Source organism: Oryctolagus cuniculus, chromosome 13, assembly GCF_051225735.1.
Source record: "Oryctolagus cuniculus isolate XC-2025 breed Fujian yellow rabbit chromosome 13, ASM5122573v1, whole genome shotgun sequence".
Classification (NCBI taxonomy): domain Eukaryota; kingdom Metazoa; phylum Chordata; class Mammalia; order Lagomorpha; family Leporidae; genus Oryctolagus; species Oryctolagus cuniculus.
Genome location: NC_142879.1, coordinates 51,056,932 through 51,181,521, shown reverse-complemented (window position 1 = coordinate 51,181,521; position 124,590 = coordinate 51,056,932). Strand labels below are relative to the sequence as shown.

Genomic DNA, 124,590 nt, shown 5'->3' with positions numbered 1-124,590 from the left:
TGCCTTTATCCAAATTCATTAAGTAATCTCCTGGGCTCACTTTTTGTCTTGGTCCTTGCTCTTTCTTGCAAGTCTCCTGCAGCGTCCCCAGTGTTGATTGTGGCACCACCTTTGCCATCTTCTGGAGTTTCTCCTTAGGGCAGCAATACCTACTCACAATGTCTGCTCTTGGAATATCTTTCAACATTTTAATTGTCATCTTCTCAATTAACCCTCTGAAGAAAGATGCCTTGTTCGGGATGGAATACCTCAAACACAGGACTCCTATTGAGTGCCACTACCAAATCTTGACATCAGCTGGCTCCAGGAAATCTTGTACTTTCAACAGCATTTGTTGTTCATCGTAACCCCTTAACTTCCTAGCACTACTGGGGAGAGACTCAAAGTGAGCCTAAAGAAAGATTCTTGCTTTCGAAAAGACTAGCAGACCCTTGTAACAACTAGAGAAAACTTCAGAATATTTTAAGACAATAATTTTAAGTTTATTGTTAAATTACAATTAAGCAACCATGTTTGAAAAGGTTACCTTAGTATATATATGCCTTGGCTGCAAACTGCACAGAAATATAGGCTATTAAATGACTCGATCTTCAGTTAAAGGGTATCCAAAAATATGATGGGCATTTGAAGAACGCACTAAAATATATCATCAGTATGGACCATGGCTGTCCCCGCAGGCTAACAAACAGAGATTTGAGTTTCCATGAGACCATGGTTCCCTGGTTTCCAGGTTGCTGCTATGGTTCTGAGCAGAACATTCTCTTTTGTGCTTAATAGATGAATGTATTTCCCTGCAAAAGGTAACAAGTGACTGAGTTTTCTCAGGGGATAAACATGAAGAAAAGTCAGACAAAAGTTCTCCTTTGAAGATTTTTGAGAAAGTGTGTGGTGAGGATGGTTAGAAGGAGTCCACTCTCATTATCTTTCCAGCGCTGAGTCACTGGCTCCCGTTGCCCACTGCAGTATTTCCCACAGTGAGCTCCGTAGACCTGCTACAGTGTATTCCACGAGAAAAGACTGCTACTGATCTTAGGTTCTTTGGCTCACTTGCAAATAGAAACAGACAGGCTGCAAATCCAGTAAAAGTTTATTGGGGGCTTTTGCTTGAGCATAAGGCAGACAGCATGGCTAGAAGAGGTTCTCCCCACTCGCTCCCCAACAGGAGTGAAAGAGGTGTTTTTATGGGGTTGGGCAGGCACGGCAGTCTCCCCACAGCTCACAAAAGTGCTAGTTCAAATGACAAACTCAAGTTCCTGACATTTCAGATGTGTGTGCTGCTTCCCTGTTTGCCTTTTCCACAGACTCCCATTCCCTAACTAAAGACCTTGAATGTAAATTCATAATCTGCCTAGACCCACCAGTCTTTGTGACATGATTCACTCAGTCTCTGAAAATCTCCCTGCCTTTACTGTCTCTTGGTAGGATTCCCATCCTCCCCTCTACTCCTAAGGGTAGCCACTTGGGAACTTTCATGTGTAGAAGAATCACCTGGAGAGCTTGTGATAAAGACTTGGCTGTAAAGTGATCAATTTAAGTTCACAATTGATCACACTGATAGATCTAAGAGTCAGAGGGATCACATAAACAAGACTAGTGTCTGTGAATACTAACTGATACAATAAAAAAGGGAGAGAACAATCCAACAGGGGAAGCGGGATACACAACAGACTCATAAAATGGCAGATGTCCTAAACAGCACTCTGGCCTCAGAATCAGCCCTTAAGGCATTTGGATCTGGCTGAAGAGCCCATGAGAGTATTTTAGGCATGGAAAGCCAAGACACTGGCAAAAAAAAAAAAAAAAAAAAAAAAAAAAAAAACCCTAAATGAAAGATCTCTGCGAGTGAGATTCCAGTGGAAAGAACAGAGCCATCAAAGAAGGAGGTGCCTTTCTCTGAAGGGAGGAGAGAACTTCCACTTTGGCTGTGACCCTGTCTGAATAAGATCGAAGTCGGTGAACTCAAAAGGCTTCCATAGCCTTGGCAACTCATGACTAGAGCCTAGGGAGATTACTGACGCCATAAAAAAGAGTGTCAAATTGTTAAGTCAACAACAGGAGTCACTGTGTACTTACTCCTCATGTGGGATCTGTCCTTAATGTGTTGTCCAATGTGAAGTAATGCTATAACTAGTACTGAAACAGTTTTTTTTTTTTTTTACAGGCAGAGTGGACAGTGAGAGAGAGAGACAGAGAGAAAGGTCTTCCTTTTGCCATTGGTTCACTCTCCAACGGCCGCCGCGGCCTGTGCGCTGCGGCCGGCGCACCGTGCTGATCCGATGGCAGGAGCCAGGTACTTATCCTGGTCTCTCATGGGGTGCAGGGCCCAAGTACTTGGGCCATCCTCCACTGCCTTCACGGGCCACAGCAGAGAGCTGTCCTGGAAGAGGGGCAACCGGGACAGAATCCGGTGCCCAGACCAGGACTAGAACCCGGTGTGACAGCGCCGCAAGGCGGAGGATTAGCCTTAGTGAGCCACGGTGCTGGCCTGAAACAGTATTTTACACTTTGTGTTTCTGTGTGGGTGCAAACTGATGAAATCTTTACTTAATATATACTAAATCGATCTTCTGTATATAAAGATAATTGAAAATGAATCTTGATGCGAATGGAATGGGAGAGGGAGCGGAAGATGGGAGGGGTGCGAGTGGGAGGGAAGTTATGGGGGGAAGCCGTTGTAATCCATAAACTGTACTTTAGAAATTTATATTTACTAAATAAAAGTTTTTTTAAAAAAAAGACGTGGCTGTAGACTCAGAGAAGCTCCCAGATGATGCTGATGCTGCCAGTCCAAGGGCTGCTCGGAGGAACACTCATTTACCAATTGTAGTCTCCCTCTCAGAAAAGTCTTCCTTTCCCACTCATCTTGGAACTTCCCAGGCAGCAGTATCTTTAATTGCCTTTGAAAGTTTAAGATTTTGATATGCAAATTTTTTATGTTTAACATGTGGGTACCTTAGAGAATTGCTTACTTCAGTTTCTTCCTTTTATATATAGTGTCCAGAACCACTAGGTATTGGGTCCTGTCGAATAACTGCTGACCAGCCTATTTGCTCTGACTTGGGACAGTCCAGATAAACGACACCATTTTCTTTTTTAATGCATTTTTTAAATGTTTTTATTTATTTATTTGAGAGGTAGAGTTACAGACAGTGAGAGGGAGAGACAGAGAGAAAGGTCTTCCTTCCATTGGTTCACTCCCCAAATGGCTGCAATGCCTGGAGCTATGCCGATCCGAAGCCAGGAGCCAGGTGCTTCTTCCTGGTCTCCCATGTGGGTACAGGGGCCCAAGGACTTGGGCCATGCTCTACTGCTTTCCCAGGCCACAGCAGAGAGCGGGATCGAAAGAGGAGTAGCGGGACTAGAACTGGTGCCCATAAGGGATGCCGGTGCCGCAGGCAGAGGATTAATCCCCAAACAACACCATTTTCTAACTGACTTTTCAAAAAGGCACATTTATGACATTTGCTGCAAGGCACATATCTGCTAGTAGTTGGCCAATGTATCCTATCTCATTAGCTTAAGCATAATTAAAAGCTAGACAACTACTTTCCATTCCTTTGTGCTTACTCAAATACCACACTGGTGTACTTTTGGCACAAAGTCACTTGGTATTTCGTTAATGGATCTCTCCTATGTTTATCACATACCACATGTCAGAGGCATCTGTTTTATTCCAGTTTTACAAACCGCAGATTAGAACGGGCCCTGGCAAGTAGTAAGTGCTATATGAATATTTTTGAGTAAATGTAAGAGCATAAAATACTTTAAGTTCTTACTTATCTGATAATCATACACACAGCTAATATATTTTCTGTCGCTTGACTTTGAGAAAACTTCAGTGAATATCAGAAAAAAAAAGAGGTAATGACGTTAAAATCTTAAGCATAACAGAAAATGAGTTTTACAGACAATTTAGGTAGTGAAAAGCTATGCTGATTTCTAACCAAGGCAGAACAATACCATGTTATCAACCAAGTGTATCTCAAAGAGTAAGTCAATGATATCAGGCCTCTCTCCAGGGCATTACAAATACTATTTGTATTTCAATAACACTACACTCTAAATAATAAGTTCCAAGCTTGTTAGATAAGCCGCATGTGCTGTGTTTCAAACCATCTAGTTCTTTGATATATTTGTGTAATTACCTAACTGGACTACCAGTGCTAACATTTTTTTTAAAGATTTTTTTATTTATTTGAAAGTCAGAATTACACAGAGAGAAGGAGAGGCAGAGAGAGAAGGAGAAAGAGAGAGAGAGAGAGAGTCAGTTTTCCATCCACGGTTCACTTCCTAACTGGCTGCAGTGGCTGGAGCTGCAATGATTCAAAGCCAGGAGCCTGGAGCTTCTTCCAGGTCTCCCACGTGGGTGCAGGGGCCCAAGGACTTGGACCATCTTCCACTGCTTTCCCAGGCCACAGCAGAGAGCTGGATGGGAAGTGGAACAGCCAGGACATGAAACGGCGCCCATAATGGGATGCCCGTACTGCAGGTGGCAGCTTTACCCACTACGCCACCGCACTGGCCCCAGTGATAACCTTAAGATGTATGCATATAAACTTTCTATGAGAAATGGTCTTTCTTTTTTAAGATTTATTTATTTTAAAGTCTTAGTTACAGAGGGAGAGAGAGAGAGAGAATCTTCCATCCACTGGTTCACTCCCCAAATGGATCCAACAGCCAGAACCAGGCCAGGCCAGGCCAGAGCCAAAGCTTAGAACTCCATCCATATCTCCCCAAAGCCTAGAACTCATCCACATCTCCCTACATGGATGGCAGAGGCCCAAGCACTTGGGCCATCTTCTGCTGCTTTCCCAGGCACATCAGCAGTAATTTTCTTTTGGAAGTGGAGCAGCCAGGACTCAAACCAGTGCCCATATGGGATGCTGGCATCACAGGTGGTGGCTTAACCTGATATACCACAACACCGGACCCAAGAAAAGGACTTTCTTAAATCCAGCTTCCTATATGAATTATATTATCATGCTGTAGGATTCTGAATTAGTTTTCCATTTCTATAATGAAATACCTGATGTTGGGTCCTTATAAAGAAAAGAGACATATTTCACTTACTGTCTTGGAGGCTGAAAGTCCAAGTTCAGACAGCCCTGCTGTTTCAGTCTCTGGTGAGGGCCCCCATGTCTGAATCATATCACTAGCAGATGGTGCCACAGCAGAAGTATGGGTGAAGAAAGAGATCACATGGTAAAACAGAATGTCAGAGAGCTCCTTGGGTCCCACAAGATACACATAATCTCTTCCAAGGGCAGTGCCCCCCGCGACCTAAGGACTTCCTACTAGGACCCCTATTAAAAGTCCCACCACCTCTTAACCATCACCACATTGGGGATCAAGCTCCTAACACAAACTGTAGATGTCAAACCCAAACCATATGCCAGACACTTTTTATTAAATGTGTTTTCCCTCCCCTGAATTTGTAAGCATCTCAAGAGAATGGAGAATGACTTTCTTCCTAATTTTCAGTTTATGCATTTTGAGTGAAGGAATGAGTCTAAAGGTGGGGTAGCCTTCCAGGAGACAGGCACCGACGTGCTAAGGCCATCAGTGGCTATCAGGTTATGCAAGCCCTCCACCCCTGCTCCTGCCAGATGTTTCCCCTTATCTCTCCAAGTGGATCCTAGATGGGTCGGATTTCTGGCTGTATTCCTAGCCTTCACAATGATGCAAGCTTCCTAAGACAAGACAGTGGCCTGGATCATCACCAAATCTGTCTGGCTCAGTCACTCTCTAGTTGTGTTGGACAGTCCCCTAGTGTGGGAAGCGAGTCTTGCGCAGGTATTTTGGTCCTTTGCCATATATCCAGGACACTAGTACCTGATCTTGTTTTCTGGCTTGCACCTTCCCTTCAACTCTTAAGGTGTCTGTTCCTTGAACACTAGTATAGACTTGCTCTTGTAACCTTTGTATTCACTTCTTTGGTGACATCTTTCTGCGTCTCTGATGTGCCATCTATTCAATCATTTGATCATTCACCATTTTACAACCAAATAATGGAATCTGTGACATTAGAATTAAAATTTAGGCTTTAAATTTTAAAAGTTATATTGTTTCAAGTTGGTTTTCCTACTCAGTCACACTGCTAACTTTTCTTTATGTGCTTTGTGGGTAAACAATAAAAAACACAACAAGGACAGTTCTGGGATGGATGTCAAAATGCCTGGGTTCTAGAAAAGAAGTCATTTCACTCTGGTTTTTAAAGTGGCGAAGCCAGTTAACCACCCAGTGCCTCAATTTCATGTATGAAAAGATAGCAATATCTCCATTTTTAATCTCTTAAAAAAGATGGTGAGTATAAATGACATAAGAAATTTATGACAGGAAATGAATATTTCCCTCAATTTCGTAGCAATGGAATGAAAAGTATAGACTATATTATTCATAATATCCTTTTTAGAATTCACATCCCAAATAATGGGATTACGAGAGTTAATTAAAAATCAGACACAAGTTTAGGGCAATGGGAGTGTGTATGTGTGTTTGAGTGTGTGTGTATAGTCTCTGCATGTACACGTGCACACAAACATCCCAGTGTGCACATGTGCCATTAGGCAGCAGCAGGAAGTTAATAACAAAGTGAACTTCAGCCAAGTTTTTCCCTTTTTCAAAGCAGATTGACTTCTTCTCATCAACTCAGAGACTTGATAGGATTTTCTCTCACACACACTCTTCCCACAAAAAGTACCTTTTATAAAATCGTGAAAAATGTCAAATGTTTGTAAAATGAGAATACACAATGAGCCCTTATAAACCCCAAACACGAATTCAACAAGTTCTGCCATACATACTTCAAATATCTATCACCCTTCTCTCTCCTTCACACCCCCCCTTTCTGCTGAATTTTAAGGTGGATCCCAGTCTTCAGGTTGTTGCACCCTCTAGGCTTCCGTATACACATCTAAAACAATGCCCGTATACCCACCTAACCACAATATCACTGTGACACTTCACAAAACTAATATTCTCTCAGAATCTTACCATGTCTCTTTCAATATTTTAATTAAGAAAAGTAGCAATATTTTACATAGCTAAGAATTTAGCAAAAAGAATACTTGAAGAATAAACCATTTATTATTATATGTATACATAAAACTTATGTTAAAAAATGAGGGTTTTTTTCTTTCAAAAATTCTGCCATCACATGTCCTAAACGATGCTCTGGCCATTTACTATAAGAATATTCCATTTAGGAGGCTCCTGAAGTAGCACTGTTCAGTAAACACCTTGAGAAAAGTGTAGATCAACTGCACTGGCACTGAGGAGGTCTGTGGAGTATTTTCCTGTAGTTTTGGTCTATCAGATCTGCGTTCCATGCTTCAGTTCTAGTTACCCTAGAAAAACTTTGTTACCTGAGAGTATCCTAATGAAGACCAAAGAAATAACATCTGTTAGTCTCATTAAGTTCATTGAGGCAGGATGGGGCTGGGTGCTGGTAAATGGAGCAGATAAATGTGAGGCATATACACTTTCTTTTCCATGTTGAAAAGTAATCAGAGGATAATCCTTCTCCTTTTGTGCACGTACTGATACTTCAAGTATGTGTGACACGTGGAATTCCTATTAACTGTGTTAGGGTGGGGTTTGGTAGGAACTCTGTGCAGGAGATTCTTAGTAGCCTAAGGAGAAAATGATAGTGCAAGGCTTACAGCTCTGGGAAGATTCATGCATAAATGCATATCCTTGTCATTTAGAACTTACGCATCTGGGAACAAGAATATAGAAAAGGAAGTCTGGTTAATAACTGTGCCAGAAGAAATCAACTAAATTTGTCAATAAATAATAAAAGCATTCCTAATACCATGCTATTCCATTTTAAGCATTTTATACTTAGAAAGTAAACACAGGTAAAAGTAAAGATGCAGTTACAATGACATTTGTCTCAGTAGTGTTTATAATCACAAGCATTTTAAAAATAAACCTTAAATATCCAAGGAGTAAATTGCCTTATATCACTATGCTAGGATACTTTGTTGCCATTTTTAAAAAATCACGTGGTAGGAATACACTGACTAACAAAAAGTTGTTCTGATGCTACTATTAGTAAAAAAAAAAAAGATATTATAAAATCTAAATCGTTCTAAAATTTATAATTTTTAAATTATAAAATTTATAGCTATAATTATATATGTGCATTTTCACCTGCACTCATACATACACAAAAAAGTAAGTTAAGATAGATTTAGAATGACTGTAATGCTAACAAATAATCTCTGCAAATAGAATTATAAATGATTTTTTGGCTCTAGACTTTTCTACAGTGTATACATAAAACTTATGTTAAAAATGAGTTTTGTTTTTCTTTCAAAAATTCTGCCATCAGATGTCCTAAACAATGCTCGGGCCTCAGAATCAGCCCTTAAGGCATTCGGATCTGGCTAAAAAGCCCATGAGAGTTTCGCAGGCATGGAAAGCCAAGACACTCTGGCAAAAAATCAATCAATCAATCAATCAATCAATCAATAAAATGACCTAAATGAGAGATCTCTGTGAGTGAGATCCCAGCGGAAAGAACGGGCCATCAGAGAAGGAGGAACCTTTCTCTGAAGGGAGAAGAGAACTTTTACTATTGACTATGGCCTTGTCTAAATAAGATTGGAGTTGGTGAACTCAAGAGGCTTCCATAGCCTTGGCAGCTCATGACAAGAGCCTCGGGTGATTACTGATGTCATAAATAAGAGTGTCAATTGTTAAATCAACAACAGGAGTCACTGTGCGCTTACTCCCCATGTAGGATCTCTGTCCTTAATGTGTTGTACTATGTGAATTAATGGTATAACTAGTACTCAAACAGTACTCTATACTTTGTGTTTCTGTGTGGGTGCAAACTGTTGAAATCTTTACTTAATATATACTAAATTGATCTTCTGTATATAAAGATAACTGAAAATGAATCTTGATTTGAAAGGGATGGGAGAGGAAGTGGGAGATGGGATGGTTGCGGGTGGGAGGGAGGTTATGGGGGGAAAAGCCGCTATAATCCAAAAGTTGTACTTTGGAAATTTATATTTATTAAATAAAAGGTTAAAAAAAATTCCGCCACCAGATCTGGCAATGTGGAAGACCAACCTTAAGTAGATATCACATTCTGTAAACAGAGAGAAATGACAGATAAAAGGAAATGAGAAGAAAAACAAAGCACTCAGTTAGACACATGGAAGGAATTGACATCCAGACTGAGGTGCTCATGAGTTGATAATGCAGGTTGAGAACATAGTAGAGATGAATTCAGTATTCCTTGATAACAAACCAGAGGAACACATTATACGCATGTCAAAAAAATAGATTAGTATCTGTGACTACAGACACAAAAATCCTCAAAAACAAACTAGAAAACTGAATCTAGCATATTAAAAGGATTCTATATCATGACCAAGTAGGGTTTATCCAAGCAGTAAGGTTGGGGTTTTTTGTTTGTTTGTTTAGATTTATTTTATTTATTTGAAAGACAGAGTTACAGCGAGAGGGAGAGAGGGGGAGAGGTGGAGAGGGAGAGAGAGATCGCCCATCTGCTGGTTCACTCCCCAAATGGCCCAACAGCCAGAGCTGAGCCAATCCAGAGCCAGGAGTCAGGAGCTTCTGCCAGGTCTCCCACATGGCTATAGGGGTCTGAGCCATCCTGCACTGTTTTCCCAGGCATATCAGCAGGGAGCTGGATCGGAAATGGAGCTGCCAAGACTTGAAACCAGTTGTCACTACTTGTAGAGGTTGTGGTTATGAACATTAAGAAGTTCCAAGTAAAATTTAAACCAACAATTAGAACTAAAAAGAGTTCCGCTAGATTGTTAGAGACATGAACAGTGTGGAAAAAAATCAATAATGTTGTAATATGAAATGTAAATGAGAAAGCAAAATTTTGAAAGAAACTATTCTCCACAATAATAGCACCTTGTGGCAAACCAAGAAATAACCTTAGCAAAAGATGAGCAAGATCCAAAAGTAAATTATAAGGCTCCACTAAAGGGCGCTAAAGAAAGTCTTAAAAAGATAGACCATATCCATGGATGGGAAAGCCTAATAGAATAAAGATGGAACTTTTCCAAATATTAACGTATAAATTGCCATATAATTAAAGCAGAAATTCTGGAGAGAAACCCAAATGGCAGCTGAGTAAGGTGATCTAGTGACCACCTTCCCACAACCACGTCAATTTAAACAAGTATACACACACCAGTCACCTTCACAAGAGCTACAGTGTCTTGTTTTGTTACAATCTTTTCTTACAATTATAAGAAAAGTCATGGTGAAGAAAGCATGACGGAAAGAGTCATCCCTCCTTTAGCTCCCACTTCAGAGAGGGAGAGGGAACTGAAACCCAGTGCCAGGCACACTGAAAAAAAAAATCAGTCAGACTGAATTCCTTAGCCCCTGCCCCCTTCCCTTTGCCTATATCCGTGGTTTGAAGCATCCACAGCCAGCTGGCCTCCACTGCCTCTCCCCACAACTGCCAACAGAAAGTAAGACTCCAGGTGTGTGGAGAGTCCAGGAGAAGGAGTTTAAGACCATGCTTCAGAGTTCACAGCCCCACCTACCCCACCCCACCTACTGAACATCAAGACCCAGCACTTGATAAAGCCCAAAAGTCTCTACTCCCAGTCAGTGCTCACAAACTGAGCCTCTAGACTTGCTCAGCATGCACACTCAAATGAATCTGGCCCACTGGATCCAATTCTACTGATTGCAGATTTCTCAGCAGAAACCTTACAGGCTAGTGGGAGTGAGATGATAACAGTACTAATAGAAAAGAAACTGTCAGCCAAGAATACTCTATCTAGTAAAGTGTCTTTCAGATATGAAGAACAGATAAAGGCATTCTCAAACAAAAGCTGAGAAAATTTACCACCTCCAGACATGTCTTATAATAAATGCTAAAGGGAGTTCTGAGAGAGAAGATGGACAGACACTGACTAACGAGTAAGAAGAAAACATCAGAAGGTAGAAAGCTCATGGGTGATTCAGAATACTATAATATTATAAACATGAGATATAAACCATTTATATCTTTAGTGTGAAGACTAAAGTTATAATTACTACATTAAAATGTTAAGAGATAACACAGGAAGAAGTAAAGTTTAGCATCAAAAATTCAAGGTGTGGAGAGGAAATAGAGCACTTGTTTATTAGGATTTCTTATCTGTGTGTGTGTGTGTCTTTGTCTTTCTCTGCCTTTACAATCAATGTCACATTATTATCATTTCAAGATAGCCAAAAGTTTTTTTTCAGCAAACCTCATGGTACTCACAAAGCAAAAATCATTAATAGACTTACTAAAAGTATTAAGCAAGGAATCAAAGTATACTGCTAAAGAACATCCCTTAACCACAAATAAAGATTGTAAGAAAGAGAGAAAGAAAGGAACTAAAATAAACATACAAAACAAGTATCAAAACTGCAGTAGTAAGACTAATTTAGTCAATGGACTAAATTTTCCAATTTAAAGAAATTGAGATATCAAGTAGATTTTTAAAAATCTGGAACTAGGGGCCGGCGCTGTGGCGCAGCAGGTAACGCCCTGGCCTGCAGTGCCAGCATCCCATGTGGGCCTCAGTTCGAGACCCGGCTGTTCCATTTCCCATCCAGCTCTCTGCTATGGTCTGGGAAAGCAGTACAAGATGGCCCAAGTCCTTGGGCCCCTGCACCCATGTGGGAGACCCAGAAGAAGCTCTTGGCTCCTGGCTTCGAATTGGCACCGCTCTGGTCGTTGCTGCCAATTGGGGAGCGAAACATTGGATGGAAGACCTCTCTCTCTCTCTCTCTCTCTCTCTCTGCCTCTCTTCTCTCTGTGTAACTCTGACTTTCAAATAAATAAATAAATCTTTTAAAAAAAATCTGGAACTAACTATATGCTATTTACTGAAAACTCACTTGGCCTCTAAAGTCACATAGTGAAAAGATTGAACAAAATATTCCATGCAAATGAAACCTAAAAGAAAGCAGGAATAGCAATACAGCTATCCAATAAAGTAGATTTTAAATCAAAAGTAGTAAGAAGAGATTGAGAAGGTGATTATATAATGATAAGTGATTTCATCCAGCAAGATGAAATATATATGCACCCAATATTGGAGCATCCAAGTATATAAAGCAAAGATTAATAGACCTAAAGGGAGAGATAGATTCCAATAAAATAATAGTAGGGAATTTTAACACCTCACTTTCAGAAATGGACATATCGTCTGGGCAGAAAATCCACAAAGAGCAGAGTTAAGTTGCACCCTCGATCAATTGGCCCTAAGAGATACCTACAGAAGTCTACATCCAACAGCTGACTAGTACATAAGCACACACAAAGACTTCAAAAGCACATAGAATACCTTCCGTGGTAGATCATATGATAAGTCACAAAACAAGTCTCAAGAAATTTAAAAGACTAGAAACCATATCAAGTGTCCTTTCTATCCACAATGCAATAAACAGGAAATAAATAACAAGAAAAACGTTGGAAATTACATAACAAATGGAAATTAAACAACTTACACTTGAACAGCCAATGGATTCAGGAAGAATCCAGGGAAGAAACTCAAAGTTTTCTTGAAACTAATGAAAATGAAAAATTTACAGGATAAAAAAAGGCACAACTAGGCTAAGATAGAAGATTATAACAACCAATGTCTGCATTAAGAAAAACACACAAAGATGTCAAATAAATAAATCACCACTGTACCTCAAGGAACTAGAAAATCAAGAACAAATAAAATCCAAAATTAGTAGGAGGAAAAAAATAATAAAATTCAGAGAATAAATGAGATACTTAAAAATCAATACAAAAAAATCAAACAAATGAAGAGCTAGTTCTCTGAAAAGTTGAACAAAATTGATAAACCCTTAGCTAAAAAAATGTGGGAGATTGAAATACATAGAATCAGAGATGAAAATGGAGGCGTTACAGTAGATACCACAGAAATACAAAGTATTGCTCGAAATTACTCTGGGCCACTAGCTGGCAGACAGGGAGAGGAAGTCAGCGAGCTCCGGAGCCCTGCCCAGCCGGGCCCAACCTTTGCTCTAGAGATCATGGCTGTGATGCAGCAGCTCCCGCACCGACCTGAGCGAGCTGGGGGCGGCGGGCTGCTGCCCGGGGTTTTCTCCTGCCGCTCAACGGCAGCTGCTTGGCCTCTGCACCTTCCTGCTCCACAGGATCCAGCAGCGCCAGCGAGGACCATGAACCACTCTCGCTGCCCGCCTCACGCGACGCGGCTTCACCCCTGCCGAGCTGCGGCGTCTAGACTGTGCCCTGGACCCGCGCATACTCACTCCCGTCCGCGGCGAGGTGTTCGAGTGACCAAGGGCTGCAGGTTCGGTGGACCCGAGGAACCAGACGCCTCCGGGAGACCTGCCGCATTTTGCCAGGATAAAGAAGCCCGAAAGGATGAGTATGCTGACCTCTCTGACCTCACTCCTGCCCCGCGGGAGACCTGAACGCCTGGGACTCAGTTCACTTTCAAGTATCAAACTGCTGAAGGAGGGGGAGGAGCCCACTGTGCGCTCAGATGTGGGTGAGCCAAAAGATGAGACTGCGTGGAAAATGATTAAGACATTCAGTGGCAGCCTATCTATTTTTGTATTTTGCAGAATCATTTGTAACATTACAGTCTGTCTTTAAAAAAACATGGCGATCTGATATTTAGAAAAGTTTTGAACTTACTGTTTATTTTTTTCATTAACATTGCTAGTGACACTGATGGAATTAACTTCGGTCTTAGAACGCATGGGCTGTGTATGTGTCACAAATCCAGAAAGTGAACCGCAGTGCTGCCGTGCAAATGTTACTGGTGTTTTTCTTCTAGCTGTAGTTACTACAGGCTGAATTTCAAGACTTTTTCACGAGAAACAGGTAAGGCTGCGGTTCTTCCCTAAATTGGTAAAAATGCTTAAGGTGCACTAAGAACAAAAGATCAGTGTTTAGTCATGACAGAAAATCTCTTTTCTCAGTTGACTTCACTACATTTCTGTTTTATCTATGTCTAACGCAAATCTACAGTGTTCCAAAGGCTTTGGGACTGATTAAAAAGAGCTGTCCAGTAACAAAAGGAAATCTCACAACTGGGCTCAGTTGGAAAAAAAAAAAAAAAAGCATATACTGTGCTTTGGTACTGCATTGTCGTCTGCTCTTACGTGGACCCAGACAATCTGCAGTTAGGATTACAACAGGATCTGGACATTTAAAGAAATTATAGGAATATATTCCCAATCCTTTTGCATTCATGGTAGAGCAGTGATTTTTTTTTTTTAAACACAATTTGACCTGAGAGAAGGGTGTACAGAATGGGAGCAGAGGTTTGCCCTAAAAGCCTTCATGTACACCTCTGAAAAGTGAGGAAACAGTATTGTCACTTGCCAGGTGCCAGGTGACAGACATTATGTTGTTACAAAAGTATAGTCACTATGAAAGAGTGGTCAGGTGTGTCAAGGCCTGTGGTACTCCTCCTTTGGTTGACACTAAGCTTAAGGAGACTCTACAGTTGTATGCATTTGTAAAAGAATAATATGAACAACTAGTGAGGTTCCAGACTTGTGTAACTGTAGTTAAATAGTCATTGTATTTTCTTGTGAACTGTGTTTAATAGTTTTACCTCAAAACAAAACAAAATACAGTGCTTTTGTCAGTTAATGATTTTTTTTTTTTGGACAGGCAGAGTTAGATTGTGAGAGAGACAGACAGAGAGAAAGGTCTTCCTTCCATTAGTTCACACCCCAAATGGCTGCTAAGGCCAGCACGCCGTGCAGATCCGAAGCCAGGAACCAGGTGCTTCCTCCTGGTCTCCCATGTGGGCGCAGGGTCCAAGGACTTGGGCCATCCTCCACTTGCTTCCCGGGCCACAGCAGAGAGCTGGACTGGAAGAGAAGCAACCGGGACAGAACTGACACCCCAACCAGGACTAGAACTTGGGGTACCAGCACCGCAGGCAGAGGATTAGCCTAGTGAGCCACGGCGCTGGCCCAGTTAATGATGTTTTTAGCACTTTTTTTGGAACTCACTTTTTTTGTCTTCAACAAAACACTAACAAATGGAATCATACAGCACATTAAAACAATCACTCATCATGATCGAGTGGGATTAGCCCAGGGATGCAAGGATGGTTCAACATACACAAATCAATAAATGTGATACACCACATCAACAGAATGAAAGACAAAAAGCATATGATCACCACAATAGATGCAGGAAAGACATCAGATAAAATTAAATACCTCTTCATGACAAAAACTCTGAACAAATTAAGGATACAAGGAACATACTTTACTATAATAAAGACCATATATAATAAGCTAACAGCAAAGATCATATTGAGGAAAAAGTTTCTCTCTGAGATCTGGAACAAGACAAGGATGCCCTCTTTCACCACTTTTCTTCAACACATACTAGAAGTCCTAGATACAGTGTCGCTCCCCGTCTTCGTGGGGGAACGACACAGGACCCTGCGCTGTTCTTTCGTCTGCTCGGCCCTCCCCGGGTTTGCTGCTGGTTCTTCCCGGGTTGGCTACTATCCCTTCCACCTCCGTGGAAGGGCAGTTCCCCCTGGCCACATTCCCCACTTCCGCAGGGGAGCGGCACACCGCCGGCCGGCTCTTCTCGGGGGCTGCACAGGTGTTCCCTCAGCTAGATGTTCCCCATAGATGTTCCCGGTGCATGCCGTCTCTCTCCTCCTTTATAGTCCTCCTCCGCCAATCCTAACTCGGCTGCCCACACGCCGAGTACGCTGCTCTCCAATCAGGAGCAAGTCCTACAGTTTATTGGTTGAACTGGAGACAGCTGTGCAGAAGCTGTTTACTTCTCTCCCAGCGCCATATTGTGGGAGAGCAGATGCATAGAATAAGTCCTAATTCGAGTAACTTAGTCTAGTCCGGATTGCTCCCCACAATACAGCAATTAGTCAAAAGAAATAAAAGCATCCAAATCAGAAAGGAGGAAGTTTAAATTGTCACTGTTTGCAGATGACATGGTTGTACATAAACAAAACCCCAATTTCTTGATCAAAAATCTGTTACAACTAATAAACAAGTTCAGTAAAGTTGCAAGATACAAAGTCAAGGTACAGAAAATCAATAGCATTGCTGTATACCAATAGTAATCATTTGAAAAAGAAATTAAGAAAGTGATCCCATTTCCAATAGCTAAAAAAGAAGAAAAAACTGGAAATAAAGCTAACCGAAGTGGTGAAAGATCTCTACAATGGAAAGTATAAATTACTGATGGAGGATATTGAAAAGGACAAAAGTAATGGAAAAACATCTTATGTTCATGGATCGGAAGTATCAATATCCTTAAAATGTGCATATTATGTAAATGAATTACAGATTCAATGCTATCCCTATTAAAATGTTATTTTCACAGAACTATGGAATGGACACTATGGGAAACGGTGACTTGATCAGCATAGCCCTGACTGTTAATGAACAACTTAATACATTATCCCTCTTAGTAGTTTTTTTGTCTGTTCTACTTAATATGACTGGTTTAATTCTGTAATTAATACACAGTTATTCTTAAGTGTTGAAATTTAACTGAAATGTGATCCCTGTTAAACATAAGAGTAGGAATAAGAGAGGGAAGAGATATATAATTTGGGACATGCTCAAGCTGACTTGCCCCAAATGGTAGAGTTAGAAACATACCAGGGGACTCCAATTTAATCCCATCAAGGTGGCATGTACCAATGCCATCTCACTAGTCCAAGTGAACTAGAAAAAACATTTCTAAAATTTGTATGGAAGCACAAAAGACCCCAGATAGCCAAAGTGACCTTAAGCGAAAAGAACAACATGGAAAGCATTATACTACCTTGACTCTAAAATACATTAAAAAGCTACAGTAATTATGAGTTAACTGTACAACTTGTTCTCAGTTTGTGTGTGTGTGTGTGTGTGAAAACTGTTGAAATCTTTACCTTGTATAGAGTTGGTCTTCTGTGTATAAAGTTAATTGAAAATGAATCTTAATGAAGAATGGGACTGGGAATGGGAGTGGGAGGGAGGGCATGGTGGGAAGAATTACTATATTCCTAAAGTTGTACTTACAAAATGTGTATTCCTTAAATAAAATATTTCTTTGGGGGAAAAAAGCTACAGTAATTAAAATAATATGGTGAGGGTCTGCACTGTGGTGCAGCTTCAGCGGCAGCGCACCATAGAGATGCTGGTTCATGTCACAGCTGCTCCACTTCTGATCTAGCTCCCTACTAATGCACCTGGGAAAGCAGCAGGAAACGACTCAAGGCTCTGAGCCCCTGAACCCATGTGTGAGACCCAGAAGTAGTTCCTGACTCCTGGCTTCAGCCTGGCCCACTCTCAGTCATTGTGGCCATATGGGGAGTGAACCAGTGAATGAAAGATCTCAATTTCTCTCTCTCTCTCTCTCTCTCTCTCTCTCTGTCTCTGTCTCTCCTTCTCTCTGTTACTCTGCCTTTAAAATAAATAAATAATTAAATATTTAGGAAAAAACTAATATGGTACTGGCATAGAAAAATCCATAAACCAGTGGAAGAGAATAGAGACCCTAGAAGTAATCACATGCATCTATAGCTAACGTAGCTTTGACAGTGTGCTAAGAATATTCATTGGAAATTGGGTAGTTTTTTTTTTTTTAAATAAATGGCACTGGGGCCGGCGCCGTGGCTCACTGGGCTAGTCCTCCGCCTAGCGGCGCCGGCACACCGGGTTCTAGTCCCGGTCGGGGCGCCGGATTCTGTCCCGGTTGCCCCTCTTCCAGGCCAGCCCTCTGCTGTGGCCAGGGAGTGCAGTGGAGGATGGCCCAGGTGCTTGGGCCCTGCACCCCATGGGGAGACCAGGAAAAGCACCTGGCTCCTGGCTCCTGCCATCGGATCAGCGCGGTGCGCCGGCCGCAGCGCGCCGGCCGCGGCGGCCATTGGAGGGTGAACCAACGGCAAAAGGAAGACCTTTCTCTCTGTCTCTCTCTCTCTCACTATCCACTCTGCCTGTCAAAAAAAAAAAAAAAAATGGCACTGGGAAATTTGGATATTCACATGTTGAAGAATGAAGTTAGAGCACTGTGTACAGGGGCTGGCGCTGTGGCTCACTTGGTTAATCCTCCGCCTGCGGCACCGGCATCCCATGTGGGCGTTGGGTTCTAGTCCCAGTTGCTCCTCTTCTGGTCCAGCTCTCTGCTGTGGCCTGTGAAGGCAGTGGAGGATGGCCCAAGTCCTTGGGCCCTGCACCCACATGGGAGACCAGGAGGAAGCACCTGGCTCCTGGCTTCGGATTGGCGTAGCTCCAGCTGTGGCAGCCATTTGGGGTGTGAACCAATGGAAGGAAGACCTTTCTCTCTGTCTCTCTCACTAACTCTGTCAAATAAAAAAAAGAGAGAGAGAGAGAGAGAGATCACTGTGTACAAAAATCAACTAAATATGAGACCTGAAACAAATTCCTAAAATAAAACATAGGGAGAACATGTTATGACATTGAAATGGGCAAAAAATTTTAGATCAGATCCCAAAAGCACAAGAAATAAAAAATAAATAGGATTTCTTCCAACTAAAACAGCAGAGGAAACAGTCAACAGAGTGAAAACACAACCCACAGAATGGGAGAAAAAAAATGCAAGCTATACATGAGACCAGAGGTTAATATTCTGAATATGTAAGGAACACAACTAAATGGCAAAAAAAAAAAAAATAAATAAAAAATTGGGCAGCAGACCTAAAAAGACATTTCTCAAAGGGAAATATGCAAACATCCAACAGACACATGGAGAATATAACTAATCATCAGGGAAATGCAATTCAAAACCACAATTAGATATCATCCAGTAAGATTGGCTATTATCCAAAATACAAAAGATAACAAGTGTCAGTAAGGATGTGGGGAAAGGGAACCTTGTACAGCAGTTGGTGAGAATCTCCAAACTGGCTGTACTAAGTTTGGAGATTCCTCAGAGAACTAAAAATAAACTTCCATGTGATCCAGCAATCCCACTTCTGGTGTATATGCAAAAGAAATGGAATCCATCTGTCAACAACACAACTGCACTCCTATGTTTACTGCAGCACTACTCAAAACAGGCAAGAAATGGAAACAACTTGAGTCCATCCCTGATGAATGGATAAAGAATACATGGTACATATACACAATGGAATATTACCCAGCGAGAGAAAGGATGAAATCTTGTCATTTACAACAATCTGAGTGGAACTTGAGGTCATTATGCTAACTGAAGTAAACCAAGCACAGAAAGACAAATACCGCATGACCTCGCTCATATGTGGAATCTCAAAAATAGATCTCATAGAAGCTAGAAATAGAAGAGTGGTTACCTGAGGCTGGGGAGAGAAGTGGTGAGAAAGGTATGGGGAAAGGTTGATTGATGGTTACTACTAGTCCACAGCTAGAAAGGAGTAAGTTCTGGGGTTACATTGCATAGTAGGGTATCGATAGCGTATCAATAGTGATAGATAATGCACTGTATATTTCTTTAAAGAATCCACAATATACTGTTTCCAACAATTGGATGTTTCACATGCTTGAAAGGATAAAAATATTTATGCTGATTAGACATTACACAATGTATACAGGAAACTAAACCTCACATAGTACCTCTTAAATATGTAGTTTTTGGGCCCTTGCGCCGTGCGGGGCGTGTCCCCTGCGGCTTGCCGTCCTCCCAGCCATGGCGGCTGCCACAATCCTGGTGTGGCTACCCCGGAGGCCTGGGGCCAGGGTAATGGGAGCCTTCTCCGCTGGCGTGTCGCCGACCACTGGTGCACCAGGACCTAGCCCGTGTACAACACAAAGAACATGCAGAAGTCAGAGGGCACAGAGGAGAAAGGCACTGCCTCCTAGGACAGAGAAAATGGTTGTTGACTAGGACCAGCGTTTACCCTGTGGCAGCGCCATTTAAACCCTCTGTAGTCCCTCTTCCTTTCGAATGGGTTATCCTGTGAAAAAGGGTGTGCCCATGGCAAAAGAGAGCAATCTAGAACCCCTGAAGATCCCCAATTTGCTGCATTTGACTCCTGTAGCGATTAAAAAGCGCTGTGAAGTTCTTAAAGATTTCTGACCGAGTGGCCAGCCGCACTTGACACTGACGAGAAATGTGAGAAGCAGTTTCCAATTGAAATTGACACAGCTGCCTACGTTTCATCAGGACCGTCCGTTCCCAACCCTAAGGCACGAACAGTAACCTTAAGGGTTAAACTTTCCAGTTTGAATTTAGATGACCATGCAAAGAAGTAGTTGATTAAACTTGTAGGAGAACGATCCCACAAGACCAGTGATTTGCTCACCCTCAGAACAGACAGCTGTCCTTTAAAGAGACAGAATTACGACTACGCAATGTATCTACTAACAGTTTTATACCTTGAGTCTTGGGAAACTGAATGGGAAAAATATAAAAGTGAGGCAGACATGGAGGAGTATGAATGGAAAAATAGCTCCTGAGAAAAAAATGTCCTGGAAACGCTTCTGCAAATGAGAGCTGCTGAGAAGACAGGCGCCAGTGGAAAAGAGCTCCCGGCTACCAAGGAAGTGGGCGATGAGGGGCGATCTGTTCTCAGTCTGAAGAATGAGGGCGACAGCGAAAAGACCCTTTCATAGTACAAAGGATCCGTGAAGAGACTGTTAAACTTGACATGAATTGTGAAGTAGAAGAATCTGCTGGATTTGTTAATTTTGTGGCATATGTAATCAAGACTTCATTTAATATAAAATTGAAAATGTTTAAAAAAAGTAGTTTTTGTTTGTTAAAATTTTTTAAATAAATAAAATAAAAATTCCTGAAAGGTTTTCAAGGAATTTAACATGTTGATTCTGAAGTTCCCTTAGAAGACAAAAGAAGCTAAGACTATCAAGACAATTTAGAAAACAATATGGGAATAGGTTGTCCAGATTCGTTATAAAAGTGCAATTTTGGCGTAGAGATAGGCAAATAGGTCAATGGGACAGAAAGAGGAAAAAAAAACATGGTTCATACGAGAATACAATACAGATGACATTGAAAATTGATGGGGAAAGGATAAACTTCCAGTTTACTTTGGAAAATAAGATAGCTTCTCTTCTCCATACCACACACCATACCCTGAGATATCAAAATAAATTATCAAAATAAATTCCAGATTGATTCTAAACCTAAATGGGAAAAGGCAAAACTAAAACCTCTAAAGCCTTTTAGATAAAAACACAGGATTACACAGCAGTGCACCGGGTTCTGTTTGGTGCCGCTGAGGAGTTTCTCTGGGCTACACAGGGACCAACAATGGACACCCAAAAGGACGTTCAGCCCCCAAAGCAGCAGCCTATGATATATATTTGCGGAGAATGTCACACTGAAAATGAAGTAAGCCGGCGCCGCGGCTCACTAGGCTAATCCTCCGCCTTGCGGCGCCGGCACACCGGGTTCTAGTCCCGGTCGGGGCACCGGATTCTGTCCCGGTTGCCCCTCTTCCAGGCCAGCTCTCTGCTGTGGCCCGTGAAGGCAGTGGAGGATGGCCCAAGTGCTTGGGCCCTGCACCCCATGGGAGACCAGGAGAAGTACCTGGCTCCTGCCATCGGGTCAGCGCGGTGTGGCCGCAGCGGCCATTGGAGGGTGAACCAACGGCAAAGGAAGACCTTTCTCTCTGTCTCTCTCTCTGTCCACTCTGCCTGTCAAAATTAAAAAAAAGAAAGAAAGAAAGAAAGAAAGAAAGAAAGAAAGAAAGAAAGAAAGAAAGAAAGAAAGAAAGAAAGAAAGAAAGAAAGAAAGAAAGAAAGAAAATGAAGTATATAACTCAGGGATCCAATCAGATGCAGAGAATGTGGATATGGAATTATGTACTAGAAAAGGACAAAAAGATCAGTGGTTTTTGATGCTTGATAAAATGTGCAAATTCAGAGGAGTATCTTCATTTGTACTTGGATTTGCTGTTAGTGTTTCTCATTGTGGTATAGCTTTTGGTTTAGCATACTTATCTTTTTTTAACTACAAATGATTTCATTTTAAAAATCTTTATATTTAGGTATATTTTAATATAAAGAAATTGTTCAATTACATGGCTTATAATTTAATTTTATTGTTTATGTAATCTGACACACAATTAAGGTTAAAATTACTTTCTTAAACTATACTTGCATTCAAAACCTAGAATCACCTGGGTTCTTGTGAAAAATGCAGTTTTTTGGAGTCCTCTGAAAGTCTAATTAAATTCTTTGGAAATCAAAAAAAAAAAAACAGGATTGCTAAGATGTTTCCAATTTAATGTGATTAAATTTGAGATTACTTGACTTTATGATGCGTAAAAGCAATATGCACTCAGTAGAAACCATACTTTGGATTAGGCATTTGGATCTTTTCCCAGACTAGTGATGCGTGCAAGGCGTGACACTCTTGTGATGCTGGGCGGCGGCGGCAGCAAGCCGCAGCTCCCCTGCAGTCATGGGATCACAGGGTAAGCAACCATTACTCTACAGTGGAGTGTACTGCCAGCATCTTTTGGATGCAGATATTCAAGAAGTCACCTGAAAATACTCAACACTTTATCATAAAATAGGCTTTGTTTTGGTGGTCTAACCGTCATCTGACATACATGTTTTGAACACATTTAAATATGCTAGGGGCCCTGTGTGTATCCTAGCAGTTAAAGCACTGGTTAAGGCACTCACCTCCCATTTCAGAGTATCTGGGTTTGAATCCCTGACTCCAGTTTCCTGCTAAGGTAGACCCTCGGAAGCTGCCATGATGGCTCAAAATGACTGAGTTCTTACACGGTAGACCTGGATTGAGTTCTCAACTCCTAGCTTCAGCCTCAGCCCTTCCCCAGCAACCAAGGGTTTTGTTGCAAAGGGGAAAAGCAAAATGGAAGCAGGGACCACTAAGAAGTGAGGATAAAATTTTTCAAGATATACAAAATAGAAGCATTTGTATGTTGATGGGGAGCTTCAGTAGAGTGTAGTGGTGAGTACTGCCAGAGTAATCCTTGAATCATTGAGAACTGGACCTCGAACAGGAGAGACTGGTCTTAGATAACTAAGTGTGAACAGGACTAACCAGAAAAGCAGAGTACATGAGCGCAAGTGTTGGTTCTTTGGGAGAAGTAATGAAATTGTGGAAATTCTATTCTCACTACTTCAGTTTTCTTTGCCATTAGCCAAGGTGGGTGAGAGGATAAGAAGGTACAGGATTTGGAGGAAAAAAGAAGACAATGTGAAACAGTCATCTATGAAAGGAAGAATCCATGTACTGAGGAAATAGGATTTCCAGCAATTATGTTCATAAACTTAGAGGGAGGCCAGTCAGTGTTGTTATTTTTCCCAAACTTTTCATCGTCCAAGGGACAGGTGGATTGAATCTGGGTTGCAGTTTTGCCAGTGAGTCTGATGAAGCAAGGGAGGAATGAGATCCGAGTGTATATGCAGAGTAGTAATGATGGGCAGTGGAACTTGAGCTACAGAAAAAGGAACTACTAAGATGCTAATGAGCAGTTCACAGGTAATAAGATTAGTGAAAGTCTCAGTGCAGTCTAAGGACTGTAGAATCTGGGATACTGGAAGAGGCAAATTTGGAGAGCTGTAGAAAATATACACTTTTTATTCTTTCAGTTAAAATAACTTGGCTATCTTTCGGTAACAGTTCGTGCAGAGCTATCCCATTGTTTTTAATAGCTTTATAACATTTAATTGTATGGTTATAGTATAATTTACTTGTTCTCCACTGAAGGACACTGATGTTTCAAAGTTTTTGATATTCAAAATAATGCTATAGTGAGTAGTTTTTGAACATACAACTTCACAAAAGTAGGGATAAATTCGATAATTATTCCCCAAATCGCTAGAATATAGATCAGTATTAATTTCTACTTTTTTTTATAAAAGATTTATTTATTTGAAAGGCAGAGTTACAGAGAGGCAGAGAGAGAGAGACAGAAGTCTTCCATCTGCTGGTTCACTCCCCAGGTTACAACTGCCAGAGCTGGGCTGATCTGACGCCAGGAGCCAGGAGCTTCTTCTGGGTCTCTCACGCAGGTGCAGAGGCCCAAGGACTTGGGCCATCTTCCACTGCTTTCCCAGGCCATAGCAGAGAGCTGGGTCAGGAGTGGAGCAGCCAGGACTCGAACCAGCACTCATTTGGCATGCCAGTACTGTAGGCGCTTTACCCGCTATGCCACAGAGTGCTTTTCATAGCAGTGTGTCTGTTTCACCCAAACATGGTGCTGTTGAACTTCAAAGCTTAACATATCTGATAAGTGAACAGTGGTAACTTACTGTTCCAATTTGCAGTTCTCTTATTTAAACCATGATTGTGTAACTTTTCCTGTGCTTATAACCCATCTGTGTTTCATATCTGAAAACTATATCAGTCAGCATCCAATCAGGAAAACAGAAATCATTCTAGGTATTATAGCCAGGAAAGGATTTAACACAGGTGCTTCCAAAACACTGGAAAGACTGGAGGAAAGGAAGGTCAGGACAATCTGCCAGTGAATTCAGGAAACGACACAGTCACGGAATTGCAGGAAACCAGGGCTGATGATGTCAGCTGCCTGCAACACTGAAGCGTGTGATGAACAGAATGCAGAAGACCTGCAAAACCTCACGTATGCCACGTGAACACGCCTAATACGCCTGCCCTCTGGTGCTGAAGAAATAGTAATGGCTTGTTTCTCTTTTGTCCTCCAAATGGTACTTGTGCCTCTCATTATCAGTAGAGTGCGAACAACATTCTCTGAAACAATCAAGGAGGTATGGTTTCCAGGCTTCCACCCCCTGTAGTAGACAGTTTAGAAGGCAAGCGTAGAACCAAGTAATGGTCAGTGCCCAGTAGAGCCACGTCCTGCATTCACAACACCTTTGCAGCTAGGTTTACACTTCAAACAGCATATGCTTCCACCTGCTGTGAAGCAGTGCTTCCTCATGCAATCAAGGCACGAGCAACTTCTTCCTAGAAGGGGAGAGTTGAAGTCCTATCAGTCTCTGTCTCCATCTGATAGTCAATCCTTTTTAGTGCAGTACAACTTGCCTTTACCATCCTGTAACTTGAAAATTAAATTAACAGGTTAACCAACAACCACCCACCGTATATAAAACAAGACAGCAAACGGAGAGGAAAAAACGAGACAACTACTGGTTAAGATATAAAACACAGGGACTAGCGTGGTGGCATAGTGGGTAATGTCGCTGCCTGCAACACCGGCATCCTATGTAGGTACCTATTATGAAGGGTACCATATGAAGACATTTTAAAATTTCCTTTATACAAGGTTCCTAATCTAGATTTTCCTGTTCTGTATTTCAGATTTCTGCTCCAATCTTTTATTTCCTTTCTTCTGCTTTCTTTGTAGTTTAGTTTGCTCTTTTTCTTATGATTGAAATTTAGGTTACAAATTTGACATCATTCTTTTTTTAATAGTCATTTAAAGCTATAAAGTTGTATCTGAACTTGCTACCACTCTATCCCATAAATTGTTGCATGATTGTTTTGTTTTCATTCCTCTCATTTTCCAGTTTCCTGCTTATTTAGGAGTGTGTTGCTTAATTTCTATTAGTTAAATTTCCCAAATTTCCTCCTGTTATTGATGTCTAGATTCTAGTCTGAGAATGTACTTCATGTCTTTTTTTTTTAAAGATGTATTTATTTTACTTGAAAGAGTTACACACACAGAGAGAGCGAGAGTGAGCAAGAGAGAGAGAGGTGTCTTCCATCTGCTGGTTCATTCCCCAAATGGTTGCAATGGTTGGAGTTGCACGGATCCGAAGCAAGGAGCCAGGAGCTTCTTCTGGGTCTCCCACGAGGGTACAGGGGCCCAAGGCTTTGGACCATCTTCTACTGCTTTCCCAGGCCATAGTAGAGAGCTGGATTGGAAGTGGAGCAGCCGGGTCTCGAACCTCGAACCAGCGCCCATATGGGATGCTGGCACTGCAGGTGGCGGCTTTACCGGCTCCGCCACAGCGCCAGCACTTTTCATGTCTTTTTAAAACACTTACTGAGATTTTTTTTTTTGTGGCCTGACATTCTGTGGCAAATGTTCCACGTACACTTGAGGAAAAATGTGTATTGTTGTTGTCTGGAATGTTTAGTATGTCTGTTAGGTCCCAGGGGTCTATGGAGTTACTCAAATCTTCTCCCTTATCAACTTTGTTTTGTTCTTTTACCCATTAATGATAGTGGGGTATTAAAATTTCCAATTCCTGTTACATTTTATTTCTTCTTTCATTTCTGCAAGATTTTTGCTTCATGTATTTTGGAGGTCTGTTATTGGGTGCATATATGTACATTTACAATTGTTATATATTTAGAATATATTGTTTTATCATTTATTATATCTCAGTATCTCTTTATAATTTATTATAATTTATATCTCCAGCAAAAAGAAATCTTTAAAGTCTGTCTTATCTGATACTAGTACACATGGAATCATTTTCCACACTTTAAATATATTTGTATTTGAATCTAAAGTCTTTTTCATACAGTAAAGATCCATTCTGCCAATTTCTCCTTCAGATACCACTGTTCTTTTGAGGAATCTTAAAAAAGCCCTAGGGCTTTCAAATGTCTATTTGGAAAACCCAATGATTTGATACATGCAGGAAATTACTTATGAAACAAAGAATTTGATTTCAGTTTAGAATTCTGCCAGCAAATTGCCATATAATCTTGAACCAGTTTCTTTTCATAACAAAGATGAAAAATATTATAACAGATGATGCTATCACAGCAAGTGTTTTTAAAACAGAGAGATTCAGAATGTTTGGAGATCCTCCATCATCTTAGTGCAACACCCACTGTATTAGTTATTACACACATTATGAAACTATACCAGCAGCAATGGTACCAAGTTACTCAAAGCTACTGACTGCCTACCCATAGGCCATTTTCCCTTTTCTCTGACTGTGTTTGCCCTTTTCCTCTCAGATGAGTGAATTGGTGTATTAAGGTGAACTCATTCTGTGGTCAGGGAACTGGGTTAGTGGGAAGGGAATGCAGCCACTGAGTCGATGAAATGTGAAGGGAAATCTTCCCTGGGAGCTTATGGAAAGGTATTTTTACTCTTAAGGAAGTACAGTGAAGTCTACTTTTCTGTTCACCGGTGTCAAGTATTCTTGATGCTTGCAAATGCAGTAACTACCCTGCAATCACAGGGGAGTGACTTGAAGACAGTGTGATGCTGACAGAGCAGAAAGAAAGGACTACGGAATCTTGAGAACTTCACTGACAACCTCAGTTAACTTATCAGAAAAATCTCCTTTCTCTGGGTTTTTAAAAGATATAATAGATCTCCATATTAGCTAGTCTATATTAGGTTTCACATTTCAACCAAAAATTCTACAGTAGTTTTATTATTTCTCAAGATGATCAAAGAATAAACTTAACTCCTATATTTTAATATTTTATTCAAAAGACCACAATTTTCAACATCTGTAAAACATTCTTCAATCCATTATTATTTTACATTTACCATTATAAATTTAATTTCAAGGGGGCAGAAGAAACAAGATATGCAATGGGACTGACTATATCTCTGCAGTGTACCACAGAATGTGGAAACAAAAAACCCACTATCATCAAAGCACACAAACAAGCAAACCTAATTTATTAAGCATGTCCACATTTTATTTTCCTTTAGGTGATATGTCTTGGAAAATTACATTTTAAAAGAATCAGCCCTTACACACAGAGCACTAATCTTACCAAAAATAAAATTTAGTATTTAGATTCTCAAAACTCATCAAACCAATTGGAAATGTCTGGTTGTGGGCCAACAGTGCTAGGCTCAAGTCAGTTTCACATCACAAATGATAATCTACAACTAATTTCAATAGGCAAATTCCAATTCTAAATATTACTAGACTACCACTGCTATTCTCAACTGTGTTGACAATTATCTTATTGCTGAATTGAATGTAAATTTTCTTTGGCAACTTTTATTTATTAGATAATGCCACAGGAAAACTCTTGGATTAACTTAGCATCTCAAAACTGCATTAGAATTATTTAATGTAATTTCTAATAGATGCTAGAATAGGAAAGCCTCCAAACATGCCAAATAACAACGAAGTGGTAAAATAATCAGTATTAAAAGTTCTTAAATTGTATGCACAAATATATAATTCAACTCAACTGTTAACACTGAAAGCATTACAATATTAGCTCCACTTTTCCATCAGATATTCAGTGATAAAGAACAAAAAACTAAAGAAAGAAATAACATCTGTCAGTTTTTCTGGGAGGCTATTTCAGACAAATTCAAAAAGGCCTAAAGTTGGACCATAATATGAATTTTCACTATAATTCTTCATAAACTTGAACTTAAAAATATTGGCAGCTTATTAATTTTCAGTTCTTGTTCCACAAAATAATCTTATTTTGGAGGTGTGGCACAATATTACCAAGAAATTTAAACAGGAAGCACAAGTGCACAGTTTAAGAAATGTTTACCATATATATATATGTGTATATATATATATCTCTCTGAAAGTCACCAACTTAATTTATAAATGGCTTTCACTAAAAACTACCACTGCAAAATTCACAAAGTAAATTAATACAGACATGGCAGAAAGTGCAATCTAAAGCATGTTTGCATAACAAAGATAAATGATGGTTAACCTGCAAAAAGTCCAAATTAGGCATGTATGCAAACATTTGTATGCAAATTTTTCATGAATATAAGAAATTACTCATTTGGATAATTTTATGTACAGCTTGTGTACAATTTAAAACAAGTACAACTGAAAGCATTTCTACGTAAAAGCCACAACAAAGTCAAATGAAACACTAAATAACAGTCTTGTACAAATTGGTCTCTCTTAGGAGTTCTCAAAATAACTGAGTGATATCATTCTAAGAAATACCCTCTTCTTGATCAATCATTTCCGTTTTAACTGAAAACACATCTGCCAGCATATGTTTCGGGATTTCTGAACCTCTGACTTTCAAGGCATAACAAGCATTTTCCACTTTAGCCAGACTTTGTTTCAAGGTATACAGCTTCTTAGAAACCTCGTAAGGCCCAGTGTTGCCAATGAAGGAAAACCCATCATAAACCTGACGTAAAAACTGGCTCACTTCAAAGGGGGTGTCAATGTCCCCGTTCCCCACACTGTTAATACACATCCGCATCAATTCGCCAGTTAAATCAGCCACTCCCAGAAGGTAATCAACCGGTGTGATTTTCAATCTCCAAGTAACAAACTGCTTATCTTGTGCATCAGAGGAAGGCTGGTAAAAAACAAAAACAAAACAAAACAGAAACAACACACACACAAAGAAAATATACTGTGAAAAACACTGACTATGGTATTATCATATTTATAACAAAGTACAAAATCAACAGCAGATTGGTCATTCTAATCTCTAAATAAAACAATCCATTTTGCTTAATGATCATTTGGGATATTATTAGAATCCATGTATTGGGTAGGGAACTGCATCACAGAACTTCAAGATATTTTTGTCAATCTAAAACCATTCCTAACTTCACTTGATATAGGCAATGAAAACACTGTTAAATAAGGCCTAATGACTGCATGACAATCACTTATTTAAATGTCAAATTATAAACCCCTTCAAGTTTGTCATCCACTCATATTTTTCTGTCATTTAGTCCCTTTCTGGCCTTTCCTCTCTCCCTACTCAGCCAGATCATCCAGATTTCTTACTTTCTCACCATAACCTCTATTCCCTAAGACCCCATTATCTTCTACTACATCTGCCCAGCAGGAACAGAATCCTGAATCAATACTAAATCTACTTAGTTCTTTATTCAGGTGGCTGAGCACCTGAGTTAAAAAATAATCACAGCTACACAGAGTTTGTACCGCTACAAATTATTCCCTAATCCCTCTATCTATCCTTACACTTGCTCACTCCAGCCTCTCCAAACCTTCACCACTCTGCTCAGTTCTCTTCTCAAATGAACCTTCACTTTCAGCAGATAATCTTACCTACTTTCACTAGCCTGGTCATTTGTGAGATCACCTCGCACAATCTCTCTCTCAATTATCTTTATCCATACAAAATAACAAGCAAACAAATAAAAAAAAAAAAAAACAGAAACAAAAACAAAACAAAAAAACAAACCCTTGTTCATATCCACATCCATTTTTACCTTCTATGCTCCAGTCTCAGATGATGAGTTGTCCCTCCTCGTGTTTGAGGTTAACTCTTCCAAATGACCTTGACCCATCTCCACCCACCTCTTCCAGGACCTTGCTTCATAAGGCGTATGCCCTTGGGCAAGTTATTTCATCTCTCTAAACCTCAGTTTCCTCATCTGTAAAATGGGATAACAGTACCTACCTCAGAGGTTTATTTTAAGGATTAAATGCGATAACATTTACCAGGTTCTTGGTATAATGCCCAACACAAAGTAAATAGTAAATGTTAGCTGTCATCATTTCCATCAGTGTTAAATCTTTTCTTTCCACTGGTTTCAGTTTCTTTCTCATCGATGTCTTTCTCTACTGGGTTCTTACTAGCAGAGGTAATGCCCAATTGTTGAAAGAACACATGGCACTTAGCTTGGCGAAGCAGCAATTACACCAAAGGACATATCAGGCAGTGGGAAGGGCAAAAGCATGCAAGGAAAAATTGTGTGCTATATCTGAGGGACTAGGAAGGTTATCACTTTCGAGCAAAGTTTAAAGTAAGGATTAGTACAGCATGAGTCTAGGGAGCTAGCGAAGTAAGGCTGATTGTCACATTAAGGAATCTTAATAGGTAATGGAGAATTAAGAAAGGAAATTTTAGTTAGATTCCTCTGGTTGCTGTGCATCCAATACGTGAAACCAGATACTGTATAGACTATTCAAAGATCATCTAGTCCAACAACCTCCCTGCAGAGCCTAAGAAATTAGGTTCAGAAAACACCATAGATAATATAGCTAGTTAACAGCAGAGCTGGATAAGCAGCTTAAAGCCTGCTTTCCAATCATTCTGATGCCCTTTAAATTACATCACAAATGTGTCTGTGATGTTTTGTTTCTATAATTTATCAGAGATTTAATATTTTTTAGGAAGGGTAGATTTTGTATGTGTGTGGAGAGGGATTTACATTTTGAAGGCCATTCATAAAAGTGACATTTTCTTAAGAAAATATTTATGTTCTCTGTATTCTTACATGGAGTTCCATGGTTATAAATTAGTTGATCTTGGAGAAAGATACTTTAAAAAATAACAAATTCCAAATAATGTACTATCAAAGAAATAAATTCTATCTGATAATCTAATACTAGGAAAAATTACTTAAAATGGCATTTTTAAGAAGGACACTGAAGTATTTAGGGGTGAAATATCATGATGTCTCTGATTATCTTAAAGTGGCTTAGCCAAAAATATCTATAGAAAGCAAATATAGTAAAATGTAAACAATTATTAAATCCATGAAATAGGCATATGGTGGTGGCTATATTTCCATGCTGTCTACCTTTCTGATTGCTTGCAATATTTCCATAATAAAAAGCTTTTAAAATTAATTTTAATTTTTTTTAATTTAAAGGTTTTTAACAACATTCACAATAGGCAAGTCACAGCAAAATACCTTTCCCTATCAAAGTATCAGAATATTTAGCACCAAGAATCCTGAGCACTAAAAGGAAAAGTTATTTATGAATATGGTCTTAACAATTTGAAGTCCATGATGCCATCATAAACTTAGAATTATTTAGTTCCTGCATCCTAAAAATAATGTACTTACTCTCCATTGTTTTTGCCTTTCCCCCAATATTTTCACTTAGATTTAGAGAGATGTAGTACTTTAGTAATGTTTTCAAGAAGGCATGTCAAATTAGACTCATCTCGTTCTGTAATACAATCTTCATTATGAAGGAATTTCACTTCTCAAAATGAATTTCCTTCCTAATAAACTTAGTATATTTTAAAAAGTTGAAATACATGGCTTCCTTAAAGTAAGTTATATGCCATGCCATGTTAGTTTCATTTTGTAGTATTAAACCTTTAGTTGATATTCAAGCATATTTTACTTTGGGGCCAGCATTGTGGCATAGTGGGTAACGCTGCCGCCTGTAACACTGGCATTCCATATGGGCAGTGGTTTGTGTTTTGGCTGCTTCACTTCAGATGCATCTCTCCACTAACACCCTCTGAAAAGCAGCAGAGGATGGTCCAAGTTTTGGGCCCCTGCTACCCACAAGGGAGACCCAGATGAAGCTCCTGGCTCTTACTTGACTCAACCCTGGCTGTTGCAGCCATTTGGGGAGTGAACCAGCAGATGGAAGATTCTCTGTCTCTCCCACTCTATCTGTAACTCTTACTTTCAAATAAATAAATAAATTTTTGGAAAAAAAAAGAAAATTTTGTTTTTGAAGCTTCTTCCACATCCTGCCTACCTAACCTGCATGTTTGAATGATGTTTAAAAAAATGTACAAAAATTCAAAACAGTCTATCTTGTTAACTGAATGCTGTTATCTTGAAATCCAGGAGGAAAAAAAATTGCATATTTAAAAGTCAAACTGCAAAAGCTTCTCTTTTTTTTTTTTCATTCAGAGGAGCTTCATAAATTTCAGATTCAAGCATTTAAAAGTGATTAACAGCTCTCACTATGTAGCAACTTCTTTATAACAATGAACTCCTGAGTGCACATGTGTCAAGTGCTATATACTGCCTAATTAAAAACCTTTAAGTCAAATCCTCTAAAACAATCCTTTGAGGTAGGTACCTGATGCAATGGATCCCAACAGCACATGTTGAGAGGCGCTAGTAGAGTGGACAAGGGCACAGGCTTACATTCAAAACACCTGGTTTCAAATTCTTACTACTTGTGTGGCTTTTGAAAAGTTACTAAAAATATTTAAAAGCCTGTTTCTTTTTATAAAATGGGACAATTTTTCATTCAAAAGGCTAATGAAAGGATTAAATACAATAGTTTTAAAGAGCACACTGAAAAAATATGATAAAATAAAAAATAAACTTAGAGAGTTATCACTCAATAATGCTTTAGAGGTAAAAAGTACTACTTCCTCCAATATACCCAAGGTTGTTCTTGTTCTTCTATCCACTAACCAAAATATTTAAAAAGACTACATTCCTAGTTGAGAATCTATGAAACCACACTTTAAAAAGAACATTCTCATCTGAATCTTAGCATTACTAACCCATAACTCTCTTATAATGATTATGCTATTACATGAAATATGCAATAAATGTGAAATATGATTTTAAATTCTCACAGTCTTGTTTTCTTTCCCATTGTCTTCAGTTGTAAATATCAACTGTTTATTAATTTCATCCATACTGATTAATGATCGTGTTTTGATGAAGTGCTGGAAAGAGACAGCTTCCACATATTCCTGCAATCCTGAAAAATCAACAAAGAAAATTACAAGTCCTAAATCACTAAGAATATAATAAAAAAACTTCTAATTGATATATCACCCAGCTCAACAAAAGCTGAATGGATGCCTACTATATAGCCAGCCAAAACTAGATACTTAGAGCACAGAGAATCCCTTGGGGATAGATGAAGGAAATTAGCACTGAACATTTTCTTGACAGCTTGCATATAAATAATTCAGTTTCTCTTTTTAACTTCATGAGTCAGTGTTAAAAAAAACCTACTTTTGCCTACTGAGAAATGTCGAAGATTTTGAGAAAAATAAATTCATATAAGCTTTAACAGGAATTCAGATCTTTTGTTTTCTTAAATGGCAAACAGAACAATAATTCAATCAAATGAATGTAAAACTAAGGATCTCTTGACTCTTTCTTAAAATTTTAATAGGTAAAAACATTTTAAATAAACATAAAAAATGGCAAAATATAAAATTTCTCTTCATACTTCAAAGTGGATCCAAGGTACACAGAAAACTCCTTTCTGCTTTAGCTTTTTAGTTCAGAAAAATAAAAAGCTAAGAAATATAAATCTGTACCAGATGCAAATTCCAAAAAACTTCACGCTGAATTAAACTTTGGTAAGATCAAACTTTTCATTTAAAACAACTACATTTTTTAAAATTTATTTTATTTATTTGAAGGGCAGAGTTAGAGAAATGGAGAGAGAGTTTTCTATCCACTGGTTCACTCCTCAACTGGCCACTATGGCCAGGGCTGGACCAGGCCAAAGCCAGGAGCCAGGAGCTGCATCCAGGTCTCCCACATGGGTACAGGGGATCAAGGACTTCAGCCATTCTCCACTGCTTTCCTAGGCACATTAGGAGGCTGCTAGACTGGAAGTGGAGAAGCCAGGACCTGAACCAGCACTCATGGTTGCCAGCACTGCGGGGGGGCTTAACCCACAACACCACAATGCCAGCTCCAACAACTAAATTCTATACTGAAAATTTTCGATATTATTTTATTATGCATCAATCTACAAACTCATACACAAAGGGATTAAGTAATTCTTAAAAAAATCAATATCATGGGGCCAGTGTTGTGGCACAGATTAATTAAGCTGACTCCTGGAATGCTGGTATCTCATATTAGGGAGCTGGTTCATGTCTGGGCTGCTCTGCTTTCTTACCCAGCTCTCTGCTAATGCATCTAGGAAGGTAGTAGAAGATGGGCCCCTGACACTTATGTGGAGACCCAAATGAAGTTCTGGGTCCCTGGCTTCCACCATGCCCAGTCACAGCTATTGTGGCACTTTAGGAAGTGAAGCAACAGATGGATAAACTGTCTCTCCTCTTCTATTTTTCAATAAAGTGAATCTTAAAAAAAAAAAAATATATATATATATATATATCAGTACTGTCAGGTTAAGAAACAGCCTTTTTGAAGGCTTTGTTGTAAAAATAGCAAGAAGTGAATGAAATTTCTGATAAAGGAAAGAAAACACAGAGCTTAATCAGATCCTCAGCATTTAAGCTGTCTAATGCTTTTTATGACAGATTCCTACTAGACAATCTTCCATTACCTGACCCTTCAAATCCGGTTTGGCAGCAACAGTGTAGGAAAGCTAAGAGCTGTAGTATCATCACATCAAATAAATTTAAGGGTCAAAGGATACAAAGGGAAACAGATGAACTGGTGTTGATAGTGATAAGAGGAACCTTAACTAAACCAAAATATCCTGACTCATTTTAAGTTGTAAATGATACCAAAGTGTAGATGGGAAAATAGGTGCCTTCAGCACAGAAGACGACACTGACAGAAAAGGACAATTAGCTTAATAAACCAGTTTTATGCTGAGAAATTAAACACTAACAAGGCAGAGTTTAATAAAACATCAATCTGATAAAAATATTTTTATAATTATCTCATTTTGTGAACTAGTCTCCTTCACTAATGAGACTAATAATAGGTACACTACTTGTCAATTAACTCTCAGCTCCATTACCTCTGATATTAGAGGTAGACCCTTAAAACATTTTTCCAACACCAGCTGCTGGCTGTCCTGCACTTAGAAGGCTGCTAAGAAACAAGAGGGCACTGGCTTTTACTATCCTTTGAGCACCTGGTACCCTCTACCTGTAAGGCTTTAGATTGCCAGCAGTATGTGGCAAGTCCCTGAGGGCAGCTTCCTTTGCATTCCTAGAAGTGGCTTTCAGTAAGCCAACTGAGTCAGCAGGGAATTCCACAGCATGGCACCTCCTTATGGACAGCTTCAGATTTAGCTCTAATCAGAGCAACACCTTAGTCAATGTCTCTGCCATCCAGTGAGCCATGACTGCACCTCTCTGGGGAGGTCTGGGTCTTGTTACTTCCTTGGGTGCTCTGCTCAGCCCTCACAAACATGGCTGCACATTCCACCTGGTACTCCTGTACTCTTTATAGAGCTCTCACTCCCTTGCTATATACCCTCTACAAAGTTGGTAATTCCTAGGTTAAATGTTCCCTGTTAAACTACTGGGAATTTAACATTAATTTAAATTCCCTGTTAAGTTTCTTGTTTAGAACCTGATGAACACAATAGAGAATTAGGAAAATTACTTCCCCTTCACTCCTTACACCTAGAGGAGATATTCTATCTTCTGAAGCCAGTCACTACTAGGCTCGGGATTGAGATCCAAATCCAGTAGGAAGCTAAACGTGGATTCTCCCTCCATTGTCCTGGGTACCACATTTGGTGTTCTCTGTTAGATGCTTATGGTCAACATGGAAACATGTTTGGATCTCTCCTACCCACTGAACCCATCTTTATTTTCAACTATTACCCATGCCACTCCTCCCATTCAGAGCAAATTTTCTTGAAGTAACTGGCAACAATTTTTCAATAACTTCATCTCACACTTCTCAGCCTACTTCAATCTAGTTTGAGCCCAGCTATATACCCAAACATCCCTTATTACAGTTACCATACTAAGTAAGTTGAATGGACATTTTTTCATCTTAGTCTTTGCAGCCTTCAACATATTTGATGATATTTTCTGCATATATCCAAATGCTCACTTGATATCCCTATCAGAGCAACCTCAAAATCAATTCATCCAACAATGAACTCACAATCTGCTTTACAAACTTGGCCCTAATCCTAATCCTAAATTTTCCTAATCCTAAATGCCTCCTCGCCTTCCCTTCATCCACTCCTGATCTCTTCTCATCCATTCTTTGCGGACTATTTACCACATCACTCCCCTTTTTAGAGCTTAAACACTTCTCACGGCTGTTAGAATACAGAGCAGATTGGGGCCGTGGCTCACTTGGTTAATCCTCTGCCTGCGGCGCCGGCATCCCATATGGGCGCTGGGTTCTAATCCCAGTTGCTCCTCTTCCAGTCCAGCTCTCTGCTGTGGCCTGGGAAGGCAGTGGAGGATGGCCCAAGTGCTTGGGCCTTGCACCCGCATGGGAGACCAGGAGGAAGCACCTGGCTCCTGGCTTCGGATCGGCGTAGTGCCGGCTGTAGCGGCCATTTGGGGAGTAAACCAACGGAAAGAAGACCTTTCTCTCTGTCTCTCTCTCTATAACTACCTGTGAAATAAATAAATAAATAAAAAGAATACACAGCACATCATTAACAAGGCTAATAAAACCTTACTTAATTTCACTCCACCTACATCATCAGTTTCTTTTTTTTGACAGAGTTAGAGAGAGAGAGAGAGAGGTCTTCCCTTCCTTGGTTCACCCCCCAAATGGCCGCTACGGCCAGCGTGCTGTGCCGATCCAAAGGCAGGAGCCAGGTGTTTCCTCCTGGTCTCCCATGCGGGTGCAAGGCCCAAGCAGTTGGGCCATCCTCCAGTGTCTTCCCAGGCCACAGCAGAGAGCTGGACTGGAAGAGGAGCAACCGGGACAGAACCGGCACCCCAACCGGGACTAGAACCTGGAATGCTGGTGCGGCAGGCGGAGGATTAGCCTAGTGAGCGGCGCTGGCTACATCATCAGTTTCAACTCAGCCTGTAATCATATCATAACTAACAAAAAGTTACATTTATAAAACAGACACATAGTAAGGTTTGGAAAATAATCTGGGTAGCCCTCAAGGCCTAAGTATTAAAAGTACTGATCCTCAAAGTCTTATGTTAATTGAATAAGGATGGAATTTCATTGAATGATGGAGTCTAAAGATTGAGTCTCAGAAAGAGGTAAGACTGGATCAGGTTGTTGGGGTAGAGCCCATATGACTGAACCCTTTACAGGTGTGAAGGCGGAGTGTACTCACTGTCTCTCTGCTTCCTGGATCACCATGTGATCTTCCTGCACCAGTCTCCTCCCTCACCAATTGCCTGAACCAATGTGTCTACCTGATCTTGTACTGGGTACCCCATAGTATATTTCCTACAATTAGTATAAATCATTATTTCAATATTTCAAGGTATGAACCCTTCTCAAATTATTATGGTTGGCTTACATTTCCGAAGCACGTTGAATAAAAACAGCACTGTTTTAAACATTAGAATCAAACAGATAGGCACAGGCATTTAGTAGAGCAGTTAAGACACTATTTAGGATGCCTGTATCCCATATCAGAGTGCTGGGATAAAGTCCCAGCTCCACTTCTCATTCCAGCTTCCCATGAATGCACATCCTGGAAGGCAGCAGGCGATGATGGCTCAAGTGCTTGGGGCCTGACATCCATATGGGAGGCCTGGATTGAATTTCAGGCTCCTGGCTTTGGACTAGCTCAGCTTCAGCTGTTGTGGGCACTTAGATGGTGAACCAGAAGATGGAAAATCTCCATCTCTGCCTTTCAAATAAATAAAAACAAATTAAGAAAAAAAAAGTTTCAAATACAAGTAGCAAAGTGCTTCTGCTATGTAGGGTGGCAAAAGAAATGAGCACAAAAACTAAGACTATTACCAATTAAGGTGGTACACATGGGCCAGCGGCGAGGCTCACTAGGCTAATTCTCCGCCTGCCACACCGGCACTCCGGGTTCTAATCCTGGTTGGGGTGCCAGATTCTGTCCCGGCTGCTCCTCTTCCAGTCCAGCTCTCTGCTGTGGCCCAGGAGTGCAGTGGAGGATGGCCCAAGTGCTTGGGCCCTGCACCCGCATGGGAGACCAGGAGGAAGCACCTGGCTCCTGGCTTCGGATCGGCACAGCACGCTGGCCGTGGCGGCCATTTGGGGGGTGAACCAATGGAAGGAAGACCTTTCTATCTCACTAACTCGTCCTGTCCAAAAAAAAAAAAAAAAAAAAAAAGGTGGTAGACATGAATTTTCATAGGCCTTTGTGCCACGTAAAGCTCAAGGATGTCACCAAGCAATAAGTTTGATGATTCCTAGTGCCTAATAAATCCCTTTTTACAACAGGCACAAAAACATGATTAAATGAGCTACATCCATTTAAAAAATTATATGGGTTTAGTAATTAAATTATATTCTAGAAGAACATTTATTTAATAAATAGAAAAATTCCTGTTTTGAAAAAAACAAAATACAATGGGTAAAGGTTTTATGTTGGGAAGGTGAAAAAGTTCTGAAGAGGGATGGTGCTGATGACTACAAAACTGTGAATGTGCTTAATAACACAAAACTGTCTACTTCAAGATAGCTAAATGGTAGATTCTATGTTAGGTACAGTAATGTTATATTGCAGTTTTTTTTTAATGGAATAATTATAAGTTTCCCCATTAATACTGCTTGTGTGCCATGCTGCAAGTTTTGATAAGCTGTATTTTAATTTAAAATAAATCTTGTGTTTAGCATGTTCTATAAGCATTTGTCTAAAGAATCCAAGACCAAATATTTCTATTGATCTGATGAGATGAAAGATCAAGGCATTGCCTACTTATACCAATTTTTATGAGGTCATGCTTTTACTGGTTCAACTTTTGAAAGTGGCAAAAATACTTTACAAAATGGTATTAACTCTAGAGCCACATTTAGTAAAAAAAAAGGTAGATCCCCCTAGTGTTGTTTATTCTATTCATTGAATTTAATATTATTTCACATGAGGTTATTAAAAAGACCACAAGCATTTTAGCAACAGATACTTTTTTTTCCCAGCAACTTCTGTTCTAGAAGCAAAGCATTCTTGTTTGGTTGCCATATAATTTAGTTTCATTAAGAGGGAGTCTTTTTTTTTTTTTTGACAATTCAGGAGGAAGAAAAGTTCATTACCCCTAACTTGGAAAGTACCACAGAGATCATGGCATCCAGTACTTTGTTTTACAAATTAAATGGCTTGGATATGGACTGTACTTAGTTGATTTTGCTAACCAAAAATCACGTTTCACAATATTGTCATTAAAACTACTTTCGCCGGCGCCTCGGCTCACTAGGCTAATCCTCCGCCTTGCGGCGCCAGCACACGGGGTTCTAGTCCCAGTCGGGGCGCTGGATTCTGTCCCGGTTGCCCCTCTTCCAGGCCAGCTCTCTGCTGTGGCCCGGGAGTGCAGTGGAGGATGGCCCAAGTGCTTGGGCCCTGCACACCATGGGAGACCAGGATAAGTACCTGGCTCCTGCCATCGGATCAGCGCGGTGCGCCGGCAGCAGTGCGCCGGCCGTGGCGGCCATTGGAGGGTGAACCAACGGCAAAGGAAGACCTTTTTCTCTTTCTCTCTCTCTCACTGTCCACTCTGCCTGTCAAAAAAAAAAAAAAAAACCTACTTTCGAATTGACTCATGTTTAAAACTACTTTTTAAAAGTAATGAGTCTGGGGGCCAGCACTGTGGCACAGCGGGTAAGACCAGCACCTGTGGTGCCGGTATCCCATATAGGTGCCAGTTTGAGTCCTGGCTGCTCCACTTCCATTCTAGCTCTTTGTTGTGGCCTGGGAAAGCGGCAGAAGATGCCCCAAGTCCTTGGGGTCCCTGCACCTGTGTGGGAAACCCTGAAGATGCTCCTGGCTCCTGGTTTTGGATCAGCCCAGCTCTGGCCATTGCTGCCAACTGGGGAGTGAACCAGTGGATGGAAGACCTCTCCCTCTCTCTCACCTCTCCTTCTCTCTCTGTGTAACTCTTTCAAATAAATAAATAAATCTTAAAAAAAAAAGTAATGAATCTGGATCTTTCTTCATTTAGAAAGGATATTTTGTCATATGTTTTCCTATAATTATCATCTTTATTAACATTCATTCAGAATCAGTCATAGTTTAAAAAATATTAGTTTGCTTTTTGACTTTTTAATAGTTTTCCCTTCCCATTGCTGAACTCTGAAATTCACAATTATTTAATAAGCAAGGCATTTCAACTCTATAGTCTGTATTCTCAACTTAGCTCCATTTCTACACTTGCATGTTCAAAAACTGCTTAAAGAACTTTATTAAACAAACAGCATCTACCCTAAATCTTAAGTGTCTACTATGTAAGAATATATCACATACTTTACATCCATTTTTTTTCAGTACTCATTATAACCTTATCTGGCCTTATTACTATTTTTAATGAATGAACAAATTAAGGCTTAGAGAAGTTAGAAAATTCACCCAACTTGTTTAGTAAATAATGATAAAAAATTTTCTATAATTCAAAAGCTCATGCCATTTCCAGGTTACTTGCTTATTTACATTCAGCTGCATACAAAACACACTTTTTTCTTTAAATATGGAACGCGTCACGAATTTGCGTGTCATCCTTGCGCAGGGGCCATGCTAATCTTCTCTGTATCGTTCCAATTTTAGTAGGTGTACTGCCTAAGCGAGCACAAAACACATTCATTTTTTCTCGCCTTTTTTCCCCGCTAGCTTCTCTGTTCAGCTTTTCCCCATGCTTTAACCTTATGCTCTCTCAAACATATTACATACTTTCAGGATTCCATGCTACTGTATGCCTGTGAAGACCTTTCTCACATCTTTTTCTATCTATAGAAAAAGTTGAAATGTTTTGATACACCCCCAATCACAGCAGCACCCATTCCCAGTCCATGAAACTTGTGCTCTGCTTTAAAAACAACTGTCTAATTGCCCACCTTACCCCAGAAACACTCAGAGCAGGGACCATGTCCCGACAACTTTGCTCCTTGCCTCATCCCCAATACTTTGTGTAGAAAAGACACTGAAATGTTTAGTATATTGCTTCTAATAATCTTCCCCAATTCCTCTTCACTAGTTTTATGTAACTGTAAGTGCCCTGACAAAAATGTTTAAAAATTTGGTATTCAAACATTCAGAACTCTCTAATTTATAGTACCTCAGATTTGAGTTCATTAAGAAAGATTCTTGGGGCCAGTGCTGTGGCACAGTAGACTAAGCCTCGGCCAGTGGTGCTGGTATCCCACATGGGCACCAGCTGGAGTCCCAGCTGCTCCCCTTCCAATCTACCAATCTGTTTATAGCCTAGGAAAGCTGTGGAAGATGGCCCAAGTGTTGGACCTCTACAACCACATGGGAGACCGGAAGAAGCTCCTGGCTCCTGGCTCTGGATCAGCCCAGCTCCACCCATTGCAGCCATTTGGGGAGTAAACCAACAGATAGAAGTTCTTTATTCTCTGTCCCTCTCTCTAACTCTGCCTCAAGTAAATAAATAAAATCTTTGAAAAAAAAGATATTCCTATAAGATAGAGCTCAAAGGGACAAAGTGCAGAATTAGAGGCTCTCTTTTTCTTAAATGGGAAAAAATACAGAACAAAATTTATAGTCTCAGACTCTATTAAATATTAGTGACTGTGAAATGTTAAATTTTCAAGTATTTCTAAAGCTATTATGTAAGTTACTCTTGGGATGTGTTTGATGAGAATTACTTCAGAGATGATGTGGCCACTTCTGCTCCCCAGAAATTTCATGCTATACTATAAAAAAGTTCAAGGACATCTGGCCCCAAACACTGAAAAGCATTTTTTGTCATATGTAGGTAAAAGGATTTTTAAACAAGTTATGTTTCGACTTAATGAAAAGGACATCCGCTATTTTCATTGAATAATCCCCAAGGTGAAAATTTTCAACCTACTGCTGTACTCCATCAAACAATGCCTTCCCCTCTGCCTTTGCCTTGGACGAAATCCAATTAGAATTATTTACAGAATCAGCTGCCAGGAAGAGAGAAGTTCGTGGGCTGCTTTTATGTAATTTGTTATTTTTCTCCTCGCTCACCTGTTAGAACATATACTGGAAAACTCAATTAAAGACTTCTGGCTATTTGTAAAACATTTAAGTATACATCCAGTCCAACTCTCCACCAAAAACTATACATAAAGGTAAACAGATGAAACTTTGTTCCCAAGTTTTTGATGTTTTAGAAACTTGTTTATCACATGATTCAGCTTTTCTGCGCTACATCCAATAGAACTGAAAGCATATGCTCACATAAAGGCTTGTAGGCAAAGGTTAACAGCAGCATTATTTACAATAACCCCAAAGTGTAAATAAACCAAACATCCATCAACTGATCAAAAATCAAAATATGGCATTATCTGCACAATGGAAGATGATCCAGTCATAAAAAGGAATGAAACAGCAGTGGCGTTGTGGCGTAGTGGGTTAAGCTGCTGCCCACAGCGCCAGCATCCCATATGAGTGCTGGTTTGAGTCCTGGCTGCTCCATTTCTGATTCAGCTCCCTGCTAATGTGCCTGGGAAAGCAGAAGACGGCCCAAGTGCCTGGGCCCCTGCACCCACGTGGGAGACCTGGAAGAAGCTCCTGTCTGGCCCAGTGCAGACTGATGTGGCCATTTAGGGAGTGAACCGGCAGATGAAAGATCTCTGTCTCTCCTTCTCTCTCTCTTTGCAACTCTGCCTTTCAAATAAATAAATCTTTAATTAAAAAAAGATAAGTGCTTTGACACACAAGAGGTTTTCAAAAAATTCATGGAAATGTACATTATCTTTTTTCTTTCTTTTAAAGATTTGTTTATTTGAAAATCAGAGTTACAGAGAGACAGGGAGACACACAAAGAGAGATCTTCCACGTGCTAGTTTACTCTCCAGATAGCTGCAAAGGCCAGTGCTGGGCCAGGCCGGAGCCAAGAGCTTGTTCCAGGTCTCCCACAGGGAAGCAGGGACCCAAGCATGTGGGTCATCTTCTGCTGCTTTTCTCAAGCCATTAGCAGAGGGCTGGATCAGAAGTGGATCAGCCAGGATTCAAACCAGCACCCGTAAGAAATGCTAGTGTCACATTCAGTAGCTTTACTAGCTGTGCCACAATGCCAGCCTCCCGCACGTTATCTTTTAATTCTATATTTCCACCAACCTTTTGAAGTACTCTCTTGATGATGAACCTTGAAAACATTATGTTATGTGAAAGAAGCCAAACACAAAAAAATCCACATATTGTGTAATTCTATTTATAAGAGATGTTCACACTAGACAAAGCCATACAGTCAGAAAGTAGATTAGTAGTTGTCAAGGGATGTGGGTATTAGAAGGAAGGGGAAAAGGAATAGTTGTTAATGGTTAGGAGATTTTTTTTGTGGATGATGAAAATATTCTGAAGTTAGGTAGTGATAAGGATAAAATCCTGTGAATATACTAAAAACAAATGAACTGTTCAATTTAAAAGAATTAATTTTATAGTATATAAATATCTCAGTTTTTAAATTGCATTTATAACTTTCTAGGAATACCACTGAAATTTTAAACAAGTTATTTTCACCAGATAACTGAAATGTTAAAATAGGATATGTTCATTTTATTCATAGTCCACTCTGCCAAAAATCAACTTTCAAACACATGAATTATACATTGAAAACCAGTACCTCTTTAAGTCTTAGCTTTGTAAAGTGTATGCACTTATATACCACCCAGAGTAAAATAAACTTTAGCACTGATGAGTGTATGTTGAGTAAAAGAATTTAACTGAATTCTTATCCAAATGAAAATAAATTTTAGAATGTAGCACAATGTTACAGATCAACTTTGCTAAATTCCTGAAAAAAAAACAAATATTTATTAATGGCTATGTGCCAAACAAAATAAGAAATTGACTTCTTTCATTTAATTTTCAAAACAATCTAGGAGGTAAATATTACTATTACTGTATTAAAAGTGAGACAGCTGTAACTCAAACAGGTTGTATACTTTGTTCAAGGTTACAGCATTAAGAAATATAAAGAACATTTCCAGGTACTTAAAGTCTGTGAAAAAATGGAATTGAAAGATAATATCTTTCAACTACTAAGCCAAACAACTATCCCCTCAGAGTCATTCTTCAATCTCCAGTCTTCCATCCTTTCCAAACCATCTCATCAGCTCACCCCTCTTTCTGTGCATGTGATATAGAAGTTACTTAACAATTTCCTCAATTCCCTACCTCTGTGCTCATGCTGAACTGCATTTCTCAAAAAAAAAACAAAAAACAAAAAACAAAAACAAACAAACAAACAAAAACCCAAAAGGGGAGTCCTCCCCTTATATAAGCCTGTCAATTTCCTTTCATGTTGATTTCACCCTCTCTTGATTACTGAGGGATCTTATCCACTAAATATTCTACTTCCTTTAGTTAAGGTTCCGAGTTTTCCGCTTTTTTCTCCCTCTACACTCTCCCTGCACAGTCCTTATTCATGTCTGTAAATTCAACTACAATTCATAAACTGCGGACTCCAAGACTGTCACTGCTGAGTAGACTTGCATCCTGAGTTCTCCAAACCCATGTCAAGTTGCCTAGCAGCTACCAGGATGGCCCATAATTTCCAATTAGTCAGATCCAAAGTTCCTTCCACCTTTCCTGCTTTCTTCTGTTGACAAATAATGTTCCCCTTCATCAAGCTGGCCAAACCAGAAATCTAAAGGCTTTCCTGGACTATTCCCCTTGCCCTACCCTTAAACAAACAACAACAACAACAACAACAAAACAACAAAAAGGGCACTTCTAAAATATGCCATTTTTTCTCTATCCCACTGCTGGCAACAAGCTTGAGGCCTCACCCAGTGCACACCGAGAATGATCACCATGGTCTCCTTACCTTACCTCTAGTCTCTCTCCAAATAAAATATGACAATGGTACAACAGAAAGCACAAACTTAAAATAGGGACATTCTAGGTTCAACAACCAATTTAGTCTTGTACTAGTGGTGTGAAGTAGGTAAGTTTATTAACTTTATTGCACTCCAATTTCCTCACTGGCAAACAACAGGCAACTACCTATATTGCAGCTTTATATAGAATGCATTAATCAATTAATCATACAACAGCACTGTAACTTTGTTGATTTTAACAGATGGAAGAATAATTAAAATAAGAATGACTCATTAATTTTTTAATTAATTTTTTTTATTTGACAGGTAGAGTTAGACAATGAGAAAGAGAGAGAGAGAAAGGTCTTCCTTCCGTTGGTTCACCTCCCAAATGGCCACCATGGCCGGCGCTGTGCTGACCTGAAGCCAGGAGCCAGGTGCTTCCTCCTGGTCTCCCACGTGGGTGCAGGGGCCCAAGCACTTGGGCCATCCTCCAGTGCCTTCCCGGGCCACAGCAGAGAGATGGACAGGAAAAGGAGCAACCGGGACTAGAACCCGGCGCCCATATGGGATGCCAGTGCCGCAGGCGGAGGATCAACCAAGTAAGCCACGGTGCCAGCCCTAATTTTTGTTAGGCAGTATTTTATAACTTCATTAAACAGTGTTTTTTGGTGCCTTTTCAATTCATTTTGATTGTAGTTCACAGTTAAAAGAGGTCCTTATTATTTTGAAATATTATCCTAGCTCAACATGTTTTATGATACTTTGTGGTTGGCTAAGAAGGAATAGCAAACTATGTATTTAATCACATGTAGGCATGATACATTAAGATGCAGTTTGTCAAGGAATAAGAACCTCTTTTAATACAATATATCTAAAACAGAGGAAGAAACTATCTCTTCTATGTTCCCAACGTAGAATTTCAGAAAAGCAATAGGAATGCTCAGTGATGAAGAGAAACTGGACTGAAAGCCCTCACATGCTTAGACAGTCTAAGTAATGTGTACCAGACATTCATCTAGGAAGAATGCTCACAAATTGTATTTTTATACCCCAGAAAATGCCCATGGAAAGGATTTCTCATGGTCATCAATATGACATACACACTTACTTAAAAACTGTGATTTAATGAAAGTCATGAGTCATGAAAATGTTTGCTGAATCATCTCACAGTTGACAAAAACTTTAAACTATATCTGCTTACTCACGAGCTAGGTAATTTTAAGAAGAATAAAAGCATTTAAGTAGACATAGGATCTGAAATCTTTAAGAATAATCCTTTGGCTTTGGAGAAAATATTTATAGTATAAAGCACTAGACTACCAGAAAGAAAGCATGGTCCAGCAGGAAATGTATCAGTGTAGATAAATCAAGTCAGATTCCAGTTTAATACCATAACAAATCTCATTTACAAAATGAGGTAGCAAGACTGTTATGTTCTCTAAGTACCCTTTCAATTATAAAATTCCTTTTAAATTAGACAACTAGTGCTGTGGTGTAGCAGATAAAGCTGCTACTTGCTACACTGGTATTCCATTTGGGTTTGTGTCCTGGCTGTTCCTCTTCCTATCTAACTCCCTGCTAATGACCTGGGAAAACAGTACATGATGCGGGGTCAGCGCTGTGGCGCAGCTGGTTAAAGCCCTGACCTGAAGCACTGGCATCCCATATGGGTGCTGGTTCGAGACCCAGCTGCTCCACTTCAATCCAGCTCTCTGCTCAGCCTGGGAAAGCAGTGGAAGGTGACCCACGTCCTTGGGCCCCTGCTCCCATGTGGGAGAACCAGAGGAAGCTCCTGGCTCCTGGCTTTGGATCAGCACAGCTCCGGCCGTTGCAGCCAATTGGGGAGTGAACCCATCGGATGGAAGACCTCTCTCTCTCTCTTGCTCTCTCTGCCTCTCCTCTCTCTGTGTAACTCTTTCAAATAAATAAATAAAATCTTAAAAAAAAAAAAAAACAGTGCATGATGGGAGCACCTGCCACCTACATGGGAGACGAGGAACAGGATCTTGGCTCCAGTCTGGCTAGGGACTGAACAAGTGGATGGAAGACCTCTTTCCCTGATTTTTCTTTCTTTTTTTTTTCTTTTTTTTTTTTTTTTTTTAAGATTTATGTATTTATTTGAGAGGTAGAGTTACAGAGCCTGAGAGAAAGGTCTTCCATCTCGTGGCTCAATCCCCAAATGGCTGCAATGGCCAGAGCTGGGCAGGTCTGAAGCCAGGAGCCAGGAGCTTCTTCTGGGTCTCGTATGTAGTTGCAGGGGCCCAAGCACTTGGGTCATCCTCTGCAGCCCTCCAAAGCCATCAGCAAGGAGCTGGATTGGAAGTGGAACAGATGGGACCCGAAACAGCACCCAAATGGGGTTCCAGCACCATAGGCAGAAGTTTAACCTAGTACTTCACAGTGCTGGCTCGCTCCCTTTTTTTTTTTTTTTTGAAGATTTACTTTAGGGCCAGCATTGTGGTATAGCAGGATAAGCTGCTGCCTGCAACGCTGGCATCCATATAAGTGTCAGTTTGTGTCCCAACTCCTATACTTCCAATCCAACTCCCTGCTAATGGCCTGCAAAAGCAGCAGAGGATGGCCCAAATGTTTGGGCCCCTTCATCCACGTGGAGACCTGGAATAAGCTTCTGCCCAGCCCTGGCAGTTGTGTCCATCTGGGGAGTGAACCAGCAGACAGAAGATCTCTGTCTCTATGTCTCTGTCACTCTTTCAAACTCTGATTTTCCAAAATAAGTCTTAGTAAAAAATTAAACAACTATTGTTTCAAATCAAAAGAATATTGGGACTGGCATTGTAGCATAGCAGGTAAAGCCACCATCTGCCACACCAGTATCCCATATCGGCACTGGTTAGTATCCTTGCTGCTCTACTTACAATCAATCTCCCTGCTTATGGCCTGGAAAAAGCAGTGGAGGATGGCCCAAGTGGTTGGGGCCCCGTCACCCTTGTGAGAGATCTGAAAGAAGATCCTAGCTCCTGGCTTCAGCCTGGCCCAGCACTGGCCATTGGCAGCCATCTGGGGGAGTGAGCCAGAGGTTGAAAGATCTCTCTCTCTCTTTCACTGGCTTTCCCTCTTTCTGTAACTCTTCAAAATAAATCTTAAAAAAATTTTCAGAAAAATAATAAAAATCCATCAGTAAGAATATCCCTTGGACACCCTACTAAACCAAAAGGATACCAAATTTCTCAGAGAAAAATTAGCTATTCAACAAATGTATTTTGTTTTCCTTGGCAAAAGTGACTTTTACAACTTTCAAATCCTCAGGCACCACCCTCTAACTCTTTTCCGCAATTTGTCTGTTCTATATTGATGTCATGGATGATCTTGCAAATTATGTACAAATAAAAGTAGAGTCCCAACAGACTTAGCACCTGGAATGACTAAGTGGGCAGAACACATTCAAACTACCACCACAAAGCCTGGTTAACTGAGAAAGAAACAATTTCTATTCTGTTAAGCCACTGAAATGGCAGTTTATTAAATTTGTTCACATGTTTATCTTCAACCAACCAACATCTTTGGTACTCTACTCTTTATCTAACTCATAAACAAATTTTTTCACTATATTTCTCAGTTCTTTTCTAGTTGCAGAAATTCTTCTTACTATCATTCCAGAATCTTATATGGAGTCAGATCCTAGTTCATTTTTCCAGTGAGCTAATACACTGAACTTGTATCAAGTTTCTCTGTATTTATATAACAAGCTTTAGCACTTCCCTAAATGTTAATGTTCATCCAATTCCTGATAGTACGCCTAAGAAATAGTTCCTGGAAGCATGTTTTCTTTTGGAAGGAACAAAAAAAAAAATGTAAAATAAAAACTTGCAAAAGCAAATTGTCAGTTAAAGACTGTGGTTGAACAACAAAAAAACTTTTTTAAAAAGGCTTTATTCTTTCTCATTTATTGAGTACGGATTAAGTGTCAGATACATCAGGTGAACAACAAAAATAACACCTTTGTAAAGACTATATTTGTAAAGTCTATATTCCAGTAAAGGAAAGACAGACAATAAAGAAGCACAATACATGAGAAGATTACAGAGCACTTTAGAAGTTAACTGCTATAAAAAAAATGTATGCTGAGTTTATAAGGAAAATATGCAAGAAGAAGCCTCTACTGGGTGTTAGGTTCTAAAGTCAATAGGTAAATTCTTTCCATACAGGAGGAAATCATTTCTACATCTTACTAACTTAGAACCTTGAACATAATTTCTGTGAGCTTCCATTTCCCCATTTGTGAAGTGAAAGAAATAATATCCATGATTTAGGGATATTGTAAAAATCCAATAAAGTCATGATCACAAAGAACAGTAGTTTAAAAATATCTCTAACCATTCCCTAAAACTCACTTAACCTATCATTCACATTATTGAATAGAAGAATTAGAACATTACTTAGGGTCTGAATATGGTTTATGCATCAAAATGTCTCAAGCCATGACTATTTTAATCATTATCATTAATATAAACTAAATTAAACAGTTGTTTCTCTTTGAGATGGAGGACATTTCCCTTCAGGAGTTACTTTCTCAATAACAAAAAAATTTTAAGTCATCTATTTCAAGCAACTAATTATTTATCCATTTGTTTTAACCATCCCTTGGGACAATCTGTAATCTACTCTGATAAGAAATGTGTAGAAAACAGACCTAACATTCTGTTGTTATTCAATTATTAGGATACTCGGTGTTTGAGCGCACACAAGTATTCCTTGGGGAAATGCTCTGCATGCCATTAGCACTATTCTTAATGAGGAAAAGCACAAAACTCCTTTAGTTCAATGCCAGAATTGTTTTATCTTCAAGTCAAAAGAACAACTATTTGGAGGAACACCAAAACAAGCAGTTAACAATTACAAGCAGCGGGCTATTCGTAAGCATCACATTGTTAATGCTACTCTAATTATAAATAACCTTATTTTATCAAACAGAATATCAGCAAATTTTTAAGTCCTAGATACTTCTTTGACTGCTTTATTCCTTAAAAAGAAACCATCTTTACTGCCACAATTCACTGAACCACATTTTAAATACTTCTAACAGAAAAGTGAGATATATAAGGAATCTTTACTTTTTTAAATTCATCAGTAGGAAATCCTCAAAGAAAACTTACAAATGCACTGTGCTTCCAGTAATCCTCACTGACAGTAAAACAGCAATATCTGAATAATATCATTCCTATTTTATTACTGTCCTATCCTCTTTCCAAGAGCATAGTGCTTCCTTCCTGCATGAAGAAACACTCTATAACTAAATGATATGTTCACTTTCCTCCATTTCTCTGTTATGTTCTAAAAGCCGGTTTACAGCTTTCTAGGTTTCTTTAGGTATGATTATCTACTTGTTAAATGGTCTTTGCACTTATTTAAATTTTTTCCTTATATTTTTCTCATTAATGAATGAAGAATACAAAAAATAGTGCTACTGGGCCAAAAACAACAAATGTAGGATGTTCCAACAGATATCTCAGGAACTTTAAATTGTCACAATTAGTAGAGCCTAATCAACAAGTAATAAGGAATTGAGAGGTCATCTAAACATGAAAATGTATTACATAAACACCTGCACTGTGAAGAAAATATACAAGGTTTTAATAAAAAGTGAGGACTACTGTGGTGAGCTTTTATTATATTACATTGCCATGAATTTTTGCAAGATAAGCCTAAAGTATGAGATGACAGGAAAAAAAAAAGATAAAGATTATGACAGTTATACAAATTCTTATCTTTAGTGACTTAAATTAACTGGATACCTGGAAGAAGCTGTAGAATGGGATTTCTATGTAAAGCTACAAGACATTTGGATTGTACTGCTTCTTCAGATCAAGGACTTTATAGAAATCAGGAGACCCAACTTGCTTCTCTATTACCAACTCCATCGCCTGGCTGTCCTCAAAATTTTATATGTATACTTAATATATATTTAGGATAATCATGGTGTCTGAAATAGTTTACTGGTATGGATCTATCTCTAGTTTGGCCATCCCATATTTGAGTACAAGGCTCACATATAAGCAACTGACAAACACCACTATTTCTGACCTGTACCCTTGAAAAGATTTACATGCTTGTGGCTTGAAGATGTCATTTGGGGATTCTAACCACCAGTTTACCCCCTCCCCACTCCATCTCCACTAGGAGAGGAATATAAAAATTTCAAGAGCTCGAATGGAATTAGAAGTTGCTAATGCTACCTGACCTGTCAATCAACTAGAAATGACAGAGTACCCAAGAGAAACTTCATCCAGGGGTTTTGACAGAAAGTATTATTCAGATGAATGGGATGGCTCTTTCCCTAAATGTGGCCCATATTTGCACCACAGCAGTCACAGGAAGGGAATTACTGTGTTTTGTGTGTGTGTGTGTTTTGTTTTTTTTGTTTGTTTGTTTTTGACAGGCAGAGTTAGACAGTGTGAGAGAGAGGGACAGAGAGAAAGGTCTTTGGTTCACCCCCCAAATGGCCACTACAGCCGGTGCACTGCGCCGATCCGAAATCAGGAGCCAGGTGCTTCCTCCTGGTCTCCCATGTGGGTACAGGGCCCAAGCACTTGGGCCATCCTCCACTGCCTTCCCGGGCCACAGCAGAGAGCTGGACTGGAAGAGGAGCAGCCGGGAAAGAATCTGGCGCCCCGACTGGGACTAGAACCCGGGGTGGCATCGGAGAATTAGCCTAGTGAGCCGTGGCACCGGCCGGGAATTACTGTTAATGTGAATTCCTGATACAAAGAGCCATTCTGGAAGAGGAAGAATGAGCTCGTCAGTCAACATTAACTTCCCTTTGTTTAAAAAAAAAAGTTATAATTCATATGTAGTAAATTATACAAGTCTCAAGTATATAGCTCAATCTTACAGGTGTTCACCTGTGTAACCCCACCCAGATCTCAGATCAAAACACAAAACAATTCTATTACCTTGGAAGGTTCTTTCACGCCTCTATAGTCAATAACCACTGTATTCAACTTCCAATTCCATGTAGCCACTATCCTCCCTTTTCTCTCTCCAGATTCATCATGCCTGTACTTGAACTTCACATAAAAAGTACTATACAGTAGGTAGCATTTTGTGTATGCTTTTTGCCCAACATATCGGTGAGATTGCTATGTAGTATTATACTGTACAATTATACTATAAAATTATTTTTTAAAGATTTATCTATTTATTTGAAAGGCAGAGTTACAAAGACACAGAAAGATCTTCCATCTGCTGGTTCACTCACCAAATGGCTGCAATGGCTGGTGCTGGGCCAGGCCTAAGCTAGGAGCTTCCTCCAGATCGCCCACACGGGAGGCAGAGGCCCAGGGATTTGGGCCATCCTTCACTGCCCTCCAAGCACACTAGCTTTTGACTGCTTTCCCAGGAACATGAGCAGGCAGCTGGATTGGAAACGGAGCAGCCGGGACTTGAAGAGGTGCCCGTACGGGATGCCTGCCGTGCAGGCGGTGATTTTACCCACTATGCCACAGCGCGGACTCCTATACTATAACTTATTAGTCCATTTTCCCATTGATGGACATTTTTAATTGTAAAGGTATTATGACTACAGCTGCTATGAGCTTTCTTGAGCGTGTTTCTTTGTGACATAAGCCTCACTTTTCTTAGGTACACACCTGGAAGCAGAATGCTAGGTCACAGGGTAGGCATACGTGTGGTTAAAGGAGATACTGCCAAGTAGTTTTAAAGTAGTATTGTCAGTCTTCACAATTTAGTCATGCTGGCTGGTGAACAGAATCTAACTATGGTTTTACTTTGCAATATTCTAGTGTATAATGATGCTGAGCACCTTTTCAAGTCTATTAGCCACTTCTAGATAGTCTTTTTTGAGGCCTTTGTTCAATTTCTGCTAATTTTTAAAATTATTTGTTTTTGTTCATTTATAGGAATTCTTTATCCAATTTTATATTTTTACCCAAAATGCATACTTTAAATGATTTTTCTCAAACTTTAATATTTTCTGGTAGAAATTTTATTTTAATGAAATTTGATTATTCAGTTTTTTTTTTCCAATGGTTAATTCTTTCTTGTGTCACTTTAAAGGAATCTTTCCAATCACAAGATAATATTCCCATATAGTTTCTTCCAAAGATTGAGTTACCTTTCATCTCAACTTTTTTCTATCAATTCCCCTAATCTCTCCCACTCAGCCAAATCTGCCATATTTGAGATTGCAAATTTGACAACACAAACTGAATTTATTAAATTGTTTATTGGGGCAGGCACTGTGGTACAGTGAATTGAGCCGCCACTTGGAACACCAGCATGCCATTTTGCATTCGAATAAAGGCTACTCTGCTTCCAATCCAGGCCCCTGCTAATGTACATGGGAAGGCATTCCCTCATGGCCCAAAAACTTGGGTCTCTGCCACCCACTCCTGGCTCCTGGCTATGGCCTGGTCCAGCTCCAGTTTTTTTGGGTATTTGGGGAGTGAATGAGCAAATGGAAGCTATCTCTCTCTTTTTCTCTCCCTTTCCTCTTTCAAATAATTATAAATTTTTAAAAATCATGTTTATTATATGTGGTATTAATTCAAAACCAAATAAACTTGTTACTTACCAATAAATTATAGGACTAATCTCCTTTGGGAACATATTATAACAATTCCTCACATAACTTCTTGAGTTATCATTTGAGTTCCCAAAAATGTACTCCCTGACTTGACAATATATGCTGGCATTCTCTTATCAATACTAAAAAGACATCTCAACATTTCGGAAAAAGCAAGTGCTGAAACTATAAATATTTGGACCAAACAAGGACATATATATTCAGCAGATACCAAATGAACTCAATTCCTACTCCTTCTGCAAATCTTAGGATATATCTGAATTACAGGATATCTCTCCTGTCAATAAGATCATGTTAAGGATAAACAGGAAAGAAATTAAACTTTACATATTTCTCAAACGAATTTGAAAATGGTGACAACCACCAAAACCTAGTAATTTCCGAACCTTTCTAAGTGAATACATAAAACCCAGTATGATCTTAAAATTTCCAGATAAAAAGTCACATTATGTCGTCTGGGGTCATCTGGCTAAGTGATACATTCTCTTTCACAATCCAATAAAATGAAAACTTAAGAGCCACCAGTGAGATGTACTTGTAATTGGAAAAGAAATGTGTTCTAATACTCCCTATATAATAACAAAGTTCATCTTAGTAAATCTGTGTTCTCAATTATCTTATTAAAAAATCGATCAATGACCACTTCTACATACTGTTGGGACCACCACATAAAGATTCACTTTATGTTGCTACTTAAAAGTTGCAGTTTTTTAAGGCCAAAATTTCACCAGGTATAAATTAAAATTCATGCGACTCACACATAAATCTAGTACAATATTTAAAAAAAAAATGCTACCACTGAAGTGAACCTAGACTTACCTGTAGTAATGGCTCGATGGAATTGATGCATATCTTCTCCTGCTAACTCTTGGGCTACCTGTAGTATCTTTTGTCTCACACTGTCCAATTTATTTTCCGATTCAGTCAATATTTCTTCCATATCAGGAGCACTATAATTAAGATATTGGGAACTTTTAGTATCAGATGCTTTGATACTGAAAAACTGATCAATTAGCATGACTAAATATATTTTTTACATCCTTTCTCAAAACCAGAATTAAATTTTATTGATGGTGTATAAAAACATGGAAAATTTTATAACATACCATTAAGTGAAAAAAGTATACAAAACTTGTTACTTATGATATGATCATATCTACAAGAAAAATTCTGCTAATAAAAACATGACGTCTATAGATGTTAACATTCACTCAGGACTGGACTTTTCCTCCGTTTTTAAACAAAAAGAAAAAATATATGAAACAATGGTTTCAAACTTTGGACAAAGGCAGCATGGGACAGTGATAGGGGCTGGGGAGAGACAATATATACCCTATGACTGTGCCATGTTATTGTCCAAAGAGTTTCCAAGTGCCAGTGCAAGGACAAAAAACATGTATGGAGCCTAGAATCTGCCTGAGTAAGGGAGGAGTTGAGCGTTTAAGGGGTTAGGACAACTAAGATTCACGGGGCAGAGTAACAGAAGAGAAAGTTGTACAAAGATGGCTTCAGAGATCTACACAAGAGATCTCCTTAAGTCTCCAGTTGAGTAGTGATCACTGCAGTGAAGAGACTACGCAAGACTGGAAAAAAGAACCATCAAAAAGTGAGCAGGCAGAACAAGTCCCATAGCTTACAGAGCCAGAAAGAGTTGATGCATCCATCACTACTAGCCAACTGACACTACAAAAATATTAAAGTTCTTTAGGCCAAAGGAAAACAGAAATTTGTACCTTTATATAAAAGAATGAACAACATCCAAAGGTAGATATATAGGTAAATATAAATTTTATTTAAAAAACCATATTGTTCAAAGTAAAATAATAACCAAATTACTAACATTAGGAATGAGAAAAGGAACCTAACTACAGACCCCAGAGACATTAAAAGGATAATGAAGGAATATTATAAACAAGTTTATGCTAATAAATTTCAAAATTCAGAATAAATGGACAAATTCTTTTGAAAGATACAAACTATAAAAATTCACTGGCAATTGGCTATCCATGTCTATTAAAGAAAATAATTTGTAATTAAAACATGAAATCTACTAATAACAGCAGTTATCTTTGTGTATGGTGATTGGCTGATTTGTTTCATATTTTATTTTTACTTTTCTGAAGTTTGTAATTTTTCTTCAGTTTACTAATCAGAATCAGGTTCACAGTGGCCATAACGTGATAAAAGGAATATGAAACAGAGTATGTAAAATATGAAATCCAGGGGCTGATGTGCATAGCAGGTTTAGTCACTGCTTGGGTTGCCTGCTTCCTTATCAGAGTGCTAGTCTGAGGCCCCAGCTACTCTGCTTCTGATCCAGATTCCCACTAAGGTGCCTGGGAAGCAGCAGATAAGGGCTCAAGTAGTTGAGTCTCTGCCACCTATGTGGGAGATCTGGGTGGGGCTCCTAGCTTTGGCTTGGCCCAGCCCTGGATGTTACCACTGTTTGGGTAATGAACCAACAGAGGAAAGATTTGTCTCTGCCACTCTCTCTGTCATTCTGCCTTTTGAATGAATAAATCATTTTATAAAAATGAAATGTACTAATTGATAGTGGCTATCTTTGAGTAGTATGGCTGACTTCTTTGATTTGCTTTACTTTTTTTTTTTTTTAAAGAATTATTTATTTTGAAAGGCAGAGTTACAGAAAGGCAGAGGCAGAGAGATCTGCTATCTGCTGGTTCACTCCCCAAATGGCTACAGTGGCTGGAGCTGGGCCAATCAGAAGCCACGAGTCAGGAGCTTCTTCCAGGTCTCCCACGTGGGTGCAGGGGCCCCAGGATTCTGGCCATCTTCCACTGCTTTCTCAGGCCATAGCAGAGAGCTGGACCTGAAGTGGAGCAGCTGGGTCTCAAACCGGCGCCCATATGGAATGCTGGCACTGCAGATGGCGGCTTTATCCGCTAAACCACAGTGCTGGCCCCGATTTGCTTTATTTTTATGCCATTATTTTTCTAAAGATCATTATTTTCTAAGTAATTAATATTTTCTAATAAACATTGAATTTTTCCATTTTGGTGGAAAAATGTGAGTAGTCCAATGTACCTTTTTTTATCTTTCTTTTTATTTACTTATTTGAAAGGCAGAGCTACAGAGATAGAGACAAAGACAGATCTTCCAGCCATTGGTTCATTTAGTCGCCAGGGCCAAGGCTGGGCCAGACCAAAGTCAGTTGCCAGGACCTTCTTTCAGGTCTCCTGCGTGGGTTCAAGAAACCGAGCACTTGGACCATCTTCTGCTGCTCTTCCAGGCACACCAGTAGGTAGCTGGACTGGAAGTGGAGCACGGGGGCTAGTGCTGTGGCATAGCGGGTAAAACTGCCACCTGCAGTGCCAGCATTCCGTATGGACGCCAGTTTGAGTCCCAGCTGCTCCACTTCCAATCCAGCTCTGTGGTATGGCCTGTGAAAGCAGAAAATGGCCCAGTCCTTGGGCCCCTGCACCAGCCTGGGAGACCAGGAAGAAGCTCCTGGCTTCAGATCGGTGCAACTCCAGCTGCTGTGGCCAACTGGGGTACAAATCAGAGGATGGAAGACCTCTCTCTCTGCCTCTCCTTCTCTCTCTGTGTAACTCTGACTTCCAAATAAATAAATAAATCTTTAAAAAAAAAAAAAAAAAAAAGGAAGTGGGACAGCTGAGACTAGAACTAGTGTCCATATGGGATGCTGGCATCACACACAGCGGCCTTACCAGCTACACCACAACACTGGCCCCTGTAGATTTTTCTAACACAGTAAGTTCTCCTGTCACATTCCTACTTTTTTATATTATTTTAAACTACTGAATATTGATGAAAATTTATTGCAATTGCTACTAAAAAAAAGGTCCATAATTAATTGAAAGTGTTGTTTCTCTCTATAGAATTAGTACAAGCTTGATATACAAGTTGTACTAGAACTAGATACAGCAAAAAAAAAAAAAAAAAGCAGAAATTACTTTCAGAGAGTAAGAAAAAAAAACAAGGTTAACAGTATCACATTTCAATAAATGTATATATGGCAAATTTGCTTCCACTTAAACCAGGGGTGCGAAACAATTTTCTGCCAAGGGCTTTTTGGTTATTTATGACTTCATTCACAGGTCATACAAAATTATCAATTTTAAAATTAGTATGCTATGGATTTATTGAATTTCTAGCCCCACATATGGTTGCCCTGGCAGGGCCAGAGCAAATGATTTCACAGGCCTTTCATGGTCCACGGGCCAGGCATTTTCTACTTCAACTTAAATAGAATAAAAATTAAAGAATTACAGGATTATCTGAAAAGTTTTAAGTTAGTGAATGCAATATTTCAATAATATTTTTGATAACAAACAGCGGATAAATATTTGGTCTTCACTAAATACTTTATAATTTAGTGTAAACTCAATCAGAACTGCTCTTCTAGAGGCATCTGCAATTTGTAACAAAAATCCGTAGGAGCTGGACCTAAAACACACGAGCAGGGGAGTTGTGAGTTAGACATGTGTTAGCAATGGAAGCTGCTCAAATGAAATATGAAGCAAACAAAGATGGAAAGATGGAAGACACTCAGCTGCACTTATAAAATACTCCTGAATCATCTTAATTTTTGTAATTTTCTTCTAGGCTCAGCTTAGGATAGGTTAAGCTATTTTTTTTTTTTAAATTAATTAATTTATTTGAAAGGCAGAGTTACAAAGAGAAAGGGGCAGAGAAAGAGAGAAAGTCTTTCATCCACTGGTTCACTCCTCAGATGCTGCAATGGTTTGGGCTGGGCCAGGCTGATGCCAGGAGCCTGGAAATCCATCCAGGTCTCCCCTGTGGGTGGCATGGGCCAAAGTACTTGGGCCATCTTTCGCTGCTTTCCCAGGCAGATTAGCAGGCAGCTGGATCAGAAATGGAGCAGCCAGGATTGGAACTGGTGCTCCAATGAGACACAGTGGCATCAAAGGCAGCAGCTTACACCTTTGGCCATAATGCTGGTCCCATGCTGATTTCTTTTACTTGCAACCAAGAAATCTATCAAACATGCAAAGCCTGCCTAAAAAAAAAAAAAGACAAAGTTCTACAAATATTGCATGTTCTCCCTTATATGTGGGGGAAAAATATCAAAAAACAGAAAAAAGAAAGAAATCTCTATATCAGTATTTCTGCAAATATAGTTTGGTCAAACTTTTATATCTTTGTCAAACAAACTGTTAAGAATGATATACTACTATAGTTTTAGTGACCTGTGATTATTTTAAAATTTACTGCATATGAGTGAAATTGACATCTCTTCATTTGATTATTGTTTCTAGCCCTTGCATATACTCCTGCTGAACCGTGGTCTTTTTATTTTTTACTTGTTGGACTCTTTATTTAGTGGAGCATTAAGCCTTTGAGTGTAATTTAAAATAAAAATGTTATCTCAAACATAAAAAAAAAATCTAAAATTTTTAAAAAGAAAAAAAGATAAAAGTCCTCATAAAGAAAATGTTAGAGTTGAATGAAAGAAGAGGAATTTTCAAAAAATTAAGTAGTCAACAATATCATATTATACAGAAATGTACAATAAGAAAGGCAGAAGACTATGCATTAAATTTAACAACATGAAAATTAACAAAGGAAATTTTAAAAATTGTGACGCAGAGGCCAGCACTGAGGCATAGCAGGTGAAGCCGCTGCCTGCAGTGCCGGCATCCCATTTGGGCACATTTCAGGACCTGGCTGCTCCTCTTCTGATCTCTCTGCTATGGCCTGGGAAAACAGTAGAAGATGACACAAGTCCTTGGGACCCTGCACCCACGTGGGAGACCTGGAAGAAGATCCTGGCTCCTGGTTTCGGATTGGCCTAGCTCCGGCTACTGCAGCCATCTGGGGAGTGAACCAGCAGATGGAAGACCGACCTCTCTCTCTCTGCCTCTCTATAACTCTGTCTTTCAAATAAATAAATAAATCTTAAAAAAATAATTGTGAGCAGGAAACCAGATTGCAGAGCCATGAGAAATGAGTAAGAAGGTAAGTTAAGCAGATCCTTTATATTTATCTCATATTAAAATTTTCACATCTAACACCCAAGAAGAGCTTTAATTTAATGAGCTGCAATAAGTTAACAAAAATTTTATATTTTCACAAACACAATCTATTTTAACAGAACATAAAATCTCCAGTTGCTCCAAAAGTAAGAATTTTCCCTATTTTTATTAAAATATTTCTCAAATGAATCTGCTAATATCCTCTGAATCTCAACATTAACAAAGTTATAGCATATTCTATGAGCTAGTTATTGCCCACTGAGGTATAAAGCGTGCGCAAACACAGGCACACACAGAAAACAAACTATTAATCTGTAACAAATTTTAAAGATACTCACTCACCTTGTAATCCTATGGAGGAGAAAAATTGTCCTTTTACTTTCAACAGTTATATCCCGACTAAGTTTCACAAGTCTCTCATATTTGTCATGTCTTGCATCAAGTTCCTGTTGAAAGGCTAAGAACACATTATTATAACTGTAAGCATGCATATGGTTATATAAGCATAGACCCAAAGTCTATCAAACAACATGAAGAACATATGTCAGACCTGCCATCATTTAAGACATAATAAGCAGAACACAGTGCTAATGATATTACATAGTGCTAATGACAGTAATTTTCACACAAAAAGCTGAACACTATAAGTAATTTCTAATATCCATTGTCTATAGTGTTCTTAATTGCCAAATAACTTAGGTCTATCTTACTAAAAGCCTCAAAAGTTTTTCCTTACTCAAAAGTTTTAACAAATAACAAAACAGTTACTTTTTATTACTGTTTAAAAGACTCCATCTGGTGTGCTATGAGTATGCTTATAACAGAGCAAAAGGATATATTAAATAAAATGAAGGAAAATCGTTTACCTTTCCTAGAATACAAATCTGTTATGTTTTATAGTTACATATGCTATAATATATACATAACTAACATTTAATACACCAGTATAACTAAGAGTCTCCATACATATTAAATCACCTACAGGAAAAATAATCTAGAGTCAAGGATATTTAAATAGTAAATTCATGCCTCTACAACGTCAGTTTGTCTTGACATCCTACCCAAGTTCATGTGTCAGCCAAACTTCATATCAGTCCTAATTCTTCAAGCTTGTACCTTTCTTGACTCTTCTGTTTCTGTTACTGCTCTTCTCTAGAACACTATTTCCTCTGATCATTTCATATTTCTCTTTCATCATTCAAATTATCATTCTGCTCAGCCTAATATTTATCATGTCTCCCTCTTCCTTACTCTCCCTTACTATGCTTCATTAATGTACTCTTAGTATTTATCCTTCATTAGTCAAAATTACATTACTTACACATTCACTTATTAACTAATATAATATAAAATTCATAAAGGCTACTGCCATGTCTTCAACACTTTATCTGCAGAACACAAAACAATGCCTGAAGGTAGAGGTTCAAAAGATGTCTCTTCAATGAACTGCTTGCTGAAGTCATGGGCAGTACAACACACTACATAAGAGCATATGCTTTTATTGAGCTTAAACATTTCTACCCACTGGTATACAATCTCCTGGGAATTAGCAGTCTTTTTCAAAGAAACTGAACACTCATATTCCTATAACATCAAAGGATATTTAGCTGTCTAGCAATTACTTTCTAAAATGTATGCCAATGCTACTGAAACAAAATACAAATTATTCACAAGTTAAAATATAAATTAATTTAATTAAAAAAAATTAATTATTTTGAGAGGCAGAGAAGAAGGGGGAGAGAGTGAACATGTGCTCTCCACCCACTGGTTTACTAAATGCCTGCAACAGCCAGGGCTGGGTCTGGACTAGAGCTAGGAGCCACAAACTCTATCCAAGTCTCCCATATGGGTGGCAGGAACCCAATTACTTGAGTCATCAGTACTGTCCACCAGGGTCAGCATTAGCAGGAAGTTGGAGTCAGAGCCAATGTCAGGTATTGGCCCCAGAACTCTGATACGGGACACAGGTAACTTAACTGTGAGACTAAACACCTACCTCTACAAATTAATTTTAAAGCACTGCTAAATCTGTCTTATCACCTGCATTGCCTCCACCCTAACCCAACTTATCACTGTTATTTATACTACAGAAAAGACTTTTGCTTGGTCTCTCTGTTTCTGCCCAGTCCTGCCTTTTTACTGCTGACTGATATTTTAAAAATGTATCTTAGGAGCTAGACATTCGGCACAGAGGTTAAGATGCTGCTTGGAACACACATCCTATATCAGGGTGCCTGGGTTCAAATCCCAGATCCACTTCCAATTCCAGCTTTCTGATAACGTGTACTCTGGGAGGCAGTGGTAATGGATCAAGTACTTTGGTCCCTGCCACCCATGTGGAAGACGTAGATTAAGTTTTGAGTTATGAGTTTCAAGCTCATAGGTTCAGCACTGTCCAGCTGGGGCTGTTGCAGGCATTTGGGAGTGAACCAGAGGATGGAAGATATCTCTCTCTCTGATAGTCTCTTTCAAAGAAAACAAAAAATCAAAATGTATTTTATCTTTTAAAATTCCCTAATGACCCTAAATTATATTTAACAAACTCCAGACTCTCATATACTCTGGTCTTTTATAACATGCCCAAGGACACATCATCACTTATAAAGTATCACAACCAGGGAGGTATAGGCTTCATCTAATCATGAGGAAATATTGAACAAATTCAAGGAAAGAAAAAAAAAAAAAGAAATTCAAAGAAAGGGATATTCTATAAATAAGGCCTGTATTTCTCAATGTTATTATCACAAAAGACAAAGAAAAGCTAAGAAACAGTTCTAGATTACAGGAAACGAAAGACATGACAAGTAAATGCAATATATATTCCTGTACTAGAAACTGATAGGACAAAATGCTAAAAAGGACATTATTGGGGCAGTTGTCAAAATACGTACCATTGATTAAAGTACTGTATTAATGCTAAATATCCTGAAATTAGTAATGGCACTAAAGTTATACAAGGGCACTTCAAAATGTTCAAGAAAAATGAAATTAAATGATGTCTATTTTGGTGAAAAAAGTTTTGAAATTCATGATTTTTTTCCATAATACACATTTTTCATGAATGTTGGAGATCCCTCCTGTAAGAGAGTATTCTTATTTCTAAAAAATATATCCTAAAGAATAAAGGAGTACAGAAGTCACAAAAAGTACAACTTAAATTCAAATAGCTAAGAAAAAAATAATGTGTGCACATATGTAAATTTACATATAGTGATTAAGTAAAAGTGGCAAAATGCTATAAACTGCTCAATCTAAGTAAAGGTTATAAAGAAGTTCTCTATACTATTTTCCAACTATATTATTCTTCCTTTTTTCCATGGTTGACATTTTAAAATAAAAAGTTAAAAGAAAACACCTTTACTCAATCAAAAACAGTAAAATCTTCATCTGATGATTCCTTTTAATGAAATTAACTTCACAATTTTGTTGGCAAAGTAGTTCTGAGAACATTAAAGATACTTAAGTATCATTCTTAAAACCTTGGGCTTAAGCTTGACAACAATACCATCTCCTCAAATTACCTCTGCAGTCAGTGTTTCCCTTTAAAACCTTCCCATGTAATCATTTCTCTTTTCTGAAAATCTTCCAACAGACCAGTTAAGTTTTTATGTTAAACTTTTTATAGGAACACCTGGCAAATCTTATGAGGGAAATAAAGAGGAGAAATGACTTTTTCTTAGAACAAAAGTAATTAGTTGGTAAAAAAAAAAAAAAGACTATACTGAAAAAGTTACTATACAATAAAGCAATTATTATCTACTCTATAAAAGTTAAGAAGACAAAACCATCTTATTTATTTATAAAGGACCTGGAAATCAAAGGCTCTGCCAGTAACCAAAATATTATTTCTTTAACTATAAGTATGACTTAACAGGGTATTACCACTCAGAGCCTCACAATGGGCATACTGTTCCAATTGTAAAAAAATCTTCTAACGTGGTAAACATGAGATTATCACAAAATGATTACACACAACTACTTAATTACTTTTAATCACCTAAATTATATGATTTTAAAAATTACCTCACCACATACAATATAAATATCTCCAACAAACAAACCGGGATTTTTCTTTTAAGTTTGTAACCTTTTCCCCTATTCTTTGCTATCTCTTTCCCCAATTTACTGAGGTATAACCAACCAACGTGAGGTTTTGAAGTACATACACAATAATACCACTATGAAGCAGTAAAATCAGTGAACCGTACTGTCTGTAAGAATGCTTAAAATATAGTCACTTAACCAAATTTCAAGTATAAACTTGGAGCCCTAGTGGTTGAACTACCAATAAACCCTTAAGTCTCAGGGCCCATGTCATGGCACAGCAAGTGAAACTGCTGCCTGTGATGCCAACATGAGCGTTGGAGTCCTGGCTGCTCCACTTTCAATCCAGCTCCCTACTAATAATGCTCCTTGGAAAGCAGTGGAGAATGGCCCAAGTATTTGGGCCCTTGTACACACGTGAGAGACCAGGAAAAAGCTCCTGGCTCCTGGCTCCTGGCTCCAGCCTGGCTCAGCTCCAGCCATCACATCCATTTGGGGAGTGAAACAGATGTCCTCTCTAACTCTGTCCTTCAAATAAACTTAAAAAAAAAAAAAAAAAAAAAAAAAGAAAAGAAAAGGAGAAGGAAAAAACCCTTAACTTTCTTAATACTTACTTATTTTCTCAAGCATTTTTACTCTAAAGGTTCAGCAAGCTGCCTGGCCTATGAGGAGGCAAAAATGTATTCTACACAAATTTTTAAAAAGAGGATTTAATTAAGCTATTAACTAACTTAGTAGCTGACAAAGATGTCAACATATCTGGTTCTTCAACACCCAGGTAATAATTAGCCAGGATTTTGCCTTATAGTTAAAGATAATGAACATGAACCTGTTTCACTATTTATTATAAATACTTTAATGAGCAGAGTCAGATACTATGATTACAAAAGACAGAATTCCTTGTCGCCAAAAAGCTCATTCCAGTACAAGACACAGGGACATAAACAAATTAAATAAAATACAACCATAATTAATATGTGTAAAGGGTTTAGGAAAGAACCACACTCTTCTTGTTCTCCATTAACACAGGCTAGAACATAGCAGATACTTAAATATTTCATTACCAGGTGGATGTATATGAATGAATGTGAGTCTATCACCAAGGCTGCTTGGGAGAAAAATCAGAAAGGCTTCAAAGCTAATAACCTAAGTTAGATCTTGGGGGGAAAAAAAGAAGAATTCACTAGATGGGTAGTGGGGACATCAAGTCAGAAGCAATTCCAGGCTAAAGGGAGCAGAAACATAAGATAAATATGCATGAAAACAACCCACCGTGTCAAGGAAGTGTGAAAATATAAGGCTGGGAATATCCAACCCACTAGTTTTTTTAATCAGTATGTGGCTCTGTCAATATGCTCTTGACTCAATTACAGCTAGCTGTAGCAAGCGCTCTGGGGGCCGGCGCTGTGGTGCAGTAGGTTAATCCTCTGCCTGCAGCATTGGCATCCCAAATGGGCACCCGTTCTAGTCCCGGCTGCTGCTCTTCCCATCCAGCTCCCTGCTAATGTGCCTAGGAAAGCAGTGGAAGATGTCCCAAGTGCTTGGGCCCCTGCACCTGCATGGGATACCAGGAAGAAGCTCCTGGCTTCGGATTGGCGCAGCTCCGGCTGTAGCAGCCATTTGGGGAGTGAACCAACAGAAGGAAGACCTTTCTCTGTCTCTCTCCCTCTCACTGTCTGTAACTCTACCTCTCAAATAAATAAATAAAATCTTTTTTTTTTTTTTTTTAAAAAAAAGAGCTCTGAAGATTACTGGTGGTTTTAAAATAGGCCTATAAATTATTTGGCACTCTACTTCAAAAGGTGGTACCCAATACTCTTCCCCTTAAAAATAAGGCATCAATTTTAAAATGCCTTTGCTGTAACAAATACATTAAGGCAAAAGTGAGAGCTAAAACTGCCTGAGATTAAGACATAAAGGGGGTTGGGGCAGCACTGTGGGCTAAGCCTCAGACTAGGGCACCAGCAAACCATATGGGCACTGGTTCAAGTCCCGCTGCTCCTCTTCCAATCCAGCTCTCTGCTATGGCCTGGGAAAGCAGTGGAAGATGGCCCAAGTCCTTGGGTCTCTGCACTCACGTGGGAGACCTGGAAGAAGCTCCTGGCTCTTGGCTTTGGATCAGCTTAGCTCCGGCCGTTGTGGCTATCTGGGGAGTGAACCAGCGGATGGAAGTCCTGTTTCTCTTTGTCTCTCCTCTCTCTCTCAAATAAATAAATAAAATATCTCTCTCTCTCAAAAAAAAAAAAAAAAGGTAATGCATGGAACTTAGGAAAAAAAAAAAGACAAAGGGATTGTGGTTTCCTCCTTGCTCTGTAAGGCAGAGATCATCGATGAAGCCACTGGGGCAGCACCATGGAGAGGCCCCCAGGGAAAGAGCAGTGAGGGAGGTAAGAAGGCCGACAAGAGCTGTGGATCCTCCATCTCCAATCACAATTTCAGATGACTGCAAATGAAGTCAGAAGGAGCCAGCTAAGCCCCTCCTAGATTCATGAACCACGAGACTGTAAGGCCTAGGTAAGTGGAGAGAGGACAGTGGAATGAGGATTTTTTGTTTTGCAATCAGCAGCAAACTGACAGCCAGTATGTTGAGAAAAGGGCAAGTGCGCCGAAATGAGAAAATATGAGATCACGGCAACTTTCAAGTATGTGGCATTGCTACTATTAACTGACGTTCACCGTTACTGAGGTAATGTTCACATGTTTACTAACGTGGTTGTTTACACTAATGGGGCATAAATGCCGAGGCCTTTGAAATTCAGACTTTTCAGAACTGGCACTCTCACAAAACCTCTGGAAAAAATTAAATGTCACCTCTACACACCTTAAATTTTTAGGGGTTGTTTTCTCGTGCACAACATGGCAAGAATAATTTCTGTTACAGCCTTTAGTTCTCTCCCCATCACCAACTGACATTACAGAGAACTTACATTTGAAGGCCAACATCACAGGTGAAGAAGAGTTAACATCCTTCCCTTCTCTTCTCTGGTTATGTGGGAAATTGTCATGCTTCCTTTTCCTGAACCCTCCTGATCCTTATGCAGAAAAGAAGAAAAAAAGTGGATAGGGATCTTCCATCACCAAGAGTCTGCGAAACAATACAGGCAACCCCCTTTCTTCCTTTAAAACCAGATACCCACAACGGCTTTTCTCAGCAGACTGACGGAAAACAGCCCGGCCTCCCCCCCCCCCGCCCCCAACCATCCAGGCTTTCACCACAGAGGGCCTAGATCTGGCACAGGTGCAGCAACCATCAAACAAGGCGAAAATTACTGCTCGAAGACTTAAGAAACCGAGAGGCGTACACACAGCGGCCAACCCGGCCAAGGACAGAAGCAGAAGAGCCGCTTTCCAATCCCCCCGCCCCCAGCTTCCCGCTAGGAAGAGGACATCCTTCAACCGCGAGAAGGGTGAGCTCGCACAGGCTGGAGAACCACCCCTGGGGATACACTACACCCCGTTCTGCTGAGGACGCCACCTTCTTTGTTGCTCATGTCGTCACGGCCTACGATAAGACCAGCGAAGACTTAAAGGCCTTGGAGGAGCCGATTGCGCAAGGTGCGGGGCCCCGGCGGCCCACCCAGCCCAGGAAAGGAGCTTGCAGTGCCACCCTACGCAGCCAGACCGACGTCGACGCACCGGCCGGAAGCGCGCGCCCGTAACCCCCCGGGCCGCGCCCTTCGCCCCTCGCGTACTTCCGGTTTGCACGCTCGCCTTCGGCCCCGCCCCTCCTACGGTCCGGGGACCTCGCGTCCGCGAGATGTCGCACCTGCCTCATGCTGTGCCTGAAAGCAGAAGCGAGTCTACGCATCTCACGGACGCACACTCCGGGAGGTGAGATCTGTGTGCAGGTGGGCCAGCGGCGGAAAATGTTCGTGATTGTTTTCTCAAGGCACCTTCGAAACCCTCCCCAGCGCTGAGCGTGGGCCCAACTTGGCGCGCGGTGCACTGTGGGAGTTGTAGTTCGCTCGAGGGGGGCGGCCCTGCGGCACTGCCCGCGGTGCTTGTGAGGAAGGCGGCGGGGCCGCAGCTCGCCCGAGCCGGTGCGGAGTTCTGTGGAGCGAGGCGGAACCTGCAGAGCTAGATACTAAACTCTCTGTTAAGTAGTGAAATATGCGGATGGATCAGTGGGTGTGTTGCTAGTGTTATCTCTGACGGGAGCAAAGCCCGCCCATCGGTCCTCCTTCCATCTTTTTCTTCCTCCCTCTCGTAGCTTCCCTAAATTTTTCGTGGCCCTCAGGCGCTAGACTGCTTGAGCTTAAAGTTGTCCTGGCCCCCGACTGGTTGTGTGACCTTGAGGAAGCCTTGGTTAGTCTCGGTTTCTTTATCTGTATCACAGGGGTGGGAGTTCACCTTAGGGCTCAAAAGGTGAGCTTGGATACTCCTCGCACCGTAGCTCTTTAAGAGGAGGGTTGGTAGTAAGAACAGATATGCACCACTGAGTTGTGAGCCTTTTATTATGGGCTTGTAGTACGATATCGTAACTAGGCCTCGTGACCCTCTAATCCTCCAGCGTGGTGTTTCTTGGTACCGTGCCCTGACCGCTTGGAAGCCTCTAGTGTTTGTTGAACAATGATGTTCGCATCATCAAGATGGGCAACCAAGTAGCAGTTCATCACTTTTTAGTGATAAACTCAAGCCAAGGCTTGGTAAGTTGGGTGGCCTAGGCCCAGTAGGGAAGATACTGTAGGTATTATTATGCTTTCTTCAAATAGTCTCCAAATTGTAGGCCTGTATTGTATAAATTTCCTCTGTAGGGCTGAGGGGCAGTAAACGAAATAACCTGGCTAGACTGGCAGTAGCTTGAAGGCCATGACAAGAGTGTCCTAGGAAGATTTTCTGCTCTAGGGGATCGCTATAAAGAGTACTCAAACTCTAAAACAAGAGAGTAACCACCACCCATCTTTCCTTGACAACTCTGAATATATGAATTGATAAGCCAAATTCCTTGTGGATAAAGATGGTTCCTGGGGGCTTTGGGCCACTACCTGGTGACATTTTCATCCTCAAGGATTATAAATTTTCCAAGAGGTTCTGGTCCTATCCTATATTCAAATGACAGACCAAGTAAGGCAAAGATAGTTCCTGACATGATCAGTTTATTGGAAGGCATACAAAAGCAAATTAAGGAAAAATTAGGAATACATGAAAACAGTGAAAAATAGATTTTAAAAAAATTACTCAGAACACAGAGTGCTAGTAATAAATAACATGCCTCCATAGAAGAAATTTTCCAAATGAATGATTGGGAAGACACATCAAATTGATACTTAAGGATTGTGAACGCATCAAGCCATCAGCAGTGACGCAAAGGGCTTTTCATCCTAGCAGAGCCTCTGGCAGCTGATGCCCTTTCACAATGAATTCTCACCAGGAGTGGAATCACAGTGAGATGTGTCTCAAGTAGCAGTTTGAAGCTGTGTCTATTGCCCCAGAAGGTATATTAACTTCTGAATGTCAGCCTTGGAGGAGAGAAGTCCTGAACCTGAACTGTTTCATTTCCATAGCAGTACACAGTTGACAGTGAGGCTATCATTCAGCCAGAGTGAAGTAACAGGCCTCCTTGCTGTTGGCCAACAGTTGTCAGCGTGGGTATCAGTCAGCCAGCCAGTGTGATATAACGTCCTCACTATCAGCCAGCCAGTGGCTCAGTTACAGCTTTTGGTACTAAAAATAAAGGCCCAAAATGGATTTAGTGCTATCAGTGCATGGTCATGTTTATCATGAGTAAAATACCAGTTTATTTAGAGTCACAAGAATCTAATGGGATGTCTTAGCAAAACCCATCACAATATCTGGCTTTGTGAATATTAGGCAAATAATTCCCCTGAGTTTTATGGTATCTGACCCTGTTGACATCCACTAATATCCCCCTACCTCCTCTTTGGAGATGACTTAACTATAGGGAAAAAAAAAAGGGTCAACCCTGATATAAATGTAGTTGTTTTCATGTGATTTCTAGATGCAAGGAAGTCGGTCATTATGAACATTTTTACAAAGAGTGCTGCTTATTTTACCATAATCTGGGGAAAGGATGTTTTTTTCCTTACTTTCCTGGAATAGCAGCTCCTAAGGCCTCAAATTTCTAAAACCTAGATCAACTGTACTTTGTTGTTTTATTTTTCTAGTCACCAGTCCTCTAGCCTGTTCAACTACAGCTGCATTACCTAAGTTAGTTTTTCACTGCCTCCTGTAAATGATTAGAACACTAAGTTTCATAACCAAAATGACTTCTCAAAGTACTTACTGCAGATGAATCCTGGGAGTACTTTCCCAGCACTTATTTGCATCTGCAGTTAACCTGGGTTTTCCCCCAGGTGTCTCAACCGTTGACTACTCTTTTGTCAGGAAATAACTATCAACTCTTTGGCAACCTGAAGTTGGCCTTTGTTTTATTTCTTCAGATGCAAAAATATAGTTTTGGTACTTAAATCAGGGTTTTTTGTTTGTTTGTTTTTAAAGGGAAACTGCTACCCCAAAGCAAAGAGAGGAGGGCAAAGATTTTCAGTAAGACAACCTCTGGAATAGTGTTCTTAGCTTCTCTTGTTGATTTCTGCTTGTCCATATTTGACTGATAAAGAACTAAGCCTTTCAGTTTTACCTTTTGTTATTTAGTGTATAAATCTTAGTATAATATCTTAAGAAGATCTTACAGGAGAAAAAACACATATCAAATTGGTTTGGGGTATTGAAAAAAATAGTAATCAAGTGAGAGAAGAAATATAGCTCCCTAAGAGATTTATCTATTTCAGCATTTCCCTTATGTAGTTTTAACAAACTTAGGGTGATGAGGAAGAGGGAGGGAGTTATGAGAATTGCCAGAGTTTTGAATGACTTTTTTTTAAAAATAGCTATAATATTGTAAATAATAACTGTGTGGAATTATGGAAAGTGCACATACCAATTTGCAGATTTGTTTTTCAAGCAGTGCTAGGCCATAGTAGGAGGAAGGGATGTTCCACTTCTCCAGACGGGAGGGAGGCTGGTATTGGAAGTAGTAAACAGTGATGGGCAAAACCACAATGAGATGTAACTTTACATCAACTAGGATAATTAGAATTAGCAACAACAACACAAAAACAAACCCAGAAAATAACAGTTGTTGAATGAGAGTATGGAGAAATTAGAACTCTCAAATATCGCTGATAAGAATGTAAAATGTTACAGCCACTGTAGAAGACAGTTTGGCAGTTCCTCAAAAGGAATTACGATATGATTTGGCAATTCTACTCCTAGGTGTATACCTTATACACAGATGTTCATAACAGTACTATTCACAATAAACAAAAAGTAGAAGCAACCCAAATGTCTACCAATAGATATACAGATAAGCAAAATGGTATATCAAAACAATGGGATATTTAACAATAAAAAAGGAATGAATCGCCATCTATAAAAAAAATGGATGAACCTTGAAAACATAGTAAGTGAAAGAAGCAAGTCACAAAAGACTGCTGATTATACAGTTCCATTTATATGAAATGTCTAAAAGAACATTCAGTAAGGAATACTGGATTGAGACTCTCATCCCTCTGGGGCTCTTCAAACCACCAAACCAGTGGTTCTCAACAAAAGATGATTTTCCTCTGAGAGAATATTTGGCAATGTCTAGAGAGACTTTTTCTGTTATCATAATTGGGGGATAAGGAGTAGGGTTGCTGCTAACATGTAGTGAATAGAGGCCAGAGATATTGCTAAATAACAATGTATAGGACAACCCCACACAACAAAGAATTTCCCAGTCCAAAATGTCAGTAATGTGTTGGTTGAGAAATCTTGCACTAAGTAAACAGGTGTGGGGTGGGGGGTGGGGGTGGGGGAGTGGTAGGGTGAGGGGATATTTGCTAACTGATCTTAACTATCAAAATGAAACAGGGTTGCTGTTTTAGGATAAATGCTGGGAGAAGTAGTGTTAAACAGGATATCCTCAGGGGTCCTTTGTTATATGCTATGCACAGTGGTCACAATGATCAACAGACTGTTGCAACCCATCACAGGACAGTTCACACTGCACAGAATTAAGGTGTGAATCGTCCTATCAGGCAAAGAACTTCAGCCAGATATGGTGCAAACTAAATAGAGGGAAATATAGACTAGCGCGTTGGGGAGGAAAATAGTTTCAGTCTCAAGATGAGTTGCAGTAACAAGAACTATGGGCTCTTTCAATTGCTGTATCTTAGATACTTTTATCTTTCCTTTATCCACACAATTATGTATATGTTATAATGGTGGCTGTTCATTTGCTCTTTGTCCTTGTTGACAGAGAGTGTATTGACTGTGAACTAGAGTAGAAATGAACTAAGAGGTTCTTCTGAGTGTCCTCAGAATACTCACAGTATCATATGGGATATTTTTCATTCCTGGTTCCATCAGTGGCACAAAAATTAATTTCAAAAGAATTTTCTAAGAAATAGAACCTTTCTATATGCCTAGGAACAGAAATTATAAAATTTGGTTAGAACAGAAGACAGAAAAAAAAATGATATTTATATGTGTATAACTGAAAGGCACAGAGAAGTAAGGATCTCATTGATGGCTTCCATAAAATTTTAAAGCCTTATTTATTTGTTTGGAAGGCAGAGTTAAGCAAAGGCAGAGAGAGAGAAAGAGAGAGAGAGGGAGAGAGAGGTCTTCCATCTACTGGTTCATTCCCCAAATGGCTGCAATGGCTGGAGCTGGGCTGATCTGAAGCCAGGAATCTGGAGCTTCTTCCAGGTCTCCCATGTGGGTGCAGGGGCCAAGGACTTGGCTATCTTCCCTTGCTTTTCCACTCAGCTAGGGAGCTGGATTGGAAGTGGAATAACCAGGATGCAAACCGACACCCAAATGAGATACCAGAACTGCAGGTGGCGGCTTTACCCTCGATGCCACAGCATCAGCCCCCCATAAAATTTTTTGCAAATGTTAATGAAGCTAGATTCGGGTTGAAGAACCTTAAAAATCAAACCAAGATGGAGTGACTTAAGCTAACACTATTAAAAACAAGAAGTCACCTTTGCCCCAAATAAAATTAAAGCCCTAAACTTTTTCCCCCAAAGCTAACATTAGGTGCAGCTATAAAAATAAGGGACCCTATGCTTAGCTAGCTGCGACACTTGTGCCTGGCTGTGCTAAGACCTAACCCAGTTTGTATACCTCCTAATACTCAAATAACGGTGTGGGAAGCGGGACGCTGCTCTCCCTCCAGGGGAATGAAGGGAGCGAGACGCCGTCCCCCTCAGGGTGAATAAGATGACACTGACAGGGGAAGGAACTGCTGAAGAAGTAAACAACAAAATGGCAACGAGGTGCATGCCTCCATGTGACCCTGTAGCTGGTTGGATAGAAGACGCATGCCTTTCATATGATCAGCTCACGGATTGGACTGCTGTGTGCATGCCTCCCATGTGATCCCGTAGCTGACTGGATAGAAGACGCATGCCTTTCACATGATCAGCTCACGGATTGGACTGCTGTGTGCATGCCTCTCATGTGATCCCGTAGCTGATTGGATAGAGGACGCATGCCCTTCACATAATCAGCTCACAGATTGGACTGCTGTGTGCATGGACACTATAGTGCTTCTGATTGGTCGATGCGGGTATATAAACCGTGTGGCTCTGTGCTGGGGGCGCTCTCTGGACTCCCGAGTTCAGGAGGCCCGTCTGCGCAGATGCTGAATAAATCCTCTTGCTTTTGCATCAGCTGGTCTGGACTCTGAGTCTTTGGGGCGTGCCTCTCGACGTGTTAGCATCCTCATTCAGAGGGTCTAACAAGGTGGGAGCATATTAGACTTTTAGGAATTAGTAATGAAGAATAGATTTTATTTCATAATTTGTCTTGCCATGGTTGGAGGATGGGGGAAGCAACAGTTGCATTTTTAGGATAATTTTAAAATCTGAACACACTCTGAAGGTTATGCTTGAGTAAGAAGCATTTTTCTTATCAAAACTATTCCTTTAATGAGAACATCAGTCCAAAATCTCTTAGGAAATTCATTTTTGAAAATTAGAATGTATTGTATAGTTGTCAGTGAAAATCAGCTGGGACTGGAATTGTGGCATAGTGGGTTAAAGCATTCCTGCAGTGCCTGCATCCCTTACAGGCAACAGTTTGGTTCATGGCTGCTCCACTTCCAATCCAGCTCCCTGCTAATGTGCCTGGGAAAGCAGTACAAGGTGGCCCAAGTCCTTGGGCCTCTGTACCCATGTGGGAGACCTGGATGAAACTCCTGGCTCCTGACTTCAGCCTGGCCCAGCCCTGGCTGATGCAGCTGTTTGGGAAATGAACCAGCAGATGGAAAATCTGTATGTTTTTCCCTCTCTCTGACTCTGCCTTTCAAGTGAATAAGTAAATATTTAAAAAAGAAATACTTATGGACATAAAATTTACTATTAGTAATAGTTGCAGACCATAGACTACCTTCAAGGAAATGATTGTTAGGCTTAAATCTGAAGGCACTGAAGATTAATGAGAGTCTTTCCCAGGTAGATTATAACATGCAGAAGCGAAAGAGTGATTTAAATCATTACCTATGAAAACTATAATGAAGTGCCCTTTGAAGGAAGGCTAGAGTGGACAAGCGGATTAGCTCCTTCTTTAGATGTTTGAAGAATATTTAAGAAAGATAGCACAGGCTTAAGATAAAATGTCTTTTCATATTATACCACATAGAAAGACCATGTCAGAGCAGAGAATCAGAAGCTGTCTCTAAACCTTCCCACAAAACTTGTAGGCCACTAGCCTGAGAACTGAAGAAGCATAAATTGAACTCAGAATTTGATTTTTGGATTGCAAAATTGCAAAGTATCATTTATAGCCTTATCAGATCACATGCAAAATTATTACACTGATTAGGATGATGAAACACCCTAAGAGTTTAAATGGGGAAGTAGAGGAGAATTTGAGTGACAGATTACTCCAATCTCCACTGAGCATTCACTGCAAGCAAAGGTGGAATCCCTCGCCCCACTTATCTGATGAGGCTTTCCCTGCTTTGCTGAAGTCGCCTCTCAGTTTTATCTGAGAATGCCTCATAATGTGCTCAATGGAATCCGTAGTCCATTCCATAGTTGTTTCCTGAATGAGCAAATACATAATTGAAATACAAGTACCCAACAACTGGAAATTTTTGAAACTATTCCTACCAAAAGCCAAAGCCAAAGCAATACCACGTTCCTAGAGAAATCTGAGACTAAGACTACCATCACAGACTTAGAAGAAACAGAAATTACTTATCTTAATGCATTCCTGATTAACTTCCTTCTTGACCAGTGCGATATGAGTCTTAGACAGAGAGAGTGTTAGGTGGTGACTCCACTTGTAAATTTCCAGATATGATCTGTTTTCTTAAATAAATCAACACAGACCCAGTGTCTGAAATTATACCATTGATCTTTCTCTTCCCAAATGTGGAAAGCGCATCACAAGTACTTTAATTGCACCTCACAAGAATACCAGAACTCACCTTCCTACCTCCAGGCTATGGTAGTTCAACAGCTCCGTGTAAGCATTCAGTGTAGAGATCTTGTTTATCTCATTATTCCACAGCGTGTTGCTCTGCTGCACTCACAGAGAATCAGGCTGACATTTTAAAATATTTTCAGATGTTTAGAGATCCTCCATTTGTAACAATATATCAAGAAATTGTATAAATATTTTAAAATGGTTTGAACCAAATCATAGTCTTTCTATGTGGTATAATATGAAAAGACATTTACCAAGAGTCTGAAACACATTGGAAAATAGTTTATAAAACTATAGTAAGTGACTCAAGGAAAATTGTATTATCAAGATAGCCAATGTTAGAAGACTAGCAATTCAGGCATATCTATTGCTGATTCTAGTGAAAATTCTTTTTTTTTTTTTTTTTTTTTTTGAAAGGCAGAATGGACAGTGAGAGAGAGAGACAGAGAGAAAGGTCTTCCTTTGCCGTTGGTTCACCCCTCAATGGCTGCTGCGGCCGGCGCACCGCGCTAATCAGATGGCAGGAGCCAGGTACTTATCCTGGTCTCCCATGGGGTGCAGGGCCCAAGGACCCAGGCCATCCTCCACTGCACTCCCTGGCCACAGCAGAGAGCTGGCCTGGAAGAGGGGCAACTGGGAGAGAATCCGGCACCCCGACCAGGACTAGAACCCAGTGTGCTGGCGCCGCAAGGCGGAGGATTAGCCTAGTGAGCCGCGGCGCCGGCCCTCTAGTGAAAATTCTATAACCTTTTGCAAAGTAATTTTCTATATACGTCAAGAGCTATAAAAAATGTCTATATTATTTGTCCCACTAATTTCATTCCCAGGAATCTCCCTGCAAATTATTCAGAGACAGAAGTAAAACTTTAGATACAAAAATGTTCAGTGAAGGATTCTATTAATCAAACTTGGAGACATTCAGTTGTGGGGATCATTAAATTATAACATCTGTACAAAATAGATTATAAAAGTTTTACATTTAAGCCGGCGCCACAGCTCAGTAGGCTAATCCTCCGCCTGTGGCGCCGGTACCCCGGGTTCTAGTCCCAGTCGGGGTGCTGGATTCTGTCCCAGTTGCTCCTCTTCCAGGCCAGCTCTCTGCTGTGACCCGGGAGTGCAGTGGAGGATGGCCCAAGTACTTTGGCCCTGCACCTGCATGGGAGACCAGGAGAGGCACCTGGCTCCTGGCTTCACATCAGCGCGGTGCACCAGCCACAGTTCGCCGGCCGCAGCAGCCATTGAGGGGTGAACCAACGGCAAAGGAAGACCTTTCTCTCTGTCTCTCTCTTCTCTCTCTCACTGTCCACACTCTGCCTGTCAAAAAAAAAAAAAAAAAAAAAAAAAAGAAAGAAACAGAAAAAGAAAAAAAAAAGTTTTACATTTAACCAAGAAAGATTTTGATCACTTTTGAAAATTTTGTGATATGCTAACTAATAAAGCAAGACAAATTTATAGATACTATGAAGTAAATCTATTAAATGTGTACATTTTTATAGAAAGTGATTCAGAAACATGTCAGTATAATATATATCCAAAGATTTTTTACTAAAATTTGTATGGTGAAAAATCTGGAACAAATCTCCATCAGTAGGATTAGTTGAATAAGTTACAGTGTGTCCATTCAATATGATAATACAGGGCTGTTGAAAAGAATGAGGTTGGACTTGTATGTTAACATATACCTCCAAGGTACACATAAGTGGCATATAAGATAGTATATAATGAAGGAAAAACAGAATCTAATTTCCATTATTAACATTTTAATGTATGTATATACAGAAATGATGGAAAACATTTAAACTCTTAACAGTGAGTATATCTGGGAGTCCCAATTATAGGAAGTGTTTGCTTTTTGTTGCCTATTCTCGTACTTCTTCAGTGTAATCAGTATGTATTATCTATACACCAGGAAAAAACTTCTAATTTTAAAAATTTTAATGAAGGCATAAATACCACCAAAATGTAAAGATTGTTGATATCTACATGCTTATTGGCATTTTCAATCTTTAATATACCTTTCAGTTGTTCTAGATAATCAGTGGTACTTTTCCTAATTATTAAAGAAAATATTATCTAGAAAAATAATAAAAATTAATATCTTTTGATGAGTGGGATACTGTAGGTTTCCCAATTCTCCATTTTCTGAAGTTTTTATTTTTCTTTTCTTTTTTTAAAATATTTATTTTATTTATTTGAAAGAGTTACAGAGAGAGGCAGAGGCAGAGGGAGAGGTCTTTTATCCACTGGTTCAATCCCCAGATGGCTGCAACAGTCAGAGCTACGCCGGTCTGAAGCCAGGAGCCAGGAGCTTCTTCCGGTCTCCCATGTGGGTACAGGGGCCCGAGGACTTGGGCCATCTTCTACTGCTTTCCCAGGACAAAACAGAGAGCTGGATTGGAAGAGGAGCATCTGGTTCTCAAACCAGTGCCCATATGGGATGCCGGTGCTTCAGGCCAGGCCTTCAGCCAGCCCCTGAAGCTTTTTTTTTTTTTTTCTAAAAATGAACAAGTATTAAAATATATTATTATTATATGGACTCATTGCTCTTTTCTTTGAAGCTGGCTGCTGATTCTTTTTATTTGATTTGAAACTTCCTCACTTTTATTAAAATAAATGATAGATCATTTACTTTTAGCCTTATTTTCTTACATAGTATTAAAGGCTTTAAAATCTCCTTTAAGCACATCTTCAGTTATATTCTGCAAATTTTTATATGTAGTATTTTTACTACCAGTCAGTGAAATATTTTTCAGTTTTGGCTGTGATTTTTTTTTTATTTTATCCATTAGTAATTCAAGTGTGCTACTTGGGGCAAGCATTTGGCACAGCAATTTAAGATGCTACTTGGGATGTGTATGTTCCATATCAGAACTCCTAGGTTTGAGTCCTGGCTCTGCTTTCCGTTCCATCTTCTCCAGCAGTTGTGTCTTTGCCACCTATGTTGGAGACCTGAATTGAATTTAGGGCTCCTGACTGGCCTGGCCCAGCCCTGGCTGTTACTGACATTTTAGGAGGTGAACCAGCAGATAGAAGATAATCTCTCTCTCTCCTTCCCTCTCTCCCCCTACCCAACTAAATACATTTTTAAAAAATTAAGTGTATTTCTTAATTCTTAAATATTTAGGGCCGGTTGGGGCTGGTGCTGTGGCACAATGGGTTAATGCCCTGGCCTGAAGCACCAGCATCCCATATGGATGCCGGTTTGAAACCCAGCTGCTCCACTTCAATCCAGCTCTCTACAATAGCCTGGGAAAGCAGTAGAAGATGGCCCAAGTCCTTGGGCCCCTGCACCCACGTGGGAGACCCAGAAGAAGCTCCTGACTCCTGGCTTTGGATCAGCACAGCTCCGGCCGTTGCGGCCAATTGGGGAGTGAACCATCGGATGGAAGACCTCTCTCTCTCTCTCTCACTCACTCACTCTGCCTCTCCTTTCTTTGTGTAGCTCTGACTTTCAAATAAATAAATAAATCTTTAAAAAAATATCTTGGGCCGGCGCTGAAGTGCATTAGGTTAATCCTCTGCTTGCAGTGCCAGCATCCCATATGGGTACCAGTTCTAGTCCTGGCTGCTCCTCTTCTGATCCTGCTCTCTGCTATGGCCTGAGAAGCCCGTGGAGGATGGCCCAAGTCCTTGGGCCCCTGCACCCTCATGGGAGACCCGGAGGAAGCTTCTGGCTTTGGATCTGCTCAGCTCCTACCATTGCAGCTATCTGGGGACTAAACCAATGGATGGAAGACCTCTCTCTCTGTCTCTCTCTCTCACTGTCTGTAACTGCCTTTCAAATAAATAAATAAAAATCTTTAAAATTTTTTTTAAATATCTGAAGATTTTTTGTCTTTTTTTTTCTAGCTGGTATCTGGGGAAAATTATTATTTTGTGGGTATAATTTTGTGAGATACAATGCACATATCAAACAACTCATGCTCAAAAGTGCATAATTCAACAGTTTTTGGCATATTCACAGAGTCCCGCAGATGTCAAATTCAGCAATACTAGAACATCGATTCCCCTCAGTCCCCTCCTCATATTCCAGCCCAAGGCATAAACCTATTTTCTACATCTATGAATTTGCCTATAACACATAATTTAAGATAAATGGAATCATGAATTATTTATCTATTTGTGTTTGGTTTCTTTCACTTATGTTTTCTTTTAAAAAATTACTTATTTGAAAAACAGAGAGCAAGAGAGAATGAAAGAATGAGAGAGAGAGAGAGAGAGAGAGAGAGAGAGAGAGAGAGAGAGAGAAATCTTCCCATCTATTGATTCACTGCCCAAATGGCTGCAATAGCTAGGTCTGGGCCAGGCCAAGATCAGGAGCCAAGAATTCCATCCAGGTGTCCAACATGGGTGGCTGGGGCCCAAGAACTTGAGTCATCTTCCACTTCCTTAGCAGGCACATTAGCAAGAAATGACCTGAAGCAGAACAGCTGGGGATTCAAATGGTGCTCTGATAATGGATGTTGGTGTTGCAAGAGGTGCCTTTCCCTGCATCGGCCTCAGCACCGTGTTTTCAGGGTTCATCCAGACGCAGCACATGTCAGTTCTTCACTGCTTTTTGTGGTTGATAATATTCCATTGGATGGGTAGAGTACATTTTGCTTATCTGTTCATCAGTTGATGGACATAAGCAGGCTGGTTTGCACTCATTCATTTGTCTTTTTGTTTTGGATTTCTAGCTTACCACAACTGCAGTTAGAAAACATTCTGTGTGATGTCGTTTAATTCATTACTTTGACCTAACACATAGTCATTTTGTTCACATTTCTTGTGCTCTGCAATTAAGTGGAAAGTTCCATACATATATAGGTTAAGTTTGTTCATTGTGGTGTTCACATTCTTTCTGATTTTTTTGGTCTGCTTCTTGTGTTACTTAGAAAAATATATGAAAAATCTCCTTCAAAAATTATAGTTTTATCTATTTCTCCTTGTCATTCTGTCAGTTTTTGCTGTGTGTGTGTGTGTGTGTGCGTGTGTGTGTGTGTTTTAGGGACAGCAGTTTTATGCATTCTGTGAATCTTTGTTCAGCTACATAAGATTCAGCCTTGGGCCTGGAACATTTCCTTACTGGGAAATAAAGAGCCCTCACAGAGTATGCTGGGCTTATAGCCTTGAGAAGGAATATCTTTCCCTATTCTGGGCTTGAGGTGTACTCTGATCTGCCTGAGTGCCTGGAACAGTGGCCCTAGCATTCTGTATTTCAGCTCCTGTCACAGTGTGGGGTCCTTCCACTGCAGCATGAAGTAAATTGCATGCAGTCACGTGATCAGCTACAGAACAGATCCACTGGACATCAGAGGCAGTGTTGGATCTGCTACACACACACTCCTCTCACTGTAGAACTCTACAACTCCAGCCTGATGTGCTTGTTTGTTCTCAGTAACCTCAGATCATGCTTTGGTCTCTTCCTTGGGTGCTACTTATCTGCCTTTTAACTTTGGCCATGATTATATTCCATCCTGTGCACAGCCTTATCACCACGTGAACGGTGGAACTCCATATGTATTCAGGTTACTGACATACAAACTAAATACACACATGTGTTGTGTGTGTGTGTGTGTGTGTGTGCCTGTTAAATTGAACTATTTTTCATTGTGACGAGAAGTTCTTTAGCAAGAGTTTTCACTTTGAAGTCAACTTTTATGTATTAAAGTAAGCAGTAAACAGCTTTCTTCAGGTTAGGATTTCCACAGTCTACCTTTTTCCATCTTTATACTATTCTGTATTCTTATATTTTAGATATGTTACTTATAAAAAGCATATACCTGGGATTTCTTCTTTTATTCAGCATGCCTATCCTTGTGTATTTGTTTATTTATTTGAAAGACATACCAACAGAGCTTCCATCTGCTGGTTCACTCCCTAAATGTTCACAACAGCGGGAGTTAGGCCAGGCTGAAGCTAAGAGCTGGGAACTGGATCCAGGTCTCCCACATGCATGACAGGAACTCAAACAATAAAGCCATCCCTTGTTGCCTCCCAGGATGTACATTAACAGGAAGCTGGAACTGAGAGCAGAGTCAGGACTTGACCCTAGATGCTCAATATGGTATGCAGGCATCCCAAGTAGCACTAAGCACTTAACCAATAGGTACTTGCCTGTCCCCCTTATATTTTAATTGAACCAACTTTAATAGACTGTTATATTCTGTTTAAATCTGGTACCTCCACATTTGTTTGTCATTTGTTTCGTCTGCTCCCTTACCTCATTGCTTGCATTCTTTCAGATTGACTAATTTGTTTTTCACTTTGCCCTCCAGCCTTTCCTCCATTTCTCAGCCTTGTACTGATAGTCCCTTTTACTATTCTGTTAGTGGTTACCCTAAAGATTACAGCATGCATCCAAAATTTATCAAGGTCTAATGTTATTTGGTACTTTTACCTTCTTCCTAAATAACATGAGTACCTTAGAACATGTTAATTCCTTTTGATTGTTTCTTATTTTGCGTGTTTCTAAATATTTTAAAATTCATAAGACATTATCAGCTTAGACAATAATAATAATTGTATTGCCTCAAGTATTTATATTTTGCTTTTTAAATCCTTCTTTTTTCTTTAGTTTTAAGTTGACAAGACTTGTATGTAGTTATAAAGTGCAACATGATTTTTTGGTATGTGTATACATTTTGGAATGGCTAAATCAACTTACCATATCAATTGCCTCTTTTTTATGTTGAGAACATTTAAAATCTCTTAGTGGGCCGGGGCCACAGCTCACTAGGCTAATCCTCCGCCTTGCGGCGCCGGCAACACCCGGTTCTAGTCCCAGTCGGGGCATCGGATTCTTTCCCCGGTTGCCTCTCTTCCAGGCCAGCTCTCTGTTGTGGCCCTGGAAGGCAGTGGAGGATGGCCCAAGTCCTTGGGCCCTGCACCCCATGGGAGACCAGGAGAAGCACCTGGCTCCTGCCTTCGGATCAGTGCGGTGCGCCGGCCGCAGCGCGCCGGCCGTGGTGGCCATTGGAGGGTGAACCAACAGCAAAGGAAGATCTCTCTCTCTCTCTCTCTCTCTCTCTCTCTCTCTCACCATCCACTCTACCTGTAAAAAAAAAAAATCTCTTAGTGATTTTCAAATATATAATGACATTGTTAATTATAGTTACCATGTTGTACAGTAGATCTCTTGAACTTATTCCTGCTGTCTAACTGAAATTTTATATCCTTTTACCAACATCTCAGCAAACCCTTCCTTCCACCCCCTACTTCTGTGAGTTTAGTATTTTTAGATTCCACATATAAGCAAGATCATGTGCTATTTGTCTTCCTGTGTCTGGCTTCTTTCACTTAAAATAATGTTCTCTAGGTTTATTCCTTCTTGCATCTCCAATTTTCCATTTGGTGTTATATTTTCTCCTGCTTGAACAGCACTGTTTAGTATTCCCATTAGCGCAGATCTATTCATGGCCAATTCTTTCAATTTTTGTTTGACTTTTTGAAATAATGTGTTTTTTAGTTTTTTTTATTATATGCATTCATTGAAGGATAGTTTCTCTGGGCATAAAAATTCAAAGTATTTTCCTTCAGCTGTTTAAAGATCCCATTGTTTTCTGGTTTCCAGTGCTGTTGATCTAATTATGGCTGTTTATTATCAAAATTGACAAAGATTTTTCTATTTTTTACTTTTTTTCTTTATTTATTTGAGAGGTACAGACAGGGAAAATGTGCCCCCCCCCCCCCCCATCTACTGACTCATTCTGTGAATGCCCCATAATGGCTGAAGCTGCACTGTGTCCAAAGCTGGAAACCAGAAATACAAACCAGGTGTCCCATATGGGTGGCAAGAACCCAATTTCTTGAGCCATCATCAGTGCTTCCCAGGGTTTGCCCTGGCAGGAGTCTAGAAATAAGTGCCAAAAGCTGTGGCCGGCGCTGTGGCCTAGTAGGTTAGGCCTCTGCCTGTGTTGCCGGCATCCCATATGGGTGCCAATTGGAATCCTGGCTGTTCCACTACTGATCCAGCTCCCTGCTGATCACCAGGGAAAGCCCTGGAAGATTGTCCAAGCGCTTGGGCCCCTGAATGGGCATGGGAGACTTGGAAGAAGCTCCTGGCTACAGATCGGCCCTGCTCTGAATACTGCCATTTGGAGAGTGAACCAACAGATGGAAGACCTTTCTCTCTCTCTGCCTCTGCCTCTCTGTAACTCTGCCTTTCAAATAAATAAATAAGTCTTTAAAAAAAAATTGTAAGGAATTATCTGAGCTTAAAAACACATTCAGTGAGTTTGAATAAGCTAAACAAATCTAGTGGAAAACTGAGAGCTAAGAAACAACAGTGTAGGGGCTAGCACCGTGACACAGTAGGTTAATCCTCCGCCTGTGGCACTGGCATCCCATATGGGCGCTGGTTCTAGTCCCAGCTGCTCATCTTCTCATCCTGTTCTCTATTATGCCCTGGGAAAGCAGTAGAGGATGGCCCAAGTCCTTGGGCCCCTGCATCCACATGGGAGACCTGGAGGAGGCCCCTGGCTCCTGGCTTTGGATCAGCTCTAGCCATTGCGGCCATCTGGGGAGTGAACCAACGGAAGGAAGACCTTTCTCTGTCTTTCCCTCTCATTGTCTGTAACTACCTCTCAAATAAAAATAAATAAAATCGTAAAGAAAGAAAGAAACAACAGATCTGGTGCTGTGGCGCAGTGGTTAAGCTTCCACCTGCAGTGCTGGCATCCCATATGAGTAACAGTTTGCCTCCTGACTGTTCCACTTCCCATCCAGCTCCCTGATAATGCACTTGGGAAAGCAGCACAAGATGGCACAAGTGCTTGGGCCCCTGCGTGCGTGTCGGAGACCCAGATGAAGCTCCTAGCTCCTGGTTTCAGCTTGGCCCACTCCTGGCTGTTGCAGCCATTTGGGGAGTGAACCAGCATATGGAAGGTCTGTGTGTGTGTGTGTGTGTGTGTGTGTGTCTGTATGTGTCTCTCATTCTCTCTCTGTAACGCTGCTTTTCAAATAATTAAATTAAAAAAAAGAACAAACAGTGGATTAAGGAATAGGACATGACAAAAATGGGATAATTTGAGAGTAAAGATAATTGCAGTGGATTCAAACACATCCAATATATTTAAATCCATAAGTTTGTAACTGTACCCTGCCTCCGCCACCAAAAACACCTTATAGGACAGTGTTGGAAGATGCTGGTAAGCCAGCTAATCATTTATTTTTTTTTCTTTTTTCTTTTTGCTTTTTTCTTTTTTTTGACAGGCAGAGTGGACAGTGAGAGAGAGAGACAGAGAGAAAGGTCTTCCTTTTGCCGTTGGTTCACCCTCCAATGGCCGCCGCTGCCAGCACGCTGCAGCTGGCGCACCACGCTGATCTGAAGCCAGGAGCCAGGTGCTTCTCCTGGTCTCCCATGGGGTGCAGGGCCCAAGTACTTGGGCCATCCTCCACTGCACTCCTGGGCCACAGCAGAGAGCTGGCCTGGAAGAGGGGCAACCGGGAAAGAATCCGGTGCCCCGACCAGGACTAGAACCCAGTGTGCCGGCGCCGCAAGGCGGAGGATTAGCTTAGTGAGCTGCGGCGCCGGCCGCCAACTAATCATTTAGAAAACTAATGAAAGAATCTAATATTTATTCTACCTTTCCGATACATATCCTGCTAGTTAGTAGCCAAATAACAAATGAGAAGAAATAACATTTTAGAAAAGTATTCCAGTTAATAAGCAAAGGAGAAATAATTGAATTAATATTATATTCATTTGCTATAAATTAATTGCTCATTTAGTTTTAATTTGACATCTTTTATAATTTCCTTTTATTTCAAGTTATGTTTAAGTTCTGTATAAACCATTGTTTATTCACTTGATGTGTTATATTCTTTAAAGACAGAAACACGCTCCCAGAAGAAAATGACAAGTTAAACAATTTAAAATAAGGCAATAAAAGTATGGGTATTTCATGAAGATCAGACCCATCCTTAAGATATTCATGTACTTACTTAGTATCTAAGTATATGTTTCCCTGAATTCTTTAAATCTGCAAGCATCCCCCTCCCTGTCATTCTTTTCAGTTGTTGTTTTGTGTCTGCAGGAACTTCTACTGCAGTTACCTCATGGTGAAATTTTTCACCAAGTACTTTGTTGGACACTTCTGTGATGGGTCAGCCAACTTCCGAAGCACAAATGTTTCTGATCTCACCTATATCTGAAGAATTTTCATCTTTCAATACGACCATACCTTTTTCTTTTCTTTCTTTCTTTCTTTTTTTTTTTTTTTTTTTTTTTTTGACAGGCAGAGTGGACAGTGAGAGAGAGAGAGGGAGAGAGAGAAAGGTCTTCCTTTTTCCGTTGGTTCACCCTTCAATGGCCGCTGCGGCCAGCACACTGTGCTGATCTGAAGCCAGGAGCCAGGTGCTTCTCCTGGTCTCCCATGCGGGTGCAGGGCCCAAGGACCTGGGCCATCCTCTATTGCCTTCCCGGGCCACAGCAGAGAGCTGGACTGGAAGAGGAGCAACCGGGACAGAATCCAAGTCCCCGACCCAGACTAGAACCCGGTGTGCCGGTGCTGCAAGCAGAGGATTAGCCTATTGAGCCGCAGCGCCAGCCGACCATACCTTTTTCAAGGATTTTCCTTATAAATCCAATTCTTCCTTCTCAGGAAGCTTCTTTTTGCTTCTGAAAACTTCTGCTGGGAAGTAATCCTCATTTATTTACCTGTGTTTAACTTGCATTTTATTTTGTCTTAACTCCATGTCTCATAGAGTGTTCATTTACCATTTCAGCAGTGGGTAGTGGAGTACTTTTCCACGTTGGAGAATGTCTGTGCCAAGCAAAAGAGAGCAGTTTTCAATAGCATGCAGTATACCAGCTAATTTATCATACCTATTACAAGTTGCTTTTATTGTTCTCATTGAAATTTGTCCATTCTGAAATGAAATTTTGTCTACCACAGGCATAATAGGTAACTTCTAAAAGTGAAAGACCATGAGCCAGCAACGCAATCCAAGTCTCCTACATGGATGGCAAGAATCTAATTATTTGGGCTATGACCACTGCCTTCCAGGATCTGCATTAGCTGGAAGTTAGAGTCCAGAGCTGCAGCCAGGCTTCAGACCTAGGCATTCAAAGTGGCATACAGGTGTCTTAACTATTAGACCAAATGCCTGCTCTGAGGCTTTGTCTTTAATTGGTGAGTTTATCTCAGTTTTACTATAATTATTATATTACAACTTATTTCCCAATTTATTCCATACTTTCCACTAACAGTACTTTATTTTTGTTTCCTTTTTTTCTCTTTCCTGCATTCTTTTGTCTAAACTTAATTTTCTTCTGTTGGTTTAAAAGTTATCCATTCTGCATGTTTTTTTCCTATGATTATTACCTTTGTCCTAAGAAACAAAGTAAATTGATTTTCAGTCTTATCCATCTCTATATCTAACCCCTGATTGAAACATGTATTTCTAGTACCCTCACATTTTTTGGTCACAACCTCTATCAAACCCACACTGATATAGATATAATTTAATTCTGAGAGGATTTCTCTTACTATTCTTTTTCTTTTTTTAAAAAAAAGAATTATTTTATTTTATTTGAAAGAGATACAGAGAGATGTCTTCCATTCTGCTGGTTCACTCCCCAAATGACCACATTGGCCAGAGCTGAGCTGAACCGAAGCCAGGAGCCAGGAGCTTCCTCTAGGTCTCCCACGTGGGTGCAGGGACCCAAGGACTTGGGCCATCTTCAGCTGCTCTTCCAGGCCATAGCAGAGAGCTGGATTGGAAGAGGAACATCTGGGACTCAAATCGGTGCCCATATGGGATGCCAGCGCTGCTGGCTGGGGCTTTAACCCACTGTGCCACAGCGCCAGCCCCTATTCTTTTTCTTTTGAAAAAATGTTTTCCCTTCCTTCTTTACTGTATTGTTTCATTGTATTTTTTTTTAATTTTTTTTTTATTTGACAGGTAGAGTTACAGACAGTGAGAGAGATAGAGACAGAGAGAAAAGTCTTCCGTTGGTTCACTCCCAAAATGGTCGCTATGGCCGGCACTGTGCTGATCCGAAGCCAGGAGCCAGGTACTTCTTCCCAGTCTCCCATGCAGGTACAGGGGCCCAAGCACCTCGGCCATCCTCCACTGCCCTCCTGGGCCACAGCAGAGAGCTGGACTGGAAGAGGAGCAACCAGGACTAGAACCCAGTGCCCATATGGGATGCTGGTGCCACAGGTGGAAGATTAACCAAGTGAGCCATGGCACCAGCCCCTCATTGTGTTTATTTTATATACCTGTGTTTCTTATTTGAATACTCTTGCCACAACATTTCTTAAATGGGTGTTTCTGGGATAAACCTGAAGAGTTCTATGCCTGAGAATATCTTTAATATTTTTAGTATACACATTTAAGTGAGTTTGGCTGAATTCTAGGTACAGAGGGTTTCCTTAGTGCTTTAAACTATTATTCCATTTTCTTCCTGTGCCCAAAGTTCCTGTGAAATATATGGTGCCAATCTAATTATTATTTCTTTGAAAAAGACTGGCTCTTTAAAAATATATATTTATTTGAAAGGCAGAGTTACAGCAGGACAGGGAGAGACAAAGAGAGATTGATCTCCATCCTCTGGTTCACTCTCCAAATGACCACAACACCAGGGCTGAGCAGTCCAAAACTAAGAGCCAGAAACTCCATCAGGATCTCCCACATGAGTGGCAGGGGCCCAGGCACCTGGGCAATCTTCCACTGCTTTTCCAGGCACATTAGCAGGGATCTGGATCATAAGTGGAGAGCCAGGACTTGAACCAGATTCCACATGGGATCCTGGTATCACCAGCAATGGTGTAACCCACTGTACTACAATGCCAGCCCCAGAAGATTGGCTCTTTAGGTAAACTTTTTTTTTTTTTTTTTTTTTTTTTTTGACAGGCAGAGTGGACAGTGAGAGAGAGAGACAGAGAGAAAGGTCTTCCTTTTGCCGTTGGTTCACCCTCCAATGGCCGCCGCAGCTGGCGCGCTGTGGCCGGCGCACCGCGCTGATCCGATGGCAGGAGCCAGGAGCCAGGTGCTTTTCCTGGTCTCCCATGGGGTGCAGGGCCCAAGCACCTGGGCCGTCCTCCACTGCACTCCCTGGCCACAGCAGAGGGCTGGCCTGGAAGAGGGGCAACCGGGACAGAATCTGGTGCCCCGACCGGGACTAGAACCCGGTGTGCCGGCGCCGCTAGGTGGAGGATTAGCCTAGTGAACCATGGTGCCGGCCTAGGTAAGCTTTTCAAAAAAAAAAATTTATTTGGGCTGTCATTGTAGCACAGCGGGTTAAGCTGCCACCAGCAATGCTGGACACTGGTTTGTTTCCCGGCTAACCCATTTCAGATCCAGTTTCCTGCTAATGTGCCTAGAAAAGCAATGGAAAATGTTCCAAGTCCTTGGGCCCCTGTCACCCATGTGGCAGACCCACATGGAGTTCCAGGCTCCTAACTTCAGCCTGTCCAACCCTGGCTCTTATTGCCATTTGGGGAGTGAACCAGCAGATGGAAGATCTCCCTCTCTCTCTTTCTCTAATTCAGCCTTTCAAATAAACAAAGCTTTTTTTAAAAAAAAAATTTTATTTTCATTTATTTGACAGGCCAAGAGAGAGACAGAGAGAGAGAGAGAAAGGTGTGGTGTAGCTGGTAAACCTGCTGCTTGCAGTGCCAGCATCCCAAATGGGCACCAGTTCGAGTCCCAGCTGCCACACTTCTGACCCGGCTCTCTGCTGTGGCCTGGGAAAGCAGTAGAAGATGGCCCAAGTTCTTGGGCCCCTGCACCCACATGGGAGACCCTGAGGAAGCTCCTGGCTCCTGGCTTTGGGTCTCCGCATCTCCAGCTGTTGCGTCCAGCTGGGGAGTGACCAGCAGATGGAAAACTTTCTCTCTCTCTCTCTCCTCTCTGCCTCTCCTTCTCTCTGTGTGTAACTCTGACTTTCAAATAAATAAATAAATCTTAGAGAGAGAGAGTGTTTAGTCCTCTGGTTCACTCCCCAAATGCCCCTAATTGCCAGAGCTGAGCCAACCTGAAGCCAGGTGCCTGGAACTAAGTCTGCATCTTCCATGTGGGTGGCAGGGACCCACTTATTTGTGTCATTATTTACTGCCTCTCAGGGTGCACATTAACAGGAACCTAGAATTGGAAGCAGAACAGGACTTGACCCATTTTTCTCTAGTGAGATACAGGCCTCCCAAACAGTATCTACAACTGTTGAGCCAAACATGCACCCCTGTGTAAGCTTTTTAATACTATTATATTTGTCTTAGCCATCTTATATTTCATTATATTATGTCTAGGTATACGTTCTCCCTTATCTATCCTCCTTAGCCTTGATCTTTTATTTTGTGGAATTTATACCATTGGCTTCAAATACTTCATCCTCTATTTTTTTTTATCTTTACTTGATATCCAGATATTGGCACATCTACACTTCATTTCACTTACCTTTATCCTCTTCTTCTTCCTTCTATTTCATTTTGCTCACTAATTCTTGCTTTGGCTCCATCCATCTGTTTTATAGAACCAGAATATCTATGTTTAAATCCCATTTCCACCTTGGGCAATTTACTTAGCCTCTTTGTGCCTCCATTTCTTCATCTGTAAAGTAGAAATAATAATAATAGTAACTACCTCGTAAGGTTGTTGTGGTAACTAAATGTAGTAGCTTATGAAAGTTCATATAGAACATTGACTGACACAAAGCAAACAACATATAAATTCTAGCTATTATTATTATTTGTTGTGTTCTTTATTATATTTCTCACCCCCATTGTTGTGGTTTGCATTTCAGTCATTTAAACCCCAAAGTCTTATGTTAAAGGTTGATGGACTGAAAGTGGAGACTTGATCTAGTCATGGTTCCTGACAGGGATGCCTGATGGGAGGTCCTTAGGTTACCGGGGGCGTTCCCTCAGAAGGTAGTTCTTAGGAGATGGTTGGTTATAAAAGCCAAGCATGCTTTCTGTGTCTCTCTCTGCCTCCTGACACACCATATAATCCTTCCTCTACACATGTCCATCACTACCAGCCTCCTCCAGACGCCAGACGAACAGGGCCTCCCAGTCTTGAGCTGTGACTCTGTAAACCATAAGCCAAAAGAGGCCTTTTCTTTCCCAAGAAGCCCCTCTCAGGAATTTTAGTTAAGATAATGAAAAATTGACTAATACTCCCATTATTTCTGCTTCTTTTTTTAACCTATGGTACTGGCTTCTTCTCAATAGTATTTTCTGAAAGGATATGTTTTGCTTATTTTGAATTCATACCCTATACGAACCAGTAATTCTCCTTTCAGAATTCAGGTGGTGTATGCGATACAGTTTTATTGTTTTTCTCATGAATTAAATGAGTATGAATTTGGGAAAGGCCAAAGCTCAGGGTCTAGTTTGTCTCGCTGTTTCTGACTTTAAGATAGTAGAGGAGCTGGTCCTTGGGGCACAAAGACCAGAAAATATAAAGAGACTAACCAGAGGCCTGCTTCCTGGTATTACCCTGGGAAACGGCTTTGGTCATGGATTTGCTTGTAATATCTTACAAAGAGGCTGCTACACTGGGAGGAGACACTCTTCTTAGAGTGTAACGTGTAAGGCTCCGTGGTTGAGGGTGGATGTGTGCGGGTGTGTTTGAAAAAGTCTGCTAAGCCAGTACTTATTTTCATCAGCAACGCCCCATGCCCCAGCCAAACTTCTGGGCTGCCTGATGTTTTCCTGAAACACCAGCTGGCCAGAATATTGCTTCTGTTGTGATCTTCCCATGATAGTGTGGTAGAGAAGCAGGGTTTGAATTTTAAAGTTTAAACTTCGTCCCTACCTTGGATTCTTCTCCTGCCCTCTTTGGCCTCCCCTAGCCACAGACCCCAGGCTGTGACCTCCCCAGGCTGAGGCCCCCACTGGCCATCTCCTCATTCACATAAGATGTTTACATTGAGGTTTCTCACAATTTTTCAGCTGGTTCCTCGGGTCCTTGCTTTACTGTCACTTAGGATGTTAGAGGGATGAAACCAACAGCCTGCCCTGATTACTGTCCTGACAGGAGACAGAACATTTCTAGGCCTTTCTCTTTTCTAAAATTTCAAAGATAAACTTGGTTGTCAAATATTGTGAGTTTCTTGGGTGAAAGATACTTTGAAAGATGTAGCCATTTGGAAGCTCATTCTGACTTGACTTTCTTTTAGAAGAGCACCAGGATTTAGGCTCTTTGAAGTTGGATTTCATGGGAGAAAGACCAAACTCCCATACCTACCACTCTTCCACCCCTGCCCCAAACAGGAGACCTCTTTTTATCTTTTCTGTTTAGTTTTTTAAAAAAGTACTGTGCCTTGCCTTGCACGTAATGAGCACTTGATAAATGTGTGTTGACTTGATTTAGATCTGTATTTAACTCTTGTCATGCAATCTTTGCAATGGAACAGATTAAGCCATCTGTAATGAAAAGTGTTTGCCATTTCTTTCTTAATTTTAAATTGATGAAAGCATCTGAGTGAAAGTTCTGACAAAGGGTGTGTCCAAGTGTAGAATGCATTCTTCATGTGATTAGTCAAGCTACCTGGCTTCAAACAGTTTATTTTTGTCTCTGTTACTGGTAAACTGCATGGCCTATTACTGCTCAACTCAGATTAGATTTGATGAACGTGTTTGGCCAAGGTAGGTCAATAAATCCCTAAATAAATCAACTTGTTTGGGCAAAACAGGTGACTCTACTCAGTCATGAGCCATACAGAAACTTCCCCTGCAACTTTTCTATGAAGATGACATGTTTAATGTCTAAAGATTCCACACACTCCAGCTAGGAGCAGCACTGTTGTACCTGACCCAGAGCACGTTGAAATCTATATAAGTTTAGGACTCTCTCATATTGCTTGACTCAATACTGAGTAATGGCCAGACTAAAGATAGCTGGAGAACATCTGATCTTAATCTCAAATCTGCCTCTAATTTTGGTGAAGCTGTGTGGGGCTCTGAGAGAAAGGCATAAATACTCTTACATGGCATGTGGAGAGAAATGAAATGTATACCTTTTTAAATAAAAATATTATTTATTTTATTTATTTGAAAGGTGGAGTTACGGGGGGGGGGGGTGTGTGTGTGGAATTCTTCCATATGCTGCTTTACTCTCCAAATGTCCACAATGGCCAGAGCTGGGCCAATCCAAAGCCAGAAGCCAGGAGCTTCTTCCATGTCTCCCACCGGGTACAGAGGCCCAAGGACTTGGGCCATCTTCCACTACTTTCCCAGGCCATAGCAGAGAGCTGGATTGGAAGTGGAGCAGCCAGGACTCGAACTGGCACCCATATGGGATGCAGGCACTGCAGGCAGTGTGGCTTTACATGCTATGTTACAGTGCTGGTCCCCTACCTTTAATTTTTAAGAGCACTCTTCATAAAGTACCTAGATAAGTATGAGTTTCAGGGCTGGCATTGTGGTGTAGTGAGTAAAGCTACCATCTGCAGCACCAGTATCCCATATGGGTGCCGGGTTGAGTCCTGGCTGCTCTAGTTCTCATCTAGCTCCCTGCTATTGTGCCTGGGAAAGCAGTGAGCCCTTACACCCACAAGGGAGACCTGGAAGGAGTTTCTGTGTCCTGGTTTCGGAACTGGCCCACTTCCGGCCGTTGAAGCCATTTAGGGAATGAACCAGCAAAAAGATTCTCTCTCTCTCTCTCTAAAACACTGCCTTTCAAGTAAATAAATAAATTCCTCTGCTAAAAAAAATTATGGGTTTCTTCCGTGTATGTGCTGCTTTCAAGTCTACTGAAAATCCAGTTTCTCACATGTGGTATTTTATAATAAGTTTTCTTGGTTCCTGGTGATCAGCATGTCCTGTATAACAAAAACAAAAACATTTGTGACTCTTGATGGTTCATTTAAACTTCAGAAATCCTGTACTCAGCAATAGATATTTGAAATGATCAGTGGCAAAACCTATCTTTGTACACACACACACAGACACACACACAGACACACACGTATTATATCTAAAAATAAAGTAGTTTTGGGAGTTAGAGGGACCTGTTTTTGAGCACAGGCTCTGCCACTGATTAAAGCTTCATGCTTTCAAGCATGTACTTTCATATTCTGGGCCCTCATTTGTGTAATGATGATAATTAAATGAAATGATGGATGGGAAACAGTTCATAAGGTTACTTTAATGATGACTGCAATGAGTAAAGTTACAGCAACCATCATTTAATAAGCATTTGCTTATTAATATTGTATACTGATTTCTAAGAAAGGATTAAAATAAAGTGTTTCTTCTCCTTCAAACACGTATTTTAATAAATAGAAGAGTTATGTTACATATATGTATATTGGATTAATATGTGAGTTATGAATAAGTATGTCACATACCAACCATCTAACTACAAGTTAGAAATTGGAGAGTGAATGTGATAGCATTCTACTTTGTTTTACTAGGATTTTAATCATCCTGAGGCAGGAGACAGCTATGGGTTAACTGGGGAAGCTGACAACTAGATCCTTGGATTAACTGTTATATCAATTGAATATAAACTGAATTGTTATGCATATTCCTCATTTATCACATTTACCCATTCAGGAATATAATAAAGTGTTGTGACATCCCATTTCACCACTTCTATTCATGCCTTTGTTTTTAGCATTTTTTTATTACAAACTTTAGAGATATATATATATTATATTAGACTTGTTTTTAAATTATTTACATAAGAAAATACTTTCAAAATTTTAATAGTAAACTATTATTACATCAAAATTTGATAATAAGGCCAAAATGAGAAAAAAATTATAGCCCAATCTCACTAACATTACTGTAAAACTTATAAATAAAATTATATTTCATAAAATCCAGTAATACATTCATCAAATAATTCATAAATGTCAGGTGGAGTTTATTATAAGAACATAAGAATGGTGCAATATTACAAATTTTATAGAAGCAGGCAATTGGCCCAGCAGTTAAGATACCCATTGAAATGCCCACACCCACATCAGATTACATGTTTTGAATTTTGGCTCTGCTTCTGACTCCAGCTTCCTATTAATGCACATCCAAGTATTCAAGTACTTGGATCCCTGCCACCCATGTGGCAGATCTAGACTGAATCTCAGGTTCCCAGGTTTAGCTTGGAGTATTTGGGGAATGAACCAACAAATGGAAGATCTCTATTTTGTCTGTCTGTCTGTATTTCAGTCCTTTTCAAAAAATAAAATTAAAAAAAAATTTTAAGTGTCTTATTAATGTGGGGCCAGCGCTGTGCCATAGTGGGTAAAGCTGCTGCCTACAGTGCCAGCATCCAATATGGATGCTGGTTCAAGTTCCGGCTGCTCTATTTCCATTCCAGCTCTCTGTTATGGCCTGGGAAAGCAGTAGAGGATGGCCCAAGTCCTTGGGACCCTGCACGCACGTGGGAGACTTGGAAGAAGCTCCTGGCTCCTGATTTCAGAACAGCCCAGCTCCAGCCACTGTGGCCATTTGGGGAGTGAACCAGTGGATGGAAGACATCTCTCTCTCTCTCTCTCTCTCTCTCTCTCTCTCTCTTTGCCTCTGTGTAACTCTGCCTTTCAAATAAATAAATAAATCTTTTAAAAAAGAGTCTTACTAATATAATTTGCCTTACTAGTATGCAGTACTAACTTGTCATTTGTCTTGTGACTTTGGGTATTTTTTTTTTGTCAAAGATAAATGTGTCAGTATTACCAAATATATTAATTTTAATTAATTATCCCATCTCTTCCTCTAGAAATTTAAATGTTATATGTAATATAACCAAGAGCCAGGAACTTCTTTTGGGTCTCCCATGTGGGTGTAGGGGCCCAAGCACTTGGGCCATCTTCTGCTGCTTTCCCAGGAACATCTGCTGGATTGGAATTGGATCAGCTAGGACTTGACTGGCACCCATATGGGTGGCATTGGCTTTACCCACTACACTACAGCACTGGCCCAGAACAATTATTTTTAATATATGACAAAGTGAATTACCTTACTAAAAAGAAATTTTTATAGTAAGAAAAATGGGCAGAGACACATCTCTGAAAAAAGCAGACACATCTCTGAAAAAAAGAGATAAATGAACAATAAATCAAATCAGTGAACTCTTTGTTGTTTTGTTTTGTTTTGTTTTGTTTTTGTTTTTTTGTTTTTTTGTTTTTTTGTTTTTTTGACAGGCAGAGTGGGCAGTGAGAGAGAGAGAGAGAGAGACAGAGAGAAAGGTCTTCTTTTGCCATTGGTTCACCCTCCAATGGCCGCCGCGGCTGGCGCCCTGCGGCCGGCGCACTGCGCTGATCCGATGGCAGGAGCCAGGTACTTATCCTGGTCTCCCATGGTGTGCAGGGCCCAGGTACTTGGGCCATCCTCCACTGCACTCCCGGGCCACAGCAGAGAGCTGGCCTGGAAGAGGGGCAGCCGGGACAGAATCCGTCGCCCCGACCGGGACTAGAACCCGGTGTGCTGGCGCCACAAGGCGGAGGATTAGCCTAGTGAGCCGCGGCACCGGCCTGAATCAGTGAACTCTTAATTATAGAATGCAGATTAAAAGAAAATACTACTTACTAATATCAGATTAGCAAAAATCACAAAGTTTTATAGTACCAGATATTTTCAGAGGAACATAGCCTTGCAAATTCAGGACTAGTAAAATTTTTGCTAAAAATATAGCTGCCTTGAAATAAGAACATTTGACATGTTAGAGCCAGATATGAAGTCTGGAGATTTGAAACCTTATTTTGAATCAAGTAGTTAAATATAAAGTAATTTTTATACTTAGGATGTATTTATGTCTATTGATATGTGGATATGTTATAAGGAATGTGATAGCTAAATTACATGTGCTTTGAGTAGATTAATTATAAAAAGTTATCTTAGCCACAGAATATCTTTTAATCTTAAAGGAGAAATAAAACATTAATTATTACTGCATTAATAATCTAAAAACTACTCTGAAAGAATTGGAGTTAATACAGTCCCCAAGTTACAGTGGTTCAACTTATGATTTTTCAATCTTGTGATTATATGAAAGTGGTATGCATTCATTAGAAACTGTATTTCAACTTTCGAATGTTAATCTGTTCCTGGGATAACAATATGTGGTGCAGTGCTCTCATGCCAAGGCCCAGAGGTGAAAGGGAACTTGGTGATTTCACAGAATAGACAGAAGTGTCTCATGATCTAAGCATGGAGAAAGGAGATGGAATAATAAAATATGAGAAGACCATATATAGATAAGAAGATTACACTGGTAGAACTTTTTTGAAAGATAGGAAATAAGTGCTTAGAATGGATGGAGCTCATAAGAGTCAATTACTGATACTCTACAGTTAAGGTGTAATGTTCAGTATATTAGGCACATTAAATGTATTTTTAACTTACAGTGATTTCAATTTAAAATGGGTTTATCAGGACATAACTCCATCATAAGTCAATGAGCATCTGTATATCTACATGGAGAAGGTGAAAATCAGAGGGCTGTGGTGAGCATCAGAGAGTCAGAAGTTAAGAGGCCACATCCAGCCCCTCTAGAGCAAACTGATGCAAACAATGAACGTCTTTTACAATGCTTGTGCATGTGTCTGGATGATGCTCTTGGCGACAGTAACAGAAATCAAACTGTATTAAGTGTAAAGGAAGGGTATTATTTCACAGAACAAGAAGCGGAAGTGTAGGCTAGGCTCCAAGTGCAGCATAATTAAGGCACTGGCTCTATTTTATTATTATTTTCTTGACTCCATGTCCTCTGTGTGCTAGCTATGTCCTTAGGCTTTCTTCTGCTCTTAGTAGGAGAGGGGAAGGAATAGAAAGGAAAGGGAGGGAAGGAGAGGGAAGAGGAAGAGCAGAGAGGAACAAGAACTTTCCTGTGGATCTGATTAGACTACTGGAGGTCAGGTGCCCACTATTGCAACAATATCATTGCCATGGAAGTGTCATATGCTTAAACCTCATCCCTAATTCAGTTAACTGAATTGGGGTAGAGTTAGCATATTGGAATATACCAGATGGAGCCTACCTCTCAATTTGGGGGTGATACCAGTTTCTTCTAATCAAATAAGATGCATATGAACAAAATTGAGCTATATAAGAATATGATGGAGGCTGGATGGGAAATGGATGCCCTACAGAGAGCAGATGATATTTCGTGTATCCATTAAGCAATCTTCTAACTAGAAATAAAAATTAGAAAATACACTATTCAGTGGGTATGAAAATCTGATTATTTTGCCTGTTATACTTTTCATAAAATGGCATGTAAATAGGTTTGTACTATTATTTCTCAAGCTCTTCATGGAGTGGAATCATTCTTGAAACATTGAGCTTATACTTTATGGGAGGATATGGGCAAATAAGTAGTCTATCACAACACACTATAGTAAGTCTACAGTGGGAAAAATATCAACAGTACTGAAGGTGCACAATAGGTACACCTAACCCTCTTTGTAATGATCTGAGAAAAAGGACTGGGGAAGGAACATTATACAAGTTAATTGATGATATTCACCTTTTTTTTTTTTAAAGATTTATTTATTTATTTGAAAAAGTCACATAGAGAGAGGAGAAGTCTTCCATCCACTGGTTCACTCCCCAATTGGCCGAAATGGCCGGAGCTGCACCAATCTGAAGGAGCTTCTTCCAGGTCTCCCATGTTGGTGCAGGGGCCCAAGGACATGGGTCATCTTCCACTGCTTTCCCAGGCCATAGCAGAGAGCTGGATCAGAAGTGGAACAGCTGGGTCTTGAACCAGCACCCATGTGGGATGACAGCGCCTCAAGCCAGGGCTTTAACCTGCTGCAACACAGCGCCAGCCGAGATTCTTTTTCTATTACAGACTAAATAAACAAAGTCCCCTGGAGGAGGGAACATTCTCACCTGGGATGTGGGAAGCAACCAAATGAAGAGAATTTCCGATAGAAGCAAGGGCCTGCCCAGAGGTGAAAGGGAACTTTTTGATATCATAGAGCTGAAGTGAATGTCTTATGATCTGGGGCAGCAAAAGATGAGAAGACTATAAAGTCCATACCTAGGTGGGAGACTCACAGCGATAGGACTTTTATGAAAATTAGGAAATAATCAAGTGCTTAGACAAATCTTATTTCCCTTCACAAAGGTCAGAGCACATACTTTCCCCATGATTTTAAATTGGAACTTTACTTATTTTATGTGTAGTAAAAAAGTGAGTCTTATTAGTTAACTTATGTAAATTTCAAAACTGATATCATTTCCACAGAAAATTGTAGGTCTTTCCACCTGACTAGATTTAGATATAAAAAGAAACTCTTTGTATTGAGACAGAAAGTCCTGTGGAACAGTTTGGCCTAAATGTTCTGCTCATCTTTGGAACTCAAGAATGGTAGTTGTTCATTTCTAACCTCAAAGCCAAAGCAAGACTATCCCTATGATTTAAATTCCTTGGAAGAAATACAGAATATATATATATATATATATATATATATATATATATATATATATATTGGCCAGGCAGAGTTAGACAGTGAGAGAGACAGAGACAGAGAGAGAGAGACAGACAGAAAGGTCTTCCTTCCTTTGGTTCACCCCCAAATGGCTGTTACAGCTGGCACGCTGCGCCGAGCCAGGTGTTTCCTCCTGGTCTCTCATGTGGGTGCAGGGCCCAAGCATTTGGGCCATCCTCCACTGCACTCCCGGGCCACAGCAGAGAGCTGGACTGGAAGAGGAGCAACCAGGACAGAATCCAGCGCCCCAACCAGGACTAGAACCCGGGGTGCTGGCGCTGCAGGTGGAGGATTAGCCTAGTGAGCCCTGGCATAGTCCCAGAATATTTTCTTAGCATTTTTATTATGATGATAATCACTAGGTGTTGATAATGACCAGACATTGTTACTTCCTCTCCCTCCTTAGTCATTCTTAAACTAAATGTAATGATAAAGTGATAAAATGTCAGTGAAGGCATTTTTAAAAATCTATAAACTGACAGGAATAATGGGAACAAGAAAAATGATAGTAGCAGATCCAGGATTTCAACAGATTTTTTGCCTCTTTTCCCTACCCTCTGATGTACATACAACCATATAAAAGTCCTGTGAGAGACACAGAAGGTTTGAATAGGAACAAATCAAGTAACACAGTTACCAGGTAGAGTTGTAGTAGAAATATTTCATATTGAATTTTATTCTAGACATACATGATCATTACTTAGATTTGGGTTGAACTCAATTTAAGAATATATGTACTGGAGGCCAACATTCTGATGTAGTGGCTAAAGCTGCCATCCTGCGACACTAGCATCCTACATGGATGCCATTTTGTGTCTCAGCTGTCCCACTTCCAATCCAGCTCCCTGCTAATGGCCTGGGAGCAGCAATGAAAAGATTGTCCAAGTGATTGGCTCCTGCCCACATGGGAGACCCAGATGAAGTGAATCAGCACGTGGAAGATCTCTATCTCTGTCCCTGTCTCTATGTAACTCTGACTTTCAAATAAATAAATAAATCGTGAAGAAAAAAAGAATATATGTGCAATTGATTCTCCTTCTCTAATAACATTGGCTCATCTCTGTAGTACAATGTTGAGTGATACTGGAGGTAGTAGGCATCCTTCTGTTTCCCCATTTATACAAGATGCTGGATAAAGGAGTAGGCAATAAATATTACATCATATTTTTACTTGGAAGTTGAAAGCTTAATTTTTTGAAATAAAGTATCTTTATTAATGATAATCATCTGTATTTATGAGCTACAGTGTAACATTTCAGTGCCTGTAGACAATGTATACTGTAGGGTAATCAACATCTCCCCTTCTTTGACATGACTTTATGATTGGAGTTCCTTTCTCATATTTGTATGTGCTAGGTGATTGTGAACTATACTTACCCCACAATGCTATGATGCTGTGTAACACTAGAACCATTTTCTTTTAATCTTCTTGTGAGTGGTACTCATTACCAATTTAAGGTTAATTTATTTATTTGAAAGGCAGAGTTACAGAGAGGCAGAGGCAGAGGCAGAGAGAGAGAAGTCTTCCCTCCACTGGTTCACTCCCTGGATGGCCTCAACGACTGGAGCTGAGCTGATCTGAAGCCAGGAGCCTGGAGCTTCTTCTGGGTCTCCCACATGTGTGCAGGGGCCCAAGGACTTGGGCCATCTCCCACTGCTTTCCCAGGCACATTAGCAAGGAGCTGTATCAGAAGTAAAGCAGCTGGGCCTCGAACCAGTACCCATATGGGATGCCAGCACTGCAGGCAGTGGCTTTACCCTCTACGCCATGGCATCGGCCCCTATTGCTAATTTTTAAAGGGATAGCATACTGTTTTCCACAGTGGCTGTACCAATTTACATTCCCAGTAACATGATAGAAGAATTGCCCTTTTGGGGTACAAGCATAGTGGTACAATGGGTTAAACTACTGCTTTGGGGGCAGCATCCCATATCACAGTGGCAGTTGGAGTCCCAGCTACTTCACTCCCAGCTAGTACATCCTGGGAGGCAGCGAATGATGGTTCAAGGGTTTCAGGCTTGCCACCCACATGGGAGACCCACGCGGAGTGCCTGGCTCCTGGTTTCAGCCTGCCTATTGTGGGCCTTTGGAAAATGAACCCGTGGAGCAAAGACTCATGTTCATATTAATATTCTCTCTCTCTCTCTCTCTCTGAAATAAAGAAAAACCTCAAACAAAATTAGAGATGAAAAAGGAGACATTACATATGATATCACAGAAATACAAAGGCTCATAAGAAACTACTTGTATAACTCCATGCTAGCAAATTGAATAACCTCAAAATATATGGGTTGGAAGTGAACCAGCCGGTACTCAAACCAGTACTCTGATATGAGATGCTAGTGTTGAAAGTGGCAGCTCAACCTGCTGCCTCACAATATCAGCCCCGTCAGTTTGCTATTTGATGAGATTTTTTACATCTATGTTTATAAAGGATATTGGTCTTTAGTTTCCTTCTTGTGTTTGTGTTTGGTTTCAATATCAAGGTAATGCTGGCCATGTAAAGAGTTTGGTAGAATTCTATGCTTTTCAATATTTTGGAATAGTTTGACAAGTACTGGAGTTAGTTCCTCTCTAAACTGTTTTGTGGAATTCATTTATAAAGCTATCAGGTCCTAACTTTTTCTTTCATGGGAGACTTTAAATTACTGCTTCAATCTCATTATTTATTATTGGTTTACATAGATTTCCTATATTTTGATTTAATCTTAGTAAGGTGTTGTATTCAGGAGTTTGTTAGTCTGGCTAAAGGTTTGTCTATTTTATTTACATTTCCCAAAAGTAGCTTTTTGTTTTATTTTATTGATGTTTTGTATTTTTTCAGTTTCAATTTCATTTGATTCTGTTCAGATCCTTATTATTTATTGCTTTTTGCTACATTTGGGTTTGATTTGTTCTTGCTTTTTCAAGTCCTTGAGGTATATTGTTAGATTGTTCATTTGAAATCTTTCTTTTTTGAAGTGTATGCACTTATTGCTGTAAACTTTCCTCTTAATACAGCCTTTGCTGTATGCCACCCTCCCACACACACACATATACACTTAAAAAAATATTACTTGTTTTTGGGCTGACACTGCGGTGTGGTAGGTTGGGCCAGCATCCCATATGGGCACAGGTTCGTGTTCTGGCTGTTCCTCTTCTTTTTTTTTTTTGACAGGCAGAGTGGACAGTGAGAGAGAGAGACAGAGAGAGAAAGGTCTTCCTTTGCCGTTGGATCACCCTCCAATGGCCGCCGCTGCAGCCGGCGCACCGCGCTGATCCGATGGCAGGAGCCAGGATCCAGGTGCTTTTCCTGGTCTCCCATGGGGTGCAGGGCCCAAGCACCTGGGCCATCCTCCACTGCACTCCCTGGCCATAGCAGAGAGCTGGCCTGGAAGAGGGGCAACCGGGATAGAATCCGGCGCCCCAACCGGGACTAGAACCCGGTGTGCCGGCGCCGCATGGTGGAGGATTAGCCTAGTGAGCCACGGCGCCGGCCGACTGTTCCTCTTCTAATATGGCTCTCTGTTGATGGCGTGGGAAAGTGGGGGAGGATGGCCTGGGTGCTTAGGTCCCTGCACCCACGCAAGAGACCCAGAAGAAGCTCCTGGCTCCAGGCTTTGGATTGGCCCAGCTCCAACCATTGCAGCTATTTGGGGAGTGAACTGGCAGATGGAGGATCTCTCTTTCTGTCTCTCTCACTCTGTCTGTAACTCTGCCTCTCAAATAGATAAATAAATCTTTTAAAAAATATTTACTTATTTGAAAGGCAGAGTGACACAACGAGAGAGAGAGAGATAGAGACGGAGATCGTCCATCTGCTGGTTCAGTCCCCAAATGCCTGGAATAACCAGAGCTGAAGCCAGGAGCCAGGAACTCCATCCAGGTTCTCCACATGGGTGACAAGAATTCAAACACTTGGTCCATCATCTGCTGCTTCCCAAGTGCATTAGCAGGAACCTGGATAGGAAGCACAACATAGCAAAACTTGAAGCAAGCACTCCAATATGGGATGTGGACCTCCTTTGTGGCAGCTTAATTTGTTGCATTGCAATATCCATCCCTATACCCGGCTAACTTTGGTTTGTTGTGATTTTGTTTCCATTTCTTTGAAGAAATGTTTTGGCTTTCTTTGTAATTCCGTCAGTGATCTGTTAGTCATTCAGGAGCAGGTACCATTTCTATGTATTTATAAATTTTCTATTGTTCTGCCTATTGATGATTTTTTTAAAAGATTTTATTTGTTTACTTGAAAGTTAGAGTTACAGAGAGGCAGAGGCAGAGAGAGAGGTCTTCCATCCGCTGGTTCACTCCTCAGATGGCAGCAACAGCCGGAGCTGTGCCAATCCAACACCAGGAGCCAGGAGCTTCCTTCAGGTCTCCCACGAGGGTGCAGGGCCCAAGGACATGGGCCATCTTTTACTGCTTTCCCAGGTCATCCGGACTGGGAGTGGAGCAGCCAGGACTCAAATAGGTGCCCACATGGGATGTCGGCACTGCAGGTGGTGGCTTTACCTGCTATGCCATAGCGCTGGCCCCCCATTGATAATTTTTAGTGTCATTTCATTATGGTCTAAGAATATGCATATTATCTTATCAATTTTTAAAATTTTACTGAAACTTGGTTTGTAGGCTATCCTGGAAAATGTCCTATGTGCTTATGAGAATATATATTCTATGGCTGTTGGATGAAATGTTCTGTAAATGTCTGTAAAGTCCATTTGCTCCATAGTATCATTCAACTCTGATGAATCTTTGTTGATTTTCTTTGGATGATCTGTTGATGACAATGAGTGTTGAAGTCCCCCACTATTACTGTATTGGAGTCTGTCTCTTCTTTGAGGTCTAATAATATTTGCTTTATGTATTTGGGTGGTCTGATGTTAGGTGCATATTTATCTTAAATCTTGGTAAATTGATCTTTTTTATCAATATCTAATATCCTTGTTGGTCTCTTCTTACAGTTTTTGATTTAAAGTTTTTTTTATCTGATATGACTATAGCTCTCCTGTTCATTTTCATTTTCCATTTGCATGGGATATCTTTTTCCAACTCTTCACTTTCAGTCTGTGTATATCTTTATCTTTGAAGTTTATTTTTGGTAGGCAGTGTATAATTGGGTCTTTTTGTTTTTTATCCATTTGGCCAGTCTATATTTTCGACTAGGGACTTTAAATCATTTGTATTCAAGATTAATATCTATAGATAAAATCTAAATCTTATCATTTTGTGGGTTGCTTACTGAGTACAATCACTGTTTCTGTTTCAATCTCTGTTTCTTTCTGCCTCTCATTCGTCTTTGTTTTTTGGTAGCTTTCTGTCATAATAAGTTTGGATTATCTTCTTTTTCTCTTCTGTGTATCTGCTCCTTTGGAAAATTTTTTTTTTATTGTCATTTGTTTTCATGATGATTTTTAGGATCCTTTTGCTGCTAATGTAGGACTACCTTAGAATTTCCTGTATGGCTGGTCTGCTGGTGATGTTTTTGCTTGTCTGAGAAACACTTAATTTCTCCTTCCCTTCTAAAGGTTATTTTCACTGGATATAGTATTCTTGGTTGGAATTTTTTTCTTCTATCTAGATCTTGAACATATCATCCCATTTTCTTCTTACCTGTATGGTTTCTGCTGAGAAGTCTGCTGTTAATCTAATGAGTTTTACTTCATATGTTACTTGGAATTTTTCTCTCATTGTCTTTAGGGTTCTCTTGTTGTCATTTCCTTTTTACAATTTGACTATTACATACTTTGGGGCAGTTCTTTTTTGGTTGAGACTCGCTGGGTCCTTTGAGCTTCCAGTATCTGAACATGCATTTCTCTTTAAAGACTTTGGAATTTTTAAACTATTATTTCATTCAATAGATTCTGAATGCCTTCTTCCTTTTCTTCTTGAAGTATCACTACAATATGAATGTTTGCTTACTAGTATCCAGTTTGTCTTGTAGGCTTTCTTCATTCTTATTAATTCTTTTCTATTTATTTAGTTAGTTAGTTGTCTGACTATGTTATTTCAAGTCTTGTCCTCAAGTAAGAAAGTCTTTATTCCTCTTGGTCTATTCTACTGTTGAAACTCTCAGTTCTATTTGTTTTAATTCACTGATTAAAGTTTTCAGCCAAACAATAGCCTGACAAAATCTTTTTAATGATTTCTCTTTGTTGTTTTTGTCATTTATATCATGCATTGTTTCCTCATTTCTTCCAATTGCCTGTCTGTATTCTCTTGCATCTTATTGAATTTCCTTAGGATCATTATTTTGAATTCCTTTTCAGACATTTCATAGATTTCCTTCAGATCAGGATCTATTTCTGGAGAACAATTGTGTTTTTTTAGCTTTGTCATGCTTCCTTGCTTCTTGATGTTTCCTGTGTCCCTATGTTGTTGTCTCCATATCTGGTGTATAGTTTCTTCTTTATGGAGTAGTTTTTGTTGGCAACAACTTTTCTGTTCAAATAGAATGTAGAGTGTCAGTTACATAGTTGCTTTCACTTTGATTCCAGGTGTTTGGTTCCAGAAGTTTACCTCTAAGTTTTTTTCTTCCTTTTCAGCTATAATGAATGTTAGCATTGTCTGTGAGTGCCACAGTTGACTAGTCTGCAGCAGTTCATGGAGGTGATAGTGTGACTTTGAAGTGGACCTGGGCTTCCAAAGGTATATGTCTTTAGGCCCCAGAGAGCTGGGTGTCAATTGCACTGTGATTTGTGATGGCAGTAGCTATGTTTCTGGTGCTGGGGACACTAAGATTTCAATTCCCTTGTTCCACCAGGCAAGCCTGATTGATACTGGGACTTCAGGCACCAAGATCTGCATCCCTGAAACTGTATCATGTGGATAAGTCCTTCTGTGCATTTGAGTGATGCTGGGGCTTATCACATCACATCCCCAGTACCACTACTGGGAAATGTTAAGAGGACCTTTCCAAGGTTCCATGGGGTGAGTGCTGGGGATTTTACACTGGCGGACACAGGTCTGGAGCAATACAGTGCAGGTAGGATCTTCTCTGAGTCCCACAGGATTTGTTCAGGTGACTGAGAAGTGTGGTGCTAGCATTCATGATCCCAGAGCTGCAGGAGAGGAAAGGAACATTGCTCAGGCCCCACAGGAAGTTTGTGCTAGGGATTATGCACTGGAAACCAAGGGCATGCAGCAGTAGAATGGAGATATAGTCTTCCCTTAGATTCTAAAGGGCAAGCATAGGCGTTCCTAGGACTTACAGAGCTGGTCATCATAGTGCAGAGCTGAAGGATGTAATAAAGACCTTACCTAAGTGCCGGTTAGAGACCCGGCTGCTCTACTTCCAATCTAGCTCTCTGCTATGGCCTGGGAAAGCAGTGGAAGATGGCCCAAGTCCTTGGGCCCCTGCACCCATGTGGGGGACCAGGAAGAAGCTCCTGGATCCTGGCTTCGGATTGGTGCAGCCCTGGTCGTTGTGACCATCTGGGGAGTGAACTAATGGATGGAAGACCTCTCTCTCTCTCTGCCTCTCCTCTCTCTGTGTAACTGTGACTTTCAAGTAAAATAAATAAATCTTTAAAAAAAAGACCTTATCTAAGTCCTACATTTCATGCACAAGTTATTCTGGGCATTGTGCATTGGCTGACACAGATTTGGGACAGTAGAGTGTAGATACTATCTGGTCCTCCCCAGGTACCACTGGGCGAGCATGGGTTTAGAGCAAAGAGCTACAGCACCAGAGCTGCAGGATGCAATGAGTTCCTTACCTAGTACCCTCAGGGTGAGCCCAGATGAATCAAACAGTTGTAGTCCCAGAACTGCATGACTCAGAGTATAATTTACCCAGGTCCCACAGGGTGATTGCAGGTTATATTGGGGCCTATGCTCTAGCAGGTGCAGGTCTGTACCACAAGAATGCAGATAGGTATCCCTGGGACTTACAGGACAAACATATAGAGCTGCACAATGTGGTGTCCTTACACAGATCTCACAGGGCGAGTGCAGGTTACACTGGAGATTGTGGGACAGCAGCTGCCCGCTTGAAGCACAGAAATGCAGAACCTCCAGGTCCACTGGTGAAGCCATTTACCCCTGGGATTGTAGCACCAACAGCCACAGTCCCAAAGCAACAGTACATAGAAGGGACTGCCCCTGGTTCCCAATGGTCACGCAAGCATGATTCTGAGGCTTGTGCCCTGGCCATCCAGTGCTCTGGGCTAAGAGATACAGCAGGGGATCTTCCTCAGATCTGGTCCTCTGGGCCTGTGTATTGGCTGCTGCTAGCACTGAGCCCCAAGAGGGAGAGGGGACCTTCCCTAGATCCCACAAAGCAAGTAAGCATGGCTCTCGGGTTTATACGCAGCACTCCCAGAGCTACAGGATAGAGACAGGTCTGCTCTCTGCCCTTTGAACTGTCAGGCTTGGGGAGCTTCTTGTGGTGATGAGGCTGCTGACTGTCCCCTAAGAATGGAGTTAGGCAGTGGCTATATGACAGTGGCTTAGGTCTGTGAACTTAGGGAGTCAAAGGAGGAAATGTAGGTTTCTTTTTTTGCAGCAACACAGTCATTTGGACCTGAGTCAGCTTTCTAGAATGGATTTCCAGCTGTGTGGATATGGAATCCCTCTGTAAATTATGGTGGTTTGTGGCAATGTTGGGGGTCACAGAGCCTTCCACTTACATTTTCCCCAGCAACATAGAGTTCTTCAGGCCTGGGAACCAGGGTAGGAGCTGTGGTGTGCTTCGCTCTGCTCTCTCCACTGGCTTTCCAAGTCTCTGTGCTGTTTAGATAGCCTGTCACTTTTCAATTTTATTTTCTTAAGATGGAGAGAGAGAAAAAGGGGAAGAGAGAGAGAGCTTCCATCTGGTTCATTTCCCAAATGCTCATAACAACAAAGGCTTGGTCAGGTCAATGCCAGGAGCCAGGACTCCATATGAGTCTCTGTCGTGAGTGACAGCAACTCGAGTACTTGGGCCATCCTCTGCTGCCTCCCTAGTGTGGTAGCAGGAAGCTGGAACAGATGCGTGGAGTAGCCAGGAGTTGAACCAGCTATTTCCATCTGGGATACAGGCATTCTGAATAATGTCAATTCCTGACCTCCCTCACCCCTCTCCACCAACACACATACCCACCACCATTTCTTTACTTAAGTTTCCTCTCAGTTCATCTCTAGATACATGATCCTTCCTTTGTTTTTCTGTTTCTTTTCTGTGGCAGAGGTGAGTACAGGGCTTCTCCATTTAGCCATCTTGGATCCTTCCTTTCTTCCATCCTAAGAAAATTTTCTGCTGATTCATATTTTCTTTAGTGTATTTTTAATCATGAACATGTGCTAATTTTGTCAAAGCCGTTTTCATTATTGATAGAGGTAATAATTATGTTTTTTATTAGATTTATTAATGTGGTACATGGCTTGTAACAGTCTTATTGAGTGGTCCACAGGGTACCCAGATATTTGGTAAAACATTATTCTGGGTGTGTCTGTGATGCTGTTTCTGGAAGAGATCAGCATTTGGACTGGTACACTGAGTAAAGCTGATCGACCTCTCCAATGTTGGTAGACATCAACCCATGTGTTGAGTATCTGAGTAGACAAAAGAAAAAAAAAGCAGAGGAAAGAATTCACTCTCCCTGCCTGGCTTCTTGAGCTGGAACACTAGTCTCCTCCATGTCTCAGACATGGACTCATACCATTGGTACTCTTGCTTCTCAAGTATTCAGACTTGGACTAGAACTTAAAGCCATTGGTTTTTTTCATTCTCAGGCTTCAGACTTCTACCAAAACGAGGCCACTAGATTTCTTCAGATTCCAGCCTTCAGATAGCTAATCATAGACTTCTTAGCCTCTGTAAGCATTGAGCCAATGTTTCACATAAATGTATATATGTATATTTATATCATATGCATATATAGTATTTTAAAAGATGAGGTATAAGTTTAGAAAGATGAAAGCAGAAATTATTGAAGTAGAGAATAATAAAGTATCTGTAATTAATGAACCAAAATCATGTCTTTTGGGAGGAAAAATTAATGAAATAGATGAACCACTAAGTAAATTTACCCTATGTCTTTCAACACCCACTTATTACCCTACAATGAGATTTTTCTATTTTATTCTTCCCCCTCTCTTCCTTATTACTCCCCATATTGATACATTATTTCCATTTTGTCATGTTATATAATGTTTGTATACAACTCTTCCACCCTCATTTCTTTCTTTTTTTAAGTTTATATGTACAGTTATAAATTATTAAATGCTCATCATTGGTTTTTTCACTCGGTTTTCTCCAGGTATAACTTGCTTGGATGAAGTTCATTTTCAGGAAGGGCCTATTAGTACAGAATTCCCTACATTTGTGTGTTGAGACTGCTATTCTGTAGTCTTAAATTTTGAGGACAGTTTGACCAGAAATAAAATCCTTAATTCATACTTTCTTTGGGTTAGTGCCTTAAAAATGCTCCTTAGTCTTTGCTTGCTTTGCATGTTGGTTTTGAAAAGTCTGAGGCTTGTCTAATTCATTTCTCTTGGAGTATTTGATCTTTTTACCTGGTTTTATCTTTGTCTTTGGATCTAATAGTTTTACTATGATATGTCTCAGAGCTGATCATTATGGATTAATTTTCTCAGGTACCTAGTGATCCCTTACAATGTGTAGATTCAGCTGATTTTCTATTTCTGGGAGGTTTGCTTGGATTATAGTTTTAAATATTAGCTCCATTCCATTCTTTTGTTTGCAGTGACTCGGATAATACAAACATTACTATTTTTTTTTGCTTGTCATGCAGTTCCAGTTCCCTACTTTCTCTTTATCCTTTTGTTAGCAGACAGAAGGGGTCCGTCACTTAGGGTATCACCAGATAATCAGTCTCAAGTAGGAGTTGTTCAGAGGAAAATTTTGTTGTTTTGTAACAACTAAAGGAGACAGTAGGAAAGTATAGTTCCTGAAAAGAAACTACCTTCCCAAGAACCAGTTTGCTAGGCCTTTAATAGCAAGTTAAGTGAGTAGCCACATGTAGAAAATGGGAAAGCAGGCCCTTCCTACTCAAGCAACATATGTCTTCCTACATTGTGTCTTGCAAACAAACTCTGGTGTGCGTGTTTGGTGCAGTGGCTTGCATTGCCACTTGGGATGGCAGCATCTCATAGTTGAGTGCCTGGTTTGAATGCTGGCAACTCTGCTTCTGATCCAGCATCTTACTAATGCACATCCTGGGAAGTAGTAGATGATAGCCCAAGTATTTGAGTCCCTGCCAACCAAGTGGCAAACACAGATAGGGTTCTGTGCTCCTGACTTCAGACAGGCCCAGCCCTGACTACTGTGGGCATCTGGGAAGTGAGCCAGCAGATGAAGATCTCTAGCCATCTATCTCCCTTCAAATAAAATGAAAGCAAGTACAGTAAAGGAAAAAAAAAAACCTCTGACTCCAACTCCTTGCAGCTTTAACTGTTCCTCATTTGTGGTGGTCTGGCCCCCACTGAGTACTATATTACAAGATAAATTTTCTTAGAATGTCCATGAAATACAAGCCCATACTCTTGATAACAAATATCCTCTAAAACATTTCACTTATTTTTTTAGATTTATTTATTTATTGAAAAGCAGAGATATGGGAGGAGAAAGAGAGAAAAGGGAGTAAGGGAACACAAAGATTCCATCTGCAGATTTACTCCCCAAATGATAGGCAGGAGTGGGCCAGGCTAAGCCAGAAGCCAGGAGCCAGGAACTCCATATGGATCTCCCATGTGGATTTCATGGGCCCAGGTACTTGGGCCCGATCATCTGCTGCCTTCCCACATGTATTAGCAGGAAGTTGAGTAGGAAGCAGAAGAACCAGAACTTGAACTAGCACTCTGACATGAGATATTGGGCATCCCAAGTGGTGATTTAATCCATTGTGACAGAAGTGTCTGCTTCTTATTCTTCATTCTGAAAGGTAAGGGAAGAGGTCATTCTTTTTTTTTATGGTTTTAATTTGCATTTTTAAAAAACTTTTATTTAGTAAATATAATTTCCAAAGTACAGTTTATGGATTACAATGGCTTTTCCCCCCCATAACTTCCCTCCCACCTGCACCCCTCCCACCTCTCACTCCTTCTCCCATTCCACTCACATCAAGATTCATTTTCAATTCTCTTTATATACAGAAGATCGATTTAGTATGTATTAAGTAAATATTTCCTCAGTATGCACCCACACAGAACATAAAATATAAAATACTGTTTGAGTACTAGTTATAGCATTAATTCACATTGGACAACACATTAAGGACAGAGATCCCACATGAGGAATAAGTACACAGTGACTCCTGTTGTTGACTTAACAATTTGACACTCTTGTTTATGGCGTCAGAAATCTCCCTATGCTCTAGTCATGAGTTTCCAAGGCTATGGAACCCTCTTGAGTTCGCTGACTTCGATCTTATTTAGACAAGGTATGAAAGATCTCTGCGAGTGAGATCCCAGTAGAAAGAACGGGCCATCAAAGAAGGAGGTACCTTTCTCTGAAGGGAGGAGAGAACTTCCACTTTGACTATGACCTTGTCTAAATAAGAGGTCATTCTTTTGTAATGATTTTCTACTGAACAAAGACTCCAGCAGCCCCAGGCTTAGAGGAGTGAAACTCTTACACTGTAAGGTTAAGTTGTGGGCCATAGAAATTGTAGACTTATAATAAATGTTTGATCTTTTGAAAAGCAGTTTCAGGTCTGATACTTGCTCACAAGAGTGTCTATCAAGAGGGTTAAGGGTAGATTCAGGGGCTTTCTTGTACTTAACAGAGAATGAGTGGTTAATAGAATCAAGTAGGCTCTCATCCAAATAGAATTCAGCTGGTCCTGAGTAGGCCCAATTTCCAAGTAATTGTCAACTTATTGCTAAACCTTGGGATGCTCCAACCACCACCTAGTATCACTTTCTTTTTTTTTTTTAATATTTATTTACTTATTTGAAAGGAAGAGTTAGAAGCAGAGGCAGAGACAAAGAGAGAGGTCTTCCATCTGCTGTTTCACTCCCCAAATGGCTGCAACGGCCAAAGCAGGGCTGATTTGAAGCCAGGAACTTCATCATGGTCTCCCTCGTGGGTGTAAAGGCCCAAACACTTGGGCCATCTTCTACTGCTTTCCAAGGCCATAGCAGAAAGCTGGATTGGAAGTGGAGCAGCCAGGTCTCAAACTGGTGTCCAAATGGAATGCTGGCTCTGCAGGTAGCGGCTTTACTCACTATGCCACAATGCTGGCCCTCTATTATCATTTTTTACAATCTTAGGGCAGACTAAAATCTCTGGATAATTTCACCTAGCAGGCTTCTAAAGACTTTTCAAGCCTTTTCAATTAGGCATAACTGTGAAGATGAACTGCCAATCTTTCCTGAGCAAGGTACTCCTTATCTGCTCCACTTTTGCTAATGGAGGTATGAGAGGCATGGTGTGTACATTATTTTTTTTTATCTGCACCTCCATGTTTATTGCAGCTCAGTTCACAATGGCTAAGACCTGGAATCAACCCAAATGCCCATCAACTGAAGACTGGATAAAGAAAATATGGGATATGTACACTATGGAATACTATACAGCGCTAAAAATAAATGAAATATGATCATTTGCAACAAAATGGATGGATCTGGGAAACATCATGCTGAGTGAAATAAGCCAGTCCCAAGTGGGCAAATCCCATGTGTTCTCCCTGATCTGTGAGAACTAATAGAGCACCTAAAATGAAATTTGTAGGAGTGAAATTAACACTTTGAGAAGGGATGACTTGAGCTGCCCTTGTCTTCACTGTTGAGGAACAGTTTTGATTTTTGTTTTTTTTTTTTCTTCATACTATTTGTTGAACTCTTTTTTTTAAACTTTTATTTAATGAATATAAATTTCCAAAGTACAACTTATGAATTATAATGGCTTCCCCCTCATAACTTCCCTCCCACCCGCAACCCTCCCCTTTCCCTCTCCCTCCCCCCTTCCATTCACATCAAGATTCATTTTCAATTCTCTTTATATACAGAAGATCAGTTTAGCATATATTAAGTAAAGATTTCAACAGTTTGCACCCACATAGAAACACAAAGTGAAAAATACTGTTTGAGTACTAGTTATAGCATTAAATCATGATGTACAGCACATTAAGGACGGAGATCCTACATGAGGAGTAAGTGCACAGTGACTCCTGTTGTTGACTTAACAAATTGACACTCTTGTTTATGGCATCAGTAATCACCCTAGGCTCTTGTCATGAGTTGCCAAGGCTATGGAAGCCTTTTGAGCTCACCAACTCTGATCATATTTAGACAAGGTCGTAGTCAAAGTGGAAGTTCTCTCCTCCCTTCAGAGAAAGGTACCTCCTTTGATGACCTGTTCTTTTCACTGGGATCTCATGCTCGGAGATCTTTCATATTTGTTGAACTCTTTACTTAACATAGAGTTAATCATATGTGTGTAAAATCAATTGAAAATAGATCTCAGTAAAAAATAGGAGTGGGAATAAGAGAGGGAGGGGGAAGTTTGTAACTGTAAAGCTGTATAGTTTTACATGCATTCCTACAGACTTACTTCTTCTTTTTTTTTTTTTTTTTTTTTTGACAGGCAGAGTGGACAGTGAGAGAGAGAGACAGAGAGAAAGGTCTTCCTTTGCCGTTGGTTCACCCTCCAATGGCCGCCGCGGCCGGCGTGCTGCAGCCGGTGCACCGCGCTGCTCTGATGGCAGGAGCCAGGTACTTATCCTGGTCACCCATGGGGTGCAGGGCCCAAGTACTTGGGCCATCCCAGACTTACTTCTAAGGGTACAGTTTAAAAACTTGTCATGGGACTCCAAAATTCCATTATCTTGGTGGTAGATATGCCATCTTTAGTGTTAAAGTGATCATATTAAGTGATAAAATGAACATATAGATAGGATTAAGTGTTAAAGTGATCATATAAATAGGATCAAGAGCCTAGGAATAATAATAGACAGAATTAGAAAGGAGAGAATGTTCCAACATGGGAAACAGTCCATACAGTAGACTCATAGAATGACAATTGCTTTAAGTAACATTCTGACCTCAGAATCAACCCTTAAGCCTTCCTTCCTGGTCTGGCTGAAAAGCCCATGCGAACATTTTAGGCATGCAAAGCCAAGATGCTGTGGCAAAAAAAAATGTTCTACATGAAGGGTATCTGTGAGTGAGACCCCAGCAGAAAGAAGTGGCCATCAAAGAAGGATGTACTTTTCTGTAAAGAGAGGAGAGAACTTCCACTTTGCTTATGGCCTTGTCTAAATACTGACGGAGTTAGTGGACTCAAAAGGCTTCCATAGTCTAGGTAGCTCATGTCAAGAGCCTTGGGTGGTCACTGACATCATACATAAGAATGTTAATTGTTAAATTAATAACAGGAGTCACTGTGCACTAACTCCCCATGCAGGACCTCTGTCCTCAATGAGTTGTATTATGAGAGTTAACTGTGAAACTAGTTTTCACAGTTTTGTGTGTGTGTGTGGAAATTGTTGAGCTGTTTACTTAGTATAGAGTTGGTCTTCTGTGTACAAAGTTAATTGAAAATGAATCTTAATGGAGAATGAGACTGGGGAGAGGGAGGAGGAGGAGAAGTGGGAGTGTGGGTAGGAGGGTGTGTGTAGTTGGAAGAATAATTATATTCCTGAAGTTATACTTATGAAATTTATAATCCTTAAAAATAAATTTTTAAAAGATTTATTTATTTATTTGAAAGGCATTTAGAGAGAGATAGAGGGCAGATGCAGAGAGAAAGGTCTTCCATTCACTGGTTCACTCCCCAAATGGCTGCAATGGATGAACCTGGGCCGATCCAAAGCCAGGAGCCAGGAGCTTCTTCCAGGTCTCCCACGTGGGTGCAGGGGTCCAAGGACTTGGGCCAGCTTCTATTGCTTTCCCAGACCATAGAAAATAGCTGGATCACAATTGGAGCAGCCAGGTCTTGAACCGGTGTCCATATGGGATGCCAGCACAGCAGGCACCAGCTTTACCCACTAGACTGCAGCACCAGCCCCACACATTTTTTTTTTAAAGATTTACTTGTTTATTTTGAAAGTCAGAGTTAGAGGGAAAGAGAGAGATCGAGATCTTCTGGGTTTAGTCCCAGATGGTCACCAACAGCCAGTGCTGCCTTTTCTACAGTTCTCTTTGGAAAGAGAAACTCTTAGCTTCAACAGTTCCACATAAAGACAAAATTGCATATCTCGCCTTCCATTGACCATTTCCATAAGGCTGCTGCCTCTACAAACTGTATTTCTTCTGCATTCGGTAGAGTTTCACTCGGGGATCTTTCCTACTTGAGTACACCAAGATTATCACTTCAGCACAATTATGTGTAAGGGGATCTGAGACATGCAACCATGTGGCATGTTCAGACTCTGACAGGGTTTGAGAAAGAAGTTTGTGTTCGCAAACACAAGGTGTCTGTATACTTGGGATGTTGCCAGATAATCAGACTGAAGTGGGAGTTGCTCAGAGGAAAGCTTTATTTACTGTGACAAGTCGAGGAGACAATGGGAAGGTATAGTTCCCAGAGAAACTGCGTCCTCAGAAGCAGCTTACTAGGGTTTATAGCAAGGGTTAGGGGAGTGTCCAGGATATTGAAAAGGAAGAGTGGGAGGGTCCTTCCTGCTTGCAGTGTATATATTTATACATTGTATGTTCAAAAATCTCACTCAAAATGGGTTTTTGCAGCTTGTTTGTGGTGGTCTGGCCCCTCTGAGTACAATGTTAGAAGAGCTTTCCTAAAACATCCACTCAAAAAAAAGTTCAAAGCAGTAAAATACTCCCAAAGTACAGCTTATGGATTACAATGGCTTTTTCACCCCATAACTTCCCTCCCACCCGCAACCCTCCCCTCTCCTGCTCCCTCTCCCCTTCCATTCACATCAAGATTCATTTTCAATTCTCTTTATATACAGAAGATCAATTTAGCATGTATTAAGTAAAACTTTCAACAGTTTGCACCCACATAGAAACACAAAGTGAAAAATACTGTTTGAGTACTAGTTATAGCATTAAATCATGATGTACAGCACATTAAGGACAGAGATCCTACATGAGGAGTAAGTGCACAGTGACTCCTGTTGTTGACTTAACAAATTGACACTCTTGTTTATGGCATCAGTAATCACCCTAGGCTCTTGTCATGAGTTGCCAAGGCTATGGAGGCCTTTTGAGCTCACCAACTCTGATCTTATTTAGACAAGGTCGTAGTCAAAGTGGAAGTTCTCTCCTCCCTTCAGAGAAAGGTACCTCCTTCTTTGATGACCTGTTCTTTCCACTGAGATCTCACTCGCAGAGATCTTTCATTTAGGTAGTTTGTTTGTTTGTTTGTTTTTTGCCACAGTGTCTTGGCTTTCCATGCCTAAAATACTCTCATGGGCTTTTCAGCTGGATCTGAATGCCTTAAGGGCTGATTCTGAGGCCAGAGTGCTGTTTAGGACATCTGCTATTCTATGAGTCTGCTGTGTATTCCGCTTCCCCTGTTGGATCGTTCTCTCCCTTTTTTATTCTATCAGTTAGTATTAGCAGACACTAGTCTTGTTTATCTGATCCATTTGACTCTTTTTCCTATCATTATGATCAATTGTGAACCGAAATTGATCACTTAGATTAGTGAGATGGCATTGGTACATGCCACCTTGATGGGATTGTATTGGAATCCACTGGCACGTTTCTAACTCTACCATTTGGGGCAAGTCAATTTGGGATTGAGCATGTCCCAAATTGTACATCTCTTCCCTCTCTTATTCCCACTCTTATATTTAACAGGGATCACTTTTCAGTTAAGTTTCAACACTTAAGAATAATTATGTATTACACAATTATAAATCTTAGCAGTTCTTTCTCAGCCATGGCACTGCCTGTGTATTCAAAGGCTGTTGATTTTTGTGCATTGATTTTATATCCTGCTACTTTGCCAAACTCTTCTATGAGTTCCAGTAGTCTCTTAGTAGAGTTCTTTGGATCCCCTAAATAAAGAATCATATCGTCTGCAAAGAGGGATAGTTTGACTTCTTCCTTCCCAATTTGTATCCCTTTAATTTCTTTTTCTTGCCTGATGGCTCTGGCTAAAACTTCCAGAACTATATTGAATAGCAGTGGTGAGAGTAGACATCCCTATCTGGTACCAGATCTCAGTGGAAATGCTTCCAACTTTTCCCTATTCAATAGGATGCTGACCATGGGTTTTTCATAAATTGCTTTGATTGTATTGAGGAATGTTCCTTCTATACCCAATTTACTTAGAGTTTTCATCATGAAAGGGTGTTGAATTTTATCGAATGCTTTCTCTGCATCTATTGATATAATCATATGTTTTTTCTTCTGCAGTTTGTTAAAGTGGTGTATCACATTGATTGATTTGCACACATTGAACCATCCCTGCATACCAGGGATAAATCCCACTTGGTCTGGGTGGATGATTTTTCTGATGTGTTGTTGTATTCTATTGGCAAGAATTTTATTGAGGATTTTTGCATCTATGTTCATCAGGGATATTGGTCTGTAATTTTCTTTCAATGCTGCATCTTTCTTCGGCTTAGGGATTAAGGTGATGCTGGCTTCATAGAAAGAATTTGGGAGGATTCCCTCTTTTTCAATTGTTCTGAATAGTTTGAGAAGAATTGGAGTTAGTTCTTCTTTAAATGTCTGGTAGAATTCAGCAGTGACTCCATCTAGTCCTGGGCTTTTCTTTGTTGGGAGGGCCTTTATTACTGTTTCAATTTCTGTCTCAGTTATGGGTCTGTTTAGGTTTCCTATGTCTTCATGGCTCAATTTAGGTAGATTGCATGTGTCCAGGAATCTATCCATTTCTGATAGATTTCCTGTTTGCTGGCATACAACTCTTTATAGTAATTTCTGATGATTCTTTTTATTTCTGTGGTGTCTGTTGTTACGTTTCCTCTTTCATCTCTGATTTTATTGATTTGGGTCTCTTCTTTTTTTAGTTAGTTGGGCCAATGGTGTGTCAATTTTATTCATTTTTTTAAAAAACCAGCTCTTAGGCCTGTGCTGTGACTCAATAGGCTAATCCTTCACCTTGTGGCGCCAGTATACCGGGTTCTAGTCCTGGTCGGGGTGCTGGATTCTGTCCCGGTTGCCCCTCTTCCAGGCCAGCTCTCTGCTGTGGCCTGGGAGTGCAGAGGAGGATGGCCCAAGTGCTTGGGCCCTGCACCCGCATGGGAGACCAGGAGAAGCACCTGGCTCCTGGCTTTGGATCAGTGCGGTGCACCGGCTGCAGGGGCCATTGGAGGGTGAACCAACGGCAAAGGAAGACCTTTCTCTGTCTCTCTCTCTCACTGTCCACTCTGCCTGTCAAAAAAAAAAAAAAAAAACAGCTCTTCATTTCGCTGATTTTTTGTAATTTTTTTTTTGATTCAATCCTGTTGATTTCTTTTCTCATTTTAATTATTTCTCTTCTCCTACTAGATTTGGGTCTGGTTTGCTGCAGTTTCTCTAGATCCTTGAGATGCGTTGAAAGCTCGTTTATTTGGTGCCTTTCCAATTTCTTGATGTAGGCACCTATTGCTATAAACTTTCCTCTCAACACTGTTTTTACCGTATCCCGTAAGTTTTGATATGTTGTGTTGTTATCCTCATTTACTTCCAGAAAGTTTTTGATTTCTCTTTTGATTTCTTTGACCCCGTGTTCATTCAGGAGCATGTTGTTCAATCTCCATGTGTTTGCATACTCTCTAGGGAAACCTGAGTCTCTAATTTCCAACTTCATTCCACTGTGGTCTGAGAAGCTGCATGGTATGATTCTAATTCTTTTGAATTTGCTGAGACTTGCTTTATGGCCTAGTATGTGGTCGATCCAAGAAAAGGTTCCATGCACTGCTGAGAAGAATGTAAATTCTTTAAATGTAGTATTGAAAGTTCTGTAGATATCTGTTAGATCCATTTGGGCTATAGTGTTGATTAAATCTGCTGTTTCCTTGTTGATCTTCTGTCCGGATGATATGTCTATCTCTGAGAATAGAGTATTAAAGTCCCCCAGTACTATTGTATTGGAGCCTGAGTCTCCCTTTAAGTCCCTTAACATGTCTTTTAAATAGACCGGTGCCCTGTAATTAGGTGCATATACATTTATAATAGTTACATCTTCCTGTTGAATTGAACCCTTAATCATTATATAGTGCCCCTCTTTGTCTCTCTTAACAGTTTTTGGGTTAAAGTTTATTTTGTCTGATATTAATATGGCTACACCTGCTTTTTTTTTGTTTTTGTTGGCATGGAATATCTTTTTCCAACCTTTTGCTTTCAGTCTGCATGCATCTTTGTTGGAAAGATGTGTTTCTTGTAGGCAGCAAATAGACGGGTTTTGTTCCTTAATCCATTCAGCCAGTCTGTGTCTTTTAACTGGAGAGTTGAGGCCATTAATGTTCAACGTGACTATTGATAAGTAGTAATTTTGCCCTGCCATTTTCCCAAAGATATTTTCTAGTATATGCTTTGAGCTTCCTTTGATCTTTTGCTGTGAGGTTTCCTTCCTTTACCTTCTTTCATATTGATGGCCATGTTTCTGTATTTCTCTGTGTAGCACATCTTTAAGCATTTTTTGCAGGGCTGGACGAGTGGTGACAAATTCTTTCAATTTCTGTTTGCTATGAAAGGTCTTTATTTCACCTTCATTCACAAATGAGAGCTTTGCAGGATATAATATTCTGGGCTGGCAGTTTTTCTCTCTTAGTACCTGGGCTATATCTCGCCATTCCCTCCTAGCCTGTAGGGTTTCTGATGAGAAGTCAGCTGTGAGTCTAATTGGAGATCCTCTGAGAGTAATCTGACATTTATCTCTTGCACATTTTAGGATCTTTTCTTTATGTTTCACTGTGGTGAGTTTAATTACAATGTGTCGTGGTGAGGATCTCTTTTGGTCATGTTTCCTAGGGGTTCTATGAGCTTCCTGTACTAGGACGTCTCTGTCCTTCTCCAAACCTGGGAAATTTTCAGCTAGTATCTCACTAAAAAGCCTTCTAATCCTTTCTCCCTCTCCATGCCTTCAGGAACTCCTAGAACCTGAATATTGGGTTTTTTAATAGTGTCTTGTAGATTCCCAACAATATTTTTTAGATTTCTAATTTCCTCTTCTTTTCTTTGGTTTGACTGTATACTTTCCTGTGCTCTGTCTTCTAAGTCCGCTATTCTCTCTTCTGTTTCACTGACTCTGTTTTTAAGGCTCTCTAATGTGTTTGTCATTTGATCTATTCAATTCTTCATTTCATTATGATTTCTCATCACTATCACAGTTTCATGTTCTACTAGTTGCTTCATTTCATTTTGATTCCTCCTTAATATTTCATTTTCATGAGAGAGATTTTGTATCCTGTCCAGTAAGGATTTCTGTAGTTCAAGAATTTGTTTTTGAGAACTTCTTAATGTTCTTATCAATTTTTTGAGATCTGTTTCTTGCATTTCTTCTATCTCATCATCTTGAATTGGGTTGTCTTGTTCATTTGGGGGCATCATAGTGTCTTCCTTGCTCTTGTTTCCTCTGTTTCTGCATTTGTTGCTTGGCATTGTGGAGATATTCTTTGATTTCTTTGCTGTGGTGTTTTTTCTCGTTATACTATGACTCTAGATTAAGTGGACTGTCTGCTTTTGATGGATCCTTAGAGGCATGTGATCGGTGTGGCCAGAGAGCTCTGTTTGGTTCTTCAGGGTTAAGGGTGTGCCAAAGGTGAATCACCCAGGTTGTTCTTTCTCTCGCTTGCTTGCTCTCTCTCTCTCTCTTTTTTTTAACTCAGAAGGAAAGTAATTCCGCACAGCTGAGCGGAATTGAGGGTAGTCAATGTATGAAATCTGACCTCTGTGGGTATAATATTTGTCTGCTCTGCCCCAAGGACCACACAAAGGGTCTATGCAGTCCTCCGTGTGATCTCAAATTTCCCTGCATGTTCACAGTCTCAGTTCATTAGTTCCACACCTTCACTAGGTCCTAACCTCCTGTTATTTCTCCCCACCAGAGTCAGGTTTTTCTGCTTGGTTGATGGCAGGCGCTGCTTCCTCCAAAATGCCGCCTGCTCTTTGTCTTGCTTGCCTTTGTAAACTGAATGGAGAGAGAGGCTCGTGTCCATGCCGGTCCCTTTTATTTATTTATTTTTTCTCTCCTCTAGTTAGCCTGGTGAACTTTCCCCAGCAGGGCTTCAAGCCTCGTTCCCGCTAGGCTCTTTTCGGCCTTTTCCCCGCCAATGTCTCAGGCTACTGACCTCACCTCCCCTTCCAGCACTGGTGCATAGACTCCACAACTGGGCTCCCGAGCTGTGGGCGTCCTTGCTCTCCCCGTAGGTCTCCGTGTCACATCCACTAGATCCGGAAGAGTTTCCTCTGCAATTTATTTCCCGAGCCTTTCCCTGAAACTACAGTAACTCCACTTTTATTAAACTATCTTTTCCCAGACTATCAGTGCGTGCCCTCACTATTCCGCCATCTTGGCTCTGCCCCTCCACCACTAATTTTAATGGTACCAAGATTTGGATCAGGACCTCCTGTACAATTCCTTGTGTCACATGTTATACAGGTCAAGGGGCTTTTCCATATCAGGCAGTCTCAAAGAAGGAGCTTCTAATAAGAGCCCTTTTAGCCTCTTAGTGGCCTGATCATATTGTTTACCCTGTTGGAAACAATTTCCTTTCCTTTTAATACATCACTTTGCTATTAGACCAAAGTTGGGTATCCCAATCCAGCAGAATCTGGCCATTCCCAGGAATCTGTGTAATTATTTTTATAGTAAAGATATATATTGCCAATTTACAGTCTTGGGATAGGCTCTGCTGTCTTTGGGACATTATAGAACCTTTTCTTTCGAAATCTGTACTTTTCTTTTGATTCTCTGTACCCCTTCCCTACCAGACATGTTAAGGTATGAATGGTGTTTTTACAACTTCTCCTCCTTTGGAGGACTAGTTATAAGAATGTCATCTACATATGTAAGTCTGTCTCTTTTTTTCTAATTTGTGTTCCCTCTGTTCTTTGCTCAAAATTTCTGAAAAGAATAGGATAATTTAAAAACCCTTGGGGCAGAACAGTCAAGCAATACTGTGACTTCTGGTGAGTTTTGGGGTCTTCTCAAAGGCAAATAGTTTTTGGAATTCAGAGTCCAAAGGAATATAAATGTATCCTTTAATTATAGGACAGTATAATATCTGCTATGCCCTGGCAAATTAGACAACAGAATATAACAATTGGGATACTATGGGATAGATGTCCTGAACTCAATTTGTAGCACTCAGGTCCTGTACAAACCTATATTTAAGAGGTAGTATGTGGTTGTTTGAAGATCTTCAGGTCCTGATCAGTCCCTGGCTGAAGAGTCTGTTTGAAACTGTTAAGATTCCAGTTATTGGTTTGAGTCTCAAAGGATATTGCTTAACCCTGAGCCAGTGATTAGTCTACTTTAGTATTATCATTATAGGATAGATGTTGACATCCTGCCCCACCTGACTGTGGGCCCATACTGGATTAACCTGAACTAAAATAACTTCTGGAATGGTTTCAGGATCCTTAAGTCCCTCATGGAGGAGAACTAAGAAATCTCCCTGGCCCTTTAGCTTAACTACATGGTAGCACCTAGATTAGCTAGCAGGTTCCTTTCCAAGATTTGCACAGGGCATTCAGTAATATACAGGAACAAATGAGTCAGACCTTTAGTTCCTACTTTACAGGTCAGAGGCTCCAGAAACTACTTTATATTTCCTTCCCTGACAAGTCTTTGATATTATACTCTGTTTTAGAAGAGAAACCTTCTTGGTAGTCAACAGAGAGTATGTTAGTCATGTCAGCTTTCTCCCTCTTGTATTTTTAGAGTAACCTGGGGCCTCCTGGGAGAGAGCAATTTTCTCCGGTGTCAACTGGGAAGTCCCCTGGACAATCATCTGCTGTCAAGGGGAGCTGAAAGGAATTTGATTTTCCCTGAGCCTCACCCCTCTGGGGATGGATTGGATACTCCAAATTCCAGTGACTCTTTTGCTTTCCATATGTACACTGCTTAGGCCCTAACTTAACTGGTGGTCTACTGTTGGTCCCACACTGAGGACCAGGGTTAATCACCTGTGGTAGCTTCCTTTATCCTACTGGGATTACTTGGAGCAGACTAGAGAACAATGGCCAATAAAACTACCTGCCTTTTTATTTTTGTCATCATTTTCTGCCATGTCTTGTTTTTGAAAACCTTAAAGGTAGACTCTCTACCAGCTGACATGGATTAGTCTTGGGACAAATAGCTGAATTTGGCAGTTTTTTCCAGGCTTCCAGAGTATTCTAGAACTACCTGATTTCCCTGAGCTTCAGAGTCCCAAGAATTATACTGCCTGAGACACTCTCAACTTTTATAGCAAAGCAGAGGGGCTTTTTTCTGCTTCCTGCTGTGTATCTCTCAGATTACTTAAATTTGTGGGAGGCCTCACTATTTCTTACATGCCTTTTATTTTATTTTATTTTTTATTTATTTGACAGGTAGAGTTATAGACAGTGAGAGAGAGAGAGAGAGAGAGAGAGAGAGAGAGAGAGAAAGGTCTTCCTTTTGTTTCACTCCCCAAATGGCTGCTACAGCCGGCGCTGCGCCAATCTGAAGCCAGGAGCCAGGTGCTTCCTCCTGGTCTCCCATGTGGGTCAGGGCCCAAGCACCTGGGCCATCCTCCACTACCTTCCCAGGCCACAGCTGAGAGCTGGACTGGAAAAGGAGCAACTGGGACTAGAAACTGGTGCCCATATGGGATGCCGGCACTGCAGGTAGAGGATTAACCTAGTGAGCCACGGCGCTCTTGCATGCCTTTTAAAACACGGAACATTTGAGATCTCATCCTACCATTCCTCCCTTTTGCAAAACAAGTCCAGGTACAGGATGATGTTATAATTAAAAGACTCACTGTTCTGGCCATTTTTTCAGCCAAACTTGATTTTATGAAAGAATATCTGTTTCTTTGTCATTGGAGCTTATCCAAATAGCTTTCAGTAAGATAAAATACACCCTAAGGGGCTATCTCTATATAATCATTATTACCCATGTTTCTTAATAATTGCCTCCAACTCTCTAGGGGCTCTTAGTTTGGGATTATGGATGTACTTCCTGGTCCACCGATAGCCCCACTGTCTTTCACAGTAAAGTTCCTCTCCTGTATTTAGCCTTACTAATAAAGAAAAACCCTGATCATCCAAAATACAAATTTCCCTATTGTTTTCTACATATTCCCTGTGGATGTCTTCAGACTAAATAAAATAATACTTTCCAAAAATACAAAGGAAGGCTGAGGAACTGATTCAGACCAAAGGAGATATATAGAGATATAGATATATATTGATATATACATATATATAGAGAGAGATCTCATATATATATGTATGTGTATACATATATATATATATATGAGACAAAAAAGTAAAACATGTAGGTGAACACAAAAAGTTGTAGGTGCATATTTCTATCTATAAGTTAGTCAGAAAAGGCTATATACTATAACAGGCAGAAGGGATAAATAATTGGAATATAGGGTATTTTTAAAGAGTAAAACTATACTGTATTTGATGGTATAATGGTGGGTACTTATCCTCACATATTTGTAAAAACCTATCAATGTGCATTATAAAAAGTATACTGTAAACTCTGTACTTTCTTAATAGTAACATGTGTGTTGTGGCAGGCATTTAGACTAGTGGTTAAGATGCCTATGTCACATATCAGAGTACCTGGGTTTGGTACTTGTCTCCAGCTTCCTGCTAATACAGGACCTGGGAAGCAACAGTGATGGCTCAAGTAATTGGGTTCCTGCCACCCAGGTAGGTGATCTGGACTGATTTTTGACTCCTGGCTTTAGCGCAGTCCAGTCTTGGCCACTGCAGGTATTTGGAGAGTGAACCAGTAGATGGGGACTCTGTCTCTCAATGCCTCTCCCTCTCTCTCCTTTGCTCTCTTCTCTCTCTATCTCTCTGTCTCTGTCCAACCCACTCATCCTTCTGCCTCTCAAATAAATAAAAATTTAAAGATAATAATGTGTCAATATTAGCTCATTGGCTGTAACACTTGTACAACACCAATGGAAGTTGTTGTTGGAACAAAGTGAAAAGAAGTATCTGGGATTTCCCTGTACTTTCCATTCATTTTTCTGTCACCCCAAAACTACTCTAAAAACTAGTGTCTTTTAATTAACAACAACAGCAACAAAACC

General features: G+C 40.3%; 1 protein-coding gene, 1 long non-coding RNA gene, 1 other non-coding gene and 1 pseudogene across 6 annotated transcripts; 2 read left to right on the top strand and 2 right to left on the bottom strand.

Moving 5' to 3' along the window:
* The first annotated feature begins 19,494 nt into the window (after positions 1-19,494).
* LOC149122594 (small ribosomal subunit protein mS35 pseudogene) lies at positions 19,495-20,727 on the top strand (annotated as a pseudogene).
* Positions 20,728-27,310: 6,583 nt separating this feature from the next.
* TSNAX (translin associated factor X) lies at positions 27,311-67,320 on the bottom strand. 2 transcript variants are annotated; one of them, XR_016218990.1, is made up of 7 exons: positions 67,162-67,320; positions 66,614-66,718; positions 59,985-60,099; positions 54,484-54,614; positions 33,125-33,252; positions 30,045-30,209; positions 27,311-29,155 (listed from the first exon to the last, which is right to left on the bottom strand). XR_016218990.1 is itself a non-coding variant. In XM_002717369.6 (6 exons), exons 1-6 carry the CDS (start codon positions 67,175-67,177, stop codon positions 28,778-28,780), a joined length of 873 nt encoding a protein of 290 aa, XP_002717415.1. In that variant the 5' UTR covers positions 67,178-67,320; the 3' UTR covers positions 27,311-28,777. The 2 variants fall into 2 exon arrangements, 1 of the variants encoding a protein (XP_002717415.1); XM_002717369.6 differs by lacking the exon at positions 30,045-30,209.
* LOC127483668 (U6 spliceosomal RNA) lies at positions 40,811-40,917 on the bottom strand. The gene has a single exon (XR_007910090.1). It is a non-coding gene; the product is annotated as a U6 spliceosomal RNA (small nuclear RNA).
* A 52-nt stretch (positions 67,321-67,372) lies between the features above and the next one.
* LOC138844973 (uncharacterized) lies at positions 67,373-122,569 on the top strand. Of its 3 annotated transcripts, none has more exons than XR_016218991.1 (2): positions 67,373-67,517; positions 94,386-94,634. It is a non-coding gene; the product is annotated as an uncharacterized LOC138844973 (long non-coding RNA). The 3 variants fall into 3 exon arrangements; XR_016218993.1 differs by lacking the exon at positions 94,386-94,634 and adding an exon at positions 122,232-122,569 and having other exon boundaries at positions 67,375-67,517; XR_016218992.1 differs by lacking the exon at positions 94,386-94,634 and adding an exon at positions 78,253-78,945 and having other exon boundaries at positions 67,392-67,517.
* Positions 122,570-124,590: the final 2,021 nt, after the last annotated feature.

Bases quoted from the DNA above. Each gene is read 5' to 3' on its own strand.
- TSNAX (XM_002717369.6), bottom strand. The intron at 54,615-59,984 runs GTGAGTGAGTAT...TCTTAATTATAG, and splicing joins CTCCTCCATAGGATTACAAG to TGCTCCTGATATGGAAGAAA. The intron at 29,156-33,124 runs GTGAGAATTTAA...GTTTTTTACCAG, and splicing joins ATGGGAAAGAAAACAAGACT to CCTTCCTCTGATGCACAAGA.